This window comes from Salvelinus namaycush, chromosome 17, assembly GCF_016432855.1.
Source record: "Salvelinus namaycush isolate Seneca chromosome 17, SaNama_1.0, whole genome shotgun sequence".
Taxonomy (NCBI): domain Eukaryota; kingdom Metazoa; phylum Chordata; class Actinopteri; order Salmoniformes; family Salmonidae; genus Salvelinus; species Salvelinus namaycush.
The window spans coordinates 16,053,265-16,157,702 of NC_052323.1; the positions used below are offsets into that span (position 1 = coordinate 16,053,265).

The 104,438-nt window shown below is 44.0% G+C and overlaps 3 protein-coding genes across 13 annotated transcripts; 1 reads left to right on the forward strand and 2 right to left on the reverse strand.

The window, feature by feature from the left end:
- Nucleotides 1-5,272: 5,272 nt before the first annotated feature.
- adgrg4a (adhesion G protein-coupled receptor G4a) lies at nucleotides 5,273-12,785 on the reverse strand. The gene is made up of 16 exons (XM_039011750.1): nucleotides 12,735-12,785; nucleotides 12,141-12,166; nucleotides 11,372-11,514; nucleotides 10,888-11,017; nucleotides 9,895-10,001; nucleotides 9,493-9,697; nucleotides 9,175-9,340; nucleotides 8,363-8,512; nucleotides 7,760-7,879; nucleotides 7,514-7,666; nucleotides 7,286-7,407; nucleotides 6,621-6,889; nucleotides 6,204-6,309; nucleotides 5,797-6,083; nucleotides 5,551-5,652; nucleotides 5,273-5,433 (listed from the first exon to the last, which is right to left on the reverse strand). The coding sequence occupies exons 1-16, from the start codon at nucleotides 12,783-12,785 to the stop codon at nucleotides 5,273-5,275; spliced, it is 2,298 nt and encodes a 765-aa protein (XP_038867678.1).
- Nucleotides 12,786-30,880: 18,095 nt separating this feature from the next.
- Nucleotides 30,881-83,143, forward strand: LOC120062351 (ensconsin-like). Of its 10 annotated transcripts, none has more exons than XM_039012253.1 (21): nucleotides 30,881-30,950; nucleotides 46,263-46,409; nucleotides 48,229-48,309; nucleotides 52,106-52,269; nucleotides 53,589-53,697; nucleotides 54,515-54,595; nucleotides 56,008-56,112; nucleotides 58,915-59,025; nucleotides 59,553-59,651; nucleotides 64,965-65,087; nucleotides 67,178-67,320; nucleotides 72,210-72,340; nucleotides 72,492-72,814; nucleotides 74,026-74,152; nucleotides 74,256-74,436; nucleotides 74,521-74,625; nucleotides 74,889-74,936; nucleotides 75,102-75,210; nucleotides 78,853-79,039; nucleotides 79,152-79,435; nucleotides 79,568-83,143. In XM_039012253.1, the coding sequence occupies exons 1-21, from the start codon at nucleotides 30,905-30,907 to the stop codon at nucleotides 79,573-79,575; spliced, it is 2,712 nt and encodes a 903-aa protein (XP_038868181.1). In that variant the 5' UTR covers nucleotides 30,881-30,904; the 3' UTR covers nucleotides 79,576-83,143. The 10 variants fall into 10 exon arrangements, with proteins under 10 accessions (XP_038868181.1, XP_038868182.1, XP_038868185.1 ...); XM_039012254.1 differs by having other exon boundaries at nucleotides 67,202-67,320; XM_039012257.1 differs by lacking the exon at nucleotides 64,965-65,087 and having other exon boundaries at nucleotides 67,202-67,320.
- A 52-nt stretch (nucleotides 83,144-83,195) lies between these two features.
- Nucleotides 83,196-100,292, reverse strand: LOC120062353 (four and a half LIM domains protein 1-like). Of its 2 annotated transcripts, none has more exons than XM_039012266.1 (6): nucleotides 100,190-100,292; nucleotides 88,995-89,176; nucleotides 88,337-88,514; nucleotides 88,018-88,187; nucleotides 84,174-84,360; nucleotides 83,196-83,976 (listed from the first exon to the last, which is right to left on the reverse strand). In XM_039012266.1, the coding sequence occupies exons 2-6, from the start codon at nucleotides 89,148-89,150 to the stop codon at nucleotides 83,822-83,824; spliced, it is 846 nt and encodes a 281-aa protein (XP_038868194.1). In that variant the 5' UTR covers nucleotides 89,151-89,176; nucleotides 100,190-100,292; the 3' UTR covers nucleotides 83,196-83,821. The 2 variants fall into 2 exon arrangements, with proteins under 2 accessions (XP_038868194.1, XP_038868193.1); XM_039012265.1 differs by lacking the exon at nucleotides 100,190-100,292 and adding an exon at nucleotides 92,299-92,379.
- Between the last annotated feature and the right edge of the window lie 4,146 nt (nucleotides 100,293-104,438).

The window sequence follows — 104,438 nt, forward strand, 5'->3', positions numbered from 1 at the left end:
CCCCTTCTTCTCCCTCTACCTTTCCCTCTTCTCTTCTCTCCTCTCCATCTCTTTTTCCTTTTTTCTGCCTATAGATCGCAAGCGACTCCCCCCCCCCCCCCCCCCCCCCCCCCCCCCCCCCCCCCCCCCCCCCCCCCCCCCCCCCCCCCCCCCCCCCCCCCCCCCCCCCCCCCCCCCCCCCCCCCCCCCCCGACTCGTTGAATTATAATCCGGTTTGCAAACAGGTTAGTCAGAAAGTGTTTTGTTTCTGAGAGGCCGTTCCAGCTGTTGCATTTCAAGGAACTGTAATCCTTCCGAGAGTGGCTGTGGAGGAGGCCGGTTTGGCAGGAAATTGTCTGATTACCAGAGGGAGCACAGCATGCATGTGTTGCAGACTCTTCTCTCTCTTCCCTGCGCACTGACACTTCATTTAATACCAATACAGGTCCTTTTTCTCCAGAACTATTCCTGAAAGAGGGAAGAATAGGTGATGAATAACTCAAAACAGACCTTTTGAAAACCAACCAAACAATCAAATGATATGAAGTTGAGAAAAAGCACTGAAGCACAGGTACTGTGAAACCTCCCTAATCTTCACAACACCAATGGATTTTGGATGGTAGATTTATCTGACAGTGATCTAGGCTACAGTTCACTATCTAATCTATGTGTAAGAGAGACGTCTTCCTCTTCCTACACATGAATAGTGATAAGGGATCTGTATTGAGGTAGCCATACCTGAGTCAGGGTTCATGGGTTCTCTGAAGACCGGGTGACCCGTCCAGCTAGGGAAAAGCTCTGGTTTGGAACCTGAGACCAAGTCTGCAGCCACCTCTGACCGGTCACTGTGGAGGAGATTGAGCAGGGAGTTGGTGTAATGCTGTCCAGTGACCCCCAGGCCCTCAGGGGACATGGCATGGGGATAGGCCATGGCAGGCAGGCCCAGACCACCATGTTGCCTGGAGGCGAAGGCCCAGGGGCTGGGGCTCTCGTCTGGGGAGTCGAGGGCAGGGGGGTGGCTGGAGCTGGACTCCTTGGTGTTGCTCAGCTGAAGGGAACCAGAGACAGGGGCAAAGTGGCCTTCAGACCAGGACGGGGTTGAGACACCCCACTGACAAGACGTTAAGTCAGACTCTGAAACAGATTGAGAAAAAGTATCTAGAATTTTATTTCATTGTGTACATTTCACATCAGTGAACACTTGTTTTCTTGTTCGGTGCACACAGCATCAGGATGATAAACTTAATTGCACAGTATGAGATATGAGTCTGCTCACCAGATTTGACAGCTTTGCGGCTCTTTTTGCCCTTCCCGCTGGGGGCCTTGTTCTTGCCGGCCTTGCCGAGGGCACGGGTGAAGTGTTGGTCCACCATGCTACCAATGTCACCCTGGAAGTAGGTGAAGATGACTCTATCGGACTGCACCTCTGTCTTTACAACTTCCTGGGGGCTACCTGAACGAACTGCCATCGCTGACTCAACTCAGATCCTGGTGGAACATAGTAGAGTACAGTGGAGGCTGCTGAGGGGAGGATGGCTCATAATAATGGCCGTAACGGATCATATGGAATGGCATCAAACACATGGAAACCATTTGTTTGATGTATTTGATACCATTCCGCTCCAGCCTTTACCAACGAGCCCGTCCTACCCGATTAAGGTGTCACCAACCTCCTGTGGTAGAGTACAGTAGTTGGAAGGTAGAGAACATTGATATTGTGAATAGCAAATCCATCTGTAGGCTAGGCTACTCATACAGCATGTGATTGTTTCATTAATTGGAATTATGCCGTTTGTAAGTCTATCATTTAGGATATGGATTTAATTTGCTTTGCTTTATCTTGGCCAGGGCGCAGTTATAAATGAGAACTTGTTCTCAACTAGCTTACCCGGTTAAATAAAGGTGAAATAAAAATGTAAATGTTATAACTCTCTCGGTTTGGATCGGATTTCCTGACTTGGATGGAGGCTGTAGCATCCAGGGGAATTAACCGATCATCTCGCCATGAAGTAGTCAAATAGTTATTTTTTTTATTTTGTTTTAATCAAAAAAAGGAAAGTCATGAGGGGCTTATTTGATTCACCAACAGTTGAAAAATCCCCGTCAACCATGTATGTATGACCATAACAGAATGGGCAGGATAAGCTTTCCAAAACGTGACTGAAATTACATATTTTAATTGCAGATATCTGTTATTTGAAAACAATGTCTGCTTGTCAATACACACATTATAGGTACAAAGTAAATCGATGCTTATTGCTGTCCACATGTTACAAGCTACATACCTTTCATCACAACTTAGTGATAAAAATCTGAGAAAAATCAACAACCATATAATATTGAATGAAAAAGTTCCTAAGTGACATAAATCAGAGAATAATAGATACACCATAAATGGTTGTGGTGAATTATAATAATCAGAGATGTATCTGCAAATATTGTTAATACCATATATTACATTGACAGTATTCTTAGATTATATCAGAAGAAAGGAATACATGACATGTACTCTTACCTGAGCAGGTGAGCTCCTCTGACCAAGGACCAAGTTCCTGGTTTGATTGATTGAAGGAACCTTTGCTGTTGTTGCCTACATGTAATTGCCAAAAATGAGTCAAAATATCATTCCTTTGACAACAGAACTGGCATTCTTCAAATGCTGCTGATATAACACAACCTTTGAAGATCGTCGTGCTCTCTCAAGTTTCCAGATTGACGGAGTAAACATCAAACTCTCCGCTTATTGGAGTCAGACAACCTGCCTCCATTCAACACATCCAGCGCTCCAGCTGTCTGCTGTGCAGTAGACGTCGGGAGGGAGGGTGTGACGCGCTATAAACTCGGTATGATGAGAATGTAACTCAACAAGTTCCTCCACACACTTGCAGCACCTTTATAAAAACATTCCTTAGTGAACTGCACTGCCAAAAACGTCTGTTCACTTTTAGAAAAGAGTTTATGGGAACACATTCTATATGGGAAGGGTTTGTCAGTTAGAAAGTTTGGAACTATCTACAGTTTGATATTGGAAGGGTTCAAATAAAATAATAGCATCGTTATAGAATGGCTATTGCTTTGTGATATTTACATTATCATACTTTCTGTGCACTGTGCAAGTAATAATCCTAATGTCAATCTAAGACAAGCATTGAATGCTCAGTATAGATGGTTTCCTACGAGCAGAATGCAGACAGCTGAGCATTTTCAGACAGTAACGTAATTGCAATAATGCAATAAATAAATATTTTATATTTGTGTCACGCCCTGACCTTAGAGATCAAATCAAATGTATTTATATAGCCCTTCTTACATCAGCTGATATCTCAAAGTGCTGTACAGAATCCCAGCCTAAAACCCCAAACAGCAAGCAATGCAGGTGTAGAAGCACGGTGGCTAGGAAAAACTCCCTAGAAAGGCCAAAACCTAGGAAGAAACCTAGAGAGGAACCAGGCTATGAGGGGTGGCCAGTCCTCTTCTGGCTGTGCCGGGTGGAGATTATAACAGAACATGGCCAAGATGTTCAAATGTTCATAAATGACCAGCATGGTCAAATAATAAAAATCACAGTAGTTGTCGAGGGTGCAGCAAGTCAGCACCTCAGGAGTAAATGTCAGTTGGCTTTTCATAGCCGATCATTAAGAGTATCTCTACCACTCCTGCGGTCTCTAGAGAGTTGAAAACAGCAGGTCTGGGACAGGTAGCACGTCCGGTGAACAGGTCAGGGTTCCATAGCCGCAGGCAGAACAGTTGAAACTGGAGCAGCAGCACGGCCAGGAGATCCTTTTAATTCTCTATTTGGTTAGGTCAGGGTGTGACTAGGGTGGGCAATCTATGTTTTCTATTTCTTTGTTGGCCTGGTATGGTTCCCAATCAGAGGCAGCTGTCTATCGTCTCTGATTGGGGATCATATTTAGGCAGCCTTTTCCCACCTGTTGTTTGTGGGATCATGTTTTTGTGTAGCTGCCTGTGAGCAGCCCAGAACTTCACGTTTCGTTTTCTTCTGTATTGTTTTTGGTGAGCTTCATATTTATTAAACATGTGGAACTCATGTTTAAGTACGCTGCGCCTTGGTCCATTCATTCAGACGAACGTGACAATTAGACTTGAAATTCTTATTTGAAACAGCTCTCTTTAGAAAACGAGAGCAGTATTCCATATTCATACAGAGAACCACAATGAAAGTCACACCCACCAATGAAGAGGTGATGCAGACATCTTTTCACTAGTCAACACAAGGACACATTGCCTTGTAACCATACAGCTGAAACAACATGAGATGTTATGCTGTCATATGCTTGACACAGATCGTCATTGTCAGATGTGTTGAACTTTCCATTGAAATGTCCCCAAGTTCACATTCGGCACCTTTTGAATGGACCACATAGCCTTGTCTTTCTGTCAAAATGCAAGTGCTATTCATAAGCTGTATTTGAGATGGAGAAATGGAGAAAAGACTGAAAATAAAAGATTCTACCCTATGCTAAACCACATTCATCAACCTTCAAGTCTTTTAGAGATGGCGGTAAACATAACGTGTTTCATTAAATGTCATGGATTGTTTCCTGTTAAAATGGTGAGAGACACAGCCCAACAGAATGCCTACATTACGAGGCTTTGAAAATATATGTTTCTATGAAGTCTAGAAAGGTTTTGAAGTGTCGTTGACTCTTTAAACTTCAAGGTTTTCATTCCTCTTCTTTATTTGCAATTTTTTTTAATTTAACATCATGGAAAGATAAACAGAAACACATTATGGAGAAGAGAAATGCAATTGACCAAATAGAATGCACGAGGTACCAACATATTGATAATTTACTACAACAATAGTCCACTTACAATACACATCATTCATAGAGTTTGTGTCATTTAATGCACAGAACAGGCTAACACTTACACCTAGATTCTGTTTATCTCCTGAGGAAGTTGAGACTGCACTGCAGAGAGACATACGACAGTGTAATTCAGAATGGACTGAACTCAGGTGTCTGTTATGATGTCCTGAGCTCAAGCTTTTCCCATTGTTTCAGGTGAAGGATGTTATAGCACATGTTGTGTAAAGTTCAGTGTCCCTGTGCTGTGAGCCATGCTAGTCCATCTAGTGGAGCTAGTCTAGGCCCCCTGGTGGAGCTAGACTAGGCCCCCTGGTGGAGCTAGGCTAGGCCCCCTGGTGGAGCTAGACTAGGCCCCCTGGTGGAGCTAGGCTAGGCCCCCTGGTGGAGCTAGGCTAGGCCCCCTGGTGGAGCTAGATTCCCTGGTGGCACTTGACTAGGCCCCATGGTGGAGCTACAGTAGACTAGGCCCCCTGTTGGTAGGGTGTGCCAGAGCTACAGCTAGCTGTAGTGGAGTCATCAGAGATCTTCCTAGAGGAGGTGTTGACAGACTTGACAGATGGAGAGCGATGCACCAGCTGGTTCTGCTTGGTCTTGCTGCCCATCGTCATGGAGCGGCTCCAATCTAAACCCGGTCAAAGGTAAAAATGAAGCAACTTCAGGAACACTCTCTATGAACCATATTTACATTTACATTTGAGTCATTTAGCAGACAAACTGCTTGGAGGTCCCTCGACTGTACCTGAGTAGTCATTGAGCCTGAATCGGCCACAGCACAGATGGATCCTCCACTGCTTCCTCACATTCTCTTTCATCAGGCAGTGGAAGACAAAGATAAAGAACCCTGAAACATAGACAGAGAGAAAAAGAGAAGCCCCATTATCTCCTATCTCTCTCTCCGCCTGCCTGCTTACTTGCCTCTCGCTCTTGCTCTCTCTTTCTTCCATACCTTCTTGTACAATAGACACCATTATATTGGTCCCCTTACCTTGCAGACTGTTGAGGACAGAGAAGAGGTAGAGCATAGGGACCCTGGCTGGTCCCCAGGTAAAGAAGGCTATTGGCCAGGTGAGACCCAATAGGAAGGTGAGACTGGCCACCGCTCTCAAATCATGCATGGCACAGTGCTTGTTTCCTGTTGTTGCAGGCTTATTGGTCTGCATGTGGCGAATTTGGACCAGAACCACAATGAACACGACCACGTTAAAAACCAGGACCAGCAGCACGAACGACACGACCGTGACGTAGAAGAAAACATTACTCTGTATCCAACAGCTGAGAAAGGGAGTGGGAGAGAGAGAGATGATTAATAACATGGATGTGATGAACTGCCACACACCCCTATCAATAACCTGTATTAGTAACACTGGTCAACTGGCCGTGCAGCACACTCACAATGGCTCAGAGCCCTGTAGAGAGTCAAGCGAGGCCTCAGATAGAACACTGCCATAGGCATCCTTCTCTATGGCCAGGACCAGGCAGACAATCACCAGAGGAATGCCTGTGTGGAGACAGAGAACTTTACCTTCATTCTATTCCCTCATCAAACATGGTCAGCTAATCTGTTAGATCAGGGCCTGTGTAAACGTTTCAAACACTGACTACAATACAAAAGCGTTGAAAAGGAAAGTAAATTACTGTCATTTACCTTGAATTGATTTATCTTTTCTTTTTTTCTTGACTCAAGGCTCTCAACACATATTTCAATGTTATTCCGATACAAGCAAATATAAAAAGATAATTGTAGTCATACAATTCTTACTCTAAAAGATTTTAATACAAGTGTCCTTATTTTGCTTCAGACTGCCTTACCCCAGCCGAGGGCGCAGAACTTGTGGATGTAGAAGGGGACATAGACGTTGAAGACCTTGACCAGAGCGAAGTACATGTGGACGGCCTCCATGCCCATCCAGGTGAATGAGGCTAACAGGAAGTAGTGCAGCGTGGCTGCCGTGCTGATGCAGAGACCGTAGCTGCCGAAGGAGGACAGCCAGGAGTCCAGCAGGAAGACTAGGTTCAGGCCCAGCAGAGCCACAGAATGGTTGATGAGGATCTTAGATGGGTAGTCGCTACGCAGCTTCCTTTGACGGAGTGGAAGAGAGAGAGAGAGAGAGAGAGAGAGAGAGAGAGAGAGAGAGAGAGAGAGAGAGAGAGAGAGAGAGAGAGAGAGAGAGAGAGAGAGATGAATGGAAAGAGGGTGAGAGAGAGAGAGAGAGAGAGAGAGAGAGAGAGAGAGAGAGAGAGAGAGAGATGAATGGAAAGAGGGTGAGAATGAGAAGAATAGTGTGAATGGCAGATGAAGCACAGGAGGAAATAAGCCAATGACACAGAGAGAAAGGAGGAGAGATGGAGAATGTGATGTGAAAGGCTACAGAAAAGTAGAGAACATAGTGTGTAGTAATATCACCAAATAGTCTGCCCTGTCTGTCCCATCCATGAATCTGCCTCCTTGACTATCTGTCCGGATGCTGACTTACTCAAAGACCACGTAGGTGAGTAGGCTGATGCCCAGGAAGATGGAGGACACACCACAGCCCAGGTAAGAGATGACCGTCAGGATCTCCTGGTCAGCCTCACTGATAGGAGTCCTGGACACATCCTGTAGGACACCACAGAGGTCAAAGGTCAATAGGAGCCTCATATCAGTCCAGATGCAGTGCACTAATGTCTTTTGTTTCCCTCAGTCGACAACAAAGATGACTCACCAGGAGCACGCCGAAATGGGTCAGGTGGTAGCATTGGCAGGTGGTCTGATAAGCGGAGGTGGTTGGAAGTGTCTCACAGCCGTTGCTGTCCCATCCACCGCTCCCATTGTTCTTCTGGAAGTCCCAGTATACACACTCCACCTTGTCGTTTTTCTGTTGGGGAAGCAAAGGGTGCAGCTTGTCAGGCTCTAAAGCAGAAACATCACTACGTTCAGTGGTAAGATGAAGCTATTTTTCATTCCTCACCTCTTTAGGCTTGAGGTGACGAAGTGTCACCACCACGGGATCCCTGAGGTTGCTGACATTGCTGTTGTTGACACTGGCAGACACCACATAACTATTCAGCGTCCAGTTGATTGCTGGGTCCTGTGAATGATCATAAAACTTTAACACTGAACTACTGTACATTTGCTGCAAGCTTTCCTTCGAAATAAGTAAACCATCCTTCATAGTTTCCTGCAGTCAAGTGACCACATCGCCCTCTAGTGGCCTCATGGGTGGAACGTTATTAATATTGTTCATCATTTCCAAAATTACTTTTAAAATGTTTTTAAAAATATATATTTCAGTTTTCTGTGATATATATTAAGTGTAATATTGGGATGCAAACTCAAAATGTAATACATTTCAACTCTATATCTGACATGGTACAGGTGTCTTCTTTTTTAAAGCCATAACCTTGTGTGTGAGGTGTATACTTTTGTTTCAAAGTAGATTTTTTAAAGACTACCAAGAAACACTCTGTGTGACCCTGATTTAGTCCACTGAAGTAAAAGGTTATTAATTAACCAAAAACCATGATGCACCTCATACGTTGTTTACGACATCAAGCCATTCTTAACCAGGTACCTTGAAAAGCTCCTGTATGCCATAGAAGTGGAACTGAACTCTCTTTTTTTTGTTTCCCTGGGGGAAGAAGTTGTGAAGGGACTGCGGAAGGGAGATGGACGCGACTGTGCCATCACAAGGCCGACTCAGGAATGTCTGGTTGACAAAGGTCTATAAAAGAAAGTGGTGTACAAATAATCAAAACGCATGTACAATAATTTATTCAAGTGGACAAATATAACTAAATTTCATCATGGAACTAAAGGTCCTTGTTCATTGCACCACAATGAAAACAATGGACATGTGTTGGAATTAACAATGTTCTTGTAAAGCAATGTCCTTGTTTCTGTAAATCGTCATAAGTTCATTACTATTTGCTGTTTCAGCACAGTTGAAATTAATGCTACAGATGTAGGATCTTAATTTGATCACCCTGTTGCAGGAGAGCTTTTCTGCAATGCAGGAAATGTAAAAACTTGTAATGTCCACATAATAATTCACATTTGCTGTTATGCAGGATTATGTATCTTTTCCTTTTTCCATATAACATCTACATGTGTCATACATTTCTCTGTTCACTTAAGGACATGTCCTCATTTAGATGGAATAAAAACAGTCCAGTTAATCATGTCATTTATTTTTGGTAAGGAAGGGCTCAGTATATCACAGGGAGCAAAAAAGAACAGAACATTTATATTGACATATTGACAGGACAGTTATTTGGTTGCACTGCTGGAGCATGGATACTGTAACTCTGAGTTGTGATACTCACTGTCTCCCAGTCAAAGCCAGAATGTGCTTGATCAGACAATAGGGTCATGTTACAATTTTACCTCTGGATCAAGGCCAGTCGAAAACGAGGAGACACCAAACGTGAGGCCCTGGAACTGCTCGGGATCTACGTTGATCATGGAGAGGGCCAGGGAAGGGACGGTCACATTTAGTGACTCCTCAGGGAAATCCATCTGGTCCCCAATGCTGTCTGTGATACCCAGAATTCTGTTGGGAACATGATGGAAAATGTGAGTGACAGATTTGTCTTAAAGAACAGCAGAGGAGGAGGAAAATACACAGGTGACATCAGAAAAAGAGGAAAAATTACATGAAATCTTGCAACCATATACCCTCTCCCCATTGCCCCTTCCCCTTACTCGTTGGCGACCGCTGACAGGTCAGAATTGGACACCAGGATGTCAGCGATGATGTTGACAATATCCCCGCCGAGCTGAGGGGTCACTGTGCTGACCCACAGAACCTCATCCAGCTTCTGGACCACGGTGGCCACCTGAGAGTCACTCAGGTCCCCCTCATCACCCAGGAGGTTCTTAATCATGTCCACCACATCTGCTGAGTTGTCTTGGAGGAAAGGACACAAAGTCCAATGTTATGTAACACACTGCACTTTGGAATATTTCAATATAATACTACTGAAAAACACAGGGGAAGAGGCTAGGGAAGAACATGCATGCCATAGCTACAGAAAAATACATAACAAATGACTGTTATTTCACCAAAACATAGTGACTGGTATTTAGACTGCACAAGGCACTTACTTGCTGTGACGGTGACTTTATCCAGATCAGAGATGGTGATTACCGGCTTGCATGCCTTCAGGTTTGGCTTAGCCCATTTGGCTTTCTCAGTCACTCCATCTAACTCACTAAAAGGAAGAAGGGGGCCAGGAGAAAAAAGAGATGAAGGTGAAATGAGCAGAAGACGAGAGGACCAGTCTTGTCTTGTTCTGATCTGTAGTCAATAACCAATTTGTTACTATTTTGCATAATTGCACACCTCTTTTTACGATGATCAAAAACAAAGATCTTGTGTATTGACATTTCAGGGAGAAGGGTGTACTGCGGAGGCATCATGGGAAACATAAGTCAAAGGGCTTTCTTTCAATTATAGGTGATGATCCTTTTCTTTCCCTTCAATGTTTACTTCCTGCAGTAAACCTTCCCCTGGTAGGCTTAATAAACATTGACATAATGTATCACTGCTTGCATAATACACGCTAGGACAATGTTTCACTCTGACACCAGAGGCGTTCCGTCCACCCAATTCAATTGAAGGAAATTTATTCTTGCTTGATTGCTCGCACTGAGTGTTCCACCAGTGTCATCTCTGTGACTGAGTGATTGTGTGCACATAGGTAAGAGCGTGTGTGACAGGGTTGCACTGTGTCTAGAAGACATTTGAAGGATCTCTTCGCTGAGCCGTCTCTATGGCAACAGGTGATTTTACCCATAGAAATATGATTTTGCCCTCTGACCGTAGTCACAGCTCTGCTATTGAACAGGTTAAAAGACATACTCTGAACCCTTAGAAAGACGTATAGCGCTAAGATGATTCAGCAAGAAACTGTTTGTTTGAATAAAGCTAACAAGATCTACCATCCCATGGAAAATAATGCACATCATTTTATTTCACAGTATCTACTATATAAACCACCATTTATGGTACTCCCACCATCATCACTACAGCCATGAGATTTTCCGACCCCAATTAACAAGCATTATTGCAAATGTAACGTTAGCTGGGCCTTTCACCATTTCCTGGAAGCCCTTGATCCACGGTTCTTCTCACAGATCATAGTTTTTGTCATCTGGACCTCTGTGATTGGCCATTTATACACGCCCCAGAAACTCTCATGGGTGTCCTTATGGCAGCTCCCAGGATCTGGAGAGGGGAAAATAGGTTAATAAGTCAGGCACGTTCCGTCCTCCTTTCTCTCTTTCCTCCTTTCCTCTCTTTCTTTCTTTCTTTCTTTCTTTCTTTCTTTCTTTCTTTCTTTCTTTCTTTCTTTCTTTCTTTCTTTCTTTCTTTCTTTCTTTCTTTCTATATTTCTTTCTATATTTCTTTCTCTCTCTCTCGCTCTTTCTTTCTTTCGTTTTCCATGCCTCCCTCCTGAAAGTATGATCTGAGAAGGTATGATTGGGGACAGCAGTTGGGTGGACACCATTCATTCACTCTAATATAGATCCGAAAATCGAATACAGATGGAGGAACGGTCAAAGGTCAGCCATACTGTACCTATATGTGAAACGTGGACATCTCTGCGGTCAACCTGGATCTCTTCATCAACATGGTTCCCAGACAGAAGGTCAGTGATGAGTGTTTGTGTGGTCGTGACGTTACTTGCATCAGCATCCTCAACCTGGAAGGTACATCTAAACCTACAGACAAAATGTGGGATGAAAACCCAAAACCAACCTGGCAACCAACCTGGGGCCGCAGGTAGCTTAGTGGTTAGAGTGTTGGGCCAGTAACCGAAAGGCTGCTGGATTGAATCCTGAGCTGACAAGATAAACATCTGTCGTTCAGCCTCTGAACAAGGCAGTTAGCCTGGTAGACTGTCATTGTAAATAAGAATTTGAAGTTAACTGACTTGCCTAGTTAAATAAAAGGTCAATTTTAAAAAACAGATTCAGTAAAAAAATGGTTACTGAAATGTCAACAGCATACTAAAACAAGTTGGGGAAAAAACAAAACACAACATGTTGGTATCAATATCTATCAAGTCTACATAACAAAATGGCAACTGTTTTTTGCCATTTAAAAAAAGATCTCTGACATTTTTATTATCTCTTACCTTTTTTATCATCTCTTACCTTTTTTATCATCTCTTACCTTTTTTATCATCTCTTAACTTTTTTTATCATCTCTTAACTTTTTTATCATCTCTTTCCATTTTTATCATCTCTTAACTTTGTTATCATCTCTTAACTTTGTTATCATCTCTTAACTTTGTTATCATCTCTTAACTTTGTTATCATCTCTTAACTTTGTTATCATCTCTTACCTTTTCTCATGTCTCAGCTCAGCAGTCTAACAGAGAAGACACCACAATGAAATATGCACTATACATCTTACTTAACCAAACACAATTCATGGCTTGTGGGCAATAAATTGTTTACTCATATTGAAAGCCATAAACCTACAGTGTGGTAATAAAGATTATGCACATTAATTTTGGCAAAAGTATAACTGGTTCCTTACTGCTGCGATTATGATTCAATGTAGTTACACCCTAAATCAATTTCCATTGTTGATACAATCATCTTTTTAAAAACAGCCTCACCATCTCCAGTTCTTGAATCTTTTTATGATCATTGACTCTACAACAAAAACACATGGAACAAGCCCCCGTTAAAAGGCACACCTCAGGGTCTTGTTTTTCTTATGCTACACAACATGTCATAATGTAGGTAATGCCAGGACTTACTTATAAGTCGAGTTTAAAATATTGATGTTTAATACGTTCATCTGGGCTTTCCCAAGCTTTCTCTGAACCTGTAACCCAGACAAAAAGACGCTGTATGGACCGTTAGGCTGAAGAGAGTGTTATTATACGTTTATCATCCTCCAGTGCCGATGCTGTTGTTGTGTTTCTTACCCACTTCTGAATGGTCTCCCCTGGGTCCTTGCCAGTTACAGTAGTTGTCATATTCAGTTTCATATTAACTCTGTAGAAGGTGGATGCAATGCCTAATAACAGCATAACAGTGGAAATGATTGTACATTTGAACAGCCTTCATCTCTCAACCTAGGTCTTACACCTATGGAAAATAAACTTATTTCAGAGTCACTGATATTTTTCTATGAAAATTTTGTAGCATTAGCAGACAGGTAATCAAATCTGTCATATTGGCTGACCTGGTTTTGTTGAGTTGAAGTCTAAAGATTCTCTGGTTGTAGACAGGCCAGTGGGATTTGCAGGCACTCCAATGGATGGTTGCTGTGTCTCTGTAGAAGTGCCAGGGTCTACAGACAAGAAAGGAACCAGCTTCTTTAGAATAGATTGGTGAAAATGTAATGGAAGCCAATTTCAGGTCAACCTTAGTGCATAGCAGTTAAGCATTTCTATTTTATGAAAGAATTGTGTCACCAGATGCAGTAGTGCTGGTTGGTGAGCCAGTAGTAGTTCTGGTTGGTGAGCCAGCAGTGGTGCTGGTTGGTGAGCCAGTAGTAGTTCTGGTTGGTGAGCCAGCAGTGGTGCTGGTTGGTGAGCCAGCAGTGGTGCTGGTTGGTGAGCCAGCAGTGGTGCTGGTTGGTGAGCCAGCAGTGGTGCTAGTTGGTGAGCCAGCAGTGGTTCTGGTTGGTGAGCCAGCAGTGGTGCTGGTTGGTGAGCCAGCAGTGGTCCTGGTTGGTGAGCCAGCAGTGGTGCTGGTTGGTGAGCCAGCAGTGGTGCTGGTTGGTGAGCCAGCAGTGGTGCTGGTTGGTGAGCCAGCAGTGGTGTTGGTGTCAGTGGGAGGAGAAGCTGTTATGTTGGGGAAAGACCCTGTGAGGAATGAGCAAGATATTACACAACGGTGTGCATAACAGCGTGCAAAAATGTGAATGTGCAATCCATTTGCATCCATGTGCATGTGTGGGCATGCTATTTGTATGTGTATATGTGAATATGTACAGTACCAGTCAAAAGTTTGGACACACCTACTCATTCAAGGGTTTTTCTTTATTTTTTTACTATTTTCTACATTGTAGAATAACAGTGAAGACATCAAAACTATGACATAACACATATGGAATCATGTAGTAACCAAAAAAGTGTTCAACAAATCAAAATATATTTTAGATTTGAGATTCTTCAAAGTTTCCACCCTTTGCCTTGATGACAGCTTTGCACACTCTTGCGCTTTCTCCCAACAAGCTTCATGAAGTAGTCACCTGGAATGCAGTTCAATTAACAGGTGTGCATTGTTAAAAGTTCATTTGTGGAATTTCTTTCTTCTTAATGCATTTGAGCCAATCAGTTGTGTTGTGACAAGGTAGGGGTGGTATACAGAAGATAGCTATATTTGGTAAAAGACCAAGTCCAAATTATCGCAAGAACAGCTCAAATAAGCAAAGAGAAATGACAGTCCATCATTACTTTAAGACATGAAGGTCAGTCAATACGGAAAATTTCAAGAACTTTGAAAGTTTCTTCAAGTGCAGTTGCAAAAACCATCAAGCTCTATGATGAAACTGGATCTCATGAGGACCACCACAGGAAAGGAAGACCCAGAGTTACCTCTGTTGCAGAGGATACGTTCATTAGAGTTACCAGCCTCAGAAATTCCAGCCCAAAGAAATACTTCAGAGAGTTCAAGTAACAGACACATCTCAGCATCAACTGTTCAGAGGACACTGGTTGAATCAGGCCTTCATGGTCGAATTGCTGCAAAGAAACCACTACAAAGGACACAAATAAGCAGAAGAGACTTGCTTGGGCCAAGAGGCATGAACAATGGACATTAGACTGGTGGAAATCTGTCTTTTGGTCTGATGAGTTCAAATTTGCGATTTTTGGTTCCAACCGCCATGTCTTTGTGAGACACAGAGTAGGTGAACGGATGATCTCTGCATGTGTGGTTCCCACTGTGAAGCATGGTGGAGGAGGTGTGATGGAGCGGGGGTGCTTTGCTGGTGACACTGTCTGTGATTTATTTAGAATTCAAGGCCCACTTAACCTGCATGGCTATCACAGCATTCTGCAGCGATTTGACATCCCATCTGGTTTGCGCTTGGTGTGACTATCATTTGTTTTTCAACAGGACAATGACCCAACACACCTCCAGGCTGTGTAAGGGCTATTTGACCAAGAAGGAGAGTGATGGAGTGCTGTATCAGATGACCTGGCCTCCACAATCACCCGACCTCAACCCAATTTAGATGGTTAGGGATGAGTTGGACCGTAGAGTGAAGGAAAATCAGCCAACAATTGCTCAGCATATGTGGGAACTGCTTCAAGACTGTTGGAAAAGCATTCCAGGTGAAGCTGGTTGAGAGAATGCCAAGAGTGTGCAAAGCTGTCATCAAGGCAAAGGGTGGCTACATTGAAGAATCTCAAATCTAAAATATATTTTGATTTGTTCAACACTTTTTTGGTTACTACATGATTCCATATGTGTTTTTCATAGTTTTGATGTCTTCACTATTATTCTATATGTATAAAATATAAAATAGTAAAAATAAAGAAAAACTCTTGAACAGCTAGGTGTGTCCAAACTTTTGACTGGTACTGTATGTGTGTGTATGTATATGCGTGTGCGTGTGCGTGTACCCACCTATGGGGCGTACACTGAGGCTGCTGGGGTCTGCAATAAGGGTGACTCGGCCAGAGTTGAAGGCTACACTCAGCTTTCCAAAGATCTCATTCTGGGCCACTCCAACATCAGTCTCAGGACTAACACTCACATAGACCAGACAGCTGACACTATAGAGCAACACAACAAGCAACACAACATCAGACTAGAAACTATAATGTCCATGATGCATCCTCATGCTGGCATACTATTGACTTTCCTGAGGAAGATTACTTATGCATTCTCCTCGTACCACTGGTCAGAAGTTGAGTTGAACTTGAGTTGAATTTTTCTTGATTCCTGGAAACAGACACATATTTATGATTTTAGTTCTAACTTGTAAGGTCTCTTAATTACAATTCTCCTACTTGTTCATGAGTTTACCTCTCCCCTCGTCTGTGACCTGACAAAAGGGTTTACGATGAAAGCCTGTCTGACAGTTTCCTGCCTGTCCTGTTGAATAACAACGTTATCTGGAGTCCTTCAGTGCTGTCCCTATCAGCACGGTGCTTCTCTGAGGATATTGCAATCCTCATTATGGAAAATCAAAATGAGGCACTGGAAAGTGACGTACCTGAGCTTTCTCTGTGTCTCGCACACTAGGATTATAGCCCACTTGACAGATCTGGCTGTGTGGGAACACAGATAACACTAGAGATTAGACGAAGGGGCATGTGTCCACACAGTGTTCATTTCAATGTTCTAGGTTGCTTCAACACACACATACACACGTCATCTATATTCACACAAGATGTGATGTATGTTAAAATAACAATTGCATCCAACCGACTGTTGAAAGTCTAGACAGTGTTGTTCTTTATGTTGGTTTCTCATATAGATATGGCTTCGCTATAGTACATGCACATACAAGCACCCACAAATATACATGCACACTTGCACACACGTACGCACATACGCATGCACATACAAAAACACCCCCCCCCATTCGAGCAATGCTGTACATTGTATTCCAATGGACAAATCCATTCAATTGACACATAAAACTACCTTGGAGATGACACAAAGATGTCACGCACAGAAATGTTCCCAGGAAATATGGTCCCCAGCTGATGGAAAATGACAAAAGAGACAAATAGGGTTCATATTCAACTGGGATTGAATATCATGGCACCTTTATGAAATGGAAAAAGCAATCCTTTATCACATTCTTCTTACCCATTTGCGTATGATGTCCTCTGGGGAATTGACAGACTTGTCAAGAGGGTGCCGTTGTGCTATGACGACCTTCATTTTAATTTTGAACATTGACCATGCTGAGAAAGGTGACCGAGACAATCCAACCGGAGAAGACAGGGCATTAACCAGATATTCCATTATAGAAATCACATACAGATGTTCCCTCACATTACCTACAGATGTTCCCTCACACATTATATCAAGAGGATGAAATCTCCCTACTTACTCAAAGAATACATATTTTGTCACAATCCTTTTTACCCCTTTACTGTACATTTGTTCAGTGGGGCCCTTTGAATAGAATAGAATGGTGCCCAGGGCTGCCTTTCTCAATAGGACTCAAAATAGAATACAGTAGAAGACAATAAGTACGGAAGCTAACCACACTGGAGGCTAGTGTCATCTTCAGGTAGGCAGCTCTGGTAGTCCCAGTCGCGGGTGTCCCAGCTCACCACGTTCCCATCGGCACAGCTATGGGCCCTCACCTCCTCAGCCGTCTGCTCCCGCCCCCACATCCTGAACAGGCTGATGTCCCCCAGAAAGTTCTTCCCATCCTCAAACTCCATCACCCCATCTACTATGTTATGGGACACCCCCAGGGTCAGGGTGCCATTGTAGGCCAGTTGCCGGGGCAGGCTAGCGTTAACGTGGGCGTCCAGGCGACTGCTCCCGTTGATGTAGAGCCTGAGCCTCTCTGAGTTGCTGGACCAGGTGAGGCAGATGTTTTGCCAGTGTTCCAGGGGCAGGTTCTCTGGTACCGACCACTCCTGCCCAAACAGCCATGCCACCAGGAGCCCTACCCGGCCTGCAAGCCCCAGCTCTACCTGCCTCTCGCCAGGAGCCTTGTACACAAAGCCGGTCCACTCAGGCGTCACGATCTTCTGGCACAGGTGCACACACACACTGAGTTCTTCCAGGGGGGGCATTACACACTCCTTACCCAGCTGCCACATACATGGACGGCCCAAGAACACCGCCTTCCTACCCCACAGGCTGGGGCTCGGAGAGCCTGGCACAAACACAGAACCAACGTCACACACTGACATTGGACATTTTGGGGACAATTGGACAAAACCTCCTCTAGTGGAGTTCAGTCTTCAGCCATAATGCATTCTATTGACACTACTTTTACACTAGCATTTATACAATTGCTTCATAATCACTTAATTAAATATTGGTATGTGACCAATACAATTTGATTTGATTTATTTATGGCCATACCGGAACATGGAAGACAGGTGGTTGCCAGTACACACAAACACACTGTCATGAAACAGGGCCTCCTGGCAGAATCCATCACCAGTCTAAAACAAAAGAGGAACATCTCTCCATGTAAATATCATGTCAGAAAAGGGGAACAGTGAAGTCTATCTGCAAATAGAACCGTTATCAGACAAGAGTACAATATACAGTACCAGTCAAAAGTTTGGACACACCTACTCATTCAAGGGTTTTTCTTTATTTTACTATTTTCTATATTGTAGAATAATTGTGAAGACATCAAAACTATTAAATGGAATCATGTAGTAACCAAAAAAGTGTTAAACACATCAAAATATATTTGAGATTTGAGATTCTTCAATGTAGCCACCCTTTGCCTTGATGACAGCTTTGCACACTCTTGGCGTTCTCTCAACCAGCTTCACCTGGAACGCTTTTCCAACAGTCTTGAAGGAGTTCCAACTTGTTGGCTACTTTTCCTTCACTCTACGGTCCAACTCATCCCAAACCATCTCAATTGGGTTGAGGTCGGGTGATTGTGGAGGCCAGGTCATCTGATGCAGCACTCCATCACTCTCCTTCTTGGTCAAATAGCCCTTACACAGCCTGGAGGTGTGTTGGGTCATTGTCCTGTTGAAAAACAAATGATAGTCACACTAAGCGCAAACCAGATGGGATGGCGTATCACTTCAGAATGCTGCGGTAGCCATGCTGGTTAAGTGTGCCTTGAATTCTAAATAAATCACAGACAGTGTCACCAGCAAAGCACCCCCGCTCCATCACACCTCCTCCTCCATGCTTCACGGTGGGAACCACAAATGCAGAGATCATCCGTTCACCTACTCTGTGTCTCACAAAGACATGGCGGTTGGAACCAAAATCGGAAATTTGGACTCATCAGACCAAAAGACAGATTTCCACCAGTCTAATGTCCATTGGTCGTGTTTCTTGGCCCAAGCAAGACTTCTCATCGGTGTACTTTAGTAGTGGTTTCTTTGCAGCAATTCGACCATGAAGGACTGATTCACGCAGTCTCCTCTGAACAGTTGATGTTGAGATGTGTCTGTTACTTGAACTCTGTGAAGCATTTATTTGGGCTGCAGTCTGAGGTGCAGTTAACTTTAATTAACTTATCCTCTGCAGCAGAGGTAACTCTGGGTCTTCCTTTCCTGTGGCGGCCCTCATGAGAACCAGTTCCATCATAGCACTTGATGGTTTTTGCGACTGAACTTTAAGAAACTTTCAAAGTTCTTGAAATTTTCCAGATTGACTGACCATCATTTCTTTTTTTCCCTTCTATTATTCTTTATAAAAAAAAAAATTAACCCCTCCACCGCCCCCCCTCTTCGGAGGACAAATATCTTTCAGTTTTTTTACAGCTTTTTTGCAACATATATATATGTAAATATACAGTATATATGTCTTAAAGTAATGATGGATTGTCATTTCTCTTTGCTTATTTGAGATGTTCTTGCCATACTATGGACTTGGTCTTTTACCAAATAGGGCTATCTTATGTATACCACCCTTACCTTGTGATTGGTTCAAACGCATTAAGGAAAGCAATTCCACAAATGTACTTTTAACGAGGCACACCTGTTAATTGAAATGCATTCCAGGTGCCTATCTTTTTTGGTTACTACATGATACCATATGTGTTATTTCACATTTTTGATGTCTTTGCTATTAATCTACAATGTAGAAAAATGGTAAATGGTAAAAATGGTAAAAAATTAAGAAAAACCCTGGAATGAGTAGGTGTGTCCAAACTTGACTGGTACTGTACATGCAAACAACACTATGACTTACCTGTGTCATCCCCAGTCCAAAAAGCAATGTCCTTCGCCAGATAAAACAAGCAAATGAGAGTTGAATAAACTGTCTCTTACATGTCTATAACACCAAATGGAAGGTTAAGAGAAAAAGGTTGACCTCCTGGGATAATAGTCTTTGTTGAATGAGGGAGACTATAATGTCTTTCTCTTTAAGAAGACCTGCACGCCCTCTCCTTTTGTACCCTGGCTTACTTATTAATCAGACACAGAGCAATAAACATAACTAAGGCAACGGAGGGCAGATTGACCATGATATCTACAACTTTAGTTCTTCAAATATGGAAATACGTATATACAAATTCTACCCAACTTAGAATTCTACTCAATGTCTGAGAAAGGCTTTGGGTGAATGGTTTTGGGTGATTTACTTGGTCCTGTCACTATATTCTGACTATAACACATGTTCCTGTTGATTGGTATGGAGCTAACAGACAGACATGTCCAGAGAATCAGTAAGGAGTGTTGGGAAACTGACTGGTGCCTTGACATCTTATACACCGTGTGTTTCTAATCCTGGGTGCTGATTGGTTAAAACCGCATTCCAGGCGGTGTCTATTCCACAAGTTACCACCAGCTAAATCTATGACCTTAAAATGCCTATTTACTCTGTTCCATCTGACTGCGCAATCCACTGTCTCATCAGCCCAGCCAGGCAATTTATATACTAGATCTACATTGTAAAAAGCATCTAGGGATTATCTACCATTTCTTTTAGACTAGCATTTGGTTTTCAACAGTGGAGATTTGTAATAACCTTGCTCTCTGTCTCTCTGAAATTTGCAGCATTGCTTCAATATTGAAATTTGATCTCCTCTAGCATGTCGTGGTACACACCTTCCACGTCCATCATTATTCTCCATAGAACGCAAAGCGTCTTGTTGATCATCCCTTATGTAATGTACAGAACGTGTGTGTGTATCCCTTACTTCTCTAGTCACTTTGCCCTACTATAAGTACATACAGTGCCTTCGGGAAGTATTCAGACCCTTTGACTTTTTCCATATTTTGTTACGATATAGCCTTATTCTAAAATGGATCAAATAAAAACAAATCTTCAGCAATCTACACACAATACCCCATAATGACAATGTGAAAAACTGTTTTTAGAAATGTTTGCAAATGTATTAAAAATACCTTATTTAAATAACTATTCAGTTCCTTTGCTATGAGACTCAAAATCAAAGTCAGGTGCATCCTGTTTCCATTGATCATCCTTGAGATGTTTCTACAACTTGATTAGAGTCCACCTGTGGTAAATTCAATTGATTGGACATGATTTGGAATGGCCCACACCTGTCTGTATAAGGTCCCACAGTTGACAGTGCATGTCAGAGCAAAAACTAAACCATGAGGTCGAAGGAATTGTCTGTAGAGCTTCGAGATAGGATTGTGTAGAGGCACAGATTTGGGGAAGGGCACCAAAACATTTCTGCAGCATTGAAAGTCCCCTCGAACACAGTGGCCTCCATCATTCTTAAATGGAAGAAGTTTGGAATCACCAAGACTCTAACTAGAGCTGGCTGCACGGCCAAACTGAGTATTTGGGGGAGAAGGACCTTGGTTAGTGAGGTGACCAAGAACCCGATGGTCACTGTGACAGAGCTCTAGAGTTCCTCTGTGGAGATGGGAGATCCTTCCAGATGGACAACCATCTCTGCAGCACTCCACCAATCAGGCCTTTATGGTAGAGTGGCCAGACGGAAGCCACTCCTCAGTAAAAGGCACATGACAGCCCGCTTAGTGTTTACCAAAAAGCACCTAAAGGACTCTCAGACCATAAGAACAAGATTCTCTGATCTGATGAAACCTGAATGCCAAGCGTTACGTGTGGAGGGAACCTGGCACCATCCCTACGGTGAAGCATGGTGGTGGCAGAATCATGCTGTGGGGATGTTTTTCAGCGGCAGGGAGACTAGTCAGGATCGAGGCAAAGATGAATGGAGCAAAGTACAGAGAGATCCTTGATGGAAACCTGCTCCAGAGCTCTCAGGACCTCAGACTGGGGCAAAGGTTCACCTTCCAACAGGACAAAAACCCTAAGCATACAGCCAAGACAACACAGGAGTCAAATTGTATTTGTCACATGCGCCGAATACAACAGGTGAAATGCTTACTTACAAGCCCTTAACCAACAATGAAGGAAAATACATAAAAAAATAAGAAATAATGTAACGTTCGGCGTCTGGAGGAGAAGAAGAGGACCAAGATGCAGCGTGGTATGTGTCCATAATGTTTTAATAACAAAACTGAACACTGAAACAAAACAATAAACCGACAAACGAACAGTCCCGAAAGGTGAAACACAAAAACACTAAACAGGAAATAACCACCCACAAAACACAACAGAAAACAGGCTACCTAAATATGGTTCCCAATCAGAGACAATGACTAACACCTGCCTCTGATTGAGAACCATATCAGGCCAAACGAGAAACCCAACATAGAAACACAAAACATAGATAACCCACCCAACTCACGTCCTGACCAACTAAAACAAAGAAATAACACAAGAACTAGGGTCAGAACGTGACAAATAAAGTAACAAATAATTAAAGAGCAGCAGTAAAATAACAATAGTGAGGCTATATACAAGGGGTATCAGTACAGAGTCAATGTTTGGTGGCACCGGTTAGTCGACGTAATTGGTGGTAATATATAGGTTGAAGTACACTTAGGTTGGAGTCATTAAAACTTGTTTTTCAACCACTACACAAATTTCTTGTTAACAAACTATAGTTTTGGCAAGTCGGTTAGGACATCTAGTTTGTGCATGACACAAGTAACGGGACCACGCAGCCGTCATACCGCTCCGGAAGGAGACGCGTTCTGTCTCCTAGAGATGAACGTACTTTGGTGCGAGAAGTGCAATTCAATCTCAGAACATCAGCAAAAGACCTTGTGAAGATGCTGGGGGAAACTATATCTATATCCACAGTAAAACGAGTCCTATATTGACATAACCTGAAAGGCCGCTCAGCAAAGAAGAAGCCACTTCTCCAAAACCGCCATAAAAAGCCAGACTATGGTTTGCAACTGCACATGGGGACAAAGTTCGTACTTTTCGGAGAAATGTCCTCTGGTCTGATGAAACAAAAACAGAACTGTTTGGCCATAATGACCATTGTTATGTTTGGAGGAAAAAGGGGGAAGCTTGCAAGCCGAAGAACACCATTTCAACCGTGAAGCACAGGGGTGGCAGCATCATGTTGTGGGGATGCTTTGCTGCAGGAGGGACTGGTGCACTTCACAAAATAGATGGCATCATGAGGGAGGAAAATTATGTGGATATATTGAAGCAACATCTCAAGACATCAGTCAGGAAGTTAAAGCTTGGTCGCAAATGGGTCTTCCAAATGGACAATGACCCCAAGCATACATCCAAAGTTGTGGCAAAATGGCTTAAGGACAACAAAGTCAAGGTATTGGAGTGGCCATCACAAAGCCCTGACCTCAATCCCATAGAAAATTTGTGGGCAGAACTGAAAAAGCGTGTGCGAGCAAGGAGGCCTACAAACCTGACTCAGTTACACCAGCTCTGTCAGGAGGAATGGGCCAAAATTCACCCAACTTATTTTGGGAAGCTTGTGGAAGGCTACCTGACATGTTTGACCCAAGATAAACCATTTAAAAGCAATGCTACCAAATACTAATTGAGTGTATGTAAACTTCTGACCAACTGGGAATGTGATGAAAGAAATAAAAGCTGAAATAAATCATTCTCTCTACTATTATTCTGATATTTCACGTTCTTAAAATAAAGTGGTGATCCTAAATTTTTACTAGGATTAAATGTCAGGAATTGTGAAAAACTGAGTTTAAATGTATTTGGCTCAGGTGTATGTAAACTTCCGACTTCAACTGTACATGTGGGTAGAATTATTAAAGTCACTTATGCATAAATAATAACAGAGAGTAGCAGCAGCGTAAAAGGGGAGGGGGGGGCAATGCAAGTAGTCTGGGTAGCCATTTGATTAGATGTTCAGTAGTCTTATGGCTTGGGGGTAGAAGCTGTTTGGAAGCCTCTTGTACCTAGACTTGGCGCTCCGGTACCGCTTGCCGTGTGGTAGCAGAGAGATCAGTCTATGACTAGGGTGGCTGGAGTCTTTGACAATTTTTAGGGCCTTCCTCTGACACCGCCTGGTATACAGGTCCTGTATGGCAGGAAGCTTGGCCCCAGTGATGTACTGGGCCGTACGCACTACCCTCTGTAGTGCCTTTAGGTCGGAGGCCGAGCAGTTGCCATACCAGGCAGTGATGCGACCAGTCAGGATGCTCTCGATGGGACGCATAAGGTTTGAGTGAGAACACACTGGGAATAAGCATACGGGGAATTTAGCATGATTATTGTTGTTCTTTTTAATAGTGGCTCTTCTTCTTCTTTGGTGTTTATGGTAGTGTGCAGACCAACGTTAAGGTGCATTAATGCCACCTACCTGGCATAAGTGTGATAGTGACTGGACTTTGGATATAACCAAAATTCTGAAATCAAATCAATATTGGCTTCAATGTAATTCATTATGAATTCAGCTGTCATTGACAGAATGTTTGTTGCATTTTGTCAAAACACAAGTTTAAACCCCTAGAGCAAGGGTATTCAACACTTTCCTGTCTTCCACATTCAGCAGCCAAGACTGTAGGACCACGGAGGTTCTGTCTATGGAGGCCAGTGTTTCTGCATCTCTGCTGTGCTATGTTGTGGGGGCATTTCACCATTGAGTTATGCCAATTAATGGTTTGTATGTGTTGTGTTTCTCCACAGACATCCTGTCTGCTGGCACTGTCTGAGTTCAGCTATAATCAGACACATTTTCTACACTTTAATCAAATCAAATGTATTTATATAGCCCTTCGTACATCAGCTGATATCTCAAAGTGCTGTACAGAAACCCAGCCTAAAACCCCAAACAGCAAGCAATGCAGGTGTAGAAGCACGGTGGCTAGGAAAAACTCCCTAGAAAGGCCAAAACCTAGGAAGAAACCTAGAGAGGAACCAGGCTATGAGGGGTGGCCAGTCCTCTTCTGGCTGTGCCGGGTGGAGATTATAACAGAACATGGCCAAGATGTTCAAATGTTCATAAATGACCAGCATGGTCAAATAATAATAATCACAGTAGTTATCGAGGGTGCAGCAAGTCAGCACGTCAGGAGTAAATGTCAGTTGGCTTTTTTAGCAGGTCCGGTGAACAGGTCAGGGTTCCATAGCCGCAGGCAGAACAGTTGAAACTGGAGCAGCAGCAAGGCCAGGTGGACTGGGGACAGCAAGGAGTCATCATGCCAGGTAGTCCTGACGCATGGTCCTAGGGCTCAGGTCCTCCGAGAGAGAGAAAGAAAGAGAGAAGGAGAGAATTAGAGAGAGCATACTTAAATTCACACAGGACACCGGATAAGACAGGAGAAGTCCTCCAGATATAACAAACTGACCCTAGCCCCCCGACACATTAACTACTGCAGCATAAATACTGGAGTCTGTCTGTCTGTCTGTCTGTCTGTCTGTCTGTCTGTCTGTCTGTCTGTCTGTCTGTCTGTCTGTCTGTCTGTCTGTCTGTCTGTCTGTCTGTCTGTCTGTCTGTCTGTCTGTCTGTCTGTCTGTCTGTTAACCTGCCCCTGGCTCTACACCTGTGCCTACTGTCCCAGCACTGTGGCTATGGGGATGGGGAGAGGGGGGCTTCTGTGTGCCGTGTGCTGAGGGGCAGTTCAGTGCCTAGACTGGGTTAGCCTCCTGCTGGCAGTGCATTCGGTGTATTCTGCTAAACCGCCAGGAGAGTGCAGCGTGCTCACCCACCAACAATGCTCAGTGTGACAACTGCCTCCCAGGGTTGGATATCTATAGGGGGCTGGTGGCACCTTAATTGGGGAGGACGGGCTCATAGTAATGTCAGGAACCGAATAAATGGAATGGGTTCGAACACATCAAACACATAGTTTTTATTCCAATAACTTCAAGATAACCGAAGCCACTGTAATCTTAGAGACCAGTAAGGAAACAGGATTGGTCAGGATCATCCCTATAGGCCATTCTGCATACATCATTACGTGTGGTGTTTATGTGTGGTGTTTATGTATGGTGTTTATGTGTGGTGTTTATGTGTGGTGTTTATGTGTGGTGTTTATGTGTGGTGTTTATGTATGGTGTTTATGTGTGGTGTTTATGTGTGGTGTTTATGTGTGGTGTTTTTGTGTGGTGTTTATGTATGGTGTTATTAGTTCCTGATGTGTACCTGTCGTGGACCTGTCGTGGACCTGTCGTGGACCTGTCGTGGATGCCCTCACAGCAGACAAGGTCAACAGCCAGCCAACAGATTAATGCTGTTTAGCAAACAACTACAACATCACCGTAAGCTTTCCACTGGTAGCTCCTGTTGATTTTCAAATGATTCTTCTCAGAGTGAGAATTAGTCAACAGAATTTCATTTAATCAGAATTGGCCATCACTATTTCCAGGAGAAGTTCCAAAGGAGTTACACTGAGTAATAGTACATGAAGTCGTAAAACTAGTTGTGTAGATGAAGGTTATGTGTGTATTGTTGAGCTACAGTAGTGACACTGGATACGGTTCATGTCTCCATGGCTCTTATTGGTTCAGTGACTTCGACATCGACCTACCTACTACTTCTGTTGCTCTGGGCCTTTCTACTGTTCATTGAAAGATTCAGTGAGTTTTGCCTTTACTGAAAAGAGAACACTAGTACCCCCTCAGAGAGACAACCAGTACCCCCTCAGAGAGACAACCAGTACCCCCTCAGAGAGACAACCAGTACCCCCTCAGAGAGACCACCAGTATCCCCTCAGTGAGTCCACCAGTATCCCCTCAGTGAGTCCACCAGTATCCCCTCAGTGAGACCACCAGTATCCCCTCAGAGAGACCACCAGTACCCCCCTCAGAGAGACCACCAGTATCCCCTCAGAGATACCACCAGTATCTTCTCAGTGAGGCCACCAGTATCCCCTCAGAGATACCACCAGTATCCCCTCAGAGATACCACCAGTATCCCCTCAGCGATACCACCAGTATCCCCTGAGAGAGACCACCAGTATCCCCTCAGAGATACCACCAGTATCCCCTCAGCGATACCACCAGTATCCCCTCAGAGAGACCACCAGTATCCCCTCAGAGAGACCACCAGTATCCCCTCAGTGAGTCCACCAGTATCCCCTCAGTGAGACCCCCAGTATCCCCTCAGTGAGACCACCAGTACCCCCTCAGTGAGACCACCAGTACCCCCTCAGTGAGACCACCAGTATCCCCTCAGAGATACCACCAGTATCCCCTCAGTGAGTCCACCAGTATCCCCTCAGTGAGACCACCAGTATCCCCTCAGTGAGACCACCAGTATCCCCTCAGTGAGACCACCAGTATCCCCTCAGTGAGACCACCAGTACCCCCTCAGAGAGACCACCAGTATCCCCTCAGTGAGTCCACCAGTATCCCCTCAGTGAGACCACCAGTATCCCCTCAGTGAGACCACCAGTATCCCCTCAGAGAGACCACCAGTATCCCCTCAGTGAGTCCACCAGTATCCCCTCAGAGATACCACCAGTATCCCCTCAGTGAGTCCACCAGTATCCCCTCAGAGAGACCACCAGTATCCCCTCAGTGAGTCCACCAGTATCCCCTCAGAGATACCACCAGTATCCCCTCAGAGAGACCACCAGTATCCCCTCAGTGAGTCCACCAGTATCCCCTCAGAGATACCACCAGTATCCCCTCAGTGAGTCCACCAGTATCCCCTCAGAGATACCACCAGTATCCCCTCAGAGAGACCACCAGTATCCCCTCAGTGAGTCCACCAGTATCCCCTCAGAGAGACCACCAGTATCCCCTCAGTGAGTCCACCAGTATCCCCTCAGAGAGACCACCAGTATCCCCTCAGTGAGGCCACCAGTACCCCCCTCAGAGATACCAGTGAGTCCACCAGTATCCCCTCAGAGATACCACCAGTATCCCCTCAGTGAGGCCACCAGTGCCCCCCTCAGAGAGACCACCAGTATCCCCTTAGTGAGTCCACCAGAGAGAGAGAGAGAGAACTTTCTTTGCCCTGTTCAAATAATACACCACTGTGGCACACTAAATGCTGTTACACAATCCAACTGTATGTTTTCAAAAACTGAAATCAGGTTTTCTGTGTCAAACAGGGCTATTCCCTGGGTTTCTCCCCTGAGGTCCTTTCTAACCTCCATGGGTTCCAGGATCTGTTCCAGTACTTACACCCTACTGTCCCAAGCCGCCGCCCTCCTGCCCCGCCTTGACATCGTTGCTAGGATACATCTCGCTCTGGTGGCCACTCACACGGTGACGTCCAGGCCCTAGGGACATGTTGCCATGACTCCAAGCAATCCAAGCTCAACTTGGCCTGTGTGACATATACACTCCCCTAAATATTTATTTGTACAGTGAAGCTAAAACATTTAATTTATCTCTTTATTGCAGTATTTTGGATTTGAGATCAAATGTGACATATGAGGCGACAGTACTTAATGTCACCTTTTATTTGAGGGTATTTTCATACGAAACTATTTTACCATTAAGAAATGAAATCACATTATGTATCTAGTCCCCCCATTTGAAGTATTTGGACGAATTCACTTAAATGTGTGTTAAAGTAGTCAAAAGTTTAGTATTTGGTTTCATATTCTGATATATCAGCAATATTATACCCCCAGAAATATGACCCTCCCCTGTTATTGGTTATGGTGAGAGGTTAACATGCCTTGGGGGTATGATCTTTGTGTGTCTAACTTCCTCACTCATCATTATTCCCGATTCATTCAGGATTATCTGTAATCATGGTAGCATCCACATTAATGTAGAAGTATTAAAGTAGTCAAAAGTTTAGTATTTGGTCCCATATTCCTAGTACGCAATGACTACATCAAGCTTGTGACTCTACAAACATGTTGGATGCATTTGCAGTTTGTTTTGGTTGTTGCAAACTATGTTGTGCCCAGTAGAAATGCCATTTTGGACTCACTTTACAGAGAATCCTGAATGAATTGTGAATAATACTGTGTCAGAAAGTTACAGATGCACAAATATCATATACCATATATCATAGACAGAGGAGGTTAGCATTTTATATCATATTCCCAAGACATGCTAACCTCTCACCATTACAATAACAGGGGATGTTAGCATTTTTTGGGAGGGGGGGTATGATCTTTGTGCCTCTGTAACTTTCTCACACCTTAATACTTACTCAATATTTACTATTCATTCATGATAATCGGTAATCATGGTAGCATCCACATTAATGTAGAAGTGTTCAGAAACATATTATATTCTTATTTAAAATAAAAGTGATTCCAAAATGACACTACGTTATTTACCATTCATTTCTGTTGGCCAACATAATCTGAAACACAACCAAAACAAACTGCAAATGCTTCCAACAAGTTTGTAGAGTCACAAGCTTTATGTAGTCATTGCGTGCTAGGAATATGGGACTAAATACAAACATTTTGACTACTAATGAGTGAATTTGTCCAAATACTTATGACACCTTCAATTGGGGGGACTATATACAGTACAGAAAGTGCTTTCATTTCTAAACGGTAGAACAGATATGTATGAATGAAAATATCCTCAAAGAAAAGGTGACATTCTGTACTATTGCCTCATATGAACCATTTGAACTCAATTCCAAAATGCTTGAGTATAGAGCCAAATTAAACGTTTTAGTTTCACTGTACAAATAAATACGTAGGGGAGTGTACTATATGTAGCACTATGACCTGAATCCTCATCATGGTATGCCACACCATGGGAAAGGGACACCAGTATAGTGCAGTTTGACATGAGACTCCTGGAAAATGTTCTAGTTCTGCAACTTATTGTTAGACAGTGGGGCTACCAGCTTGTTATATGATATCCAATTATGTCAATGTTCCTTTAGTAAAACAACTCAAAGGGAAAGGGACCAGAACTTGACCGTTTGAAACTTGATTTTTTGGTCTAGAAACTGCTATTGCTTGTTCACAGTGGGTTAAATCAATCCATTCAATGTATAGCCATTATATATGTAATACCCTTGAACTATTTTCTGTTGCATAAGACAGAATGGTATAATTTGTCTGCATACTGTAAGGTGTGAATAGTCAGCATTGTAATGTGACCTAGATTACTTTTTCATCTGAGTCACAGGATGCAAAGCACAGAGACTTGGCAATGAGGCCCTTTATCTACCTCCCCAGAGTCAGATGAACTTGTTGATAACGTTTGTATGTCTCTGTGTCCAGTATGAATAAAGTAAGCGGTAGTTTTGCGAGCCAATGCTAACTAGCTTCAGTGCAATGACTGGACGTCTATGGGTATCTGCTAGCATGCTTTTCAATGCGAAGCTAACTCTATCTTCCTTCATACTGGACACAGAGACATACAAATACTATCCACATGTTAATCTGACTCTGTGGAAGTAGACAAAGGGCCCCAAAATCTTGAAGCATCTCTTTAACCATGTCAATGGGAAGGCCTATGATGAATACCGGTATAGGGTTTATGGTATCTCACTGCTATACCGGCCCAACCTCTCACTAACACTTCCATTATTTGTGACGGTTGTTAGTGTTAAATAACCTCTTCTGTATTGTTCAGGGAAGTATAACTGAACCCACAATGTATTTTGTTTTACCCTGTTTTCCATGTAAAATGAATGAGGGCCCCGCTGGCTAAGGCATGTGAGATGGGGTAGGACAGAAGCGTTAGTGTTGGATGAAAATAGACAGAACAGAGCGCAGGGAGGATGTGGTGTTTTCTTTATTTGAGGGGTTGGTTCACTACTGCTGCAAAGCAGTTCCTCCTGAAACTAACTCCTTAGACTCTTCAACTCTCTCCATAAGGTAAGTCCTCAAGGAAGCCAATGCCTTGACTTCTCTAAACTGCTTCTCTAATGTAATGTTATGACAGAAACAGAACAATATGATTGACACACAAATGCATCTCTAACTTTTATAGTGCATCTGACAAAGTTGAGCTTTTATGTTCTGACATAAATATTACTTTCTGTTTGAGTTCTAATTAATTGTATTCACACTATCATTCCCTGGGTGGTTTGATTACACTTTATATTCAACATGGCAAACTTTGATAAGCAACTGTTGCCTTCTCACAACCATAGATTTTCACGCTAGGTGGCGCTATTGCCTATCTATGGCCCGTTCCCTTGTTTTACTTGGATGTCCACGTAACCGCGTACGTATTATGCGCGCCTCTGTTGTCCAAAAACATTGAGAAGGAAAACTTCATAGAAATGGCGGAGGGTGCAACATCTCTGAAGGGTTTGCGAGCTCAAATGGGTAAGGAATACACTCAGCATAACTAATTATTAATGTGCCAATGTAGCTACTTAATGAAGTCGAATTTCCTCTACGTTGCTTGCTAAGTGACCCCTCTACCGGTAACCTACTCATTTTGAACATGTTTTGTGGCTAGCGAGCTAACCTTATCCGCTGACAAAAGGGGTTGGAAGTCCGCAACTCTGATCCCCTCCGGCTAGTTTGAAAGCTAGCTGTACAAACTACTAAGCTAGCTGCATGAAAATCAACGTTTACCGGGTCATTTATTTTGCACTATATGTAACTAGTACAACGTTCCTATTGAATGTACTTATTGTAAAATAACATTTAAACCTACTCTAACGGAGTTAGCCATAGTAGCAGAACCAGAGAGCCAATCGTTGTTGGACCCAAAATTAAATGTAATCACCGGTTGGATCGGATCTGTATGCGTGCGCGCTGTTGAGGCGCCATAAATTGCTACCTAGCTAACGTTACATATCAAACTTGTTGAAATAGTTGCCTAATTAGTTAGCTAAGTATTAACTAATTTGCCAATAAGCATAGTTAACTTTGCTAGCTGGGTAGCTACCTTATACCGTTCGCTAGCGTGCCTATTTTCTGACTAGCTAATTTAACTAATATTAGCTACAGTAACTACTTTATGGTCATCTTTGACATCTCCAAGTTCAAGCAAGGAGGTAACGTTAGCTAACGACTTGCTAGCCATTGTCTGCAAAGGAGCAAACCGTATTTTCTGGTTGGCTAGCTAGCCAGTTTAATCAGATTGACCCTGGAGAGGGCAGTTTATTCGAGTCATTATATTACATTACGGTAACTAGCTGATTTAAGGAAGCAGTTTTCCAACTTGTCTAGCTACTAGGCTGCACGAAACTAGTGTAAACTACACAAATTGTCTGTTGGCATGCTAAATGACGCTAGGCTAATTCTAGAACAATTATGTGCAAGTAACGTTAGCTACGTAAGTATTGCTATTTTTTTGTGCCTGTCTTAATGCCCAGAAAGGACGTTTGTTGTGGTATTCCTGAGGGCTTTGGATGTTGACAGGCTTTGACCTGGAACTGGGAGGTGATTGGTGGTTTCATGGGATTTGAGAGGAAGTTATGGTGGTTTTTGTATGTTGCTTGCCTACCTAGCTAATTCCTCTCTAGAGAAGTCACCAATGCACAGTTTCCCCTCATTGCATGTGGCTCATTGGTATTCAAGCAGTGAAGAGAATCTGAAATTAAAAATATTTGTCTAAGCTTGTTCACATGTGACAGATTCCGTTGTCTTGGCAAAGTAGCTAGCTGCTACATTTATTTTATTTAACCTTTATTTAACTAGGCAAGTCAGTTAAGAACAAATTCTTATTTACAATGACGGCCTATGAACAGTGGGTTAACTGCCTTGAGGGGCAGAACTACAGATTTTACCTTGTCAGCTCGGGGATTCGATCTACATAACGATGTCTGACGTGGTTTTGCACTGAGTTCCACAGACACTGAACCAAAAGTCCACAAAACTCCTCATTGGATGATAAGATTGTCCAGTTACTGCTAGTTTTCTTGGATGCAGTCAGTGATAAGGGGTTGTTTGTTTCTTGGGTATTTGGTTCCACTTTTTCACTGTACAAAATTGCTGAATAAGCCAACACTTTTTCTATGTCTTAACATTGTTTTACACGGAAGTTATTTTACGTTGTAAGCTGGGCCTCTTCCTGAGTGGCAGCCAAATGCACAGATGTTTACTGTGCGCCTGTATCAGGTCTGAATGCCCAGTTTGTTTTGACTCAAACTGTTGGACTGGGCTGAAATGCTAGTGTTTCTTACGTCAACATACCAGGCGTGAAGGGGTGTTTCTGAAATTAGGTCATATCTTTTCTTCATCCACTTTCTCATTCACTATTTTCACTCTGAAAGCTATATCCACTGAAATATGTGTCTTTGTGAAAGTATTTTCCAGAGATATTCAATCTTGCCTGTCAGTAGACTGCTGAGAAAGAGGGTGATGAGGGGAGGTTGTGTTCATACATAGGAAGGCTAACAAAAGAATGGCTGGAATCCAGTACAGCGTTAAAACACACAAATACTTGGTTATCTCCACAAGATTGTGGGTTGTACCTACACTGTCATTATGAGTGTAGATCAGATGCCTGTGACTGGAACCTAGCAAGGCTATCTGAATCCAGGCTCTGCCTGGCCTGAAGAATCAAAAGCATGAAAAATATTTCTGAATTGTTCTGAGGGAACCGAAGGAGGAAATTGTTTAGCCTTTTTTGGTGCAGAAGCTTGTAGCAATGAAACAAACAACTAGTTAGGAGGAGCTCCTCTCATCCCTGCCTTCTACAGGAGGTTAACCCTGAGTTCAGAGGTCATGACCTTCTACAGTCTGAGATTGCAGAGCCCCCGACAGTGACACGGTTTGGTTCCATGGCAGGCATTACAGCACAGAGAGAAACGTGCCCCAGGCAGGTCAACTCTTTTATAGGGTGAATAAGAGCTGATTAATGTGTTGCAGTAAAATATCATGGAAGTTCGGATGTGCCCACTCATGCAAACGCCCCCACCCGCCCATCCTCTCACCATGGTGGAAAGATTTGGGAAGTAAATGTTGGCTACATTATTTGAATAAGAGGCCATAAGATAAGATGGCCCTCCCATTCTGACTATATAGAAGTGACTCACTGAAAAGCAAAGATAGGCCTAGTTTATAAAATCAGCAAAAAAAGAAACGTCCCTTTTTCAGGACCCTGTCTTTCAAAGATAATTCGTAAAGATCCAAATAACTTCACCGTTCTTCATTGTAAAGGGTTTAAACACTGTTTCCCATGCTTGTTCAATGAACCATAAACAATTAATGAACATGCACCTGTGGAACGGTCGTTAAGACACTAACAGCTCACAGACGGTAGGCAATTAAAGTCACAGTTATGAAAACTTAGGACACTAAAGAGGCCTTTCAACCGACTCTGTAAAACACCAAAAAGAAAGATGCCTAGGGTCCCTGCTCATCTGCATGAACGTGCCTTGGGCATGCTGCAAGGAGGCATGAGGACTGCGGGACAGGTACAGGATGGCAACAACTGCCCGAGTTGCACCAGGAATGCACAATCCCTCCAGTGCTCAGACTGTCCGCAATAGGCTGAGAGAGGCTGGACTGAGGGCTTGTAGGCCTGTTATAAGGCAGGTCCTCACCAGACATCATCGGCAACAACGTCGCGTATGGGCACAAACCACCGTCGCTGGACCAGACAGGACTGGCAAAAAGTGGTCTTCACTGACGAGTCGTGGTTTTGTCTCACCATTGGTGATGGTCGGATTCGCGTTTATCGTTGAAGGAATGAGCGTTACACCTAGGCCTTTACTCTGGAGCGGGATCGATTTGGAGGTGGAGGGTCCATCATGGTCTGTGGCGGTGTGTCCCAGCATCATCAGACTGAGCTTGTTGTCATTGCAGGCAATCTCAACGCTGTGCGTTACAGGGAAGACATCCTCCTCCCTAATGTGGTATCCTTTCTGCAGGCTCATCCTGACATGACCCTCCACCATGAGAATGCCACCAGCCATGCTGCTCGTTCTGTGCGTTATTTCCTGCAAGACAGGAATGTCCGTGTTCTGCCATGGCCAGCGAAGAGCCCGGATCTCAATCCCATTGAGCACGTCTGGGACTTGTTGGATCGGAGGGTGAGGGCAAGGGCCATTCCCCCCCAGAAATGTCTGGGAACTTGCAGGTGCCTTGGAGAAGAGGGGGGTAACATCTCACAGCAAGAACTGGAAAATCTGGCACAGTCCATAAGGAGGAGATGCACTGCAGTACTTGATGCAGCTGGTGGCCACACCAGATACTGACTTTTGATTTTGACACTGCCCGTTGTTCAGGGACACATTATTCCATTTCTGTTAGTCACGTGTCTGTGGAACTTGTTCAGTTTGTCTCAGTTGTTGAATCTTGTTATGTTCATACAAATATTTACATGTTAAGTTTGCTGAAAATAAACGCAGATGACAGTGAGAGGATGTCTCTTTTGTTGAGTTTAGATGCTTTGTGTCAGTTGACTGTATAAGCATTGAGCCTAGGCCTATCCACTCCATTGTGCTTGTTGGCCTGCCATGAGTGATGCTGATGAAACGTGATGTGTGGGTTACACATCTGAGACAGTCCTTGTGTGAACCCTAACGAGCCCAACTCTGGTCAGGGCATTCTGTCATTAGCCAGTGAGAATGGAGCTCAACCTGCTGTCGTCAAGGTGTCATCATCCCGGTGGCTCTGGAAATAGCCCCGGCTTACCTCTGAGTGAATGTGTCCCCAATAATCCTGGACAGTATCTGCTGTGTGTGTGTGCACCCTCATCACAGCTGTGCCCGGTGAAGGCTGTCATTATTAGACAGTGTGGATACATTCCCCTCCAGGCATTCCCCTCCATTCCCCCCAGAGGGAATGAGAGGTCACTTCACTGAACTCACTACTGTCTCTGACTGATATTTGTGTGTGTGTGTGGTGGGTGGGTGGGTGGTTGTGTTAAGGGTGGGGGGCTGTAGTTGTTACTGTTTCTTTGAGCCTTGTCTATTGACGAGTGGCTGGACTCTATGCTTTATTTTTGGCTGACTGGTACTGAGCACTGAGGTGTCAATCTCACTGTGGCTTTGGACAGGAGGCACGAACGCAGCAGTCAGCATGTCTTCAGCAGTGGCCCAATGTAAATTTATTGTGAATAGTATGTAATTTATGAACAAAAGGATATATGCCTCATACCCTTTTATATTGGTGTTCATTCATTACCCGTAGTGCTTTGAAGTTAGACATTTCCTGTTTGAATACTGGTGGTTTTGTCCGGCTGTGAACAGAACTGCAGCTGCATGATGGATCAGGCTGGCCTGCTTCCTGTTTATGACCAGTGACTGCCCTGTCTGTGGAGCCATGATTAGTGTTCCAGGACAAGACAGGAGCCCCCTGATGAGTTGGATTTTACTGCCTCCCCTAACTGCCTTGCCTGGGGATGTTTCCTAGCCTAGCTAACCTAATCAATATAGCCAGTCTATTTACTATGCTATGTGTGATTCTAGAGAGCTAAGCTGTTGCAGTGCATATTGTACCCTAACTATCTAATAGGATAAGTTAGGTACTACAGACTAATCGGTTGAGGTGTTTCCCCCATCGCAGCAATGTAGTGCCGCTGTAGCTAGCAAGCATAGGTTAATTAAAATTGTATGTGCTCTATGGTTTGATGGAAAAAAAGTAGGTTGTTTTTAAACATATTGTATTTTAGTTGTGGACATAAAATAAAAATAAATATTTTACCAGGTTAATCTCAGTCTCTTTTACAAGAGAGACCTGGCCAAAATGGCAGCACACAAAGTTGCAGACACATTTACAACATAAAACACGAAGCACTACAGTTTAAAAAAACATACATTTACATACAGAAAAGCAAGATGGTTTGGGAAAGTGGCCCAACTGTGGGTCAAAACATTGATAGCCCTCTTTTATTTTCCATCATAGTGTTCAACCTAACTTTAAACACATTTTTAGGTGGGACGAGCTCCTGTCATTTTAGGACCTTTTCAAGTTCGTTCCAAGTGGAAGGGGCAGCGTCCTAAAAATATTTTTTGCCCTAGCTCTGTACGGGCCTTAGGCAAAATCAACTAGACACAGTCCTCTGTGCACAGACGATAGTTTTCATTTGACTGCTAGACAATGCAGTTACAAAAATAAAATGGTAGCTGTCTCAATATGGCCTTATAAATATACATTTACCAATGATTTAATCTCTGAAGAGCTAACGAAGGCCAACCCACTCTCATGTAGAGGGTACAGTGATGTGAGAGCTTTGGAGTTAGTAACAAACCTCAGCTCATCATGGCTTTTATTTGTATTTATTTTTTTATGGCAGAAAACCAGTAGACAATGGCAAAATAAATGCAAACCTCTTTCTGGATGCTCAACACAAAGTACAGCTCATGTATTTTTTGTTTCATCGGGTAATGATTTGCAGAGTAATACTTATGGATCATTCTGAAAGAGACCTCTGACCTTGTTAACAAGAAGGTATTTGTGTGGTAATAACCAGACTTTTTCCCCCCAAGAGATATTATTGACAAATGTATTCCAGTAAGTTGTGACATAAGGTATTGATTCTATATCCCTTTTAAATAAAGCAGGGATAGATCTATTGTTCTGAGGGAGCAAGGAGAAACATATTTTCCCTATTGGAGAGTCAACTGGATTAAGCGAGGGTAAGAAGGTGAGGTCTGGCTACACCTCTAAATAACATGAGAGTTCCAGATGGAATAGCATCAGACTATGGCGAACTCTCTAGGTGTGACAGGGATATTGTAATGAGATAAATTCCTTATAATGATTGACAATCCTTCTGCATTAAAACGTTGACTCATCAGCAGGATATGATTATTAAACCAGTTCTTAAAAAAATAGACTTGTTTCTATACAATATATGTTCATTGTTCCAAATGAAATACCTATGCGGGGAGAAATTGTTTATATATTAACAACCACGCTAAGAATACTTGTCTATGAAATGCAGATCATTTTGTAGGAATCAAATCATTGTTATAGTTACAAAGTAACATAAAATTGAAGTCACCAAATAGGGAGAAGATATGAGGGATGAAATTCCAAATTGAAGTTGTTTTCTTTAGGAAATGTTTAGCCCAATTTATCTTAAGTATTATTCAAAGTATGAAAATTGGAAAAAATTAGACCACCATATTCATGTGTTCATAGCGACAGATTTCCTAATATAATGTGTATGATTTTTCCAGATGAAGTTGAAAAGCATCTGGTCAACCGGTTTACTTATTTTGTTAAGATGTAGGGACTGGGCTGCATACGTAAGTCTGGAGATACCTTCAGCTTTAGAAACAATACTTGACCTTTTCAAGGATAAATCCCTCAGCAACCAATGGTTAACTTTTATTTTATTTTCAAAAATAGGTATGAAATTTAATAAGCATCTTTCCTGTTGATCCTTAGATATGGTAATCCCAAGGTACGTTACTTTTTCCTTGACTGGAATATTGCATATAGAGGGTATCACACAGTCTTTAACAGCAAACAATTCACACTTATTAAGGTTTAGGCAAAGACCAGATGCTTTGGAAAAAATATTTATCCCATCGACTGCTCTAGGAATCTGGTCAGCATCTTTCAAAAAGAGGGTGGTGTCATTTACAAGCTGACTGGTGATGATATCTCTGTCAGCAATAGAGGTCCCTTTTATATCGCTGGATTTAACAAAACTTGTAAAAGTTGGGTTGCAAGCAGGAAGAGGTTAGGTGAAGTTGGGAAACCTTGCCTAGTTCCTCTTTTCAATTCTAGGAGGAGTGCCATGCTCTAATTTAATGGAACTGTTTCCATTCGTCCCATGTTAGTGTCCAGCATGCGTAATGATGTCACAGGGACAAACATGTACAAGATATCACCATAATCAATTACAGGCACGAAAGTAGCGGAAACGATCCTCTTTCTCTCTTATAAAGAAAAACATGACTTATTATGAAAATAAAAACCCAACTTGAACCTTTCGATGTTGGTTTTAAAGGTGAGGCACTCGTCTATCAAGAGACCCAAGTACTTGTAAGTTGCTTCTCTTTATACTCTATCTGCATAGTGACTATACGTGGGAGAGTCTGAGGTTTCATCTTAGATTTTGTGAAAACCATCAACTTTGTTTTTTCAGCTTTTAAAAGCCACTTCAGCTGACAGAGCGGAGTCTGGACAATAGTAAAGGCAGATTGCAGTTCTTCAAAGGCCTTATTCAATGTTGCGGCACAATAATAAATAACTGTCGTCAGCATAAAAACGAAAACTAGCGTTTGACACGTCATTATTATACCAACATTATTAAAGTGATTCTTTGGGATTTTGGTAATGAGGCCCTTTATCTACTTCTCCGTAGTCCGATGAACTCATGGATTCCATTTTGTATGTGTCTGTGTGCGGTTTGAAGAAAGTTGCTAAATAGTGATAGCCCAAATGCTAACTAACGTTAGCGCAATGACTTGAAGTCTATACCCATAGATTTCTAATTGTGCTAAAACTAGTTAGCATGGGCTCGCAAAACTTCCTCCAACGTTCTTCATACTGGACACAGACATAAAAATGGTATCCACAAGTTCATCTGACTCATTGCCAAAATCCAGAAGTGTCCCTTTAATATAAATAGTGAACAGTGGTCCTGCCCCCTTATGGACAGTTAACATATCTGGTGACTTTCCATCAGAACTTTGTGTCCAGTTTCTGACACACAGCTTTTGAACCAAGAGACTGCCTGATCAGATAATTCTATGTTGGCAAGTTTTTGCAACATGTCATGATCAACTGTGTCAAATGCCTTTGACAGATCGATTAAAAAGGGTGCCTTTTCTTGTCGATGGCATCAATGATATAATTAACAACATTTGTTGCTGCAGTAGAAGTGCCATGCTGTTTTCTGAAACCTGATTGAAACGTAGATAAAATGTAATTGAAACGTAACTCCAATTGACAACGGCAATCTGTGTGTGTGTGCTAATGGTTTTGCTTAATACCTTCACTCAGTCACCATTGCTGTTGTCCCCATTGACATTACTGTTATAAAAACGCCACCCACGCTCTTGTCCGGCTTTGTGCTGTGTCATCCAGTCTGTCTGATTTACTGCAGCCAGCCCACTTGGGTTTAATGTATGCTTATCAATGCAAATCTCCATAGTGATGGATGCAGGTGTCCTCTCCCTCCTCTCGTCAGCTCTTCTTTCAGTGTGCACAAGAACACCTGGCTCTTTCAGTTCTACAATACGTGGTCCTGTGTGGCTCAGTTGGTAGAGCATGGCTCTGGGTTCGATTCCCACGGGAAACCAGTAAGAAAATGTATGCACTCACTACTGTAAGTCGCTCAAATAAGAGCGTCTGCTAAATGACTAAAATGTCAAATACGTATAAGTCCGTGGTGAAAAGACCTGGATAAAAGCATTATATTCAATTGAAACCCCTATTGCATTGTCCAGTTAATGTAGGCTAATCTATGACCAATATTAACTTAGGATAAATTGATGGTTATCACTAGCCTCCCAGGTGTGGCAGAGTTAATGGGTTTGGACTGGAGCATAGGTGGTGTAACCAGGGACTCAGTCCTTTATTGTTGCTATGGTGTACTGTTATTTGCATGCTTTGTGCTGGAGGAGAGGGCTCACTGTTTGCCCACTGTCCTCCTTTGTGAGTGACCGAGAGGACGAGGACAGTGACTCAGACTATCCCTTTTGCATATTCTCTATATCCTCTGGCCTGCTCTTTTAATCTGCGTCTGTGAGGACAGGCTGCACCTACTTCTAATCACGCTATCACACGAGCAGGGAATTATTTCAACTTCTTTTGAAGATGACTGTCTTCAGTGAAACTCTTTTTGGATCAACAATCTGAATGACCACTTCCTGGGCAAAGAGTCTGTCTATGAATAGTGTGAACACTCCAAAGGAACTCAGACCCCTCAAAAGATCCCCAGATGTGAATTGAACTGATACCATCTTGAGAGGTTGTCTGAGTTTGTTTTGCTTGAATTCTGTGATCTGTTCCCTTTTTTGGGGCAATGTGAACACAAAGCTCTCCAGGTTCGCTTGTCATTATTCCCACACCACACAGTAGACTACTGCAACACCGTTTCCCCTGCCACAACCCCTCACATTGGTGAGAGAAGATGATGTGCAGGTTCATGGGAAAAAACGTGTGCTGTTTATGGATATTGATTAGAGATTGTCAAGGATGCACAGAAATTCAAAAATACAGTTTGTACTGACACGATGTTCAGATTATTTGTTTGCAATATGTTTATCTATAGGCTAAGATGGCTTCATAAGCTATTTATTGATTGTGGGGTTTGAATAGTGTGAGAAGACAACATATTTGGTGAGAATCATAACATGGGTACAAAATCCATTCTAGCTCTTAAAGGGGCAGTAACCTACATTGGGTGAACAATTTTAAATTAGGCATACAGCATTATTTAATCAGCAGTTATTCTACTGGTATTTTAACGTTACCAATAATATTTACATTTTATCTTATTACAATTGTCATCTTTTAACGAAATGCTATCTATTAGCTTCCAAAATGTAAGTAGGTACAGTATATCTAGTTGTCCGATAGCACATTCTGATGGAGTGACTTGTCCTGTACTTTTACCCAGAGTGCATTGAGTGAATGTTGGAAAAATACACAGAACAAAAATATAAAGTGTTGATCCCATGTTTCATGAGCTGAAATAAAAATATTTTGTGCACAAATTTGTTTACATCCCTGTAGGTGAGCATTTCTCTTTTGCCAAGATAATCCATCCACCTGACAGATGTGACATACCAAGAAGCTGATTTATACAGCATGATCGTTACAGATGTGTGCCTGGGTACAATAAAAGGCCAGTCTAAAATGTGCAGTTTTGTCAAATGACACAATGCCACGCACGTCTCAAGTTGAGGGAGCGTGCAATTAGCATGCTGACTGCAGGAATGTCCACCAGAGCTGTTGCCAGATAATTGAAAGTAAATTTCTCTACCATAAGCTGCCTCCAATGTCATTTTAGAAAAATGTGTCAGTACGTCCAACTGGCCTCACAACCACAGACCACCTGTAACCACACCAGCCCAGGACCACCTCATCCGGCTTCTTCACCTTCGGGATCTTCTGAGACCAGCAACCCAGACAGCTGATAAAATTGAGTATTTCTGTCTATAATAGAGCCCTTTTGTGGAGCAAAGCTCATAGTTGGCTGGGCCTGGCTTCCCACCCATGGCTGCACCCTTGCCCAGTCATGTGAAATCCATAGATTAGGGCCTATTGAATTTATTTAAATTGGCAATTTTCCTTATGCACTAACTCAGTAAAATCGTTGAAATTGTTGCATGTTGCGTTTTTATATTTTTGTTCAGTATTTCTTTGTTCCTTTCTAAACATAGCAATGTGAAAGCAAAGAGTACTCTGACCTAAAAAAGTTGAATTGAACTGGCAGTAGAGTTAAGTCCTCGTTCAAAGGCAAGGGCAGTGTGAATTATATTTACCTTTTTTACCCAGAGCCCTTCCCAACTACATGACATGCCACCTCAGACCTGGCCCCTGATGAGACCACAGACTTTCATTTGATAAATGTGGTCAATATATATTGCCCAAGTGTTCATGTAAAGGAACTACTACTCTAAAGTTGGTCATTATGAAATTGACTGCAATCATTTTAAAAGCATTGTTCTGGATTTTTGCAATGAAGCCCTTTAACTACTTCCCCAGAGTTGGATGAATTGGTGAATACCATTTGTATGTCTCTGCGTGCAGTTTGTAGGATGTTGCTATCTAGCGTTTGCGCAATTGCTAACTAGCATGCTAACTGTTCCCATAGACTTCCAATAATTGTGCTTTAAATCTACCTCAAACTTCCTTCATACTGGACGCAGAAACGTAAAAAGGTATCCACAAGTTCATCTGACTTAGGGCTCCCGAGTGGCGCAACGGTCTAAGGCAATGCATCTTAGTGCTAGAGTCGTCACGACAGACCCTGCTTCGATTCCAGGCTGTATCACAACTGGCCTTGATTGGGAGTCCCATAGTGCGGCGCACAATTGGCTCAGCGTCGTCCGGATTTGGCCAGCGTAGGCCGTCATTGTAAATAAGAATTTGTTCTTAACTGCCTTGCCTAGTTAATTATATAAAACAATAAAAATCCTGCACTGTCCATTTTAAAAATTCTTTCAGCTGTCTTGGGTCTCTGAAAAGGTCTCTGCTTGGCTTGGAATGAGTGTGAATTGAGGCTTGGATTGACAGTGAGTGAGATGCATAAGCCCTTGTCTGGTCTCTCAAGCTGTACTCTGCATTGCTGAACAACAGTTGACATGTGACAGAACTGCCTAATTCTTGGCAGGGCGAGGAGGACACCAGATGAATGGTGTGTTGTAAGAGTCCCTTTTAGGCTGATTTGAGGAGGTTTTGAATTTCGTCTAGTGGATGATTCCTTATCTGCACCGACTTGGATCGGATTATATATTTTCTCCTCTTTCGTACATTCAAGAGCTGTATATTGGCCTACGTTAATCTAATTTCACACCCTCTCATTGTGTTTTGTTTATTCCCCTGAGGGCAGGACGGATGTTAAAGTCGCTAGCTCACGAGACACCGCTACTTAACCATTCACCCCAAATGTATAATCTAATACTGAGCACCCCTCAGTTTCTACAGAGGCAGTGGGTTAGCTAGTTTGTGTATTAGGCCTATCTGAGTCTTATGAAGGTAATCAGACAGTCAAAAGGCCATTGGAACACTTTTTACTTAACTGGGATTCCCACTCTGTGAAGCGTGATGAGAGGAAAAGTAAACTGATGTCCCCTTCCTATGGGATTATCAGCAGACTTTGACCGAGTCATTCATCTGTGACGACCTGAGTGAAAGATATTGATGCTGTTCCATTGAAGACTATGGTATTGATGCAGCTTTGTTTGTTTGTCGTGTTGGTTTTGTCCTCCCGTTGACTTTTGCTATCTGCTCTGTAAAGGCCAATGGCTAAAGAATAACATCAATGCCAGTCTGTTTGGGAGTGGAGGAGTGTTGCACTTAGAGATCCATTGTCTGTCGTTTGAGGTTTCTCTTCTCCAGTCAGAACCACACTGATATGGGCTAATGTAAAGAGCTGTAGCATAGTCCTCTTCTGTAGTCCACTTCATGTTCCTGATTTTGGAGTTTCCACTCACTGATAACCTGCCTTTTTGGTTTTATTGTGTTTATGTCCGGCTGAGTTTTCTCCCGCATATTCTCGTCCTCTGTATATGACCTTTCCACTCAACAAAAAAACAGCATGGCAGATAGCAGTGAACACAGAGTACCGTCAGGGTCTTGTAAAGAGGGCCATTGTCACCACCACTCCCCATTGGATAATGCTTTAGTGTTGCTGTACTGTCTCACTGCTTAATGTTAGGGAGTTGGAGAAGCAGAGGTGCTTGGTTCCCTTTTGTTGCACTAAAGTTGTATGTGACATAAAGGCATTTAGACAGGACAGGTTATTTGATTACTTTGTTATCTGCCGTCTCACTCAGATTAGAGGTCGACCGATTAATCGGAAGGGCCGATTTCAAGTTTTTATAACAATCGGAAATCGGTATTTTTGGACACCGGTTTTGCCGATTTAAAAATTATATATTATTATTTTACACCTTTTATTTCATCTTTATTTAACTAGGAAAGTCAGTTAAGAACACATTCTTATTTTCAATGACGGCCTAGGAACGGTGGGTTAACTGCCTTGTTCAGGGGCTGAATGACAGATTTTCACATTGTCAGCTCGGGGGATCCTTACAGTTAACTAGTCCAACTCAATAACGACCTGCACTCCACAAGGAGACATACTGCCTGTTACGCGAATGCAGTAAGCCAAGGTAAGTTGCTAGCTAGCATTAAACTTATCTTATAAAAAAACTATCAATTAATCATAATTACATTTTACATTTTAGTCATTTAGCAGACGCTCTTATCCAGAGCGACTTACAGTGCATACATTTTATTACATTTTACATACTGAGACAAGGATATCCCTACCGGCCAAACCCTCCCTAACCCGGACGACGCTATGCCAATTGTGCGTCGCCCCACGGACCTCCCGGTTGCGGCCGGCTGCGACAGAGCCTGGGCGCGAACCCAGAGACTCTGGTGGCGCAGTGCCCTAGACCACTGCGCCACCCGGGAGCTCAATCACTAGTTAACTACACATGGTTGATGATATTTCTATATATTATCTAGCGTGTCCTGCGTTGAATATAATCTGACTGAGCATACAAGTATCTGACTGAGCAGTGGTAGGCAGAAGCAGGCGCGTAAACATTCATTCAAACAGCACTTTCGTGCGTTTTTCCAGCAGCTCTTTGTTGTGCGTCAAGCATTGCGCTGTTTATGACTTCAAGCCTATCAACTCCCGAGATGAGGCTGGTGTAACCGACGTGAAATGGCTAGCTAGTTAGCGGGGCGTGCGCTAATAGCGTTTCAAACGTCACTCGCTCTGAGCCTTGGAGTGGTTGTTCCCCTTGCTCTGCATGGGTAACGCTGCTTCGAGGGTGGCTGTTGTCGTTGTGTTCCTGGTTCGAGCCCAGGGAGGAGCGAGGAGAGGGACGGAAGCTATACTGTTACACTGGCAATACTAAAGTGCCTATAACAACATCCAATAGTCAAAGGTTAATGAAATACAAATGGTATAGAGGGAAATAGTCCTATAATTCCTATAATAACTACAACCTAAAACTTCTTACCTGGGAATATTGAAGACTCATGTTAAAAGGAACCACCAGCTTTCATATGTTCTCATGTTCTGAGCAAGGAACTTAAACGTTAGCTTCCTTACATGGCACATATTGCACTTTTACTTTCTTCTCCAGCACTTTGTTTTTGCATTATTTAAACCAAATTGAACATGTTTCATTATTTATTTGAGGCTAAATTGATTTTATTGATGTATTATATTAAGTTAAAATAAGTGTTCATTCAGTATTGTTGTATTTGTCATTATTACAAATAAATCAACAACAAAAATATCGGCCGATTTAATCGGTATCAGCTTTTTTGGTCCTCCAATAATCGGTATCGGCGTTGAAAAATCATAATCGGTCGACCTCTAACTCAGATATTTAAGCATGATGACTACTTTAGTATCCCATACACTCATGGGGCTTTGCTAGCCTATAGCACTGAACTGCAGAGACAATATTGCTGTTTTAAATGCTAATTTCCTCAAATTCTGCACATTTTGCCATCGGGAAGAGAGAATATTTGACAATGTTTTTAAAAATATTTTTAAAATTCTAGTTTCCTGTAATTCTACACATTTGTCATGTGGCTGAGAGCGAATTCCATATTAAAACAATAACTGCAATTATACACATTTTATCATGGCTTATGCCTTGTTCATATGTTCTGAGGGACTCAAACATTATAACAAAGTCAATGCCATGACATTTTTTTAAATTTCAGGTTCTTCCTGGGATGTTTGTATAGAAAATCCCAGCATTGTTAGTGTTGTGACCAAAGCCCATCTGACCCAGTGTGTCACAGAGCCCTGTGTACAGCTGCCTGGCTGACCATTGATGAGGGGGAGGCTGGTGGCTAGAGGCTGAATAGATGGATTCTTCTGTGGTGTTAAATCATCTGAATCTCTCTTGAACATGCGTTCCTATGGAGGATAAACAAAGCACAGTGTAAACTGCTTACTCAGCAGCTCGTTATTCCAAAATCATTTTCATTTCATTAGATGTCTTTTTTTAATTCATTTTTATTGACCATGCTGTCTCTCTGTCTCTCTCTCTGTGTGTGTGCTTACAGCTGCAGCTGCGCAGGCACAGGCAGAGGAGCGGCGCAGCCTAGCAGGGAACAGCCCAGGGCCTGCATCCGCAGCAGCAGCTAACACGCCATCCCCAGGAGCAGCTAACACGCCATCCCCAGCAGCAGCAGCGAAGTCTCCCCGACCAGGTAACAAAACAGCCCCTGCCTGCTGCATCTGTATAAACCCACACTGTCACACACACATGTATATATTATGCACAGATCTACACAAGCATACATACCACCAGAATGACTCTTATGTCACCCTAACATGCTGACCAGACCGGACACGTCGCGTGCGCGAGCGTCGCAAAATAAATTTAGAACCCCATGTTATTCAATTATTGCACCCACACTGCTTGCGCGCGCCAATGAGCGTCTGCGACACCAAGGGCTAAAATAGATGTCGTTCCTATTTCTGACGCAGATCGCGCTGCAAGTCATGCCTCTCCCATCTCCTCATTGGTTTATAGAAGCAGGTATCCACGTGCCATCTCCTCATTGGTTTATAGAAGCAGGTACCCACGTGCCATCTCCTCATTGGTTATACCCACGTGGGAGATAGAAAGACAAACTGTTTTGCCGGTTGTCGTGGTAATACAATGAAAGTTTAGATTCGATCACCATATAATTTAAACAATGAAAAAGCCTGAAAGGAGGAGAGATGACTAGAAACGATTCGGTTGGCCGTTTTATGTGTGGATTAATTGTCGGAGTAGAGATCCTTGTGCATTTCAGGTAAAATAACAACTCAATGTTTATATCCCAGGACAAATTAGCTAGCAACAGCAAGCTAGCTAAACCGGACAAATTAACGTTAGCTAGCAAAGGCAAGCTAACTAGCTAAAATACCATACATGTTTAATGCTTTTCGACCTGTCCCCAAATTAATGTCATTGGTTCAGAGTTTGTTTTGATATTTTAACCTGCGTGTCGTGATCGCGTTTGGTGTGGGGGGGGGGAATAAATGTATGCACGATGGCACACGCGCGCAGCCGGTTTGGGCAAGGTGTGGTTGCGCGCGTGCGCCATTGTGCTTAACTTTATTTTGTCCTGGGATATAAACATTGAGTTGTTATTTTACCTGAAATGCACAAGGATCTCTACTCCGACAATTAATCCACACATAAAACGGCCAACCGAATCGTTTCTAGTCATCTCTCCTCCTTCCAGGCTTTTTTATCGTTTAAATTATATGGTGATCGCATCTAAACTGTCATTGTATTACCACGACAACCGGCAAAACAGTTCGTCTTTCTATCTCCCACGTGGGTATAACCAATGAGGAGATGGCACGTGGGTACCTGGTTCTATAAACCAATGAGGAGATGGGAGAGGCAGGACTTGCAGCGCGATCTGCGTCAGAAATAGGAACAACATCTATTTTAGCCCTTGGTGTCGCAGACGCTCGTTGGCGTGCGCAAGCAGTGTGGGTGCAATAATTGAATAACATTGATTTCTACATTTATTTTGCGACGCTCGCGCACGCGACGTGTCCGGTCTGGTCAGCATGTAAGCCTCTGCCATATTTCAAGGAGGCCTAGCTAATGCTGTATGTTTTTATCATGCACTAACATGATCTTAACCTCACTAGTCATAAATTAGGCCTACCTGCTGTAATTCATTGCAGAGTAGCCTAATCAGTCCCTCCGTGATTCCGCGATCACTATTTTATTTTTGTGCAAAATCAATAATTCCCTGGAAATCATGCAAGGGCTTGGAAATTTGACCGATATCCGCACTATTTCCACGTAACACAGTTACAGTAATATGACTCAAAGTGCATTAATGTCAGGTAGGCACATGATGGACACATCTGCCTGTCAGGTGATTCACTCAGTGACACTGCAGCTCATTATAATCGAACAACGATGCTCCACCCATGTCCACACTTTCTCCACCGCATGTGTGTGAAGGTGAGTGTGTTCCCACTTACCTGTGTGTGTGTGTCTGTGTGTGCATGCAGTCATTGATGGTGCTGCACTAAGGATAGACGAGCGTCTTCGTGTGGCGAAAGAGAGACGAGAGGAATCCGATAGGCAGCAAGGTAAGAGCTCAGTCTGAATGGTGGTTCAGAATCCAACAGAACATTCTAGTAGCGGTCTCAGGAGACCTGTACACCATCCTCTTTAATGGGCCCAGTCTCTGATCCTGACTGTTTCAGCCCTAATTTATTTTATTTTATTTTTTTATTTCACCTTTATTTAACCAGGTAGGCTAGTTGAGAACAAGTTCTCATTTACAACTGCGACCTGGCCAAGATAAAGCATAGCAATTCGACACATACAACAACACAGAGTTACACATGGAATAAACAAAACATACAGTCAATAATACAGTAGGGGAGAAAAAAAAAAGTCTATATACAGTGAGTGCAAATGAGGTAAGATAAGGGAGATAAGGCAATAAATAGGCCATGGTGGCAAAGTAATTACAATATAGCAATTAAACACTGGAATGGTAGATGCGCAGAAGATGAATGTGCAAGTAGAGATACTGGGGTGCAAAGGAGCAAGATAAATACACTAAGTGGATGAGGTAGATAGATGGGCTGTTTACAGATGGGCTATGTACAGGTGCAGTGATCTGTGAGCTGCTCTGACAGCTGGTGCTTAAAGCTAGTGAGGGAGATATGAGTCTCCAGCTTCAGTGATTTTTGCAGTTCTTTCCAGTCATTGGCAGCAGAGAACTGGAAGGAAAGGCGACCAAAGGAGGAATTGGCTTTGGGGGTGACCAGTGAGATATACCTGCTGGAGCACGTGCTACGAGTGGGTGCTGCTATGCTGACCAGTGAGCTGAGATAAGGGGGGCTTTACCTAGCAGAGACTTGTAGATAACCTGTAGCCAGTGGGTTTGGCGACGAGTATGAAGCGAGGGCCAACCAACGAGAGCGTACAGGTCGCAGTGGTGGGTAGTGTATTGGGCTTTGGTGACAAAACGGATGGCACTGTGATAGACTGCATCCAATTTGTTGAGTAGAGTGTTGGAGGCTATTTTATAGATGACATCGTCGAAGTCGAGGATCGGTAGGATGGTCAGTTTTACGAGGGTATGTTTGGCAGCATGAGTGAAGGATTCTTTGCTGCGATATAGGAAGCCGATTCTAGATTTAATTTTGAATTGGAGATGCTTAATGTGAGTCTGGAAGGAGAATTTACAGTCTAACCAGACACCTATGTATTTGTAATTGTCCACGTATTCTAAGTCAGAGCTGTCCAGAGTAGTGATGCTGGACGGGCGGGCAGGTGCGAGCAGAGTGATCGATTGAATAGCATGCATTTAGTTTTGCTTGCATTTAAGAGCAGTTGGAGGCCACGGAAGGAGAGTTGTATGGCATTGAAGCTCGTCTGGAGGTTAGTTAACAGTGTCCAAAGAAGTGCCAGAAGTATACAGAATGGTGTCATCTGCGTAGAGGTGGATCAGAGAATCACCAGCAGCAAGAGCGACATCGTTGATGTATACAGAGAAGAGAGTCGGACCGAGAATTGAACTCTGTGGCATCCCCATAGAGACTGCCAGAGGTCCGGACAACAGGCCCTCCGATTTGACGCACTGAAATCTATCTGAGAAGTAGTTGGTGAACCAGGCGAGGCAATCATTTGAGAAACCAAGACTGTCGCGTCTGCCAATAAGAATGTGGTGATTGACAGTCGAAAGCCTTGGCCAGGTCGATGAATACGGCTGCACAGTAATGTCTCTTATCGATGGCGGTTATGTCGTTGTTTAGGAACTTGAGCGTGGCTGAGATGCACCCATGACCTGCTCTGAAAACAGATTGCATAGGTACGGTGGGATTCGAAATGGTCGGTAATCTGTTTGTTAACTTGGCTTTCGAAGACCTTAGAAAGACAGGGTAGGATAGATATAGGTCTGTAGCAGTTTGGGTCTAGAGTGTCACCCCCTTTGAAGAGGGGGATGACCGCGGCAGCTTTCCAATCTTTGGGAATCTCAGACGATACGAAAGAGGTTGAACAGGCAAGTAATAGGGGTTGCAACAATTTCGGCAGATAATTTTAGAACGAGAGGGTCCAGATTGTCTAGCCCGGCTGATTTGTAGGGGTCCAGATTTTGCAGCTCTTTCAGAACATTCGCTTTTTGGGTGAAGGAGAAATGGTGGGAGCTTTTGCGGGTTGCTGTGGGGGGTGCCGGGCAGTTGACCGGGGTAGGGGTAGCCAGGTGGAGCATGGCCAGCCGTAGAGAAATGCTTGTTGAAATTGTCAATCATAGTGGATTTATCGGTGGTAACAGTGTTTCCTAGCCTCAGAGCAGTGGGCAGCTGGGAGGAGGTGCTCTTATTCTCCATGGACTTTACAGTGTCCCAAAACTTTTTTGAGTTTGTACTACAGGATGTAAATTTCTGTTTAGGAAAGCTAAGGCTAGCTTTTTCAATCTGCCTGTGTATTTGTTCCTGACTTTCCTGAAAAGTTGCATATCACGGGGGCTATTCGATGCATATTGATATTAGAGAGAGGCATGCGTAGCCAAGTGAACATATGGGTCCAGTAAATGGTTGGGCTCGCTGGGGATTCAGAAAGTTAGCAGGCCGGTGCTAGCAGATAGTAGGCCGGTGCTAACAAGCTAGCAGTTAGCAGACTGTGGCCAGCAAGCTAGCAGTTAGCAGACTGTGGCCAGCAAGCTAGCAGTTAGCAGACCGGGGCCAGCAAGCTAGCAGTTAGCAGACCGGGGCCAGCAAGCTAGCAGTTAGCAGACCGGGGCCAGCAAGCTAGCAGTTAGCAGACCGGGGCCAGCAAGCTAGCAGTTAGCAGACCGGGGCCAGCAAGCTAGCAGTTAGCAGACCGGGGCCTTTGGGGGACGTCGCAATGGAGGTAAGTCTGTTTTTGCCTCTTCGTGCGGTGACGTCGATAGACCAGTCGTGGATTAGTAGGATTCCAAGTTGCTCCAGGTAGCTAGCAGGCCGGGGTTAGCAGAATGGGCCTTCAGCGAACGTCACGCCTGAGGGGCCTGTTTGAATCCTCGGGCAGATTATGTCAGTATTCCAGTCGTAGAGGATCGGTGGGGTTCCGTGCCCCGTACCGGTAGTAGAAGGGGTCCGGATATTGTAACCCAGGAGTGGGCTTCGGTGGTAGCCCAGGAGCCCTAGCCAGGCTAGCTTCAAGCTAATTGGTGCTTGCTCCGGGATGGAAACGCTAGCCAGGAGTAGTCACCCGGGATTACAGTTAGCTAGTTGCGAAGATCCAGATGAAAATGTTCAGAGTCTGCGGTAGGAATCCGGGGATATGGAGAGAAAAAAATAGGTCCGCTATGCTCTAGTTTGAGTCATGTTGTACGAACTGGCGAGAGCTTTCCGAGCTAAAGGTTAGCTGATGACCGCTAGCAGTGGTTTCCTGACTGATAGCTGGTAGGTAGTTAGCTGGCTAGCTTCAGTTGAGGGATTCCAGATCCGAAGTAAATAGAAATACTTTAGAAAAAAAACAGATCCACACCACATTGGGTGAGGCTGGTTGCAGGACAGTATTTAGAAGTTGAGGTTTAGGAAAATATTTTAAAAGATATGCGAAGAGAAAGATATAAAAATATATAAACAAGGGACACGACAGGACAAAGACAGAGACATCTGACTGCTACGCCATCTTGGATCTGGATCTAATCAAATCATTGGATTAGCAACATACACAAGTACATACATTGCAAGTCCTCAGAGGCATTTCCTGTTAAGACAGGAAATGCCTTCTTTAGAGTGTAGAGGGACTTTACTGGGAGATTTAATGAGGTGACCTCTGGGCTGGTCACAAAGTAAACAAACCAATGTGTTTTCCCACCTTTTTTTCACCACACCCTTTCACACTAACCCATACTTGCACCCCCCCCCCCCCCATCTATAGCTACGAAGGAAACTCAGATCCTGGAGCGGGAGCGTAAGGCCAAGCTGCAGGTGGAGCGTCAGATGGAGGAGCGCCAGAAGAAGCTGGACGAGCAGCGCAGGAAGGAGGAGCAGAGACGCTCGGCCGTGGAGGGAAAGAGGAAGCAAAAACAGGAAGAGGAGAAGGTACAGGCCCCTGGGGTCATCCTCAACACCAGGGCGGCACTACAGATACAGCTTGTATTATTGGGATATATTCTAGTCAACTCTTGGTGTATGCAGTGCTGGGCATGGAACTTTTTGGTCCACCAGCTACTGTGGCAGATAGATGAGAAAAATATTTTCTTTCCGCTACAATTACTGCTGCATTTATATGCTCATACTTTACTTAATTCTTATTTATTCGCTAATGCGAGTGAAATGCTTGCGCTGTGGGGCCCAGACCACCCGCAGGACCACCTGGCCGAAATAGACATCTTACTCGATGTCAACACCGACCCGCATTTGGCAGGTGTTAATTTTAGGCCCTGAGATGCAGTGGTTTGGGAATGATACAAATGTGTCTGGACCAGGCTATGCAGATGTACAAGTAAGCAAGAAGAATGTATTTCAATTGGTACTGGTGAACTTAACTCATCACGAGGTGGTTATGCTCACTGCTCAGGTCTGTGGTATTTTATGGTGTAGCCTAATTGGCAGAGTTAATGCTATGTCTCGGTTAGAGCATGGGTGAAGAACTTCAGTAAAGTCTGCATACTTTGGTACGTGTTATGAATGAAACCATATCCTGTTTTAGCTACTTTTCATGGGCGTCTGCTGCAGGAAGCTCAGTCCCTCAGAGTTCTTATTCCAGACACCTTGTTATTAGTGGCCTGCTGCTTTTCACCACTACAGCAACGGCCCCAGAACAATTTAGTGTTGGTCGTGACATCTGAAAGATTTCAGAATTTAAAAGATATTATAGGGATATTATAGGGATATGTGTCTTTGTTTTAAAGCAGAACAGACAATTTGGCTTGATCTTTCTCAAATATGACGTTATCTGACATCTTGTTTGTCTCTCAAAATGATCTCCCTCACTTACCCCTTCTCCCATCACTATGGTCATATTGTAGTGAACTGTTATTGTCAGCTAGTCAGACAGAAAATGGCATTTCACCTTGAGTTACCTCCTCAAATCATTCTGGGACATATGTTCATGTTGTCATTTTTGTCCCATTTATCTGTTTGACCTATTTTGGTTTGGGAGACCAAGATTATTTCTGAATGACTTTGCATTCCGCCACTGTGCCCATCTCTCTCCGTATCTCTCAATCTCCCCCTCTCTTTCTCCTCTTCATTCCCCCCTCTCTCTCATCTTTCGCTCCCTATCCCCCCTCATATCTCTCGCTCGCTATCCTCCCCTCTCTCTCTCGCTATTCCGCTCCTCTCTCTTTCTCGCTCCCCCCGTCTCTCTCCTGGTCGCTTTCTCTCCCCTCGTCTCTCTCTGTGTGTGTATGCTGCAGGAGCACTATGAGGCGGTGATGCGGCGGACCCTGGAGCGCAGCCAGAGAGTGGAGCAGAAGCAGAAGAGGTGGTCCTGGGGAGGGGTTTCAGAGTCAGACAACCGACCTGGTAAGGAACCCTCCATCATACCATTCCCACTCTGCTCTCTATACCATATAGATAGGACTACAAAATGTGTAGGACTCCACCTGTGTGTGTGTGTGTGTGTGTGTGTGTGTGTGTGTGTAAGAAGTTTCCGTTTCTGCTTGTCTGACAGCGGGACGCTGAATGACACAAGTCGGTTAAACTTGCTGTTGCATCCTCACATTGACTGGCTCGTTATTGGTTCTCTGTCAGCTGGAGTTATGTTGATTGGCTCTGTGTTTCTCAATGTTTTCTGTTTTTATTTGAAGTCTGACTGCCTTTAGTTAATGAAGCATACTATTAATGTGTAGTGACATAGCTGCCTCACTGTATCACAAACATTTTTTAGTTTTTGTTTCAGGCAAGGCATTTATTGTACATATAGGGGCAGTTTCCCAGTAATAGATTACACCTAGTTCTGGATTTAAAAACTTGATAGAAGATAGTCTCAATTTGAAAGTGCTTTTCTCCATTTGAAAGTGCTTTTCAGTCCAATTGTGCTTAATCTGTGTCAGGGAATCCGGCCCATACTGTATAAAACCAATGTACTTAGTATAGGTCCAAAATATGTACGTTATCAGTCCATTTATTTGACATTTCTGTGGTCTGATCCCATAGAGCCTCATTCAAGACTTATGATGTGAGCCTGTTTCCCAGCAGCTGTGTTGTGGGCTCTGATGGTCAGAGAGGTGAATCTATTGATGTTTGTCAGCCAGCCCTGTTCCTCTTCCACTCTGTCCATGTGGGGGGGGGTTCATGTCTCTTCTGCCCTCTCCCTGCTGAGACCCTTTCTCACCCACAGGAGAACCTGACGCAGGCGCCTCCTCTCCAGTAGCTATAGTTATCTCCCCCGCGTCTCCAGAAAAGCCCCCCAGGACTCAAGGTGCTGGTTGATACCTGTACTATACCTACAGTACAGTAGCATGGACTGGCACTTATGTTAACCACCAGCCCTTTTCTTAGTCACTCACTGCCTCACTAATATCTTCCTGTTCTCCCAGGGATGGGTTGATGTTGCTTGTATGCACAGATCTAGGATCAGCTTACCCTCCCCCAATCCTAAAATGAACCGTCAGGAGGGGAAATGCAAGGCTGACCTTAGATCAACATGTAAGGGGAACTTTACTGTCGCTTCTGTCCCACATGCCTTGGGCTCGCTGAATGGAAACGCAGCCTGTGGACTTCCTCTCCTTCTTTCACTCTCACTCACTCTAGCACTTCCAGGTCAGCTGTCAGATGGAGGCACTGAGCTCTCTGAGCAGCACTACTGTTGACTGTTTCACGCATGTGCCAACTAATGTCCACGTTCTCTTGACTGTTCACCTGTGGTGTCTATTCAGTTATTTTCTGGATTTTCAATTCTTTCCACTAACTGCTGTGCCTGGCTAAGAATTGGAATGGCTTTGGTCTGGCCCTTGATGTTTATGTATAAAGAATGTATGAAGTAAAGATGCCGGTGTAATGCTATTTGCCAAGCAATGTCGGCACTAAAATATGCATCAATATTCAGAATTTCCTTAGATTGATCAATAGTGATGGGGGGGGAAATCTGTACAGTTACATCACAATATTATTTCAATCCTATGACTTCTAGTATCGAATTATATAGTTTTTGCTAGGTAGCATTAGCTAGTGCGAGTCGGCTGTATCTGTGCCAAAACTCTGTTATTTTTCATCCTATGGCTTGTTCTCCATCTTTTTAAATAGTGAGCTAACATGTTGTGCCTCACTTTTATATCCATGGCTGATCAAAAACTCGTGCTCTCTTGTGTCTCTGCAGCAGACATAGGCTGCAGTTAAACAGGCAGCCCAATTCTGACATTTTTCCCACTAATTGGTCTTTTGACCGATCACATCAGATCTTTTTCAGAGCTGTTCTGATTGGTCAAAAGGCCAATTAGTGAAGAAAGAATCTGAATTGGGCTGTCTGTGTAAACGTAGCCATAGTAAGCAATATGTTTTGGAACATCAAATTACAGTATCTAATCACAATACATCTAGAATCGTGAAAATCACAATACATATCAGCACCGAACTATCGTGATACTATCGTATTGTGAGGTCCCTGGCAATTCCCATCCCTATTAATCAATAAAACATTGCCCCACCAGTGCAGTATACCATAGACATGACACTAAATGAGTGTTGAATATTAGCTGCAGGCAGGACATTCGGACACTGCAAGAACCCTGCCCCCTATCTCCCTCTTTCCTCTCCCCCACGCCCAGTCTCCTAGTGGTCCTCCTGTATAACTCCCTCGTCCCTCCCTGTCTGTCTGTCCCTGCCTCCCCTTAGCTGACAAGCGCTCTACCTCCACCATGAACCTGAAACAGCCGGCCGATTCTGGCATCAACAAGCGCCTGTCCTCCTCCGCCACCCTCATCAAATCACCTGACAAAAGTAAGTCCCTACCCACCCTCATGCCCAGCCACTGTCACAGTTGTTGTCAACCTTGTTGACCCTCTTCTTCCTATGTCCAGGAACTGAGTGACAAGCCGATCAGAGGAGCATTAAGAGACTGGTAAACAAATGCTGTGGCTCGCTGTCTCTGATCTCAACCAATGACAAACCCAGCATGAACTTGTGATTCCATTGCATCCATTTAGTGCTCCCTTCCACTTTTTAGTGCACTTTGTGACACAGGGAAGTGTCTCAGAATCATAAGGAGGGGTGCCAAAGTATCAGTAATCTGTTTATGATCTTCTCTCCTCTTCAGTAGTCATTGTACTGTACCTTCCTTTCTTATTCTAATGGAGTACATCCTGATTAGATTCACAAGGAATTGCACTGTTTCTGACCTTTTGAGAAGAATCATCATTCTGGGTCCAATCTAGGCTTATAGCGTATATACAATATACCGAGGTATTTTGAAATACCGGTGGTATGATTTTCAATACTGTCCCTATTTATTATTATAATGTATTTATTTATTTTTATTCACAAAAAATCAATTGAGCCAGTCACATGGTATGCTTGTATATAAAGAGCACGTGGCGCAAACTGACGGTTCCTAACGTGACGCCCACTGTTGAGCAGCACAAGAGAGGTGATCACGTTGCGCTTTAAATTCACTACTATTGTTTTCCGCCTAAATATCTTAAATTATAGTTATAACTCTCAAAGTGCTAAATCATTTTCTCCAGCTCAGGGCTCCAGCTATGCATTTGGCTTGCTAACTTGCTAGGTATAGGTGGCTAGCTTGCAAAGTCAAACTTCTGGGTTACAGCAGAGACAATCAATCCACTCCTGGATCAATTGTGAGTAGCCTTTTGACATAGTTTATAACTTGGGCTGGGTTGTCTGTCCTTGCATTTACTTTATGTTCTCTTGTGCTTGTTAGCATTTAGGTAGCGTCCGCTATGGCAATTTGCTAGTACTTTTGTTCTCATCAATATATACAGTACCAGTCAAAAGTTTGGACACCTACTCATTCAAGGTTTTTCTTTATTTTTACAATTTTCTACATTGTAGAATAATAGTGAAGCCATCAAAACTATGAAATAATACATATGGAATCATGTACAGTTGAAGTTGGAAGGTAGCATACACCTTAGCCAAATACATGTAAACTCAGTTTTTCACAATTCCTGACATTTAATCCGAGTAAAAATTCCCTGTCTTAGGTCAGTTAGGATCACCACTTTATTTTAATAATGTGAAATGTCAGAATAATAGTAGAATGATTTATTTCATTTTTTATTTCTTTCATCACATTCCCAGTGGGTCAGAAGTTTACATACACTCAATTAGTATTTGGTAGCATTGCCTTAAAATTGTTTAACTTGGGTCAAATATTTCGGGTAGCCTTCCACAAGCTTCCCACAATAAGTTGGGTGAATTTTGGCCCATTCCTCCTGACAGAGCTGGTGTAACTGAGTCAGGTTTGTAGGCCTTGCTCGCACACGCTTTTTCAGTTCTGCCCACAAATGTTCTATAGGATTGAGGTCAGGGCTTTGTGATGGCCACTCCAATACCTTGACTTTGTTGTCATTAAGCCATTTTGCCACAACTTTGGATGTATGCTTGGGGTCATTGTCCATTTGGAAGACCCATTTGCGACCAAGCTTTAACTTCCTGACTGATGTCTGAGATGTTGCTTCAATATATCCACATAATTTTCCTCCCTCATGATGCCATCTATTTTGTGAAGTGCACCAGTCCCTCCTGCAGCAAAGCACCCCCACAACATGATGCTGCCACCCCCGTGTTTCACGGTTGGGATGGTGTTCTTCAGCTTGCAAGCATCCCCCTTTTTCCTCCAAACATAACGATGGTCATTATGGCCAAACAGTTCTATTTTTGTTTCATCAGACCAGAGGACATTTCTCTGTCCGATCTTTGTCCCCATGTGCAGTTGCAAACCGTAGTCTGGCTTTTTTTATGGCGGTTTTGGAGCAGTGGCTTCTTCCTTGCTGAGCGGCCTTTCAGGTTATGTTGATTTATAGGACTCGTTTTACTGTGGATATAGATACTTTTGTACCGTTTTCCTCCAGGATATTCACAAGGTCCTCTGCTGTTGTTCTGTGATTGATTTGCACTTTTCGCACCATAGTACGTTCTTCTCTAGAAGACAGAACGCATCTCCTTCCTGAGTGGTATGACAATTGCATGGTCCCATGGTGTTTATACTTGCGTGCTATTGTTTGTACAGATGAACGTGGTACCTTCATGTGTTTGGAAATTGCCTCCAAGGATGAACCAGACTTGTGGAGGTCTCCAATTTATTTTCTGAGGTCTTGGCTGATTTCTTTTGATTTCCCATGATGTCAAGCAAAGAGGCACTGAGTTTGAAGGTAGGCATTGAAATACATCCACAGGTACACCTCCAATTGACTCAAATGATGTCAATTAGCTTATCAGAAGCTTCTAAATTCATGACAATTTTCTGGAATTTTCCAAGCTGTTTAAAGGCACAGTCAACTTAGTGTATGTAAACTTCTGACCCACTGGAATTGTGATACAGTAAATTATATGTGAAATAATCTGTCTGTAAATAATTGTTGGCAAAATTACTTGTGTCATGCACAAAGTAGATGTCCTAACCGACTTGCCAAAACTATAGTTTGTAAACAAGAAATTTGTGGAGTGGTTGAAAAACTAGTTTTAATGACTCCAACCTAAGTGTATGTAAACTTCCGACTTCAACTCTAAAGAGAGATGGCTGTGTCACAGCTTCATGGGTGTCTCCTCGTTGTCTCTCAGGTGCTCGTGTGAGGAGTTCGTCACTGAACCGGTTGCCTAGAAACAACAAAGTCGACCTAGACACTCAGCCCACTAAGGAAGGCAGACAAAAGCTTCAGGTGGAACAGACAGGTGCATATTAAGCCCCCCCCCCCCCCCCCCATACACCACTATCCTCACCCAACTCAGCCATCCTCTTCATGCTCCACACTCCATTTGATAGGTCTGAGCAACCGTTGCCTGATGTGGCTCTGAAGCTTTTGACAACGCCCTCATTCCGCACAGGAAACGAGTGCCTATAGAGATTAACATATTTGATCTGGAGAGTATTACGTGTCTAGACATTTTTTGCTTGTTAGAGAAACAAATATTTTCTTTAAGCCTGAATAGTTGGCAGATGCAGGCTGTCGTCATACAGTACCGTGGTGCTAGACATCATGCAGCCCTCTATCGAGAGAGAGCAAGTAATCAGATTATGGTCATAGTGTCATTTTGCCACACAGTCCACTAACGTAGAATTCAAGGCATATTGATTTGTACTGTAATGAGAACAAAATTACTCGTAATGAAATCCATGTGTTTCGTGAGGCCCTTTTGTGGGAAATTGCTCCTGCCCCCTCTGTCCTTGGTAGGCTGTAACCCCACTCTCCTGTCTGTAGGCCCCTCCCTGATGAAGAGAAGCTCCTCCCTGACACGCGCTGGGGGGGGCAGAACGCCGACCCCCTCCAAGCTCGATAAGGGGACGTCAGATGACCAAGGTGGCTAGCATGAACCAAGTTTATATTTTCTTGTCCTTGTCTGCATTACTCGGGCCTCCTCCTTTTGTAATAACAAGCACGCATCTCCTCCAACATTTCTCTGCTCATTCACTTCACTCATATTCAGCTCCAAGTACTGATTTGTATGTGCAAGCTAGGGAGGTTTAGGCAGTTCAGGCTACTGTTGGTGCAGTGATTGTAAAATGCAGCAAGCTAGGGATTTAAAACTTCCAAACCGGCCTTCGTTCCTTTCCTCCACTCTCTCCTCCTCTCTCTCTAGGTGTGCTCTTTTCCAGCCAACACTACACCCTCGACTGCCCCGAACTCCTGTGCCTTTGTCTGTCCCTGGTCTCTACCAGGGGTTCTCTCTGGTGCCTCGTGTCACTAACTCACCCTGCTCTTTCTCTTACAGATCTCTCCTGTATTGTTGCTCGCCTGCTGTTTAACTCCCAGCTAATCTTGTCTTAACCTCTCCCCTCCACCCTTCTTCCCCCCCCCCCCCCCCCCCCCCCCTCTCATTCCTTTGAGCTGCTAAGCCCCAGGAATGGCTCCTAACTAACACAATGTTTTGTTTGTTGGTCACGTTGTGTTAGTTGTTTTGCCTGCAGATGACGTTTGTAAGCATTGGATTTGACACATGGTCTCGTGCACCGCGCTGTGTCTCAGTGCCATCCCACTGTAGCTCCTAGGGTTTAGAGAGCACTGACATGGCCACTGACTCCCCTTGTTGAAATACTGTGCTTTGCTACTAACTGTGTTGTATTTCTGTTACTGTATGTCTGTGTTAACCATATCCCACTGCATCCAACATACTGTATGTATGTGTTAACCATATCCCACTGTATCCAACATACTGTATTTCTGTTACTGTATGGCTGTGTTAACCATATCCCACTGCATCCAACATACTGTATGTATGTGTTAACCATATCCCACTGTATCCAACATACTGTATTTCTGTTACTGTATGGCTGTGTTAACCATATCTCACTGTATCCAACATACTGTATGGCTATGTGTTAACCATATCCCACTGTATCCAACATACTGTATTTCTGTTACTGTATGGCTGTGTTAACCATATCCCACTGTATCCAACATACTGTATTTCTGTTACTGTATGGCTGTGTTAACCATATCTCACTGTATCCAACATACTGTATGGCTATGTGTTAACCATATCCCACTGCATCCAACATACTGTATTTCTGTTACTGTATGGCTGTGTTAACCATATCTCACTGTATCCAACATACTGTATGGCTATGTGTTAACCATATCCCACTGTATCCAACATACTGTATTTCTGTTACTGTATGGCTATGTGTTAACCATATCCCACTGTATCCAACATACTGTATTTCTGTTACTGTATGTCTGTGTTAACCATATCTCACTGTATCCAACATACTGTATGGCTATGTGTTAACCATATCCCACTGTATCCAACATACTGTATTTCTGTTACTGTATGGCTGTGTTAACCATATCTCACTGTATCCAACATACTGTATTTCTGTTACTGTATGTCTGTGTTAACCATATCTCACTGTATCCAACATACTGTATTTCTGTTACTGTATGGCTGTGTTAACCATATCCCACTGTATCCAACATACTGTATGGCTATGTGTTAACCATATCTCACTGTATCCAACATACTGTATTTCTGTTACTGTATGGCTGTGTTAACCATATCCCACTGTATCCAACATACTGTATTTCTGTTACTGTATGGCTATGTTTTAACCATATCCCACTGCATTTAACATACTCTATGTCTTGTAGTAGTTGTTCAAAGTGTCTGTATTTAGAGTATTCTCATTTACAGGGCAAATAGTTGCTCAGTGATATGAGACGCCATGAACTGTTTAAACATCCTTTAGCCTTTTTTTGTTTATCAACTCAATCTTTGAATCTCCCATACTGAGAGGAATCCCCCAACGAGCCATCCATGTCTGTCCTTAACCTGGATCCTTTCACTAACCAGACAGGGAAAACTCTCCCATCCCCAACCGTTCCTAACCACGTTCCCTGGCCGACCCTGACCTCCAATCCGTCTGGAGCTTCACAGCTGGCTCCATGCTTTAAGAGGCTGGCCCACTCTACATCTAACATGAGTGTCTACCACAGATGTCCCCTCTCTGTCAGGGAGCCTGAAGGAGGCCTCGACGCAAATCCCATTATCCAAAGTGCCAAACAGGACTATAGAGCAACAGCCGATTACTTTAACATTTCTGTTGTTTATCGACCTTTGTTACTGGGATACTGGGCTTCCATAGGAACCAAGGGGGAACTGTAATCCTTCATTTCGTGAGATCAAGAGCTCTTGGTTTCTACTGTCAGACTCCAGGTCTCCTGCTAATATGTACCCCACTGTCTATTCACATACAGTGCATTCTGAAACTATTCAGACCCCTTGACTTTTTCCACGTTACAGCCTTATTCAAAAATTGCTTTTCCATCATCAATCTACGCACAATACCCTCTAATGACAAAACAGATTTAAGATTTTAGCAAACGTATTAAAAATGTAACTGAAATATCACATTTACATAAGTATTCAGACCCTTTACGCAGTACTTTGTTGAAGCACCTTTGGCAGTGATTACAGCCTCAAGTCTTATTGGGTATGACACTACAAGCTTGGCAAACCTGTATTTGGAGTTTCTCCCATTCTTCTCTGCATATCCTCTCAAGCTCTGTCAGGTTGGATGTAGAGTGTCGTTGCACAGCTATTTTCAGGTTTTTCCAGAGATGTTCAAGTCCGGGCTCTGGCTGGGCCACTCAAGGACATTCAGAGATTTGTCCCGAATCCACTCCTGCATTGTCTTGGCTGTGGGCTTAGGGTTGTTGTCCTGTTGGAAGGTGAACCTTCGCCCCAGTCTGAGGTCCTGAGCACTCTGGAGCAGGTTTTCATCAAGGAACTCTCTACTTTGCTCCGTTCATCTTTCCCTCGATGACTAGTCTGTCCCTGCCGCTGAAAAACCTCGCCACAGCATGCTGCTGCCACCACCATGCTTCACCGTAGGAATGGTGCCAGGTTTCCTCTAGACATGACACTTGGCATTCAGGCCAAAGAGTTCAATCTTGGTTTCATCAGACCAGAGAATCTTGTTTCTCTTGGTCAGAGTCTTTAGGTGCCTTTTGGCAAACTCCTAGCGGGCTGTCATGTGCCATTTACGGAGGAGTGGCTTCCTTCCACCATAAAGGCCTGATTTTAGAGCGGCTGCAGAGATGGTTGTCCTTCTGGAAGATTCTCCCATCCCCACAGAGGAACTCTGGAGCTCTGTCAGAGTGACCATCGGGTTCTTAGTCACCTGACCAAGGCCCTTCTACCCGATTGCTCAGTTTGGCCGGGCAGCCAGCTCTAGGAAGCAGGGATGCAACTATTCACCTTTCAGCAAAATTCACCGTTTTGAATCCAAAATAGGTGACCTACGTGATTCGTGTAGATCCGATGAGAAGTTTTTTGGGGTGACTAATGCCTGTAAGGAACGAGTGACGCGCGTTTGGAGCAATAATGACTGTATCCAAGACTCAGCCAATCGTTCACATAACAGAATACAGCACGCGACTGAAGAGAGAAGAGACAACCAATGTGCTAGTTACAGCATCAGCGCGTTCTGAAAAAGCTGGGGGAATGGCAGTTTATCAGCTACAGCAGCGCGTCCGCTGAACGATAACGGAGAGGTTGGTGAGAAGCCTGACCACGGAGACGGTGGTGAGAAGGTGATGAAGCATACTTCATGAGCTGTAACTGAAAAACAGCTGGCATTTGGATCGACGTCTACTATAGAGGCCACTATAATGGAGCAAAAATAGAATGTTTGTTTGTTTCATTCTGTTTCTACTTTTTTATTTTTATCACAAGTGCAATATTTAGGTGATTGTGTGTGTGGTCACACACGTTCTATTATAAAGGCTGTCATGGCTAACTGCAATATTAGTGTGTTTTTTTCTCAAGACTTGAGTGTCATTTGCTGTCAAGTCTAGGCAAAAATAACATTGGATTGCTTTCATTTTTTTTTAGCTGTGAGTTAGGTTCACATTAACCACTTTTTATTTTACACAGAGACTGATCATGTAGATCATATTCTTTGTTGTTTAATTAGTTAAAGCCTGCATTTCCCCCTAGCAGGGATTTTTTTGCGTGTTTCGGTGCAACAACAAAAAAATGCCTTTTTGGGCCCTCACCAGTTTGCATCCCTGAGGAAGAGTCTTGGTGGTTCCAAACTTCTTCCATTTAAGAATTCTGGAGGCCACTGTGTTCTTGGGGACCTTCAATGTTGTTGACATTTTTTGGTACTTGTCTCGGAGCTCTATGGACAATTCCTTCAATCTCATGGCTTGGTTTTTGCTCTGACATGAACTGTCAACTGTGGGACCATAAGCAGGTGTGTGCCTTTTCAAATCATGTCCAATCAATTGAATTTATCACAAGTGGACTCCAACCAAGTTGTAGAAACATCGCAAGGATGATCAATGGAAACAGGATGCACCTGAGCTCATTTTTGAGTCTCATAGCAAAGGGTCTGAATACTTATGTTAAGTTATTTCTGTTTTTTGTTTTTTTTATACATTTGCACACAAAAATCTACAAAACTGTTTTTGCTTTGTCATTATGGGGTATTGCGTGTAGATTCATTAGGAAATTGTTTTATTTAATCAATTTAGAAAAAGGCTGTAACATAACAAAATGTGGAAAAAGTCACGGGGTCTGAATACTTTACAAATGCGTAGTGGGCAGGGCCTAGAGTTACCGTCTTGGTATGGCAATTTCAATGTAAGACTTTAAATCATTGTTCGATCCAATACAAAACACTGCTATAGTCTGAACAGTAGATACCATATACTTTGAGCCCTTACCTCCATGTTCCCTGTCTGTCCTATCCACCCCATAGCACACCCCCTTTCTTGTTTGTGGGCTGAGTTCACTAATACCCTTTTTACCCCCCAGCATTCCCTCTGCACCAGGAACACACCTTGATTAGACCTCATTTGTAGTACTCTTCAGTTGCTTGACACTCACTCTGGGTCTGTGTCCCAATACTCTTTCCTGGTCTTGTCTTCATTCCCACTGGGTGAAAGGACTAGGTTTCCTCAAGGACTCCCTTTAAGACTATTGAGACACAGCCTTGGTTTCTTATGTGGATTCTCTCCTGTTACTGGTTGAAATCATATGGTGACCCCCCAATCACGCCCCCCCTTCCGCCCCTTTCTTTGTGTTGACCCCCCCTCCCCCCGCCTCCTTTTCTTCTTGTTTTGGCTTCTCCATTTTTTTGGGGGGTTCGCCATGTTCCGGCCGTGTAGCTCGCAAGCCCCTGGCAAGCCCCGTGGACGGAGGGTTCCTCAGTCGCCTTCTCACCCCCACCCAGGCCTCAATAGCTAGGAGCAAGAGCGCCGCAGCCCTGTCCGAAGGAGGCGAAGCCCCAGGTAACCCCCACAGAGGAGACCCCCTGTAGACAGTGAGGACCCAGCAACACACAGGGACCCACCCCACTGCTGTCACCCATTATATCACTAGATACAGTATAAGATAATACCACCTCAATCTAAATCCCTGCCCCCATTACATCACCAGTTAATAGCTATAAATCACACATCCCAGGTCCCTACTATGTCCCTAGCTGTATAGACATATATCTCTCTAGCCCAGGTCCCTACTCTGTCCCTAGCTGTATAGACATATATCTCTAGCCCAGGTCCCTACTCTGTCCCTAGCTGTATAGACATATATCTCTCTAGCCCAGGTCCCTACTCTGTCCCTAGCTGTATAGACATATATCTCTAGCCCAGGTCCCTACTATGTCCCTAGCTGTATAGACATATATCTCTCTAGCCCAGACCCATGCTACTGGCTAGGCAAATCCTTTGAAGAAAACTGGCCCTTTTCTGGTAATTTTTTTTGTGGTGGTTTGTTGTCCAAAGGTGGCTAAAGGCTATATCACTGTTGATTGGGTCCTGCTTGCTCAGTGGTACATGTCTTGAACAGAATGTGCTATCCAGTAAAAGTACACTTGAGATCACAAGGTTGTGCATACATATGTAGATGGGCGCCACACATACAGGTGCAGGACCTGCTCACATGCTCAGACACAAAACAGCTAAGACACAATTGGCTGGGGTGTGTGTAGAGTCTTGTCTGGGAGCTGGTTCAGTGTCTGAGGAGCCTTGGGAATCAGAGTTCATGCTGGGTGGCTTTGCACTAAGCTACTTTCTTGTGGGCCCTGAGCAGCGTGCAGCTGGTTGCCTGAGAGATTGAGTGTTTGTGCTGGTAACTGGTCAATGAACCCAGGGAGCTGGAGACTTGCTAGACGGTAGTAAGAACCGGAGTCTCAAACCACAGACCAGCAGTTTACTCTGGCTCTCTGTATGAAAGACTTATTCATTAGCACCCTTATGGAGGGGCTAGCTCCTGGAATACGCAGGGTTGTAGCTGACGTACATAATTCTCTGTGAAGGATTTGTCCTATTCAACTTTGTTTTTTTTGATTTGGATTGGATTCAAGCTGGATATAATATTGTGTGGCATTGGCATACTAGATTAAGCCCCCAAAACTCTGTCTTTTAAAAAACAGAAAATGCTAGAAAGCCTGAAATGACACAAAAAATATGAAGGAATAGGGATGGGAATTTTGCAAGGGACCTCATGATACCATATTATCAAAATACTTAGGTGCCGATACGATACGATGTATTGTGATTCGATATTCCAAACATTTTGCTCACCATATGTCTGCTGCAGAGGGACAAGAAAACCATGAGAAAACGAGTTTTGATCAGTCATGGAAATAAAAGTGATAAACAAATTGGCTCAAAAAAAAATATATATATATATATATATATATACTGGCGTTTTGGTGCAGGTCCAGCCAGTAGAGCAATAATATTGTGACATTGTCAAAAACAATATTGCTATATATCTCTCGCTCTCTAAATGTTTATCCCGACATGTAACTATCAATTTTTCCCCCACCCAACACCATGAGTGAATACTAGAAATGAATGCACTCCAGCGTGCTTGAGTGTTGCTATTGGATTGTGATGGTTATGGGTGTTTATAGACTAATGTGTGTGTTTGTGAGCGCTGCCAGCGTTTTCTGCTTTGATGTGATGATTTTGTGATGGTGGTGGGTTGTATGTGCGCTGTGTTCAGTGTCTGCTGTGGCGGTGTGCTCATTGCCGGGTTGTCGATGTGTTTTGCTATGAGCAGCACCGGAGCTTTGGCACCAATCAGGGGATGCCAGTCTCTGTCCTTGCTTCTCTCTGGCTCCATTCTCCAGCCCTTCCACTTCCAGTTTAGCCCCAATGCTTCAACAACCAACAGTGTCCTACCATAATCTAACAATAGGTTATTTTGTGCTCTTATCCCCCAAACCATCGTCTTCCTCTCTTTCTACTCTTTCTCTCCATCGCTCTCTTTTTTCCCCCATGCCTCTGCTTTGCTCACCCAACTCGGCTGCTTCTACCCGTGCTCCCATTGGCTGGTTTCCCTGCGCTGCGATGACTGTGTCCTTTACCAGAGTGTCACCTGTGTCCTCGTTCAGCCTCGCCCAGCCCCCTGCACCTGATGCAGCGAGGACCCGTGCGCAGCCGCAGCATCGACCGGCAGAAGAGCACCACCCTGCCCACCTCGGCCTCGGCAGACCAACTGAACCCCTCACTGGTGAGACGTCATGAATCTAGAAGACACAGAATTAGCATTAATAGAATGGACAAATGGAAGACAGAATTAGTAGTGGCGCATACGTAGACAACTTAGAACTATTGTGTTCATGTGCATGATGACAAACTGTTAATGGGATGTGATTAGGTCTTGTCTCGACTGTTTCAATTTTAGCGACTTAGCAGTCAGCTATGCGTGCGTAGTTTCTGTGTTCTTAGCAAGTACAGTCCCCTCCCAGGTCATCAAAAATGAATGAAGGAGACAGTGGAAATGTAGATCATGTAAAGGTGTGTGGGTTGTCTTTCCCAGAAGCCCTTTGGACACCAGGATTAAGTTACAGGAACAAGGTGATAACACTCTCGCCAAACCTGCAATGATGTTGGACAAAATAACCCCAGTATACAAATGTCACTCAGTTATATGCGTACATCCTCTATAATTTGCCAGTCAAAGCAGCCCTTTGGGTTATGCATCCATGATACTGAGCTGTTTTCGCTCAGATTAAATTAAATTGAATACCTTCATTGTCCATTGGGGAGAAGACCATTGTTCACTAGAGAAATGCTTTTTTCACTCTTGCTGCATTAGATGTTTACCAAACAATTCAGTAAGACGAGGATGCCACTACATTCAAGTGTTTTAGCCCCCAAGTGGATTAATTGGGCATTAGCAGCGTCATGTTAGCCTCGAGACATGCTCCATGCAGCCTGAGGCAAGCTTTGATTTGTTCAGTGTCCTCCACTGCCTGGCTCTCTCGCCCTCTCTGTCCTTTCTCCATGGTCCTCCATGGATATGAAGGAGCGCCTTTGTCACAGACAGACGGACAAAGGAGCCCACAACAGGCTGAGTACAGTTGGAGTGGCTGGCTGTGGCTGGTTCAGGCCATGCAGAGCAGGACAGACAGACGGAGCAGGCAACACCCTGGGCCTATCAAATCAAATTGTATTTGTCACATGAGCCGAATACAACAGGTATAGACCCTACAGTGAAATGCTTACTTACAAGCCCTTAACCAAAAATGCAGTTTTAAGAAAAGTAAGTGTTAAGTAAAAAAAAAAAGAAGAAAAATGTAAATAACAAATAATTAAAGAGCAGCAGTAAAATAACAGTAGCAAGGCTATATACAAGGGGTACCGGTACAGAGTCAATGTGCGGGGGCACCGGTTAGTCGAGGTAATATGTACAGTAGGTAGAGTTATTAAAGTGGCTATGCATAGATAGTAAGAGTAGCAGTGGTGTAAAAGAGAAAAGCCCTTTGAGCTGTTTAGGAGTCTTAAGGGTTTGGGTAGAAGCTGTTAAGAAGCCTTTTGGACCAAGACGTGGCGCTCCGGTACCGCTTGCTGTGCGGTAGCAGAGAGAACACTCTATGACTAGGGTGGCTGGAGTCTTTGACAATTTTTAGGGCCTTCCTCTGACACCGCCTGGTATAGAGATCCTGGATGGCAGGAATCTTGCCCCCAGTGATGTACTGAGCTGTACCCTCTGTAGTGCCTTGTAGTCGGAGGCTGAGCAGTTGCCATACCAGGCAGTGATGCAACCAGTCAGAATGCTCTCGATGGTGCAGCTATAGAACTTTTTGAGGATCTGAGGACCCATGCCAAATCTTTTCAGTCTCCTGACTGTGCTTGGACCATGTTAGTTTGTTGGTGTTGTGGACACCAAGGAACTTGAAGCTCTCAACCTGCTCCACTACAGCCCCATCGATGAGAATGGGGATGTGCTTTGGCTCTTTTCCTCCACTAACTGGACAGGGGAAGCAAATTCCTGGTAGGTAGCCGCCATCTGGTTTTGACCTAGTCCGGCCATCTGGTTTTGACCTAGTCTGTGTTTCCAGATCAACAAGGATGAATGAGGAGATAAAGAGATGAAGCCACTTTAGACTGTTGAGATGCACCCTTGAGTGTCCTATTCAAGGAAAAATAGTCAGGGAGAGATTGCAGAGACAGACTCATGTGTAGGTATCTCCCCAAGGCTTGAGAGGACAGTGCTGAGCTAGGGTATGTGAAAATGTATGGGCGATCCAGAGTGCACATTAAAGGGAGACATGACGCGGGCAGACAGGCCAGTTTCTTTGTGTGTGTGGATGAGACGGCACTCCCTCATATAAAACCATCCCTCTCGTCCAGTCCAGTTTCAACTGTTCTGCCTGCGGCTATGGAACCCTGACCTGTTCACCGGACGTGCTACCTGTCCCAGACCTGCTGTTTTCAACTCTCTAGAGACCGCAGGAGCGGTAGAGATACTCTTAATGATTCGCTATGAAAAGCCAACTGACATTTTTTCCTGAGGTGCTGACTTGCTGCACCCTCGACAACTACTGTGATTTTTATTATTTGACCATGCTGGTCATTTATGAACATTTGAACATCTTGGCCATGTTCTGTTATAATCTCCACCCGGCACAGCCAGAAGAGGACTGGCCACCCCTCATAGCCTGGTTCCTCTCTAGGTTTCTTCCTAGGTTTTGGCCTTTCTAAGGAGTTTTTCCTAGCCACTGTGCTTCTACACCTGCATTGCTTGCTGTTTGGGGTTTTAGGCTGGGTTTCTGTACAGCACTTTGAGATATCAGCTGATGTAAGAAGGGCTATATAAATTTGATTTTGAACTCCTCTCCTCACAGTAGAATGATCATACATGGCATGCACTTTGTCTAGTGTGCTTTGTGAATGCTTTGAAAGCTATTTCTACTAGTGGTTGACCAATTATGATTTTTCAATAACGATTATTGGAGGACCAAAAAAAGCCGACACTGATTAATCGGCCGATTTAAAAAAAAAAAAAAAAAATAAATTTAAAAAAAAATAATAAATAAAAAAAAAAAATATATATATATATATATATATATATATATATATATATATATATATATATATATATATTTTTTTTACTTTTCTTTAAAAAATATATGTATATATATATATTTTAAATATGTTTTGTTCTTGTTGGAATTATTATATGTATAATATATATATTTGTAATAATGACAATTACAACAATACTCAATGAACTTTTATTTTAACTTAATTTAATGTATAAATAAAATACATTTGGTCTCAAATAGATAATGAAACATGTTCAATTTGGTTTAAATAATAAGAGAACAAAAGTGTAAGTGCAATATGTGTTATGTAAAAAAGGTAACATTTAAGTTCCTTGCTCAGAACATGAGAACACGAAAGCTGGTGGTTCATTTTAACATGAGTCTTCAATATTCCCAGTTTAGTTAAGAGTTTGTAGTTATTATAGGACTATTTCTCTCTACACCATTTGTATTTCATATACCTTTGACTATTGGATGTTCTTATAGGTACTTTAGTATTGCCAGCCTAATCTGGGGAGTTGATAGGCTTGAAGTCCTAAACAGCGCTGTGCTTCCAGCATTGCGAAGAGCTGCTCGCAAACGCAGGAAAGTGCTGTTTGAATGAATGCTTACGAGCATGCTGCTGCCTACCACCGCTCAGTCAGATTGATATATCAAATCATAGACTTAATTATAATATTGTAAACACAGAAATACGAACCTTTGGTCATTAATATGGTCAAATCCGGAAACTATCATTTTGAAAACAAAAAGTATATTCTTTCAGTGAAATACGGAACCGTTCCATATTTATAGAACGGGTTGCAACCCTAAGTCTAAATATTGCTGTTACATTGCACAACCTTCAATGTTATGTCATAATTATGTACAATTCTGGCAAATTAATTCCAGTCTTTGTTAGGAAGAAATGGTCTTCACACAGTTCGCAGCGAGCCAGGCGACCCAAACTGCTGCATATACCCTGACTCTGCTTACACTGAACGCAGCGAGCCAGGCGGCCCAAACTGCTGCATGTACCCTGACTCTGCTTACACTGAACGCAGCGAGCCAGGCGGCCCAAACTGCTGCATGTACCCTGACTCTGCTTACACTGAACGCAGCGAGCCAGGCGGCCCAAACTGCTGCATATACCCTGACTCTGCTTACACTGAACGCAGCGAGCCAGGCGGCCCAAACTGCTGCATATATACCCTGACTCTGCTTACACTGAACGCAAGAGAAGTGACACAATTTCAGGCACCGCGTTGATTATATGCAACGCAGCACAAGCTAGTTAAACTAGTAATATCATCAACCATGTGTAGTTAACCAGGGATTATGTCAAGATTGATAGTTTTTTTTATAAAATAAGTTTATTGCTAGCTAGCAACTTACCATGGCTCCTCGCTACCTGCACTCTCATAACAGGTGGTCAGCCTGCCACGCAGTCTCATCGTGGATTGCAATATAATCGGCGTCCAAAAATGCAGATTACCGATTGTTATGAAATCTTGAAATCGGCCCTAATTAATCGGCCATTCCGATTTAATCGGTCGACCTCTAATTTCTACCCCGCTAGAAGCAAACAGTTTTTAGAACTAAATTCACCCTGCTCTTTTACTAAGCAGTGTTCAGATAAACCCTGATTAAATATTTATACAGCTGTACACACACACACCTAAGTTTGGCATGCATGTCAGTTTACTGTCTGTGACCCTCTGTTACCAGGTGTGGGTGTCCTTGCTGTGCCCGTCAGCATACCCCTCTCGTGGTACGGGCTTTTTATAAATGGATTTATTTGAATCAGACATGCCCACATGGTAACCTTCATGGTGATGGTCAGTGCTGTGACGTTATTTAAAACCTGCTGTGTGCTGCAGTAGGGGGGACACTCTGAGACCACATGGGGAGACTGTCTGTGTCATGGATCAGGTGCTATCTGGTCACTCCATGTTATCGATCCACTTCTACTGGTTCACTGTATTCTCATGAAGGGTTGCTGTTCTAGTGTTAATCCAACGTGTTATTTTAAGGATACCCTAGCCGGATGACGTAATGGACTGAATTGTCTCTCTTTGTGGAACGACAGAAGGAGAAACAGTTCTCGTCGCCCGGAGGGAAGCGCCCCGCCTCGCCCTCCAACATCGCGGGACGCCACCGCTCGCCCTCCCCTGCCACCCTCCCCGCCAGCAAGAGAACCCCCTCCCCCAGTGCAGCAAAGTAAGACATCACATCTTTCCCCCAGAAAATGTGTGAACAATATTGAATATTAAACAATATTAGATGTTTCTTGTTTAATTGTGTACTATTGAAATTGTTTCGATTTGTTGGATAATTGATAAAACTGTCAAATCTTGTCTCCCCTCTACAGGCAAAGCCTCCGTAACCGTCCCCCGTCACCCGGAGGTACCAAACATCGCCCCCCGTCCCCTCAGCCCAGCTCGGCCAAGCCCCCATCCCCTCAGCCCACCTCGGCCAAGCCACCATCCCCTCAGCCCACCTCGGCCAAGCCACCACCCATCCAGAGACCGGCCCTCACCCCGACCGGCCCCCCCACCCTGCGGAAGAAAGACTCCAAGCCAAAGGACCTGTGTCCCATCCAGGCTGTGGCCCCCCAGTCCCCAGAGCCCCCCCAGACCAGCTCAACACCGACTCCTACTCCCACATCCTCTAGTAAGACCAAAGACAAGGACGGTGAGCAAAGAGAACCTACAATCTCACTGAGATGGCCTTTCTCTCTGAGCTGAGTTAGCTATTTCCATCTGTTAGTACCACAGTCATGACATAAGGCTGAAATCTCACTTGAGTAAGGACTTTGCCGAGCTCAGATTAAGCAAGAACCAACGCTGACAATCTGTCTTCTGAGACTCAATTTCTTCGAATAAGGAGAGAAGGGGCCTATACTGTAAGCCTCTGAGGCAGTGCGTTGGAAACCCTGTATTGTATTACTGATTTCCCATAAAGAGCATCAGCCTCTATCCGGATGTATCTAAATGATTTATGGCAGTGATCATCAACTAGATTCAGCTGCGGGCATATTTTTTTTGTTGAGTGGATGGATCGGGGGCCAGAACATAATTATAAGTGATTTGTAGACTGCAAATTGACCGCAAGAAGCCCAAACAGATATAATATGTATGTATATGATCTCTGTTATACGTGGAAATACTTGAACAGATTTCCAAAATTAAATTAACTTGGACCTGATTTCCTGGTATTAAAACAAATATACAAATGTCCAACATAGAGGGCCAAATAAAAAATAAAAAGCCACGGGCTGCCAGTTGGGGAACCCTGATCTATGGCTTCATAGCTGTTTCAACACGGTGTGTTAGTGGGCTCCTCTCCTGTGTGGTTCATTAGCAAGGGAAAGGGACATGGCAGCCCCAGCAGCAGCTTAGTGTGGAGCTGTAAATGCTCTGTGAACCAGCTGTAGTTACATCCTGTTAGCCCTAGAGGTCTAGTACCCCCTTCTGGTGTGAGTCCTGTACTATTACTGTAGAACTCATTAGGAGAAAGTTAAGCAGAGGGTTAATGGATTGTGTGTGTGTGCGCTGAAGGCCCTCACTGACTTATTCTGCAGTAGGAGACAGATCTTTTGTAGCTACGTTTGCTAGCTAGCTACGTTTGCTAGCTAGCTAGATAGCCAGCCAGCCCATAGAGAGAACATTGCATTGTGGATTTTGTAGTTGACTTGAACTGCAATAGATTTCCACAACAATTTTCCTTGTTGCTACCAGCCTCCATTATAATGCCAAAATGAAACATTTGTTCACAAAAAATATTGTTCTCACATATTAGTGTTATTTAACACTGTAAATTAAAGCAATGGTTTTGGGTGGATTTTTCCTTTAATGAAACAATACATTTACTAACCTCCTGTGTGGCTCCTATCGGTCTCTCAGAGAAGTCCATGGCGGGCACCAACTCTGCAGCCGAGGCCGCCATGATCCTTGCTGAGAACCGCCGTCTGGCGCGGGAGAAGAAGGAGAGAGAAGAGGCACTCCGAGTACTGAGAGAGGAGGAGGAGAAGTAAGGAGGCATGCTGCTAGAACACTTTCAGGTGGTCTCTCCATCTTTCTGGGGGTCTCTCCCTCATTCGGGGGGGCATTGACCTTTCCTATCCTATCTACAGGCTGAGGAAGGAGGAGGAGAAACGCTTGGCCGAGGAGGCACGGTTGAAACGCCTGGAGGAGGAGAGGAGGCTGGCGGAGGAGAGGAAGAAAAAGGAGGAGGAGGACGCTCTCATGGCAGAGGCAGACCGAGAGAGACTGGAGGCTGAGGAGGCCGGGAGACAGGCTGAACTACAGAAAGAGGTAGGGACACACATTGACAGTGTTGGTGTCATTTTATTGTTTGATTGGTTGCTTGTGATTGACCACCTGTTTGTCCAATCGCAGCGTGAAGAGGCGGAAGCACAGGCTGCAATTGATGCAGAGAAGGTCCGCATTGAGAGGGAGAGGGTAATGGCCCAGAACCATAAGGAACGCATGGAGAGGAAGAAGGTGGGTGGAGAATCACCATCACATCATGCATGCTTGATCACACACTGCATACGTTGACTGGATGTTTCAGTAACCTGTTCATCATACATATTCAGTATGCACGCTCAGTGAAAATAGCACCTGCATCCACTCCCTGTATACCAACACTTGAACGTAAAGGCAGTCCAACCATTTTATAACTTGTTTTACATTGAGCATGTCTGCAGGGTGTAATTTGACAGAAATTGTTCACGTGAATCTCCCTGTTTTTCTTCGACTTGCAGAGAATTGAGGAGATTATGAAGAGAACCAGAAAAGGGGACCAAGAAAAGGTGAGTTCACATTTCTCAAGCTCTGATATCTCCATGGAAACTGTGCTTTCCACAATAGCCAAATCAGCTTGGATTAAAAACATCCAGTAATCCTCCCACATACTAGTTGATACATATTTTAACTTGGACACATTTTAACCGGCGCACTGTCCGTGTCCTGTGTAGGGAGGAGATGATGATGATGATGGTGGTGATGATGAGGATGAGAAAGACCTACAGGATGAAGAGGGAGAGGAGGAGGGCGAAGAAGAAACCAACTGTGTCGAAACCAGGGGTAACTGTCCACCATCACTTAACCATCCCTTTGACACAATGGGGGGTGTGTGTGTGAGACAGCTGGGCAGTATGGGCAAAAATCCCATAAATGGACTGAGTTATAGCGATAAATAGAACGAATAACTTTAATGAGTTCTTGCTACTACTACTACTACTACTTTAGATGTAACTATCAACTGTCGTGTTAATTTCCCAAATTAGCAGACTTCTTTCATTTCTAACTTCATATTTCTCTGGTATAGGCTATTTATCCCAGTTATCGATATCAGTAAAATGCCTTTGGTAAGTTGTCGTTGTTAATAATTTTCACTATGTCATCCCAGCTCTAGCATTCAAATGTTTAAACAAAGTTTGGATCCTTAACATTAAGGTTTTTTTAACCAAATTTAAATCAGAATGCAGTTATCACAAAACATATTATTTTCTGTGTTATAGCCTAACTAGATGGTTGGCTGTGAAGGCCTGGGGAATGTTGTCATTTAAATAAAAAGAGGGGAAGGGGCCAACTTTAGGCTACTTTGGTGAATTTGCAAGGCATGAAAATCAAGAGGTTGTGAGACAGATTTCCTAGACATTCTGCTCGCCTGCCCTCCCTCTCTTTTACCCTGGCTCGCCTGCCCTCCCTCTCTTTTACCCTGGCTCGCCTGCCCTCCCTCTCTTTTACCGTGGCTCGCCTGCCCTCCCTCTCTTTTACCCTGGCTCGCCTGCCCTCCCTCTCTTATACCCTGGCTCGCCTGCCCTCCCTCTCTTTTACCCTGGCTCGCCTGCCCTCCCTCTCTTTTACCCTGGCTCGCCTGCCCTCCCTCTCTTTTACCCTGGCTCGCCTGCCCTCCCTCTCTTTTACCCTGGCTCGCCTGCCCTCCCTCTCTTATACCCTGGCTCGCCTGCCCTCCCTCTCTTTTACCCTGGCTCGCCTGCCCTCCCTCTCTTTTACCCTGGCTCGCCTGCCCTCCCTCTCTTTTACCCTGGCTCGCCTGCCCTCCCTCTCTTTTACCCTGGCTCGCCTGCCCTCCCTCTCTTTTACCCTGGCTCGCCTGCCCTCCCTCTCTTTTACCCTGGCTCGCCTGCCCTCCCTCTCTTTTACCCTGGCTCGCCTGCCCTCCCTCTCTTTTACCCTGGCTCGCCTGCCCTCCCTCTCTTTTACCCTGGCTCGCCTGCCCTCCCTCTCTTATACCCTGGCTCGCCTGCCCTCCCTCTCTTATACCCTGGCTCGCCTGCCCTCCCTCTCTTTTACCCTGGCTCGCCTGCCCTCCCTCTCTTATACCCTGGCTCGCCTGCTCTTGACCAGAGTTCTGTATATGATGACGAGACGCTCATGTCTCCGCCCTAACAATGGGAATTGTTGTCCCAAAGGCGGGACAGCAGGCGACAAGCTCAGGTCCAAAATAAATAAGACCATTTTGGACAGATTTTGGCAAGAGTGAAACCTCTTGCTTTGCCTCTTCCTCTCTTTGCAATGATGCTAGTGTGTGTGTGTGTTCAGTCTTCGGTCTGTTACACGTAGAATATCCTAGCCTATTCATTGATGATAGGCCCTACTTTACTGAAGTTGCAGGACATTGCATGCCAAGAAATTGTGGGATACAGCTTTTGATTGCCGATAGATAGGCCTAGTGCACGGTTCTGACTGTCTGGTGGCTGACCTGCCTATACTGGTAGATAGGACTAGTGCACGGTTCTGACTGTCTGGTGGCTGACCTGCCTATACTGATAGATAGGACTAGTGCACAGTTCTGGCTGTCTGGTGGCCGACCTGCCTATACTGATAGATGGGACTAGTGCACAGTTCTGACTGTCTGGTGGCTGACCTGCCTATACTGATAGATAGGCCTAGTGCACGGTTCTGACTGTCTGGTGGCTGACCTGCCTATACTGATAGATAGGCCTAGTGCACGGTTCTGACTGTGGTGGCTGACCTGCCTATACTTGATCGATAGGCCTAGTGCACGGTTCTGACTGTCTGGTGGCTGACCTGCCTATACTGATAGATAGGCCTAGTGCACGGTTCTGACTGTCTGGTGGCTGACCTGCCTATACTGATAGATAGGCCTAGTGCACGGTTCTGACTGTCTGGTGGCTGACCTGCCTATACTGATAGATAGGCCTAGTGCACGGTTCTGACTGTCTGGTGGCTGACCTGCCTATACTGATAGATAGGCCTAGTGCACGGTTCTGACTGTCTGGTGGCTGACCTGCCTATACTGATAGATAGGCCTAGTGCACGGTTCTGACTGTCTGGTGGCCGACCTGCCTATACTGATAGATAGGCCTAGTGCACGGTTCTGACTGTCTGGTGGCCGACCTGCCTATACTGATAGGTGGGACTAGTGCACGGTTCTGACGTTCTGGTGGCCGACCTGCCTATACTGATAGGCCTAGTGCACGGTTCTGACTGTCTGGTGGCCGACCTGCCTATACTGATAGGTGGGACTAGTGCACGGTTCTGGCTGTCTGGTGGCCGACCTGCCTATACTGATAGATAGGACTAGTGCACGGTTCTGGCTGTCTGGTGGCCGACCTGCCTATACTGATAGATGGGACTAGTGCACGGTTCTGGCTGTCTGGTGGCCGACCTGCCTATACTGATAGATAGGCCTAGTGCACGGTTCTGACTGTCTGGTGGCTGACCTGCCTATACTGATAGATAGGCCTAGTGCACGGTTCTGACTGACTGGTGGCTGACCTGCCTATACTGATAGATAGGCCTAGTGCACGGTTCTGACTGTCTGGTGGCTGACCTGCCTATACTGATAGATAGGCCTAGTGCACGGTTCTGACTGTCTGGTGGCTGACCTGCCTATACTGATAGATAGGCCTAGTGCACGGTTCTGACTGACTGGTGGCTGACCTGCCTATACTGATAGATAGGCCTAGTGCACGGTTCTGACTGTCTGGTGGCTGACCTGCCTATACTGATAGATAGGCCTAGTGCACGGTTCTGACTGTCTGGTGGCCGACCTGCCTATACTGATAGATAGGCCTAGTGCACGGTTCTGACTGTCTGGTGGCCGACCTGCCTATACTGATAGATGGGCCTAGTGCACGGTTCTGGCTGTCTGGTGGCTGACCTGCCTATACTGATAGATGGGACTAGTGCACGGTTCTGACTGTCTGGTGGCTGACCTGCCTATACTGATAGATAGGACTAGTGCACGGTTCTGACTGTCTGGTGGCTGACCTGCCTATACTGATAGATAGGCCTAGTGCACGGTTCTGACTGTCTGGTGGCTGACCTGCCTATACTGATAGATAGGCCTAGTGCACGGTTCTGACTGTCTGGTGGCTGACCTGCCTATACTGATAGATAGGCCTAGTGCACGGTTCTGACTGTCTGGTGGCTGACCTGCCTATACTGATAGATAGGCCTAGTGCACACACAGTACTGACTGGCTGCCCGGTGGCCGACCTGACTATACTGATAGATTGTTGTGAATTGACAAAAATGTGGATTCATTTTTCTTAGTTTTAACGGAAACCGATACAAAAATGGCAGTTTAAACTTTAAGAAAAATTGTCCATCTGTCACATCCCTAGTGAGTGCAAACACTGTATGTGATTTACTTGTCTGTTTGCACAGACACCACTCCCTCTGTGAGTGTGCATGTTGAGTCATCTGCCTTCTGCTTATTTGTCCCCGCAGACGACGAGTCAACCCAGCCCGGAGATGTTGCCTTGGAGACGGACGGCCTGGATGAGGAGGAGCGTGGACTGGCCCGCAGCGAACCAATGGGAGTGCGGGAGGAGCCGTTGGGATGCGTGAACGGGATACCGGAGGCAGACAACAAGGAGAACAACAGAACCACCGCTGAGGAGCCTCTGGCTGTTAGGTATGACACACACACCCACACACGGTATACCACTCCCAATTGCTCTAAACACAATGATATAGGATTATTTTGGCTATAGGCATCTTTCATTCACTCCCTCTCTCCCATCCAGTCCAGTGCCTAAGGGTCGTTTAGTGGGGGGCTCAGAGTTCCTGAACGAGGACTCTAACAAGCTGGCCCCGGGGCTGAACGGTAAACCTGGCCCCTGGAGCTTCGAGGAGTTCATTGACCTGGGTGTCAACTCCAAGGGCCGTCCCCTCATCGATGCTGACGGCCGCAACCAGGGCCTCATCGACTGTGACGGGGCCCCCAAGGGACCCAGGGTGGCCTTCGAGGACAAGGGGACCCCCGTGGCCACCCTCCACCCCTCCAGTCAGCCCATCGAAGCCCTGTCAGGTGTGAGAGTTATTTTGGAAACAACTGTATAGTTGATTTACTGTACTGCACATGTTGTATAGAAAAGTGAATAGCTTTGTGGATATCAAATATTGACCCTTGTTCTCTTTGTGTCCCTCTTTCTCTCTCTAGAGATGTGAGGCTGCGCTCTCCCTTCAGAGGCTTGTGAATATTGCACTTCCAGAGTTCCTGTCCAGCTGAGCTCCAGACCCCCTTACCCCCTCCACACGTACACACCCGCCCTCAGCCAGAGGAAGAGCACAGGGGGTGAGGGGGGGGTGACAGGGACTCCCAGAACGCTAACTTTGCACCCCTACCACATGAAAAGAAAAACGCTTTTTAAAAAATCTAAAAAGAGAAACAAAGCTTCAGGGGATAATCTCTATTCCTCCTTCAATGTGCTCACTTCAAGGGCTCTCATCCTCCCATACTTACAACAGTTGACACTTGGTTATTTTTTAAATGTTGTTTTGTTCATACTGTTGTTTAAGTGTTGTGCAGGGCGTGCGACGTAATTTATTAATTTTGTTGTCTTCGTTAAATGTAATTGCTGTTATCTCATGTCTAGTTTTAGGGGGGGTAGACTGGTTTGAGAATATTCCAGGATGTATGTACATAACACTTTGCTATATGATCACTATGAGTTCATTACTTCTCGTGTCATGAGTGAGTCAGGAAACTCTAGTACCCCCCCCCCCCCAGATGTGATAAAACGCATTCTGATTGGTGGGCTGGGGAACCTGGGTATTGTAGTCTCTCAGGGTCTGCCTACATGAGCCCTAAGTATCTCCAGTGGATGAGGGAGTATTTACACAAATGTGTGTTACGACTTGCCGGTTCCCAAACCAGAAGCGGCCCTATGTAACTAATCCCATCCTACCCAAATTGTAATCCGACCTTGAATTCTGGATTTGTCTGGGTCTGGCTTACCAGACCCAGACTTGCTCTCCTTTAAACTCTCCAGGTCCTATTCTCCCATGGTTTACCCCTCTCCCCTATGCCCCCAAAGGGCTGGTCAGAGCTCCTCCGCCTTCCCTTGCCATCTCCCAGCACTCCCTCACTCCTGCTCTTTTCCTTATGGCCGCTAGGGGGCACTCAGGTCTATGAATCAAACAAATGGTTTTATGAAATGACTGTTGCCTACCAACCTAAGGTAGCAGGCATAAAATAAATGCCTGAGCGGGCTGGAAGAAACCAGAAGCATACGGCTTTCAAGCTTCGCCTCTTCTCAGCTTTTCCCCTGAAAACCGGATGCTCCCGGTTTCTCCGACACTGCTGAGGGTGGTTGCCTACTATTTCAAATTTACAAACTGAAGGATGTAGGAATTTGACAAAGCTGGTGATTTAGTAAATATTTGTGAACTGTGGCTGTTAACTTTCGGTTCCTGGTCTTTAGGTTTATGTCCTCAGATCTTGACATGTTATGTTTTTACATGTATGTAGTCTTAATGTTTAACTAACTCATATCAAATTTGAATTTAATTGCATCCTGAGCGCTGAGGTATAACTTGACCCCCAGCAATGACTGCATGAATTTATACTCTTAACATATGAATGGCTATAGCCCGTAACGGATTAACGTGTGTGTATGTTGGTTAATTGCAGTCAGACGAGGTCCATGAGTTTCATTTTACGTGACTTTTCTCTAAGGGGTGTACTAGTCCAGAAACTAACTTGAATGGTTGGAAGTTCTCTTACGATGCCCAAAGTTCCTTTTTCTAGGGCTAAAACACAGTTTTGACCTGGCTGTAGATGTATGGTGTCTCCTACATTCGCTGTCTGTCTGTCTAGCTCGTTCCATACAAATTCCAGTGCTTCTCCACTAAGCTTCTATGTTACTTCTCCTGGCAAGAAAAAAAAACGTTTGTTTCAATTATTTGTGTCATAATTTGGCCGTCTGTTTATATACAATATATGAAAATATATTTACTCATATTTAAGTGTTATTGTATTATGTATGTAATCAGTATTGGGCCAATGCATCTGTGTGGGTGGGGTGGTGTACTGGGAATGGATGTTACTTTATTTAAATGTTGGTTCTGTTAGACTCGTGCCCTTTGCCAGGGTAGTCAGTGCTGTTACCCTATGCTCTGTTCTAAATCATGCCCTGTCTCCTACCCACTAGGCACTTTAGTAGATTGGATTGGTGTCAGCAATATGGCAACGATTCCACAAGGTGACGCTATTATATTGCTTATACCTATCAAATACTTACAAATGACCTCAAGTGCCAAGGGATAGGGACTAAGGGTTGGTGTGGAATTGAGTCAGGTCCGGTTTTGGTGTTACCCAGGAGGCTACAGGAAACCCTCCTGTTCTCCAGTACTCTGAGCCTAGGGCAGGGGATCCTCATACTGTAGAGGGAAGATGTCTGTGTATGTTGATTGAGGGCATTTTGTGAAGTTCTGACTTTCATTGCCTTGGTTCCCGACGGGTGGAATGAGGGGTGGAAATGTTTCAGTGCTTTATCACATAGTGTGAACGTTTGCAGGCATATGGTGTCTGAAGGTTGCAATAGGAAGGTTAACATGGACTCTTGACTACTGCGCCACACACCACTCTGTATAGCAGCAGTGTGACGGCTTGAGTCTACCGCTAAATGATGGAGATGGGCGCAAATGCGATTTGGTCAGTCTTGTTCTTGTCTCGTTTATGGGTTCCTTAAAATCTGTGTCGAGAAGCTTGAATTCCCTATGCTTGAATCGTCCAAACGGAGAGGTTTGGGGACCTTATTTTTTGCTTCATAATAAACCTGTTGACTCTGTCACAGTTAATAAACCAGAAGGTTTCTCTGAAATAGCTTTATATTTTACATACCTTATGTCTTGACTTAGACCCATGAGCTTCGCTTTGAGAATGTAACTTTAACTAAACAAACAAGCCCTTAATCATTTAACATGCTTCTCTCTCTCTGAGGAGAAACCTTTTTTGTTTTCATGTGCAAACAGTTTTATTATTCATCACAACATAAGACACTTTGCACTGTGGGAGGTTTTCCACTTCTTGAAAGGGTTGAAAAGCTTTCTAAAATGAATTACACGGGGTTGACTTGTCACCAAGAAGTAATTTTACTGTATAGGCCTGTTAAAGAGATGTGTGTGGTATTCTGGAAAGATCAAGTTCTCTAACCTCTCCTGTCTCCTCCCATCCAGGCCTTTTATGAACTCCCCTCCTTGGCTTGACTAACCTTTTATCTTTTCAAAGTGCAGGGGATTGCTGTAGACTTGTTCAATATGACACGCTTGTTCCTCGGTCAGGTCTACATGTGCTTAGCTAATGGCAGTGGCGCTGGCACATCCAGTCACAGATACTGTAGATCGGGCCAATACATGAGTCGCTGCTTTAATACCAGAAATGTTCCAGGTCCTGTTATGTTTTTTTTTATTCCGATCCCTTTCTGCATCTGTGGGCCTGAATACAGAGCTAACTGTTCTTAATTGATCTCATGATTCAGTCGCTATGACGGTAGAATAGAATGCCTTAGATTGAGAATAGGCTGTATTTTTATTTTGTAGTTATTAATAACTAATCAAATGTGTCACGTGTCCTTACGTCGGCCATGACAATCATTCTAACCGACCAGGGCTACAATGTGAATATCAATAGCTTTTTCAGACCCTAACCCAAGCCATGTCCACAAATTATATTTGTAAATATATCTAAAGTGTTCTGAGAAGATATGAACTGTTAAAATAAAGTTTTGCTAAATAAAAGTAGGCGTTTGTCATTTCTGTCTAGCAAGTGAAAATACTCAATTTTATGGCTTGCCTTTATTGATCCATCATAATGTGCATTCACATCCCGAACTTTCCCTCCACGTCAGAAAGTTACAGTATGAGTACATGATTAGATTACCATCTCATAACACCACTTGATACCTACAGAAGACCTAGTTTGTCCATACTGATTATTACAAGAAGCGTTCGTTATATGTGAAACCCTCATACGTCACTCTGCAAACAGCACTTCAGAGATGCCATGGCCGGTTTATTTAGTAAAGCTAGTATATAATTCAAGAAGCAATGGGAAGCATGTAACATGTAATCCCCATATTAGTATCATCAAAGCACTGTTCCAGTAAGGCAGTGAAAATAGCATTCCCTAATATGGCTATGCAGTGTTCAAGCTTGTTAGTATTGCATATCGGAGGCCCACAAAAGCAAACCAGTTGGCGTGTGTTAGTATTAAACAATGACAAAACACTGGAACAAGATTCCTATTTGGCTGCTGTTCAAATTCACTCAGGTAATTGACCTTTCTCTCTAGTTTTAACCCTTGGATTGACCTCTCAAATTTAGTTGCCACTAATTTATGTTCCTGACCCTGTCAAAACACCCCACCATGAATGACAGACAGAACTTTTTTGGCCTCCTTGGCTGGCTGTGCTCACAGCTTCTTAGCACAGTCAGGGCAGTAGATGTTCTCTCCGTTGATGACAAAGCGCTTGTTGGCCAGGGAGAGGGAGCATTTCTTGCAGTTGAAGCAGTATTCGTGCCAGGAGTGACCCTCGTAGTTCACCACGTTGGTCCCATGGCCAAACCCTGTATTATGGGAGATATTATGTGGTGCAGTCAGCATAGTAATGGGCCAGATGTATGATGACCAGTGCTGCAAACAGTCAAAATATAATCTCAACAAAACAGAATATCACAATTAAATCCTTTATCATAAAAACAGCATCTGTCCATACAATATCAGGCATACATGTTCATGTAAACTATATGTGTTGGTGCCTGACCTGTGATGGGGTTCTTGCAGCCGTTGCACTGCTTGGCAACGGAGGTCTTGTAGCAGTCTACACAGTAGACGTGCTCTTCGTGGGAGGTGAAGCGGGTTCCGGACAGGTTCTTACGGCAGGTACGACACACAAAGCACTCAGAGTGCCATGGCTGATCCTGGTAGCTTATACCACCTGAAGTGATGGGCTGAGGGGAGAGAAACACCACCATGTTAGTTGTATTGGAAGACAGACTTACTCTCTATGAATAATAACAGAAAGCATTTCCTTAAACTTATACCTTAAGAATACTATAATTAGGTCTACTGTAATTACACTGTCAAAAGGGACAGATTGAAATGTATTGGGGGGAGGGGTGGTCCAAAATAGGGGAGGGTTGTCAATTTTATTTATTTTTTGCTTTGGAGAGGGTTGTTTTTTGGGGGCCTGGGAGGGTAGTGTGTGTTTTGGGGGGCATGGGAGGGTAGTGTGTTTTGGGGGGGGGGGGCACGGGAGGGTAGTGTGTTTTTTGGGGAGGCACGGGAGGGTAGTGTGTTTTTTGGGGAGGCACGGGAGGGTAGTGTGTTTTTGGGGGGGGGCACGGGAGGGTAGTGTGTTTTTGGGGGGGGGCACGGGAGGGTAGTGTGTTTTTGGGGGGGGCACGGGAGGGTAGTGTGTTTTTGGGGGGGGGGCACGGGAGGGTAGTGTGTTTTTGGGGGGGGGGCACGGGAGGGTACTGTGTTTTTTGGGGAGGCACGGGAGGGTAGTGTGTTTTTTGGGGAGGCACGGGAGGGTACTGTGTTTTTTGGGTAGGCACGGGGAGGGTAGTGTGTTTTTTGGGGAGGCACGGGGAGGGTAGTGTGTTTTTTGGGGAGGCACGGGGAGGGTAGTGTGTTTTTTGGGGAGGCACGGGAGGGTAGTGTGTTTTTTGGGGAGGCACGGGGAGGGCAGTGTGTTTTTTGGGGAGGCACGGGGAGGGTAGTGTGTTTTTTGGGGAGGCACGGGGAGGGTAGTGTGTTTTTTGGGGAGGCACGGGGAGGGTAGTGTGTTTTTTGGGGAGGCACGGGGAGGGTAGTGTGTTTTTTGGGGAGGCACGGGGAGGGTAGTGTGTTTTTTGGGGAGGCACGGGGAGGGTAGTGTGTTTTTTGGGGAGGCACGGGGAGGGCAGTGTGTTTTTTGGGGAGGCACGGGGAGGGTAGTGTGTTTTTTGGGGAGGCACGGGGAGGGTAGTGTGTTTTTTGGGGAGGCAAGTGTGTTTTTTGGGGAGGCACGGGGAGGGTATTGTGTTTTTTGGGGAGGCACGGGAGGGTAGTGTGTTTTTTGGGGAGGCACGGGAGGGTAGTGTGTTTTTTGGGGAGGCACGGGAGGGTAGTGTGTTTTTTGGGGAGGCACGGGGAGGGTAGTGTGTTTTTTGGAGAGGCACGGGGAGGGTAGTGTGTTTTTTGGAGAGGCACGGGGAGGGTAGTGTGTTTTTTGGGGAGGCACGGGGAGGGTAGTGTGTTTTTTGGGGAGGCACGGGGAGGGTAGTGTGTTTTTTGGGGAGGCACGGGGAGGGTAGTGTGTTTTTTGGGGAGGCACGGGGAGGGTAGTGTGTTTTTTGGGGAGGCACGGGAGGGTAGTGTGTTTTTTGGGGAGGCACGGGAGGGTAGTGTGTTTTTGGGGAGGCACGGGAGGGTAGTGTGTTTTTTGGGGAGGCACGGGAGGGTAGTGTGTTTTTTGGGGAGGCACGGGGAGGGTAGTGTGTTTTTTGGGGAGGCACGGGAGGGTAGTGTGTTTTTTGGGGAGGCACGGGGAGGGTAGTGTGTTTTTTGGGGAGGCACGGGAGGGTAGTGTGTTTTTTGGGGAGGCACGGGAGGGTAGTGTGTTTTTTGGGGAGGCACGGGAAGGTAGTGTGTTTTCTCCCTGGTTTACATTTGCTCTTCTGCTCTTATTTTTCCTATTAAAAAATGGCTTTACTTTTGATATTACCCTAATAAAGTTTAGAAACGTTTGTGAAGGTTTGGTAGGGTGTGGCTATCATTAAGCTTTAGCTACTGTAGGCCTATGATATGAAGACTGACTCCGACAGTTGAAATTGAGGTGAGGAAGACTGTTTCAGGCCTACCAGAGTTACTCCTATAATCTAACAATATAATGCTTATCTTTATACAAAATATTCTGATTTAAAATGTACGAATTACCCTCCTGTACGTCAAAATCTGTAGAGCAGACGCAGTACCCATCTGACATAAAGAAAAGCATGTTGTCGTAGCATGCTGCCGGCATCTCTCTCTGGAGTATATCATATTAATATCAAACAGTGGACGCCTATAGGCCTTTGCATGCAATGTCCTGATGCATTTAGTGCTCGAATCTCTGACAGCTGAACCGTGAGGTGGACAATTATTGTTTTTGGAAAAGTAGCCCCCCAAAAAAGAGGCTATGAAGTTTTGCATATGCTACACATCGAAACACAAGGAATAGTGCTTTTGTAATTGGTTCTCGTCTTTAAGGACACGTAAATGTGGCTCATTTGGCTAGCATCCCTCGTTTATTGATGGCGCTGCCTGCGCCAAGTCGGCTCTGAATGCATATAGATGTCCATTCAATTTATCAATTGTCCGGTAAATTAAAATCTTCCCTGTCATGTCCAGTGCCAAATTTTCCTAAAGGAAACTGAAATGGCATATTGTTTTTATGAAGATTTTAGAATATTCACATCAATCTGTCTACAATTGGATGTAAACCTAGCTATAGACACCCTAAAGACTCTGGCAAGTGCGCTAGTCCAGCTTCACTTTGATTATGCCTGCACATCATGGTTCACCAGCAGCCCCAAACATCTAAAGACTAAGAATAAAGAATAGGCTACCAGCCAAACAAGCTTGTAAGAATTGAACTTAAACTCCCCCCTCATACTCATCTGGAGGTGAGTCTGTATCTCTGTATTGTGGCTGTATCTCTGTAATGTGTCTGTATCTCTGTAATTGTATATGTATTTTTGTAAAACATAGGGACCACAATGGAAATAGGTCCCTGACTTTATTGTGCAATCCTGGCCACTATTAACATGTTTGTGTATATATGTATTTTTTTAACTGACAAATCAGATTCAAACTGTGCAGGGGGGCAATTGATGAAAGGAAAGGGACATCTGTTACAAAACAAAAAGTTTAATGACATTTGGAGATTCAAGCCAAGCCTTCGATACTGGGTAAGCCTACAATGTAGGGAGGGATGTATTTTCTGTTTGTTGACATAGTCTATTTATTGTGGTGTTGAAAACGGAAACCATGATATTGAAATGCTTGAAGTCGGTATACTTTGTTTATTGGTTGTATGGGGCATTGGCGCAGAAACCTGTTGGTGGAAAATGTGTTGCATATATTTGATGTAATAATGAATATTGCATCAAAATGTTGAAAATCAGATTTTACCCCTAGCTGATCATTGTCTGCAGCCAGCTTTGATCGTAATGTAATGAAACAGTCAGGGAGAGTGAGCTCATCTGTGGTGGTCGGTGAACCATCAACCTTCTGGCCTGTAGCCCTAAGTGGCAGCCCTAAGTCAATATCCACGTTTATAAACACAAATTCACTACAGTTATTTGTGGTAGTAAACATACTTTAGATTCAATTCTATGATAGGAAGGATCTTCAGTTTATTTTACAGTATAAGAGGAGGATCATGTGAAAACATATTTAACTTTGAGGAGGGCGCATTTCTTTTGTTATGACACCTTGAGTTGGACCAGCTCAACCCCCCCCCCGTACATTTCTATCTGTCCCTAACATGAAATAACATGGCAGGATAAAATGAAGCAAAATTTACACATTTTTTAAAATTCTGTATGTGGGTGTGTGAAGGGGAACATTTTGTTATTCACCTGCTTGCAGTGGAAGCATTTCTTGGCAAACTTCTTGTCATGGCACGGGCCGCAGTAGATGTCATCGCCCTTGTTCAGGAAGCTCTGTGAGCGGATTGGCTGCTTGCACTCAAAGCAGGTGAAGCACTCCTCATGCCACACCTTCTTCTTATACTCCACGTTCTGGGTTCCTGGTAATGCAAGATACAAAAGAATATAATTTTTAAAAACGGTTTCATACAGTGTGGGAATTGAAAATGTGAACAGCAGTCACGTGCACAGCACTAGGTCGCTTTAAAGAAAAGATGAAGAAGTGCATTGTGGTTATGGTTAAGCCCACCTGGCATGACCACCTTGTAGCAGGCCTGGCACCGGTTGCCATCCTCGCGGGAGCCACACTTGCCACACATGATCTTGCCGTCGTCCCTGGCGCTGAAGGGCTCGTTGGCCAGGGGCTTGTAGCACTTGGCACAGCGGAAGCAGTCCTCGTGCCAGTGGCGGTTCTTATGGTTCAGCTCCTGGACAGGAAGGAGGGGAGAGGGTCAAGAGTAAGATACATTAATACACACGGGCTTCATACACCTCATTAAACTGAGGCTCATTTCCCTATCAATTGTAGGCTACGGTATTCAGAGGAGTTTGCCAGAAAACAGAGAATGTCCATCTGGAAAGAATTATTAGCATTGGAGATTAAGTGAATTTGAGTGCAGCGTAGCATGAAGGACTGACAGCCAATACAGGCAGACTACATCCATGGTGAAACGATCCTACGGGGTTAGTCAGTAATGATAGTGTCTATAAGACAAGTGTCCGTGACTGAATGTTGACTGTTATGTTGTGGAAGCTGCTGCTCATTCAGGAAGAACAGATATGAAACACTGGCCTTAATCTGGACATATGAACTGAAGCCAGTCAGCCTACTGAACACAAACACATTCACACATTGAAGGGCACACACAAACACGCACACTCACAACGACAATCCACACAATACCCACCTTGGCATCAGCCCCAATGGGGCGACGGCATTCTGCGCAGGTGTTGGCGCAGAGCTTGTCGAAGCATTTTGTACACACGTGCTTCTCATCCTTCTTAATATACTTCTTCCCATGCAGGTTGTCACGGCAGTAGTAACAGTCGAAGCGTTCGGTCATGGTGGAAGTAGCGTAGCTCCTGGGCCCTGTACCAACACACACAACAATCACATTTACTATTGGGGATCAAGTCATGTGTACATGATTTACTCATCAAATTCATTGATTGACAAATAAATACATGTCATTGGAGATTAATTGACTGGAAGTATGTAAACTGTCGAGGCTCTGGTTCAGCTGGATGTGATGTTTCAGAGTCACCACAGGGAGGCAGTGTAGGTTACATTTTGATTGAGTCAACCACTACCGACTTCCTTGATACGGATTGAATAGAGCCCGAGATCTCAATATGGTCCATGTGGGTCTAAGAGAGAGTAATACCTACATGACTTATTCATCATATTCTTATACTACTATGATGATCCTCAGCTATCTGCAACCCTGCCCTGAGTAATTCCAAAAGTCCTCACTGACCCTAACACACAGACACACACACACACAGACATAACACACATGTATTGATTGACAAAACACGGTCTTGTCTATGGAGCACCCAGACACACAAAATCCTTTCCATAATCCAACATCCAAGCTAAGAGGAAGACATGTTCAAGCTGGTATCCCAGCATGTGTCCTGTCCTCTAATCAGAACCAGCCAGGTGAGGGGCTTAGCACCGGCATGCCAAACAGCTGAGGGAAGTGGAAAATGGCTGCCTCAAAATGGCCCACAGATGTCTGCCTGTCCTGAACAGTGCTTTAGCATGTAGTCATCACTCCATGTCGGACTCGGCCCCACGGGGGCTTTGCTGGAAAGTTTAGGCCATATTTTTAGAGTGCCTGGCTCACTCACTACAACACACCCCATCCAACCAACTCCTCCGCTCTCCCCCTTTGTGTCCTTTTTGGCAGTGTTGTTTCGTTGGCTGTTAGTGTAAACAAAAACGCCCCCCTGCTCCTCTCATCAACATACCAACATTCCCATCACAACGGGCAGAGACCTAGCTGTTTCCTGGAAGAGATTGGTGTGTTTATATGTTTGTGCTCTTGGGTCTCCCTGGAATGAACTATGCTCTTTCAGCCTTTTAGTGACTTATGTTTCATCTGGGTCATCTAAATTACACCAAAACTACCAAAGGTCAATCAAACTGTATCTCTATGCTGGGGTTAGCCGTTTGGGAGCCAGAACAAAAATATCTGTGATTTATGAGACACAACAGATGAGATATTATTGTGAGTTCTCAAGTATCTTAATCCAGTTGAATCAAATGAGCGTGATGGAGGGAAACACTAACAAGGGAATGACATTATATCCTGGTAGCCATGGGAACACTGCAAATATTTACGAAAGCCAATTGGTGCTCTTCGAGGTGTCTGGGGATGTGTGTGGTGAACTGAATGGGATGAGTTACAGACGCTGTGGTATGTGCTCTCTCCCAGCTGTAGTGTCCAGTGAGGATGGATGGGTGTGTGGAACAGGGGAAAGAGACAGGCTTGTCTTCAGCTGTGCCAGAGGGATAAAAGAGGCAGCCCGGCTTAAGCCCCTATACTGAGTCACCCCCATTCTTATCTCAGTGGTACGAGCCAGCCAGGATCAGTCCAACAGAATCTAACTTGCAGGATTGGATCAGTGGCTTGATTATGGGGAGTAGGGTAGCAAGGTATCACAGTCTCAGAAGCCCGAATCCATCTAAAACTGAGTAAACCATGCATTCCATTCTGAGTGTATAAGCACTGTGCACTTGTGGCAGGGACATCACTGGGGCCGAGCTTCCTGCCATCCAGGACTTCTATACCAGGTGGTGTCAGAGGAAGGCCCTAAAAATGGTCAGACTCCAGCCACCCAAGTTAGAGACTGTTCTCTCTGCTACCGCACAGCAAATGGTACCGGAGTGCCAAGTCTGGCACCAAAAGGCTCCAGAACAGCTTCTACCCCCAAGCCATAAGACTCCTGAACAGTTCATCAAATGGCCACCCAGCTATTTGCATTGACCCCCTTTTTTGCACTGTCTCTATGCACACTCACTGGACTCTACCCACACACTCACACATACTACTCTGACACTTTAACACACACATACACACACACACTACATATGCTCACACAAAACACACACATGCATATTGATGCCACACTCACACATAGACACAGTTTCACACTCTTTCACTCTCTTCACATACGCTGCTGCTACTCTGTTTATTATCTATCATGATTGCCTAGTCACTTTTACCCCTATGTACATATTACCTCAATTAGCTCAACTACCACATATCCATGTACATTGACTCCGTACCGGTACTCCTTGTATATAGCCTCGTTATTGTTATTTGATTGTGTTACTATTTCCTTTTTTATTGAGCAAATTTTTCTTACTTTTTAACTCTGCACTGTTGGGAAAGGGCTCGTTAGTAAGCAATTCACAATCAGGTCTACACCTGTTGTATTCAGCAAGTGACAAATAAATGTTTGATTTGATCTAGGCCCACAAACTCAGAGGAGTGACTTTTGAGGACACTGTGGGTGCCACTGTGCCACCGTGACCATTATGGGTCTAGATTCCTAATAAAAGGGCAGAGTAATTAAACGCTAAGCCCTTCAGCTTCCGCCAATCGCATAGCTGGTGCCAGGGAGCCTGGCTCTCATCTCTCACTGATGGCAGATCAAAGCCAAATGGCTCCCAAAGAGAGAGTTATGGAGGTTAGGCAGATCAAATGTTAGTATCTACCATGTGATAACTCTGTCTGACTCATAATGTACCAAATCAATATTAAATGAAACATCTTTGATTCACTACTGACAGCCTAAATGATGCTGTCCCAAGGACTTAACTTCCATGAAGTGCATTAATCCTGCTGTAAATAGCATTACCTTGAAAAAGGTCAAACTATCACTTTTCTCCCCAAAAACACGTTCAACTTCTTTCTACCTCTATGGACCTTTTTGCTCCCTCTGTTGTGTCACAAGACCTTAGTTTTCCTTCCTTCCACCAGAAAAAAAATCAATAATCAGATAAAGTACTTCAGGTTCCCAAAATGTTTTCAATTCTGACCCACTAAACAAACCCATGTTTCTAACCAAGACCCAAGAGGAACTTCCCACAACCCACCAGTCAGTCTCCGACCGGACTTGAGAAAATCTCCCCAAACCACCACCACTATTCCAGCACTAGGTATCAGTAATGGAATAAAATAATCTATCACAATTATTTACCTGAAAGTCTGTAAGCCATGTTTAGGTCCAGGTAAGAGAGGTAAAGACAGAGACAAGGACCGGAGGAGAGAGTAGCATCCACACAGGGTGATCCACACACCCCACCAAGGTATAGGCTATATATACACCCCCTCTGATCCACGCCCTGAGGCTAACAGCTGCCCCTCACCCCGACACCCCACACCCCCTCACCCACACCCCCTAACCCCACACACAAACCCAACCATGAACCATTCCATTTTAGGATATGCATCAAAAGAATAGAGTGTAGGGGAGGGGAAGAGGGATTCCAACGCTCTGGAATGAGGACCACGAGGGACAACCGATAGTATACCCCCACTACCCCTATGATATTTGTTTGTTAGTGTGTAGAATGTGTTTGCAGTACATGAATGGATTAATATCAAGCACTGAAGCACTGCAACCGACCAGCATGTTGATGTCATTACTCAGTGAAAGGCATTGTGCAAACAGGCTGAGTGTCAATCAAACCTTAATTTATGGTTTGTTTATTTAGTAACACTTTATATTACCATAAACACTTAGAACATGGTGGAAGGCTTTATAGGAAATATGAACAAATGTGTGTGTGTGTGTGCGTGCCCATGTTGCGTCTGCCTGTGTGTGCCTGTGTGTGTGTCTACAGTGTGTGTGTGTGTGTGTGTGTGTGTGTGTGTGTGTGTGTGTGTGTGTGTGTGTGTGTGCGGGCGTGCCCATGGTGTGTGTGTGTGTGTGTGTGTGTGTGTGTGTGTGTGTGTGTGTGTGTGTGCGCGCGTGCGTGCGTGCGTGCGTGCGTGCGTGCGTGCGTGCGTGCGTGCGTGCGTGTGTGTGTGTGCGTGCGTGCCCATGTTGCGTCTGCCTGTGTGTGCCTGTGTGTGTGTCTACAGTATATGTGTGTGTGTCTGTGTCTGTCTGTACTCCCATAACTCAATGATGTGTGCTCAAAACTATGTCCTAAAGCGATCCCAGCCAAGGTTATTCAAGGCACATGCGGATAATACATATTCAAGCACTTCGTTTTTCAGTGTTGAATACCTCTGTGACCTCAGTGGCTCTCAGCAAAAATATTTCATTGAAAGTAGCGAAGATGACATTTGTAACACCAGGGATCATCAACTAGACTCAGCCACGGGACGTTTTTTTTCTTGAGCGGATGGTCTTTGGGGCCGGAACATAATTACTAATCATTTGTAGACTGTAAATTGAACGCAAGAATTCCAAACAGATATAACATTTGACTAAAACATAATAATTTCACATTTTTTGTATGATCGCATACACTGAGTGTACAAACCATTAGGAACACCTGTTCTTTCCATGACATAGACTGACCAGGTGAATCCAGGTGAAAACTATGATCCCTTATTGATGTCACTTGTTAAATCCACTTCAATCAGTGTAGATTAAGGGGAGGAGACAGGTTAAAGAAGGATTTGTAAGCCTTGAGACCATTTAGCCATGAATTGTGTGTGTGTGCCATTCAGAGGGTGACTGGGCAAGACAAAAGATTTAAGTGCCTTTGAATGGGGTATGGTAGTATGTTTCTGGCGCACCGGTTAGAGTGTGTCAAGAACTGCAACGCTGCTGGGTGTTTAACGCTCAACCGTTTCCTGTGTGTATCAAGGACATCCAGCCAACTTGACACAACTGTGGGAAGCATTGGAGTCAACATGGGCCAGCATCCCTGTGGAACGCTTTCGACACCTTGTGGAGTCCATGCCCCAACGAATTTAGGCTGTTCTGAGGGCAAAAGAGGGTGCAACTCAATATTAGGAAGGTGTTCCTGCAACAGGGTGATCAAATTAAAATCCTACATCTGTACACCCATCCCCCACACCTCCCCTTTCTGCCTTGTACAGCCTCCATTAGTTATTTTCTTCATTTGTCTCTCCCTCTCTCTCCCTCCACCTCTCCCTTCATCTCTCCCTCCACCTCTCCCTCCACCTCTCCCTTCATCTCTCCCTCTGTCTGGAACAGGCAGTTGTTTTGTTGATTAAAGCTTTAAAGCTGTCTATGGTTTAGTACTGTACAACAATATTAATCAGTATTTGTGTTTGTGTGTCAATGTGCATGTGTCCATGCTTATCCATGTGCACATGCATGTGTATAATGTTGACAGCGGTGTGACAGGGTCATTTGCAGGTATTGCTGATGAGACTGTGCCTATTATCCTGGTAGACAATAGCAGAGGAACGCACGCCCACCTGCAAGTCCCTTAGGTCCTGCCCTATACAAGACAGAAATAGCACCACACACTCACCCTGGCTCCATCAGCAAAAACTAACCTCACCAGAACCACAAAGAGCTTTTCCAACTACAAGATGTACTTGGTTAGTTAGCCAAAAGCCATACAGACGTGACACATACTGTAGGAAAATTGACTACCTTCAGTTTCCTATCTTTGTAATCTATTGTGTCATGTTGCAGTGTGTCAGCCTGTCCAACAGAGATGGGGACTCTTTAAAGTCTCAATACATCCAGAGTTCTAGTGCATGGAAAGCTATTTCCCACACAAATGAGATGCAATGTGTGTTGATGGAGTGTTCCTCACTCTGGGGTGTGGCCTCAATCTCTACTCTCTCTAGGAGAGATCAAAGAGGCTGTTGGGAGGAAATCCTGGCAGCAGTTCTGTAGTGGTGGTGGGGGTGATGGATAATGTAAAAACTCTGTGCATTAACATCACATATCTAACCAGACAGAGTCTTATTGCTCATGTTACCAGGGGGATTAAATAGGACGCCTGGAGTGGACTTTCTGACCAGACGCAGGAATAGGGCCCGACTGTGTCATTAGAACATGTCTCCACCTCTTCTACTGTGCAGACTAGTGTACTGACACAGCCTAAGATCACCATAGCCCTGTTCCCTGTGAGACAGACAGATATATCACTGAGGTCCATTGGCAACAGGCATTATTCATCTGGTGTTTGACTTGTCAATTACACATTTTCCGACCAACAGATGCCAGCCTCTGATCATGATATATGAGTTAAAGGATGGTTGTTATAACCCAGCAAGAAACAAAAGGACAGGCTTTCCAATGGTTCATTTCTCAGAATGTTCCCTCTATGTGTCTCTCTGAGTTCTGTTGTGACTCAGTCACGATCTGTTCCTGGTCCTGGTCTCTCTGAGTTCTGTTGTGACTCAGTCACCATCTGTTCCTGATCCTGGTCTCTCTGAGTTCTGTTGTGACTCAGTCACCATCTGTTCCTGATCCTGGTCTCTCTGAGTTCTGTTGTGACTCATCTGTTCCTGGTCCTGTTCTCTCTGAATTCGGTTGTGACTCAGTCACCATCTGTTCCTGATCCTGGTCTCTCTGAATTCTGTTGTGACTCAGTCACCATCTGTTCCTGATCCTGGTCTCTCTGAGTTCTGTTGTGACTCAGTCACCATCTGTTCCTGATCCTGGTCTCTCTGAATTCTGTTGTGACTCAGTCACCATCTGTTCCTGGTCCCGGGCAGTGGACAGGGTAGTGATAGGGCCATCTTATCTCTGTCAGGGGAGTACTAAAGTATTACTGACTCACCACCACACACAGGGAGACAGTGACACAGCCACGGCACTACTGTACATCAACACACATTACCTAGCAACAACAGAGGTATGGGGAGAGTTGTGAGGTGTAGACTGACAGAATATCCACAACACTCAATTCAGGAATGACTTGTAGTCACGCACAGAGGTGTGTGTGTGTGTCCATCAAGGACAGCAGGGCACCAAAAAAGGTGGGGTACGTGGGGGGATTACTGTATGTGTGTCCTTTTCCATTCAACAGCCCCCAAACTTCTTCTCCCATGATGCAGAATTCAGACACACACACACACACACATTGATTAAGACTTCACGGTGGGCAGGCCAACACTTCAAGCTCCCTTTGCTTCTGCATGACTCACATCTCTCTGGAACTCTGCAAAGGTCAACTGCTCCAATAGCTCAGTCTCCTCGGTTCGTAGGGATGGAGAAGTCTGTCCACAATATATATGTCAAGTTGACAAGATAGGACAATGGAAAGAGCACGTAAAGAAGGACAGACACATGTTCAATAGGTGTGAGTTTCCCACTGACTTCATCGGTCCTTATAAGCCAGCAGAACACACTTAAAAAGTGGTGAGACCCCAAATTGCATAATATGGTTACATTCACAGTCATGGAACGGAGAATCATGATTAAATCAGTTTAGGGTTTGAAGAGTGACACACAGCTAATGGGAAAGAGGCAGATCTGGTCTGGGAGAGGGTTATGAGCTCTCTCTTTCTCGACCTCTTTACCTCTACCTCTCTCTACCTCTCTCTACCTCTCTTTACCTCTCTCTACCTTTCTCGACCTCTCTTTACCTCTCTCTTTACCTCTACCTCTCTCTACCTCTCTTTCTCGACCTCTTTACCTCTCTCTCTCTCTCTTTACCTCTCTTTCTCGACCTCTTTACCTCTACCTCTCTCTACCTCTCTCTCTTTACCTCTCTTTCTCGACCTCTTTACCTCTACCTCTCTCTACCTCTCTCTACCTCTCTCTACCTCTCTTTCTCGACCTCTCTACCTCTCTCTACCTCTCTCTACCTCTCTCTACCTCTCTTTCTCTACCTCTCTCTCTCTCTCTTTACCTCTACCTCTCTCTACCTCTCTCTACCTCTCTCTACCTCTCTTTCTCGACCTCTCTACCTCTCTTTCTCTACCTCTCTCTCTCTCTCTCTCTTTACCTCTACCTCTCTCTACCTCTCTCTACCTCTCTCTACCTCTCTTTCTCGACCTCTCTACCTCTCTCTACCTCTCTCTACCTCTCTTTCTCGACCTCTCTCTCTCTCTCTCTTTACCTCTACCTCTCTCTACCTCTCTACCTCTCTCTACCTCTCTTTCTCGACCTCTCTACCTCTCTCTACCTCTCTCTACCTCTCTTTCTCTACCTCTCTCTCTCTCTCTCTTTACCTCTACCTCTCTCTACCTCTCTTTCTCTTAATTCAATTCAATTTAAGGGCTTTATTGGCATGGGAAACATATGTTTACATTGCCAAAGCAAGTGAAATAGATAATAAACACAAGTGAAATAAACAATAAAAAATGAACAGTAAACATTACACTCACAAAAGTTCCAAAAGAATAAAGACATTTAAAATGTCATATTATGTCTATATACAGTGTTGTCACGATATGAAAATAGTTAAAGTACAAAAGGGAAAATAAATAAACATAAATATGGGTTGTATTTACAATGTTGTTTGTTCTTCACTGGTTGCCCTTTTCTTGTGGCAACAGGTCATAAATATTGCTGCTGTGATTAAACACTGTGGTATTTCACCCAGTAGATATCAAATCAAATCAAAGTTTATTTGTCACGTGCGCCGAATACAACAGGCGTAGACCGTACAGTGAAATGCTTACTTACAGGCTCTAACCAACAGTGCAAAAAAGGTATTAGGTGAACAATAGGTAAGTAAAAAAATTAAAACAACAGTAAAAAGACAATGAAAAATAACAGTAGCGAGGCTATAACAGTAGAGAGGCTATAACAGTAGCGAGGCTATATACAGTAGAGAGGCTATAACAGTAGCGAGGCTATAACAGTAGAGAGGCTATATACAGTAGAGAGGCTATAACAGTAGAGAGGCTATATACAGTAGAGAGGCTATAACAGTAGCGAGGCTATAACAGTAGAGAGGCTATAACAGTAGCGAGGCTATATACAGTAGAGAGGCTATAACAGTAGAGAGGCTATATACAGTAGAGAGGCTATAACAGTAGCGAGGCTATAACAGTAGAGAGGCTATATACAGTAGAGAGGCTATAACAGTAGAGAGGCTATATACAGTAGAGAGGCTATAACAGTAGAGAGGCTATATACAGTAGAGAGGCTATAACAGTAGCGAGGCTATAACAGTAGAGAGGCTATATATAGGCACCGGTTAGTCGGGAGTTTATCAAAATTTGATTTGTTTTTTAATTCTCTGTGGGTCTGTGCAATCTGAGGGAAATATGTGTCTCTAATATGGTCATACATTTGACAGAAGATTAGGAAGTGCAGCTCAGTTTCCACCTCATTTTGTGGGCAGTGTGCACATAGCCTGTCTTCTCTTGAAAGCCAGGTCTGCCTACGGCGGCCTTTCTCAATAGCAAGGCTATGCTCACTGAGTCTGTACATAGTCCAAGCTTTCCTTAAGTTTGGGTCAGTCACGGTGGTCAGGTATTCTGCCACTGTGTACTCTCTGTTTAGGGCCAAATAGCATTCTAGTTTGCTCACTTGTTTTGTTAATTCTTTCCAATGTGTCAAGTAATTATCTTTTTGTTTTCTCATGATTTGGTTGGGTCTAATGGTGTTCCTTGTCCAGTAACTGATATGGGCCATACAGGAAACACAAGGTCCTCCAGTAACTGAGCCCACTGATCTAACATGTCACATTGTGTTCCAATGGGCATCCTGTCTGTGAACATTGGGTCCTGCTGCTATTGCTGGTGTGTCAGGCTTATGCGACTGGTTGATAAGACTAAACTTTACATGAACAAATTCTTCATGAAGGCACAAATGCTCATTTTACAAACAAATGGCACTTCATCAATGAGTCTGATTAGAAACAAGGACTGTACAGTAAAGTACCATATAATTTATCTACCATATTCTGAAAAGCTATGGGCGCTAAACCCAATCCAAAGATAATTTTTGGGGGTATTTTATTGATTAAAATGGTGACATCATTGTAACAATGAGAGCCAGTCACAGTAGAGGAGGAGGAGCCACCCAGTGTGTTCTGATGCTGCTGCTGCTGGGAGAAAATGACATCATACATTTGACTTGGCAGCTGGCCAAACCAGTAAAGTGTAGCAGGGCTGAGGGGAACCTATTGTACTGTGTGTTTCCTAGAGGGTTTTTGGGCTGAGCTTGAATAACCCACTGGGGAAATGTAGGCTACTATTATGATAGTATTGTTGAGCATTGATGATTTTGACATGGGCTCAGGGCCCTATTCAATTAAAACGGGTTTCCACATTTAAACTACAGGATATGTCCAAAACAGCATTATTTGCAGTCCAGTTTGTTTTTGTGTCCCATTGTAAACAATACTTTGCCTGAGGTAGACAAATGCTGCTTTTGACTTTTGCCAGAAACCTGGTTTCAGGGTTTGATTGAATCGATGACATCATGCATGTACAGAACCTAATAATCTGTCTATAAAAAAAGTTTTTCAGTGAATCATTTTTCCTTATGTCAGTAAAACTATGAAACTTGGAATAATAATCATTAGTAAATGTAATTTACTAAACTGCTCATTCTAAACCATTACAATCTGGCCACATAGGCTACAGTAGATTACCAAGTCACACACTCCCCATATGCATATAGACACTTATAAATCCTTGGTTTCATCTGAACTTTGAAAATCTATAAATATTTGGTCAACAAAATGTACTGCAGCAGCTACTTTACAAATAATACTTGTGATGAATGATTGCCAATAGGCTAAAATGCACTGCGAATAAATAACAGCACATGCCTCCAGGGAAGGGAAATGACTTTATATCACTGACTATTAAAATTCCAGCCCTCCTTATCAGACCTCTTAAACTGCTTCACCGCTATGCTGCCCACTACAAGGAATTTGATTCTGTAAACCAGCATTCAATGACCAAAATGCACATGCACATTGTGTCTAATGTTTTTTGCATGGACCCAAAACCAAAATGTTACAAAAACTGACAACAAATTAAATTCAAACATTTACTCATGTCATAGACAACCGGAGTAAAGAAATATATGTTATAACAAAACAAGTTCATCTTTTACGCACAACAGTCGGTCCACTGAACTTTTCCCAGTCAAAGAAAAACTTTATTCAACCATTATAACATATTTTCACTAGGTTTTAGATTGTTTTTTAATTCTCAAAATATGGCATTTGACTCACCTATCTCCACACCGATGCGTCCAACGGCAAGGTTTTTGCGTGGATATACCAGGCGCGTCGTTGACGCTCCTTAAAAGCGAGTGGAGCTCAGAAAAAAACAGCAGGATATGATCCAAACCTCTCCGTTCATATCAACTATGACCTCACCCAGGAATTTACAAGCTGTAGCTAATAGGTTCTCACTGGCTAACACTGGAGGTAATGGAAGCAATACTGTTGCATTCAAAAGGGCCTCTGCTTCACAAAGCGCAATAAGCTACTCTTTGAGAACATGTATATGAATCAAGAAACTCAATAGAAGTTTGTAATGTTTTAGTACGGCCTGCATCTCTTGGTTTAGCACTAGCCCTATGCTTTCTTCATTACATAGATAGATTTAATGCCCTCATTAGGAGGATGACTTGTGCTGTCCAAAAAACGAATTAAGGATGAACAGTTTGCCATCTCTATGTCATCTATGTTAACCATACAGTATGCATGCGGGTATTCCCCAGTGCATAAGCACCTCCATCTTTGGTAAGAAATATATTTTGCTGAGAGAGATTGCAACAAGATGAGACACACTCAGCCTAAGTAGATACAGTAGGTGTATCCTTGCTTACCTCTCCTCCAGCCTGAACAGCTGTATTACTACAAAGGTATAACACAAGTAAATATTATTTAGGATACAATGGAACCACACACGTTCTATCATGCCAGGTACTGTATCAACGACATAAGAATAACCATATTCTCTATTCTTTCAGTCATATCAAAAGCATCATTCTGTCAACATTGATAGAAATGGCTTGGCTTTACTATTGGCATTTATGGATGGGAAATCCCAGGGGGGTTCACACCCCTCTCCCAGTGGTTCTGTTACCCTGCTGGAAGGGCTCCTGGTTGGGCTGCCAGCCGCGCTGCCAGGTCCTGTAGGATTAGCTGTCTCAAGGGCATGGCAGGAGGCTTGGCTGGGAGCTCAGCTTTTGTAAGGATCTACAAAATAAATTAATAAGCTAAAAAGCTAAAGTATCCAGAGAGACCTGGACTCAATTTACACTGAACAAAAATATAAACGCAACATGTAAAGTGTTGGTCCCATGTTTCATGAGCTGAAATAAAAGATCACAGAAATGTTCCATACGCAGATAAAGCTTATTTCTCTCAAATTTTGTGCACAAATTTGTTTACGTCCCTGTTATTGAACATTTCTCCTGGGCCAAGATAATCCATCCACTTGACAGGTGTGGCATATCAAATTAGCTGATTAAACAGTATGATCATTACATAGGTGCACCTTGTGCTGGGTACAATAAAAGGCTACTCTAAAATGTGCAGTTTTATCACACAACAGAAGTTTTGAGGGAGTGTAGAATTGGCATGCTGACTGCAGGAATTTCCACCAGAGCTCCTGCCAGAGAATTGAATGTTAATTTCTCTACCATAAACAGCCTCCAATGTCGTTTTAGAGAATTTGGCAGTGCGTGTAACCAGTACGTGCAACCAATTTGGCAGTACGCCAGCCCAGGACCTTCACATATGGCTTCTTCACCTGAGGGATCATCTGAGACCAGCCACTCGGACAGTTGATGAAACTGTCAGAAACCGTCTTAGGGAAGCTCATTTGTGTGCTCGTCGTCCTCACCAGGGTCTTGACTTGACTGCAGTTCAGCGTTGTAACCGACTTCAGTGGGCAAATGTTCACCTTCGATAGCCACTGGCACGCTGGAGAAGTGTGCACTTCACAGATGAATCCCAGTTTCAACTGTACCAGGCAGATGTCAGACAGCGTGTATGTCGTCGTGTGGATGAGTGGTTTGCTGATGTCAACATTGTGAACAGAGTGCCCCATGGTGGCAGTGGGGTTATGGTATGGGCAGGCATAAGCTACGGACGACAAACACAATTGCATTTTATCGATGGCAATTTGAATGCTGTGAGATACCGTGATGAGGGCCATTGTCATGCAATTCATCTGCCGCCATAACCTCACGTTTTAGCATGATAATGCATGGCCCCATGTCCCCAAGGATCTGTACACAATTCCTTGAAGCTGAAAATGTCGTGTTCCAGTGGAGTGGGACAACATTCCACAGGCCACAATCAACAACCTGATCAACTCTATGTGAAGGAGATGTGTCGAGCTGCATATGGCAAATGGTGGTTACACCAGATACTGACTGGTTTTCTGATCCATGCCCCTACTTAAAAAAAAAGTTTCTGTGACCAACAGATATCTGTATTCCCAGTCATGTGAAAAAAAACAACACACACACACACACACACACACACACACACACACACACACACACACACACACACACACACACACACACACACACACACACACACACACACACACACACACACACACACACACACACACACACACACACACACACACACACACACGCTCTCTCTCTCTCTCGCAGAAACAAATGCACAGTATCATAGAGAGAAAGCTCCCATCATCTCTAAGAGAGATTAACATCTCACTTAGTTGTAAACAAGCACTGGTGACACAGTTAATGAGAGTAAACACAGACCTCTCTCTTGGCATGGCTAGCAAGAAATCATGACACTTTCCTTCCGTAAACTGACGATGATAAGACCCTGCCGTTGGGCCTCCTCTGTGTGCTAATGAGGAGGATGATGAAGGTGATGCTATTGTCTTCCTGTAGATACCAAGGGCATCTGTATTGATATTCAATAACCTCTCTGTAAATGAAAGCATTACATATTTCCTGGATGACAGCTTTTCCTGACATACTGCCACAAATTTAGAGGAAGAAGAATCTTAGACAGGTGAGCTATGTCTTCCATTGTAATTTGAGGGTCTGGCTGGCTAGCAGAGTTAGCTACCTCATGCCATGTGTTTGCCATGACATTTAGCTTTCCTGTCCCCGTTACAATTTAGTAGGTGAGGAGTGGTTGCTAAGCCACCATACACTGTGAAGACCCACAGACACTCCATACAGGGTCAAACTTACAAGAGGTTCAGCCAAGGAGATGCATTTCTGAGAGGTGTGTGTGTGTGAGAGAGAGAAAGATAGTCACACAGGGTACTGGCTTTCAAGAGCAGACATGGCTCTCAAGAGAAGACAGGCTACAGTATGTGCACACTGCCCACAAAAAGAGGTGGAAACTGAGCTGCACTTCCTAACCTCCTGCCAAATGTATGACCATATTAGAGAGACATATTTCCCTCAGATTACACAGATCCACAAAGAATTTGAAAACAAACCCAATTTTGATAAACTCCCATATCTACTGGGTGAAATACCACAGTGTGCCATCACAGCAGCAAGATCTATGACCTGTTGCCACAAGAAAAGGGCAACCAGTGAAGAACAAACTCCATTGTAAATACAACCCGTATTTATGTTTATTTATTTTTTATTTTCCCTTTTGTACTTTAACTATTTGCACATCGTTACAACACTGTATATAGATAGACATAATGACATTTTAAATGTCTTTATTCTTTTGGAACTTCGAAGTGTAATGTTTACTGTTCACGTTTGTTGTTTATTTCACTTTTGTTTATTATCTACTTCACTTGCTTTGGCAATGTTAACATATGTTTCCCATGCCAATAAAGCCCTTAAATTGAAAGAGAAGAAAAGGGGGTGAGAGAGACAATGGAGGGAAGGAGGGAGGGAGAGAGGAGGAGAGAGAAAGTGGCAAAGACCCTCAAGAGAACATGAGGTAGTCCCAGTCTCCCTTCAATGAAGTTGATATTTCCTCCCTGAGCTGTAATGGAACCAAACAGGCATTCTGGAGTTCTGCCCTTATTAGGAATGTATCCTGATACTGAGGAAATGTGCTGGAGGGAGAACGCCTAACAATCTAGCAGTAGAGAGTCGCCGCTCATCTGAAACACATCTCCACCCTGGAATGGTGAATGGGAAATGTCTATCCCTAGACTATGGTTAGGGTCAGGACAGTAGTGTCTCATGACTAGGGAAAACTCTGGGTCCTATTTATTCTTGGTTCATCAGAAATGGATAAACCCGGCCTTTTTCTAAAATGTATCTTCTTAAAATAGGATTTTTAAACCTAATCTTAAAAAAGGGGTACATGGGAACATGTGGAACCCATGTTTATGTCTCTGTGTCCAGTATGAAGGAAGTTAGAGGTAGTTTTGGGATCCAATGCGAACTAGCGTTAGCGCAATGACTGGAAGTCTATGGGTACTAGCACCCATAGGATTCCAGTCATTGCGCTAACACTAGTTAGCATTGGCTTGTGAAACTACCTCCATACTGGA

Excerpts from the sequence above, each read along its gene's own strand:
- adgrg4a (XM_039011750.1), bottom strand. The coding sequence starts at position 12,785 with ATGACAACTACTGTAACTGGCAAGGACCCAGGGGAGACCATTCAGAAG. Across the intron at positions 11,018-11,371 it reads TGTCCACGTTTCACATATAG|ATCCTGGGAGCTGCCATAAG; the intron begins GTACAGTATGGC and ends TCCCCTCTCCAG. Across the intron at positions 6,310-6,620 it reads GTTCTGCGCCCTCGGCTGGG|GCATTCCTCTGGTGATTGTC; the intron begins GTAAGGCAGTCT and ends GTCTCCACACAG.
- LOC120062353 (XM_039012265.1), bottom strand. Across the intron at positions 88,515-88,994 it reads CCATTGGGGCTGATGCCAAG|GAGCTGAACCATAAGAACCG; the intron begins GTGGGTATTGTG and ends CTTCCTGTCCAG. Across the intron at positions 84,361-88,017 it reads AATGCTTCCACTGCAAGCAG|CCCATCACTTCAGGTGGTAT; the intron begins GTGAATAACAAA and ends CTCTCCCCTCAG.
- LOC120062351 (XM_039012253.1), top strand. The coding sequence starts at position 30,905 with ATGGCGGAGGGTGCAACATCTCTGAAGGGTTTGCGAGCTCAAATGG. Across the intron at positions 46,410-48,228 it reads AGCGAAGTCTCCCCGACCAG|TCATTGATGGTGCTGCACTA; the intron begins GTAACAAAACAG and ends GTGTGCATGCAG. Across the intron at positions 72,341-72,491 it reads CCCTCCCCCAGTGCAGCAAA|GCAAAGCCTCCGTAACCGTC; the intron begins GTAAGACATCAC and ends TCCCCTCTACAG.